A 115,994-nucleotide genomic window follows, 5' to 3' on the forward strand; every position below is an offset into this window, starting at 1 on the left:
GAATTGTGGGAGGGCGGCTTGGTTTTGTGATACATGCTTCCCGGCCAGGTATCGTACCGAGTTACATCCCACAAGAGGCAACCCGGGACACTACTAGACTTGTCTTCATCCACCTACCTGCCTGCCAATCTGCCAACCTGCCACCTACCTACCCAAGCTTAGGTCCGAGGTCTTGCATATTCGGTAGTAGGGCTGCCTCTGCTCCTGTCTCTATTGTAAGTCTCTACGTGAGGTAGCCTTGGTCAGAGAGGGTCAGAAGCGTCGCCTCGTCTCGTCCCGTCTCGACTTGGTGCTTCCGTTACTTTAGCTTCCCAACAAGAAGCCCAGCTTCCCTTTTCCTTCCCAAACTCCTGCTCGACCAACTTCTCTTTTCCAACTCTTTCTCTTTCTCACACCGAACCGAATTGCAGCACATCCACCGCGTGCCATTCCTCGCTCGCCTCTAATCGACCGGCTCCATCCTTCTACATCTTCCTTCTCTTCACCGGCGTAACTCTCGCCGACCCCTTTCCTTAGTGCCTGTCCAGTTTTTCGACTTTCGATCTAAATCAGGTCCTGCTATCTCTCTTCTTTATTCCATTTCTGAGAACGACTGTCAACCGAGGCCTGGCAACGAGTTTGCGTGCAAAATCCTCGGATCGTTCGCATCGACAGCGTCAACGTCAACGTCTACCACTGCAGTAACCGAGTCGCAGCTACAGCCGCAATCATGGCGTGGGGCAAGAAAGTGCAGCCCCAGCCCTCGACGATTAGGTGAGTGAAACCAATAAAGACGACAAAGGGCGCACGGGGAGAACGAGGGCAGGCGCAACGCGCTTACGCACGACTTCCGTGTCGCATTGCCATTCCCGACCTGGCGCACTCTGCGCAAATTGAAATCTCACGGGGCGCGACTGTTGAAAAGGCTCAACGTGCTGACACAAACCTTGCGCTCGCGCACCTACAGTCAAATCCTACCACTCATCATCACCTTCGCCTTTATTGGTGGTGTGGCTTGGGTGCTCTGGCAAGTTTACATTTCTGTGGGCAAGATCCAGGAATCAGCCTCGGAGAAGATGGGCAAGAAGAACGTCGTCTTCACTAAGGACGGTGTTCGCGTCGGCGTCAAGCACACTTCCAACGAGCGATACGTCGACCAGACCCAAAATTGGGTCGTCAAAGCCTGGAATCTCAGCGGCAATACTGTCGGGCAGATAAAGAAGACCAAGTAACCAGTGTGTGTGCCCTCCTGTGTTGTCGGCGATACCTCCGTTGGTAGTCCAGCCGGAAGTCCAGCCGGATCAACACGTCTTGGCCGCCCGGCATGCTGGAAGAATGCGACAGAGCAGACAGCAGCAAGTCGAGACGGAGATGAGAATGTCAAGAACGAACATGTCAGCAGCATTTCTTGGCAGCGAAGGGGTGTCTGGTGGCGGATCTGTCGTCAGGTGTGGCGACGTCGAAAAGATTCCCAGCAGGATGCGATCGTCGAGATACCATTAGGACATACAATGGTCCAGTAGGGATGCCTACCAACGTAGAGTCTTCTCTGGGGGGAGGCAGCGTCGAAAGCCCAACGGCAATCGCTTGAGCACCGAACGGCCGTCGCCGAAGTCGTGGGTTAGGACGGACGGAAGCGGGGTCGTCTTCCATGCAGAAAGTCTGTCTTGGCAGTACCGCCGGGTTCTGCTGGTGCTTACGCACTGATACTGTGCCAGCGTTTGCGTTTTCTACGACGTACATACTAGCAGAGGGCCAGCAATGCAATTGGTGTCACAACGATAATGCAGCCAACGAATTTTGAGAAAACGTTGCGTTGATAGGGCATTCATTCATTCATTCTCTACCAGGAGTGCGCCATACCGTGAAAACTGACTTTGCAGTAAGGATTGGATTGTTTGGTCAATGATATCACCTCCAAAGCCAACATAGCCAACATGGTAAACAATCATAACGCCGTGGTATCAAATCCCCTCGAAACCTGCGCTGCTCAGACCCTCGCGGGCTGGCAGATGCCTCTCCCAACTTTTGCTCATATCGTCAACAAATCATTGCTCTAATTCCAGGTGATTGTTGGAAAGTCTCGTTTTAGAAAGGACGACAAGTGGGAATGCATGACCAAGATAGGAGACGACGACGAAGACGACGTGTGAGCCAGCTCGCAAAATTTCCAAAGGCCCGCCTCCGCAGAGTGTCCTTGTTCTGGGTTGGTAAATCATTGCGGTCCGGACCGCACCGTCAACCAGTTCTGCGCCACCCACTGTCCTGCCTGGCCTGCGGTTCCAGTGGCTTTTGCAAGTAGCTCTGCCTTGTGCTTTTCTACAAACTCCTTCTGCATAGCCTCACGTTGCTGAAGCGGATTCATGGAGTAGCCCGCGGTTGGAGGAGCATATCTCGCTGAAAGGAGCTTCTCAAAGTTGTGAGCTTGTGGGTAGGGCTGCGCCATCAACCCGTCTCTTCTGATGAGCATTGACGGGATACGAACTTGCAACTACAGAAGGCTGTTAGTCCAACTCGGCGACCAGTTTGTAAATGTACGAATGAACTTGCCTGTGATAGAATATGAGCGTACTTGACACCCAGCTCGTCGCCGATGAACTTTAGGCGACCAACCACCCAAGCTCTTTGGGCGTCCGTCGTGTAGTCTTGGCCGTGTAGACATGCCAGCGGCCACGTGAGGAAGTAACCGGGAAGACCTTTTTGGGATTCTTCCAAGCCACAAGCGAAGCCGGAGATGTTTGCTCGCTCTAGAAGCTCGGGACGCTTCAAGTGCCAGCCGAGGTGGTATGGTACCGAGGCGATAATGTCGCTGATGGTGTCGACACATGTGCGTGCCGCCGTCGCGTATTCCGGGGTTGTGCGATAGTCGACGGGCGAGCAGACCCACGCGGCGCAACGGACGATGACCGACGCAAGAATCAGGCGGGATACTCGTGCCATGTTCCAAACACTGGCAATCCAGAAATCTTGGTACACATCTACCCTGCCCGGGAACACCTCGGCCTTGGTATAGTCCCCATTGGGAACGTTGTCTTCCCACGCCACGGTTGTGTACTGAAAGTAGTCTGGCGTGTTTCTCATCCAATTCACAAACTCTTGATCAACTGTCTGCGCCCGCCGAATCATGTCAAGCATGATGTCAATATTTTCGGGGCTTCTGGCCACAGTCGACATCAGACGGGTGACCTCGGCACGCAATTCGGCAGTTTTGATATTTAACCGCTGGCACTGTGCGGCTGACTCGTCCTTGACCGCATCGCTGAGCCACCACTCTACGCCCATGATGGGTGCCGTGCCCGTACTCAGGGTGTGTATGATCATTTGGGTTCGTACCGCGATGAAGAGAAGTAGACCAGTCTTGGTTCGTAGTTGTTTGCGGCCGCGAGCTTTGACCAGTTGAATTGCTCCTTCAATGTGCGAGCCCCAAGCAAACATACCCATTTGACGGGCTGTCATATTCTCGAAGAGGCCAAGCATGAGAACGGAGGCCAACGTGGCGTCCGACTTGGACTGGTCGGGGTCCTGGAGGGCTATATGTGTCGCTGCGAGTGCCTTCGTGTAGTGGCCCAGGGCCTTGTCGCTGAGCCCAGTCCCGGCAGCGTTCGGCCGATTGCCTAGCGAGGCAAGAGCACACGCGTTGAAAGCATGCTGTAGATGGTGATTGCCCTGATCATGCTTGAGTAGAGGCAGCAGATATTCCATGAAGCCACGAGTGCTGCCCTGCCGGGGCAAAAGGACGTAGTTGGCGACGAAGTGACATGATGCCATTTGCTCCACGGGCACATTCAGGCCGGGGCTCACGGCGGCTGGGGAGTCGGCTTCCTTCTTGAATGTGGGAGAGATGACCTTCTCGGACCCTGACAATGGCGAGTCGACATCCTTTCCCTTCTGTGCCAGCGCCTTGCGGTTTGCCTTCTGGGCCCTCCTCTCTGTCGCCTTGGTCTCGTTACGAAAGACCAGATCGAATTCGTCTTTGTATCCAGGACATTGTCGGCGAGACTTGGCACATTGGTTGCACGTAGGCTTCGTCTCGTCACACTTTGCGGCAGACACAGCTTAGTTAGTATAAACGACACCACGGCGGCTCACTTTCATATGTTGCAATAACTCACCTTTATCCTTCGGGTTCTACACATCTGGCAGCCCCTCGAGGGCTTTCCGCAATAAACCATGGCGTTGAATATCAGAGTCGGTTTGTTCCGGCGTCGAAAAGAAGTCGAAGTCAAGGCACGGGTCGTGTGTCTTCAAAGTGACAGCAATGAAGTAAACGTACTCGGTTCGGACGCCTAGTAGAGTTCGTCAGGTTGGTAGAGCGGCGAGGTTGTTGAAGTGTGAACAAGCGTGCAAATCACGGTGACGGTAGATCAGGGTGAAGATGGAAGATCGACAGGTAACTTCTAGACCGCGAGGGCGGCAACATGAAACTCGAGAGGTGGGCGACCTATTTCGGAACGTGGACAAAGTGAACGTCAATCTGAAAGAATAAGAAAGCCGGCAACCATGCGAATGTTTGGGAGCAAGACTCGGGAACAGGTCGGGCCCGGGAGCGCGTGTTCGTGTTGAGATGATGGGGTGGTTAGCAGGTGGCGAGGAAGGCGGCGACGTATGTGTATCCACGGCAAATCGAAACCACAATGTCGGGCAGTGGACAAGACGAGTTGATGTTTGCCTGGTCGTTTTCAAGAACCAATGGGAGGTGAGAGGAACAGACGTTTTCTATGCGATGTTCCTGACGTGGATGAGGGAAGATTGGGCGGAGGATGGCAGGTGTGGACGAGATACAAGAATGCCAGAGAGGCGCATAGATGAGAGTCTTCCAAGCCACTCCGGTGGTGTTTGAGAACCGGCGGTGTTGCGAGTCTCACTGGGCCTGTTTCCCTGCTGGGTCTGGGGGTGACCGTGGTTTATAGGATCCGGGGTGGTCCTGGTCCGGCCACAGCCCACGATGGGATTGAGGTTGCAGGGTGTGCGTCGTCGAGTAGCGTTCGGTTAGAAAGAATGAACCAAACGAGGTCCTGGAGAACTGATTGATGCAGCAGAAACCCGCCTTGAGGGTGAGCAGGATGTGGTTATGGTAAGCAAAGGCAGCGTACGAAGATCGTGGGTAGTGATTGAGTGGCACAGGCTGTGTACGTAGGCAAGCTGATGAAGGTCGGCAGGAAAAGACAAATCGGCGAACCGCTCTGGGGCGGCCTGGAGAAGCGCAGCGTTGATTGGGTTCTATGTGTCGTTCGTGCGTTGTTGTTTCGGAAGGGGCGTTTTCTTCTTTTCTTTTTCGGCACCGAATTTTGCAGGGCCGTATTGGAAGACGAGAAAGTAGCAATTCCCCCCTGGAAGAAAAACATTAATACAGCCTTTCCTATCAGACGCAGCGCAGGGCCAGGCGGCACATACAAGTACTTGTAGGGCGTCCCGATCCAACGTCTCTTCAAACACTCAAGTACAGTGGAGACGGAACTTTGGAGGGGGGCTTCAGCCCCTCTTCGCCCGTCGGATTAGACTTGCCCTGGCTAGTGCTAGTGCATGTGGCTAGCCTGTAGCAGGCGATGCGTTGCATTGGGAGGGGTAGAGGGAAATGATTGTGAATTGTGGTGGGGACTCGGGGAGGTGGGAAGAGACGTGGAAGCACAGCACAGCACATTATCAGCACATTACAATTTACCACCACCAGACCAGCGATCACGAGAAGGGGGGAGCAGACAGGGGATAGTGATGCGCAAGGGGGAGGGAAGACTCGGTACTTGCAAACTAAGAGTAACGTGCCTCCCTAGACACCTTACATGAGGTACCTAAGGTACCTTTCCTCCTGCGTAGGTAGGTAAGGTACCAAAGCTACCGTACTAAGCAGTAGAACAGGGTAGGTGCCTTAGGTTCCTGAGGGAGGTGGGCACTGTGCTACTGCGTAGGTAGGTAGCATATTGGGGACGTGACAGGGGAGCCGCTTTGACAATGGGCTGCAGATCCGACACTCGTTGGTTGACAACAAAGGACAACGGGAGAGAGAAGACGAGTGCGAGTGCAACTCGCTGAAGGGGGGGAGAGGGACGAGTGGATGGGAGGAAGACCAGTAGTCGTCGCAGAAAGCGCGACAGCGAGGGGGAGCAGAACCTGGTTCACAAAGCTTGCGGCCAGGATATGCCCAGCACGACGAAGCACCAAGACGTCGGGGACTCGGGGAAGGGCCGCCTTGTGGTGAGGTCAGCTAAGTTTGGTTTGCTTTTCAACGCTTTGCTCCGAACGGCCCAACCTGAGTGCATCTAATCTACGTGTCTAAATACCTAGGTAGGCCCTCAGCTGGGCTTGAGTCTTGACAGCTCACGTCCGGTCCTGACCAGGGCTGATGGCGGCTGACGGGCGTTGTCTTCCCCAGCAGCCTGGCAAACAGCTTTGAACCAAGTCATGAACTCAAGCGCCGGAGAAAACCACAGTGGCCGTTTGCGTCGGGCTCGTTTTCTGTCAGTCTCCAGTGCTCTGGTTGGTGGCGCAGACACTTCTCGGCAGGCTACCCCGACGGCGCTGACTAGCGCGCCGAGGTCTCTGGACGGTTTCACCTGGGCTTGTTCTTCCTGTTCTGCATACCTAAGGTAGTTCGTATGTGCGTACTTATAGTAGGTAAGTACACTACAGGCGACAGCTTCTCCCTCATCACTGAGGCCCCTGGGCGGTTTATTAGACGCATGCTACTGCCGATATCAACGACGGGTACTTCCGCGTCTCAAAGCGCGTGGCGTTATCTAAATACACAACGGGTATCCGCACTTGGTCGCACCGGCAGGGGCGGCCTCTGCCTCTGGCCTAATGGCAAAGAATACCGCCGCACACACTGTATCCGTACTAAAGACTACAACCGGAGTGAGGCCCAGAGATTTTGTGGGGGCGCTTGACCTGCGATGCTGTGCTGCTCCAAGAGGCGTATGGCCGAGACAAGTGGACTGAGACATGCGTGCCTCTCCATTCATGCGGATATCGTAGATAGCACGCTTTTCTGTTCATCTTTGATGGACATGCAGGAAACAGGCAAGGCAAGGCAAGACAAGGCAGGTAAGATAAGCCAAAACGAGATATGGCAAATCCCGAAGGTACCTATCTGAGTACTCGACTAGATCCCACATTGTCACTTTGTCGAGGGCCAGAGACAAAGGCAATTGTGATTGACCATCGGCCAGCAGATGACGACGAGTCGGCCCTCCTTGGGTTCGAGAACAGATGAAAGGCATGTTTCGCTGCGTATAGATGACGGTTGGGATTTTACAGTTCAAGGAAGCTCGTTGTCTTGATAGACGTCCAAGTTTAAGCTCAGGCGACACGACTCAAGAGATTCGAATACCTGACATGTCACTAGTAATTACTGCGCAGTATCCGTACGGATAATCGACCAACCCACGGACCTGCCCCGCCTCTCCAAAGGCACCTCAGCAGATGCGCTCTCTTGGTGCGACGATGGTGGTGACTTCTGACGGCAAATTCCTTGATCGTCCCATCACAGTTCATACTTCTCGGAGGTGGACGCCCGAAGCATTGTAGTATCCCAGCCCCTGGTTTTGAACAGTACGCAGTATTGTGCTTGCTGTCTTGCATAGCCCGCAACGGGTGTGCAAAGTTCAGTTCAGACGCCCAGTCGAACGACAATTGGGTTGGCACCGGGTCGGGATGAAGGCTACTCGCCGCATGACCGCAGGCTCTCCAGAAGCTCAAGTAAAACCGTGCGAGGTCTCATTGTGCCTACCGTCTCCAGCTGCCTCTGCAGCTACGGAAACCTATGTCAATACTTTGGTCTCCTAAGTCCAGGTCATCGGGGTTTATAACTTCGCCGTTGCCGTTGTCGAGGTTGTTGGTAGGCCAGACACACGACACCGCCGTACCTGACAGAGAACGGAGGATTATCCTTTATCGTGACCCAGACCCGAGAAACGCTACTCGCCGGGCATTTCTTCCGAAACGCCAAACACCAGACGTCGAGATCCCTGTCCGTCCCTGCCTGGCTATCTTACCAAGCTGTGCAAGCATACGCTCTAGTTCTAGATCGCCCAATATCCGGTCTCCGGGGGAAGCGGTCCTAGTTGGACTGGTCGATCACGGTGACCCGTGCCGGGGTTCCTAGATCTTAAGATAACGCACAGGAACACTGTGATTTAATTCGGTACTGCTCGTGTACGCAGCACTTTGTATCCTGCAGAGACAATAACGCGGGCAGTCGGTCGCAAGGATCAGCAGGGACAGCGGACTGTAGTACTTTATCCGTCACAAGCCGACCCGACTTAAGAAAGAATGCACCTACGAATACCGACCCTCATCCGTAGAACGCAGTGTCGTGAAGCCGAAGCCTCAATGAAAACCATCCCATCCCGCTACACCCCAGCGTATACCTCCGTATGCTTTTGCTGACTGCTTCTTTTTGTGCTCCATTACCTATAAGCGAAATCATGACTGTTGCGAAGGCACGTGGTCGGCCAGCCTCGCGTTAGGTACTTCAGAGACAGCACATTAATGCTCCTCAAAACCCCGCTCGGTACTGTGTATGTTTCCATCTTCACATAAATAATCACGTCCAGCCTAGTGATCAACCACCGGCATCGAATGCCCTCTTGATGCCCTCTTCGCTGTGCAGGAATGCCGACACAAGAATTCTACACGTAAACATCCTAACCTTCAAACTTTTGCAACTCAGGGCAACGCGGGCACCCCTTCTCGAGTCGACCCAAACCTGTGGAACAACCATTACCCCACCGTCCTGCGAAAGATTCAAGAAGAACCTGGCCGAGGCACAAAATGGAAAGGAAGAAAAAACTAGCGTACTAGACGTCGGCTATGTAGTTAGCGGAGCAACGCAAACCAATGAATGGCTCCCGGTCTCAGATGCCCATCTCTTCAATGCCTCGGCCGAAGAAGAAGAAGCAGCATCAAGTAATTGCCCCCTCCCCCTCCACACTCCTCGAATAATGCGTTGCGAGTGGCCATGTGGTTTTCCATGGGCAGTGCTCCATTTGCCTACATTGGGAAGACTTGGGTCTACGCTGTACGCTGCTTGGTTTGGCCGAATGCGAATCAGAGGGCCCAATCGAGGTAGAGGAGAGGCTTGCAAATTGCGCTCGATACTCGATGCCGATCCCATGTCGCCAGGAACAAGTCCCGACATACGTCCGCGCAATACGACGATGAACAGCTTGAGCTACGTGTCAATTACCGAGGTCGAGACTTGTCACCTATTTATATCATTTGCTCCTCCCTCTTCGCGTCAGTTTACATTCTACCCGTAAATTCAACCAAACAACCATTCGCAAAGAAGTTGCTGCTGTCCCCGACGGCCTTCATGAAGTACATAAATGTCTCTCCTGCCGGGTACGGATGATCCATCGGCCGAAGCTGCGGATCGATCCCCCGTTACTTTCCGGCTGACCAGTCAGAGTCGCTCCAGCTTTGCCGGCCAATGTGACGGGACCCCGGATGAAGCCATCTCAGTCCGGCAATGCTTGCGGCCCTGCACCTGCATGTCGCTCTCCACATATCGGCTTTGCCCCTAGCGAGTCCAATCGCTTGTCGCTTACGTTCAGGTATTCTGTATGAACTATTCTGAATACTCACGTTGTCACAACCAGGTTCCTACTGGCACAGTGCCACTGTTGCTTGCACCTGTCCCTGACAACAAGGAGCATATCGCGCGAGCGGGCGACTTACAATATCCAACGTTAGAGACATCAGCCGGTGGCTCAGCTTCTGTACGGCTCATGTACAACAATTTAGGCAGCGAAACTAGCAATGTTGATGTATCCGTATGCTGCTCTGGAGATATGACTGAGGGTAGAGCCTGTGGTCGGAACGGTATAACATCAGTCAGTGCGCCTCGAAAAGCGTTGGTATCTTTATTTTCCTTCTTCCCTTTTAACCTTCCTCATCCAGTGCCGAGGCACCTATTCCCAGGCGTTACACCTCGACCATGTCTATACAACGTTGACCCAAACTGTGTATGCAGGCTTTCTCGGTAAGCGGCTCTGTAGATGCACAGCCAGTCGGCAAACGCAGGGGGGGCCAACAAAATTTCCATAATGAGCACATGCGTGTCTTTCGCGCTTGTCCCTCCTCCCCCTGTCCTCCTCCCCGGCAGACAGCGCAAATTAACAGGAACCGATCATCACAGGATTCACTAGCCCTCGAATAAGTTGGCCACGCCCTCAAGGCCATCTGGCGTGCCTTGCCTCGCCCCGGTGACCGCTCCGCTGCGTGTAGCCGACTCATTCGCGGGTGTCATGAATTCTTGCGCCATCTTACTGCGATTTGATCTCTTGACTCGCCCGAAACTGCTGGTCTTGGGCAATTTTCCCTGCTCTGCAATGCTTATTCCCTTGAGGTCTTTGAGAAGGTCAAGCACAAGTGCTCGTTGCTGGCGTGTGTGGGATGCTGGCTTCGACACAAAATCGTTCAGCTTTTCGAGATCAGCTATTTTAATGTTGGGTAGCGAAAGGAGGACGTCTCTGGGCGTGCTAGTCGAGGGGCTGTAATAAACCACTATGGAGGCAATTAATGAGGCCAGGTCCTTCTGAAGGTCTACGAAGTAGGGCTCATGGAATGAGTTGATGCAAGCTTGGAGCACTTCCGATGAGATGTACTCCCTGATTGCGGAAGCTGCTTCGGAGGAAATTGGCGTCGGATCAAGAGAAGAATCCTTGCCGCTGGGGGTGGAGTTTTGGCCCTCGTGCGCAGGTACAGATTTTGGCGAGATCGGTTCCGACTGATGGAAGTCCGGAACAATAGATCGAAATACCCGCAAAATTATGCTACAGCATCGCGTGTCTCTCATCCGGATTGCGTGAGTGCAGAAGAGAAGGAGCGGCTCCACAATCGTAGACTGCATCAAGCAAAATTTCCTCAATGACGGATACCTGCGAGGTGGCTCGTTGCCATTTTGTGATCTTAGTAACGGAGGGTCTGCGTTCAATGTTAGTACTCCATACCGGGATAGCAATACAGAAAAACCGCCGGGAAGCCTTAGACTGCATCTCCAAGCCGAGGTTCGGAACGCGTGGGCAAATCTAAGCGGGGATGTGTCAAGCAAACTGAACCAAGTGGTTCAGAGGAGATTGCAGGAGACTGGAACACATGGCTGAATGAAGAAACGACAGACAGAGGCGAATCATGAGAGGTGGAAAGACACTACTTACTTCTCTTAGTGGGATCCAGGAAATCCGCCACCATGATCACGGCAGTGTAAGTGACCTGGCGCAAGATGCTTTCCGATTTCATCTCCTCGGTAAGCGCATCCCCAGCAGCGTCAATTGCTTGTTGGCGCTCCAGCTTCTCCCACTCCGAGTTGATCTTTGCATCCATCTGTTGGAAGCAAGCTGCAAGGAGTGGGGGAAGGAAGTGCTCACGTTGCTCTAGTGGACAATCGTCCACCAGATAACGCACGAGATTCAGCAAGTTGATCTGCTGATGTGCAGAGAGATAGAAAGAATTTTGGAAAAGCGCTTGTGCAAGGGGGTTCGGCAGTTCGCTGAAGCCATAGAACTGCATCTCCAAACGGCTCATGCAGTAGATAATGGCATAGCATGTTTCTCGTACGAACCTCACGCTTCCTCTTATCGTCGAAGCGAGCCCTTCGAGAGTGTGTTTCTTGTCCATGACGCGGGCATAGAATTCATCTTTGCTGCCCTCAGAAATTCCCGCCTGCCAAAAACGATCACTGAGAACGCCGCCAACAACGGACCGCATTTCAGGGGGCAGTTCTGTCCAATTATCTGGATTGTGCGAGGCGTGGGCATGACTGTAGGCTTGGTCAGTGGGCTGAGCTTGAGGGATGACTGGAAATCTCACCTGAGAAATTGCAGAAGGTCGGGTAAGATGATTGGAAAGCTATCATTCCACAAGCGATACGAGATTTGGAAGGGCGCTGAAGACTTCTCGAGCTTCTCTACGGAAAAAGAAAGAAATGATTTTGTCGGGCGAAGAGGCAACACCTGTTGTCAGGTCAGTCGATGATACCTCAAACAGGCAACTTTGTCTTTACCTTCTGTCTCTCCTCTAACTCACTCTGGAGAGCCAGACCATCTGCATCCAGCTCGCTAGAGCCCCAATCCTTGACTTCATGGACGCGATGGTTCATGAGGTATCGCTTAGCTTTGTCCAGGGCCATCAATTCGCAAAAGCCCGAGTACGATGACAGAGCACTTTTCAATTCGTGGTTTTGCCATAGGCTTGTGACTGGCTTGATGAATCCCTGCAAACGCTCAAACTGTGTGGAAGGGTCAATATTGGTGGCTCGGTGAATGATGATGAAGAGAAAGCTCTGGTAAGCAATTTGTCGTTTCTCGTCCAAGCTTCCCGAGGAAATCATGTCGTTAACCTTCGCCTCTATCTGATCATATACGCCTAGCAGGTGGTCAGGGACCTTTGAGGCTAGTCGCTGCAGCTCAACCATGCTTTCGGACTGGAAGTCCTTGATCGCCTCGTTAAAGGCTCGGTGCTCTGGGCGAGGAGCAGGCCATGTCATGAGAATGTGTTCGAGGACTTTGAGCATGAATCCTGGATTCCTGTCGAGAGCTGCAGTAGAGAAAGCAACCAGCAATTGTAGCACTCTCTTCCGAATCAGAGGGTCCTCAAAGTTCATTTCGAGGAGTTTGCTGCACCAGGACTCCAGATCTCTCTCTAGAGCAGCGCGCTGTTGTTCCTGTCATCTATTAGCTGAATGTTGTCTTTCCCATGGCTATTTACTCACGTAGTCTGGCATGCTCTGTTGAGTCGTGCTTGCTCTCCACTTCATGTAGCCTTTCAGCGCCGCCTCGATGACTGTGAATTGTGCGTCAACGCGCAGAACAGGCATTGAATGCTTGATGTACTTGGACACTACAAAAATTAGCCGTCCCATTTCCGTCAAAGTAATTCAGATACATATATTAACGTACCATCCATCGGTGGGTGACCGTCATATAGATGCTGCAAGACTTGCTCGGCTTGGCCAAGAATATGGTAAACCGCGTCGGAAAGCTTCAGTTGTACAATTGTTTCAATGACCTGTGTGCTGAACCTTCTGTAATTGCCGAGAAAAGCATGTCGTTCCGGGACGGTATCAGTATCTTCCATCAGGAAGCAGAAGGTTGGGTCCTGAGTGTCTTCTGGCAGGTTCTCAAAACGGATTAGGCGGGAACCACAGACCTCGAGCAGTGGCCCGACGAGATGAGTATTAGCTGGGCTCTGTCCGATGAGTCTGTTGTTGAGTAGCCGCGTCCACGTAGCTAATACGGGTATGGCGATGATCAGACTTGGGCTTTGCACCGTTAGAAGCAGCAAATTGAGAAATCCGTCTACGTCCGAAGTCGTCGGGATCGCCGAAAATCTTCGGTCGAGATAGTTGCCCAAGAGGGACAGCATCTACACCACATCAATAAATGTAATCTAATCATCTCAGACAACGACTTGCCTCGGAAAACTTTTTACCGAATTGGTATTTGTCCTCATCAATGTCGTCCACGTCAACAGCCGACCACTCGAAGAGCCTCTTCAAGAGATCTACTGAGCTGGCATCATACATGGGTGCAACGAGATCCTTAAACTCTTGTTCGGTGAAGTTTGACCGGGAGTAAAGTGCATGTAAGGCCTCCAGAGATGCCTATTGCTGGTTAGCTGTCCCATATTCTCTTCCTCTCGAGTGTGCGTAATCATGCAGCGTTCAAGTACCTTCTGAATAGACACTTCGGGTGTCGCAAGGGCTCTGCACATGACAGGCACGCAATTGGCCACGGCAACAGCCTTGGGTATGGCCCAGGGCATCAGAGAGTGGAAAACGGACAAGGATTTGACGGCACAAGACCGAACTTGGTCGTTGTTCTGAGCATCCCCTTGAAGGCACTGACTGAGAAATTCGGATACCCGGCTTAGCCAACCTTCTTCCCCATATCGCACCTCGGGGCCAGCAGTCCTGTTCGGGAAAGCCTCTCTAAGGACTGTGGCCGGAGTAAAAATCTCGACACAGCTCCTGCTGAGCACTCCTTCGCGCATGGCGACCACGGCATCGTCGCCGTTGAAGACTTCGTCGGAGAGTGTCTCTAAGACGAACAGAACGAGCTCTTTGTGAACAGCAGAATCAGGAATTTGCCATAAGCGAAGCAAAAGCTCATCCATGTCCATCCACTCGGCGCCCCATGATCTTTTGCCAACTTCAACCCATAATTGAGCCGTCTTATTTCTGATGTATAAGGGATCGTCCTTCGAAAGGCTGCGGCAGAGCTCCAGCATCCAACCACGGAGAGTAGAGGACTGTTGCTCGCTATAGTCGGCCCATCTATGCTTGATCGCATGCTCAAGAAGGGAAAGGGCATAATGGCGCACAACGGGTGACTGGGACTTGTCGGAGGCAAGGGTAAAACCGTGGAATGGAGCTTCGTCTATGCCCTTGATGTTTTCGAGGAAGGCCTGCGCGTCTCGACGGGAGTCATTGGGCGAGTAAGGGTTGTGTATAGCCTCGAGGGCCTGGTGGATCTGTGATATTATGTCGGAATTCGCGCCGTTCACGGAGGTGATATTCTGACCCAAGCCGGCCGCGCCATTGGCGGCCTGTCCGTCCATGACAGCTGGAGTGGTCGAGAGTAGGGTAGGCAGACGCCTGCAGAAGCTGCTTCTTCAGCAGATGAATTGGTCTTGGTTCATACGGCGGATGTTGTACAGGCCAGACTCGGAAGGTGGAAGACGAGGAAGTGGTGGGAGAATGCGATATCGAGGGAATGCAGGTTTCGGTGAGAATGCTGCCCAAGACGCGAAATGCGGCAGTTAGCGAAGGTTGAGAGTGGTGTAAAGAGGGCCGGGCGGCGTGGACAAGGCGCGGACACAGAACCAAGGCATGAGCCTTGCAGCGCGAGTGAGTGTAACTTACCTTGGGCAGATAAGGGCGTCTTCAAAGGCACCCAGACAGACTAGTTTTGTTCTCCGCGTTCCTCAATACCAGCTTCGCCCGACTTTTGCTCACTGCCGTTGATAGGCGCTTGATGGGAGAGACAGGTTCGAGCGAATGTGACAGCAAACCAGGTTAGACGGAAAAGAGAGAAGCAGTATATACCTCTGCCAGTGGAAACAAGCGCGGACAATCGTACCGACTGGCGAGGCAGGAATACCGGAAGTTGCAAGAATATGGAGTAGATGCAGTAGCAATAGCGACAGCAGCGAACATGCTTTGCATCATCAAAAACCAAGCCAGGCCAACAGTGCAACGCAGAGCACCCTCAGGTAGGTACCTAGTGTACCTACCACCCGTAGCGGATGAGGATTGTTAGGTAGTGGAGTCGCGTTGGCGGGCCGGGGCACCAGTGCGAACGGTGTGCACTACGTGGTGCCTAATTATCCGTAGGCACCTCAGGCGATATACTAGCTAGGTATGGTGGGTAGGTAGGCAGCTTGTATTGATTACGTAAGGTATCTAGGTAAGGCACCTAAGATATGCACACCGGCATTGCAGTGGAGACGTCTAGGTAGGTTCGGCCCAAAGCCTGGCCTCTGGGACCTGCATCGCGTTGACCCGTCGTGCTTCTCTCTTCAGGACTTCCTCTATTGAGCCCGCTTTGCCAGTCTAGGCATATCAAGGCAAGGCCGTCTCCCACAGGCACAACCTCTTATCGTAGAAGCTCGTCGACACACAAATCAAACGCCCGTCCTTAGAAACTGGAACGCAGTCACTGCCATAGTTCATGCTCTGGTGCTCATCAAATCTTGCAAGAACCCCAATCTCCCAGTCCCCGCCGTGCAGAGGCCCCTCGAGCTCTACAACCTTTGCACCGGCATGCATACAGGAGGCTAGGATCCTGGCGCGACAATGTCCAGCATCCTCTCGGATATCGATCAATTTCAGCCTCCAGACGCCACCTCCTAGGTTCTTCTCGCCCAGATGCTGAAACTTGCGAAGGCCATACGTCTCGTGTGGAGGTTGTATAGCAAGAATTCGCATCGAATCATCGTAGCTTCCCGTGACCACAATTCTCGCGCCGTCTGCTAAACGCACCGGAATTGGAAGGATGGCTGTCACCCCGGCGCCATGGCCGCTGATGTTAAGTGGAGGATATTGGAGGCTCACCGCCGCATCTGAGTCTTCACCCCCAGACTTCTTGTCCGCGCATGATGCACATCGCAAAGCAGAGTCATCCCCACCCGAGTACACGATGAATGAGTCGCTCTGGGCATCACCGCCTGCAACACCAAGCTGGCTTTCATTTGGCTCTGGCGGACAAAATGCCACCGTCCAGGCCTCCAAAGAGTGCGTCATGACAGTAGTGACATTTCCCTCGATGATTTGCCATGCATCGTCGAGACGTACGACTCGCACCTCACCTGCGGATGTTGTGAGAGCAACCAATAAAGGATCATGGGGACTCCATACACCCGAAAGGAAGAGAACTCCTTCAGGAGTGTTGGCGATCCTGCTTGTCGCCAAGTGCCTCAGCGGCTCAGATGCATCTATGCCTGGATCCAAACGAAAGATAGACAGCGTACCGGTGCTGGAGACGACAGCCAGGATATCCTGCGCACCAGACAGGGGGCAGAAGTGGAGGTCCAAGATTGCCGAAGGATGGGAGATAGTTTGGACGTGATGCCTAGGAGGGTCAGATAAGCGGCGTGGCTGCGTGTTTCTGAATGACTTACATGGCTCCGTTGTCAAGTCGAAAGATGATGAGACTGCCACTGCGATTTTGCAGTTTCTTTCCGGTCAAGGCCTCGTTGTCTTCCGACTCCGTATAGCCTGGCCCGTCCTTGATGAGGTTGTACGTGCCGACAACAAAGTATGTCGGGTGCGAGGGGCACCATTCTATGCAGCTTGGAGGGAGGTCCAAAGTGAGAGTTTGCGTTGACGCAACACTACTGTTGGGCTCGGCCATTTTCTTGTTCCTCTTTCTCACAATCTGTCAAGTATGGTTCCCTGAGTTTTTGTTATTATATCGAAGAAAAGCAAGGGAGGGAATGGGGACGAGGTTAGAAAAAAAAAGGAGAGGGGAAAAGAAAAAGAAAGGCAAGAGACCATCCGCTCGTGGTTCGCTTGCTCTGTAGCCAGGAGTAATTGGCAGGGCAGATTTGTGTGAAGATTCGCTGTGGTCAATAAGCACCTAGGAGGAAGGAGAGCCTAATCCTACCTAGGTAAGGTACCTAGGTACCCGACCCGCCTACCCATGGCCACTCCCGGCCGCCGGTCGTTGCGTTCCGGGAAACACGGAAGGATCCCGCTTCTCATCCACAGGTTGCGTGCCGGAATTGGCGCCGCGAAGTCGGATCGGCTCCTCCAACCCTCCCAGAAATGGTGGTATCAGACCAGCCTCCCTTCCTGGAGAACATTTCATAGTCTTATCCCACCTTCGTCGACCCCTTCCATTGCTTCCAGTTCTCCGCGACAGCGTTAGGGGAGAGCATTGGGTACCTTGAGGTACATGAATGGTCACCGCATTTGAGAAACTGTCGATTCGCCCGAAGGAGCACCTTTCTCCCTGGCCTCGCCTGAGTATTTGCCATAAAACGGCCACTGCCATACAACTCTATGCCCTTCAGACCCTTTGTCGAAATACTGCCGTTTCGCACTTTGCTTCGAAGCCCCCGCCTGCGAAGCACCGATGGACTCGGAGGAGTCGGACTTCTACGGTTCGTGCCGAGGCCCTGATAGTGCCTGGGACTGACTGTTTGCCAGGAGACGAGGATATTATTGAAGGGCTGGAGGCCCGCGTCAATTCTTTCAACGTCGCCCAATGGTGGGAGGAGACAAGGGCGGTCCAACTCAACCGGAAAGCCAAGGCGGAGCCGGCGGACAGCACCAAGCTACATAACCCATACGCAGGTGTGCCTTATGCGTGGCAACTAACCGAGACCCTCAGTGATTTCCTCAATCGCCTTCCTCCCGAGACAACTGAGGGCACTGCCGACGTTCCCTGGATTTTCATCTGTAACCCATTCATTCCTCGGAAGAGCAGGTTTCTCGCACAAAACCAGTTCAGCAGAGGCAATGAGGATGAAGCTCCAGAAGAGGATGGATCACAGCTCAACACCCTAGTTGAAGGAGGCACCGAGAGGTTGCGCATTCTGGGCAACTTTGTGGACGGCATCCACAGGACGAAAAAGTCTGCGACAGCAAAGCTGTCAGAGATCAACCACGAGAAGAAGCAGGCAGTCAAGGACGTCCTGTCTCTCGCGCACGCGTGCAAAGTCAGATCTGGGAAGGCAAGCAACCTGTGCTTTCCCGTTTCATCAGATAAAACTGCTGACAAACAACTTCAATGAACAGTGGCTTCTTTTTTGTTCGCCCCGAGACGTGAATGAGGTATGGGCAATCATTGCCAGGGCCACGGCAAACAACGAGCTTGGCATCGCTGCTAAAGTGGCACCGCGGCAAGACGCAACCGGCCGCAAAGATCGAATGATTGCTGTTTACACTGCCGATTTCAACGATGTCACAGACGTGATGAGGGTATTGCGTCGGCTCCGGGAGCTGAAAGTGGTGGAGGCGATGGGACGACCTATCTATTATAAGCCAGGTTTGTCGCATCAATTACCCCTTCTCTTCCAGTTATGCGGTGCTGACATGTCGTAGACGCCTTTACATACATTGGGATTGCCCACGGCAACCAGTGGGATATCAGAGCATCCATTCACAGTTCTCTGGATATCATGCCCAAGCAATAATCTTAATGGGGAGAGTAATGAACAGATTGACCTTGCGCAATCTTCGAAGACAATCCTCGAAGACTACACAGAGCGATCCTAAGAAAAGTGTTAAGACCTATGGGCAATCATGATGGACTGTGCTCGAGCCTTCGTGGTATATTAGTTGCGTTTACAATTCTGGAACCTACCGTCTTGCAATTCGAACCCGTGACCATGAATATTGTGAGCAGGAGCTCTTCGTATGTCTTGCCATGCACACCAGAACCATTTGAATACAGCCATACCCTCGCCACATTGTGAATGCTACCACCGCACGTTTCGAACAGATGCATGCTTTCGTTTCCAAGCCACCGCTGTGCCGCCTATCATGGTCTACCCCGAACCTTCGCCACCAGTATCCATCCATGCCCACTCATAACCAACGTCGCTCTATGCTGTGGCTGTCCATCTAACCAATGGATGCCCCCCATGCGGAGGGAAAGAAGAAATCGTCACCGCCACGCCAGCAGCAGCTGAAGCTAGCTGTGACGTGTGCGCGAGCCATGTATATTTGTCTTGATAGCATTGCAAAACGTGGCAACCAGTCGTCGCGAGCTGAAGTCCGTTCCTCCCACTCAAGCATAGTGGCTATCAAAGTCCTCGATAACGGCGTCAGGGTCAATGGACTTGAGAAGGAGGACCAAACGGTAGGCGCTGTTGCCGTTCAGATAATATCTGTGCAATTTCTTTGAGCGCAAGAAGCCCAGGCGCTCGTATAGACGCATAGCCTGGGTATTTGTCTCTTCCGTTTCCAGAACAATCTCATCGGCATTACGCTCGGCCATGGCATCAATGGCACGTTTCACGAGGGCAGTGGCGATGCCTTTGCCTCGGAATGGCGAAGCGACAGCGAGCATGGCAATGTAACCTCGGCGCGTCGGTGGTGAGTGAGATGAGTGAAGCTCTAACTTGCAGACAATGACGCCGATGAGGGATGAGTCGACTGGATTCAGAGCCTGGGCAGCAATTAGTGTCAATCGGAGGAGTGGTTATTTGTCAAGACAGATGCGGACCATGAAGCACAAGTGCCCCCATTGGTAGAGGAAATACCGATAGACATAGATGCTGTACGGTTCGCTCAAATCCTTTGCGATCAGAGAACGTATGGCGGGTAGGTACTTCGCTTCCAGACCATGTTCATACTGTATATAATGCAAGTCTCCCGGGGGGATGCTGATTTTGGAAGCATCCATGGTGCATCTATCGGCAGTCCCTGGGGGAGATGGGGGCGTTGATGAACAATGGGGCGGAAGAATGAGGACGGAAAACTTCGAGGGTCGAACTCGGACCAGCAAATGCGCAGATATGCTCAACTCATGACAAGACGATGAGGTAGAGACTGAAAACGACGGGGAAATCGCTTCGGATTAATGCTGCGATTACGGAGAAAGAAGCGGCACTGCCGCGCGCGAGGAACGAAGAGGATCAAGCGGCCGATTCGCACGACACGGTCGCGAATTGTGCGTTTGCAGGTTGACTTGATTTGAGTTGACTGGCGGCGTGGGAGGGTAGGTGAGACTACGTCGGGCGTTGTCTTGAAGTGCTTCCTCAGAGTTGAGGTCAGCCAGGCAGGGTAAGGTAAGGCGACGCGACTCCAGCCCGTTGCGGAGGCCAAGTAGGGCGGGTGACAACTCACTGGCCTGCATGCCCCGTGCACCCAACTTGGTGGAGCTCTGGATGTTGAAGTGCCTCGAGTAAGTAATTTACCTACTTAGGTAGATACACTAGGTAAGGGAGGATAGATAGGTAACCTTGAACTAATCGTGCCTTTACCATAATATTTAACCCAGTCTGTCAGCCATTTCTTCCGTGGGTGTTTGGGTGTTTTTCATGCAATGCACCCAGGCTGCAACATTGTCGCTCTCCCGTCCATGTTGCGTGAAGTCGGCCCGGACCACTATCACATGCTAAACGAGCGGTAGCGCATTTGCAAACGAATTGCTTTCTGAAGCTTCGGGGGCTGCCACCAGCAGTCAGTCGTAAGGCCTTTCTCGCGCAGCTTTAGCTAGCTTGTTGATTTTCATTTGGAGGGGGTTTTTTCCCCTCCCCTAATTACCCCGTTGCCTCCGACCAAAGCGACAAAAGAAGAAACTTGCTTTCGTCGCCAGCCAGGTGAAGCGCGATCCTATGATTTTTGGGGTCTTGTGCATCCTGTTGTCCCGCTCTCGTTAAGAAAGGTGGTCTACCAACCATCGTACTGTAAGACAATGTGAAGAGTGGCGAGTGGCCTTGTGTATGTTCCGTTCGAGAAGACGGCCGATACATGCGCCGCAAGGAGTCCTCAAAATAAACTTACCTACTCTAGCAAATGTGAGAGATCTCGTCTGACCTTTGGCAATGGAAGGTATCTATTAAGTACATATGTGCCTATGATTGGTAGGACCTCTGAGAGACAAAAGACTGGAATTGCTACACCTGGCTTTCAAGTGCCGCATTTTATGCAGTGCCTGATGAAAACACAACGCCCGGACCACTGGCAACCATGTGGCCCGCCCAGATTGACGTCACGTTGATAGCTATCGACGGCTTACTAGCCCGCTGCCCTGTGCCCTCAGACCTCCCTCCTGGGCATCTTGCCGTGGCCGTGGCTACCTACGTACCGCTTTGAAGCTCTGGACATTTTTACTTCACCTCCATTGGACGGCTTTCTCTGAAGTGTTCTCATTAGCGTCGGGACTACCAGCGACCCTCCTCGTCTCACTCAACCTGTCCGATAACCCAGGTGCGTGGCTTGCGCAGAATAAGCTTTCCGCAACTCTCGGCCACGCTCTGTGCCTTCCACCCCGTTACCCCGACGGTCCGCCTACCTCGTTGACTCCTGACCTGCCGCTTAGGCATCACGAGCACCGCGTTCCGCGACGCATATGTATTGAACCCTTCTCCCTCGAGCACACCGGCGCCCTACATCCCAGGCCAAATGTTGGGCACCCCAACTCCTCCCTCTGCGCTGCTGTACGCCATCTCTCGCTTCAAACCTCTCGACGGCGCAAGCTGACCTTACAGTCATTAGATTTCTCAGGTCAGTCGCAGGCGATTGCGATCGTGATCATGTCTGCGCCTACTCTCAGGCGGCGTGCCGTCCCCGCCGATCCTCAGACCGAGAGCGAGTCCTCTACACCCCGAGATGAGAGTCCCGACAAGTCCGAGAAACACGTCCACGTCGTCCAACACTTGAAGCCAAAGACAAGAAAGCGCCGCAACACCGCCATTTTCCTTCTCGGAAGCTTGTTCGGCATTATAGCTGCCGGCTTTTTTGCCAAAAGCAATGACCTCATCGACTTCCCTGAGCTGGGCGAGCTCAGCATGGACAGCTTATTCGACGTCTTACCCGCCGGTTTAGTCAAGGACATGCGCGATCTAGTGGTCAGTAATGCTTCATTCACAAGCTTGAAAGAAGTTTATATTCCAGCTGGACTGAACTAATGCGGCTTCTCGTAAAGCAAGGCGAGCGCGAGTTCGTTGATAGCTACGACGCTTTCTCAGTAGGTCTGCAGGCCCGCGCCGAAGGCCTCCACGCACACCACCCCATGATTATGGTCCCGGGCGTTATTTCAACAGGTCTCGAATCGTGGGGCACCACCAATGTTTCACGCCCGTACTTCCGCAAGCGCCTCTGGGGCAGCTGGAGCATGATGCGTGCCTTGGTTTTGGACAAGGAGAATTGGAAGAGACACCTCATGTTGGATCAAGAAACAGGCCTTGATCCCCCGCATATCAAGTTACGGGCTGCCCAAGGCTTCGATGCAACCGATTTCTTCATTACGGGATATTGGATTTGGAACAAGATTTTCGAAAATCTTGCGTCCATAGGGTACGATCCAACTAATTCCTTCACCGCCGCTTACGATTGGCGGCTGGCATATCCGAACCTCGAGACCCGGGACCAGTATTTTACGAGGCTCAAGTCCTACATCGAAACCGCCCACGAATTCTCGGGGAAAAAGGCGGTTCTCGTGTCGCACAGTATGGGTGGGCAAGTTCTCTTCTACTTCTTCCACTGGGTCGCATCCGAGACAGGTGGTCGCGGTGGCGATGACTGGGTCGAGAGGCACGTAGAGGCGTGGATTAATGTTAGTGGCTGCATGCTTGGCGCTGTCAAGGATTTGACGGCAGTACTGTCTGGCGAGATGCGAGATACGGCGCAGCTCAATGCTTTTGCTGTCTATGGCCTCGAAAAGTTTCTGAGCAAAGACGAGCGGGCGCAACTATTCCGTGCCATGCCCGGGATATCTTCCATGCTTCCCATCGGAGGGGATGCGGTATGGGGTAATTCCACCTGGGCTCCCGATGATCAGCCCGGGCAGGACTTCTCCTTCGGGTCACTGCTCAACTTCCGCAGCGGCATGAACTGGACCACACCCGACCGTAACTTGACGGTCGAATCGGCCATGGAATACCTATACAACACGACGGAGGAGTGGTACCAAAAACACATCAAGACAAGTTACTCGCACGGAATCGCGCACACAGAGGCGGAAGTCGAGGCGAACGAGAAGGACCCCCGCAAGTGGATTAACCCTTTGGAAACGCGGCTTCCACTGGCGCCGAGCATGAAGATTTACTGTTTCTATGGCGTTGGCAAGCCCACTGAACGAGGATACTATTATCGGTCTCCAGAGATGCCGTCTCTCACGAACCTGAACATCACCATCGACACAGCTTTCACCCAAGGACAAGTCGACCACGGCGTTGTCATGGGCGAGGGAGACGGTACTGTCAACTTGCTCAGTACGGGCTACATGTGCAATCGTGGCTGGAACTACAAGCGATATAATCCGGCCGGGTCCAAGGTCACTGTGGTAGAGATGGAGCACGAACCGGAACGATTCAATCCCAGAGGTGGACCCAAGACGGCAGACCACGTAGACATTCTCGGGCGGCAGCACTTGAACGAGTTGATTTTGAGAATTGCAGCGGGCAAGGGGAACACGATCTCTGACTACGTTGTGAGTAACATTTTGGAGTATGCGGATAAGGTCAAGGTCTACGACGAGGACAAGCAGCACGAGGAAGAGGAGGAATAGCATGTTACCCGAAAGCATAGCTATTGAGGCAGACAGTAGCAACAGTTTGTGATTTTGGTTAGGGGCGTTCTGGTGAATTGCAGAGGAGTCGGAGGGATTTGGCAATGGTCATGGCATGATAATACCCTTTTCGGTCAACTGTGTTACTGAGAACATGTACTACTTCAACATACAAATAGAGTCCACATCATCGACACCGGTAATAACATTAGAAAGAAGAATAAAATAAGCAGAAAGGAATTTCTTTATGTCCGGCCACGGCTGTGGGCATCATTACCATTGGCCCTGTTTTCCATCTCCCAACGAATAGATGCGACACAATCGCTTCGACCAGAGCCGATTGCTCCGAATTGATGTATCCCAGGCATAGTCATTGTAGGTCAAGTCGGGCGAGTCGAAACTAAGGTAGGAAGGACGGCGGGGACGTTGAGGCTGCCCCGTAGCTGTCCAACCGTGTGCAGCAGACTCAGCAAACACCGCACAGCAAGCAGTTGAATGCCTAGGTACACACTATGAAGGTACCTTCTGGTGGATACCTTAAGGTGCTCACCATTCCAACCCCTCACGCTCTGAGTAAAGCAAGGAAAGCATTCCCCTCCATTTCCCCCACTCTGAGCCCGGCACCTACCTTCCCCATTGCACGGGGCACCCGAACAACGTGGACCAACTCGCCTTCCTCTACTAGGTACATACCTTACTTAGTACCTTACCTACCTACTTACCTACCTACCTAATCTCACGGGCTACATACCTAGGCTGACCAGGTGGTGCCCTCGTGCAGTGGAGAGGGGCTTTGCTGTCAAGCCAGACCATGCCTTGTGTGTATCAACCCTCCAGAGTCGAAACTCCAGCCGGCTTCATCTCCCTCCCACAAAATCCTCCGTTGCAGTCGCAACTCGACACGCCTTGCGTCAGTTATGCAGACCAATTTGGGCACCAAACTTTGGCGATAATACCACCATGGCGGATTTCGATGTGTACGAGTCTCTTGAGACCCGGCAGCAGTTCTGGGAAGGTCAGTCGCCCTCGTGCGCCATCTTCGCTTTGTCTTCGTCCCTTCCCTCAATGCCTTCACGATTTTTTTTTTCCGATTTCCACGGAGCCTGCCGACTGACCGCCTGCATTATTTTACCAACAACAGAGCTTGACGATGTCGTGACCACCCAATACCAATCGCACGATCTGATTGACGAGACGCTTAGAGCCTGGCTGCACCTTGCCTCAAGATTCAGGGATAAGTTCTACGATGCCGAGGACGATGTCGCCGTCTGCTGCGATAAGCTCCTCTCCAGCCATCTGTTTCGAGAAAATAAAGAATACATTCGCACCCAGATCGTGTACAGCCTTCTTCAAGAAGATGACACGGCATCACTTCACGTCATCGCCCTCTTCCTCCTCCTCGATGGCCAATCCGACGAGTCAACGTTCTCCCGCATGATTGAGGAAGCCTGCTTTCCACGGCTACTTGAGCTCATCAATGGGCGCAAAGAACAGGACCCGAGACTACACCGTCTGTTGCTGGAGCTAATGTACGAGATGTCTCGTATCGAGCGACTGCGTACTGCCGACTTGATGCAAGTCGACGATGGCTTCATCGCCTACCTATTCCAAATTATCGAGGAGCTGTCTAACGATGTCCACGATCCGTACCATTATCCCATCATACGTGTCTTGGTAGGTGCATACCCATTTGCGCTCACTTCCACCCGCTGGAGCTTGCAGGCTGACAACACGATAGCTTGTCTTGAATGAGCAGTACATGCTAGCATCCACCGACGTCGCCGCCGACCCGACATCTCCCACTGCACCCCTTACAAACAGAGTCATCAAGTGTCTCAGCATCCACGGAGCTTTGTTCCGAACATTCGGAGAGAACATTATTCTGCTGCTGAATCGTGAGACAGAGACCTCACTCCAGCTCCTGATACTCAAGCTTTTATACCTTCTTTTTACTACCAAAGCCACCTATGAGTACTTTTATACGAACGACCTGAAAGTCCTGCTCGATGTCATCATCAGGAATCTTATGGATCTTCCAGACGAAAAAATATCCCTCCGCCACACATACCTCCGCGTTTTGTATCCACTCCTGGCGCACACACAGCTAAGCCATCCACCACATTACAAACGAGACGAGGTGATCAAAGTCTTGAGGATCCTGGGCGGACTGGGCAACCCCCATTTCGCGCCTGCCGACGAAACAACAGTTAGGCTGGTAGATCGTGTTTCCAAGGTGAAGTGGCTGGGCGACCAGGAAGCTTCCGGCGAAGCGGAGGTAGCTCGAAAGTTCCTGGGCATCAGTCTGTCTAGATCGGAGACGGCGAGCAGCGTTAGTGTTGTCGATGTGGCGGCCGTTATGGAGAAGCCCGGAGTCATCACTCCGAGTCGTAAGGCCGAGGCCGACATGGAAGCCAAGGGGGAAGGAACGAAGGCGAGCGCAAGCACGGCGCGGCAAAAGAAGCCACTCCCGGAGGTGCCCAAACACAGGCACGGCACCCCCGTTGGACCGACCGCGACCTTGCATTTAAACGGACACAAGAAGATACCGCCCAAGGCACCCCCGCCACGTCGGAGGACGAAACTCAAGCCCATTGAGCCTACCGCAGACGATGCTCTAAGTACAGACTCGTGATTGACACCACGAGCCGGAGACAACAAATTGGTCCTGGCGACCGTGTAGTTAGTATGAGACCATGACCGGCGTCGGTGTTTGTTCGATTTTGAAAGCAGCGAAGCTGCAGGTAAGGGAGGGTGCATTGCAACTTCGAACTCGTTGTTGGCGTATAGCGTTCGGGTTCAAAGTTACGGCATAGCAGGGCGTTTCGGTTTCAAGAGGCAACACCGTCTTTCGTTGGAAAGAGGTTAGGAAGCTCAGTAGCCTACGTTGTCCTAGCAATTGCTGAATTCGTATCATTGGCAAAACAAACTACGCCTTGCTCATGTGATTTGAAATCGGCGTGGAGTACTAATGCGTTGCTCTGAACCGCCACGGCCCCATAAGGGAGGGGGAGGGGGAAGACGGGCTAGATAGGCGCGTGAACATGAGATGAACATTATCTGTCTCCCGATAGTATGCAGGGTGAAACCTTGGACATGATTAAAGACCGGTGAGATAAGTGGGTTATTCGACGCCAAGAAGCATTCAACAGCTTGCCCGACAGAAGATATATTGCAAAGCGACGCGAGCCAAAATCAAGGCTTTATCTGTAGGTTGCGGGGGGAAAAGAGCTCCTGCGGTCCAATCAGATGAAACGCACCCTCGGAAACGATAGGTTTACCACGAATGCGCCACCGAGTATTGGTCCAGGTGACTGAACAAAGCGATTGAAGCACACTGGCTGGCTGACTGAACAGGCACACAGGCTACTAGAAGGCGCAGAAATATCCTGGCGCGGTCCACATGTCTGGGCTTTCACCAGTTGGTTGGTGACGTCGCAGAGGTGATGATGGGTACCTGGCATTTTGGACGATTCCAACCTCTGGTATTCTTCTAGTGTTCCGTTGGCCTAATCGGTCAGAACGGATAACAGAGGTCTGCTACGCCTTGGTTAGTTCGGCCTAGACTGATTTGATGCAGAAATCCAAGCACGGCTCCGACAAGATCTCCTTATTATGGTTCGTGATGAGCATACACGCTGTTTCCCAAACCTACTGTGTATGTAGACACAGATACAAGCGCTCGAGGAGACAGGGAGGGTGTCGCTGAGGTTGCAGCGAGTATCCGCTGCTGTGGTTTTGATTACGTCGTGGGGAGGGGGTGGGGGGCTTCGAGCCGGGGGCACATACGTCATCGTGTGGCCGAACTGCAACGAGGAGCTTCTTGGCTTCTTGTTTGCGATCAGTTCGAATGTCGCACGAACAGGCCACGCAGATCGCAGCTCATCCGCGCAACCGCGGCACAATGTACACCACTCATCTACGTATCTAGGAAACGAGGGATATCGGCTGGCCCGTGAACGCGAACTTCTCCAACCGAGTAAAATGGCAGAGTTCTAGTGTCGTAGTCAACAGTGCGGGGCGGAGGCGCATACAACGGAAAGGTCGAAGCGAAGCTTTCCACCAGACAGAGAACCCTCCATGGCATGGCGGGGGATAATGAAACAAAATTCCACGACCAAATTCGTATGTACTTGGACCCTTGAGCAAGAGGCGAGACAGCGGGATTGAATTGCAGGAATTGCAGGATGCTTGTCTCAAATGAGTATTGCAGTATTCGTACTGTAGATGTTTAGGATGAGGCATGAAGGGCGATCGCAATCAACCACAGACCTTAGCCGAGATAAGGAAGCAAAATCCAGGGTCCATCGTCGTCCCGTCTCGCTGCATGCGCTTCCCGAGAACAGGGAAACAATAGGTATCCGTACATAACTTTGACGCGCCGGGTGGATGATGGGATGGGCAGCCACTCATCGTCCCAAATAGTGCCTTTTCGGGTCAGGCCGAAGACATGAGGTGCGTTGTGGGAATTAAGTGCCTTGATCCAGTTGCTGCATGCTGCAGGGCGATTGACGTTTGGTCGCTCGAGGTTCGATGTTGCTGTGTAAATTATCCTCAGATCCTGACACCCCCCCTGCCCTGCTCGCCCCGAATGGAGTACGAAGTCGGCTCTGGATGTGCCGCAGCGACTAGCAACCACAGACAGACTGACAGGGTACCAAGCTGCGGAAGCGGGTGCTGATTCAAGCCCCGGGTTCTTGTGTGTAAGATGATCAAACCTCCACGGGCACATACCTTAATTACTTCAAGCCACCTTTCTGGCCCAGCTTCTCTCTTGTACTCGTCGCTCGGCCTCATATTTTGTTGCACGATACGAGCGCCCAACGATCCACCTCACGATACCGACCGACCGACCGACCGATACAGCCCCTCGCCATAATTCCACCTTCTGGACCCGGTCATCTTCGCTCTCGCCGCAGACCTTCCCAGCATCCATCCCTCCCCTGCCCGTACGGCGCCCAACTCTCTAGCAGCCTAGCTCGCCCGTGACCAAGACACATCAGCATTCCACTGCGCCGAATCGGGGCCACCGCTGCGACTCGCGCGCCTCGATGACGACATCAGTCTGAGTTTGTGCAGCTCTTCCGGCCATCATTGCGTCAAACGCGTCGCGACAGTGTTCACTAGCCAGACGTCGATTGCACACCTGGCGCCATTCTTCGCTGCGCTAAGCTGTCTAGACAATCTTCCGGTTATCAAAGAGCTACGCTAAACTCAGGACCAGCAGGAATCTCTCTCAAGAGTTAGTTGCTCTGGTACCGTGGTGTGCCAGTTGAGACGCCCGTTTCCACGCCTACACCAATGTCCATCTAACCATAGTAGCTAGATCCCCGCTCGCGTCGTCCACCGTCTCAACATCCAACCACATCCCTCACTTGCCGAAGCCGGTCGCTACAGGGCAGAGGACCTGCGAGACTGAGGTCTGGACGCCGCATACATACACCATGAACTCAAATCGCACTTCCTCCTACTTTCCTCAACAACCACCCCCCGCCACCATCTCTTCTGTTCCTTCCTCCTCTGGTGGCCCTTTACAATACAACGAAGATCAAGAGACACAACTCAACACGCTTGCCAACTCACATTCTGGTCATCAATTACATCACTTCCCGCAAGACGTCGACCATACTTCTTATGACTATACAAACAACGATAGCCTAGCCGTGCCATCAGCAACTTCTCGGGGCAAATTCACGGAAGAATGGGATGCCAGTCAGAGAGGGAGTAGTATCATAGACGGGCCGTCTTCCAACATGCCACGATCAAACTCGTTCGTCTCCAACGCAGGGGAGGATCACCTGAGCCTGCCCTCACGACACAATACCCTCAAGAAGAAGAATTCTTTGCGAAGAAATGGCAGCCTCAAGCGCAGTGGTAGTCGTCGAAGCATGAAGGCTGGGAGTGTCCGCAGCCTAGCCTTACAATCGACTTCAGACCCCGACGAAGCGCACAGCGCTTTTCACTGCCCCGTCCCGACGTCTGGTAATCCAACCGAGGCTCTGTCTAACAGATTTCAATGTAAGTCGCAGGGGTACTTCACCAGCTTGACAGGCGCGAAAGTTTTTGACCTTATCTATAGCTTGGCGCAAGATACTCAAGGATCTCATCGCATATTACCGCGAGATACAGACTCACTACGAGCACAAGTCTAAGTCGCTCCTGAAGTTGGCCAATGTTGCCAACAATATTTCAACCCCGCCTGGCTTTCTCGAATCAGGGGGCATCGACGATGCCTTGCAAATTCTCCGCACTTATCACAAGGGTGCCATCCTAGAGTCGAATAAAGCCAAGGAAATTGAGGAGGATGTCATCTTGGCACTCACAGGTCTAAGGAGCGATCTGCACCAAAAGATCAAAGAGATCAAGAATCTTTCAGGCGATTTCAAGAATTCTGTTGAAAAAGAGATGGATGGGACAAGACGGGCTGTGAAGACATTGCAGGACACAATAGGTCAGAGTGATCTTGATCCTTCGTTGACGACTGGGAAGCAAGATCCTTACCTTCTACGTCTTGCTGTGGACCGACAAGTCGAGCGACAAATAGACGAGGAAAACTACCTTCACCAGGCGTATCTCAACCTCGAAAATTCAGGTCGCGAGCTGGAGTCTATCGTCGTCGGCGAAATTCAGAAAGCGTACAATGCGTACGCCGGCATCCTCAAGCGCGAGTCCGATGCAGCTTACAGCGCGATTGACGAGCTACGCATTGGGCCCATAACCATGCCCAAGGATCACGAATGGACATACTTCGTTCAAAAGGACGACCAATTTGTGGATCCGAACATCCCGATACGGTCCGCCGAGCACATCCATTATCCTGGCCGAGACCATGTCGCTTGCCAGGAGATACGTGCGGGACTTCTTGAGCGTAAGAGCAAGTATCTTAAGAGCTACACGGCTGGTTGGTAAGTCGCAAGTTCTGTTTGTAAGGTATCTGAAAATGAGATTGACAATGCCAGGTATGTACTGTCTCCGACTCACCTACATGAGTTCAAATCGGCGGATAAGGGCCAGGCCCCCGTCATGTCGTTGTATCTTCCAGAACAGAAACTAGGATCCCATTCAAGCGAGGGAGGATCATCCAACAAGTTCATACTCAAGGGTCGCCAGACGGGTTCGATGCATCGCGGCCACACGTGGGTTTTCCGGGCCGAAAGCCACGACACAATGATGGCATGGTACGAAGACATCAAGGTGCTCACCGAGCGTACGCCACAAGAACGAAGCGAGTTTGTACGAGGACATGTGCGGAGCTTAAGCCAGTCTTCCCATCGGTCAACCAGCAGTGACGGTGTTCTCGACGACGATGATGACGAACCGTTTTCGGCCGATACAGCAGTCGCAGCCAGCACGAATTCGAGGCAGGACTTGCGCCGTCCCGAAGCAGGTGGGCGGTTTCCATCCGACATCCAGGTCAACGCGCAGCGAGGCTTACAGGCACCTCTTTCGCCATCTAGTGTGAGCTCGGGATTTGATAACTGGGACAGAGACGCGGCTGCGCAGCCGTCGGCTTTGCCTGGCGGCATGTTGGGCACCGTCCATTCAAACGGATATGGGGGCACAGCACGGACTCCCATGGAAGAGACGCCATCCAATGCGGCCTTGGTCAGTCAACAAGCAAAGGAAGATGGGGTTAACCCGTACACCAATGAGCCTCTGCGCCGCTCTCAGTCTTTGCACAAGGATTCCCAGGCAGCATACCTGTATGCTACAGGCATGCAGAGGGCACACAGCCAGCAAGCTGCACCAACCAGACCCGAGGAAGATGTTCAGCGAACGTCGTCTATAGATCATGACCGCGGACTCGAAACACCAGGTGGCAACAGCCAGTACGGCCAATGGATGAATGGAAACGCAAAGTCGAGTCAGGTTACTTCCAGCACCGACAACCAACGGCAAGTTGCGAGCGATTATTCCGTATCAGCTAAACCAGGCAACGATGATATCAACGTGGCTGCGGCGGCAGCAGGCACGAGTGCTTCGCGCGGTTTGAATAACATACACACGCAGCAAAGCGGTACCTCGAGTGGAACACCCAATCCCAGAAATCAGGATCTTTTCCGCCAAACGCTGTCCGCTCCTAGGCCGACGGCTGGCACTATAAGGAATGATAGCGTCCCGACGATTTCCAATTTACATATTCCAGGAGAATACCCCAAGGGCGGGTCGACTGCTGTTGATGCCAGACGCTAGTTGCGTTCATTAGAAGGGGTGTGTCGCAACGAAGGAGGAGAGTATCGGCAACAAGTTGGGTATGGACCTACCAAGATACGTTCGTTCTTCAGACATTCCTGATCCCTAATTGGTTCCTCTATTCTTTCTATCATTATTGTATCTTCTCCTTTCCCTGTCAAGGACATGTCAGAATATGCTTGCGGGAAGCAAATTGCTACAGAACAATATCACGGGCCGTGATGCATTCGTTGTTTGAATTCCATTCATAGCTCGCCTCACTCGCAAATAAGTCGTCAGCTAGTCTCCCTCTCTCATCTAGCCTTTGCTGTTTCGGAACATTCGAACCCCCGAATCCTGTACCCGCGGTAGACTAAATGCTTCTATTTGACGAGTATTGGAATAACAAAGCAGACGCGAGTAGCGTACCAAGACCCCCAAGCCCAATACCGTAGTATTGTGCCCCGCGGTACCCAGACAGTACATCTAATTTGATCTCGTTGACCTGTGTTTCGACCGTTCTTGCCATTCCCAAAGCAATAGACATACTGTAAGCAAGTACAAATAACACCAGGCCCCCTATAACCCTCCGATAGTCCTCCGGAAGACTATTTCTCAGCAGTATCGTTGCGAGAGGCCCCGCCATGACGATCCCAAGTGGGAGAAGCAGTGTGCTCACGAATATATTTGCCCAGTACGTCTGATCCAAGGGTGCCGTTGCCACGAGTACAGACGCCGACGTGAACCCGATGAAGGACACGAGAAAGGCCCAGTACACCTCTATGCCCGGTGTCAGATACGCCAGAAGAAAAGCCACGGCCAAACTCTCCACCGCCATCGGTACAACTGCAGCGCTTGCCACAAGGCAGTCCCAATCTCGTACTGCTTCCATGATCTGGAAAAGATAGAATGCCCAAACAACGAAGCATCCCCAACCAGCTGCGACACAGGCCAGCACAAGATTTGTCGACGAATTCATCACCCGCAAAGGCACGAGAGGGTTCGCGACGACAGTCTCATTGTACACGAAAGCCACAAGCAATAAGAACCCGATGATGAGAAGAATGTAAATGTGGGGGGTGCGCCAACCGAACGCTGGTGCCTGATTGCATGCGAAACTGAAAAGGGCCAGTCCAAGAGCACTCACGATGATACCCGTGAAGTCGAGTTTCACCCAATTGTCATTAATACAACACCCTTTTCGAGGATCTTGTTGTGGAAGAAAAAGAACGCTTAGCCCCGCGGCTGAAAAGCAGACGGCCGCGAGCACAAAAAAGCACCATTCCCAAGCGAAGTTGACGGCGAAGACAGAAGACATCACAGATCCGATAACGAAGCCGAGGGGCGCGCCGGAACTGTAGAGCGAGAGTGCCGTGTCCTTTGGCCAGGCGGGAAAGAAGCCTCCAGGATAGAGAAACCGTTCGGAACGCTCAGCGCTGGACCGATACCCTGCATAGCACGGCAGACGCAGAAAAACGTGGCGCCGTTATAACCGCCATTGTGGACAGTCTGAGAAAATCCGGCGAGAAGGCTCCAGAAGGCGTACCATAGGCATCCGCATATCAGAATTCGCTTGTGACCAAAGACTTCTCCTAGTCGGACCGAAGGTATAGTAAACGCGCCCAGGGTAAGGACGAAGCCTGCAGTAAACCAGGAATGCTGGCCCTCCGACAAGTTCGTGAGTGAGTTAGCGATTTCAAGCGCAGGAGCGATGCCCTGGGAGAGGCCAGCGAACATAAGAATCTGATGAAGGCTAGTGACACCCAGTAGCGAAAACTCCTGGGAAAACCCCTGGGCAGACACGGGTCGTTTCTCCAATAGGTTTTGTTCTTGGTACAGATAGCCTCTAGTTGCCCACGGAAGGTCATCTTCAACAGCGTTTGTCTGCATTACGGCCAAGAGGTAATCGTTCCGGCAGTTGGCCGCAGGAATCGTGTCGATCGCGTGCCTGCTGCGTTGAGTAATGACAATCTTCCGTGCTGCTTCGAACAGATCAGGGTATTCTGACGGGTGTGCCAAGGCCTCGGGAGCTAGCCTCCTGCACAATCCCAAACCATGCGCCGTGATGTCCCTTGTAGAGGGGGGAGCTCGCAAATGTTCTCTCGCATGTGCTCGCAGACTTTGCGAAGCCAACAGTGGATGACTAGAGAGGGCCTCAGGCGTGGTGCCTGATGCGAGTGACACAACTGCTGCGTTGTGGGTTGAGCTAGGTGATCCTGGTGACGTTGATGATATTGGTGATATTGTTGACGTTGGTGACGTTGGTTCGTCGCGTGGGGGAGTATATGATGAGGAAGTCGTGCTCGGCCTGAATGTACGTGATTGTGTTCCGCTCAGATCATTGTCAACCATAGAGAAGACAATGTCTGCAACCGATGCTCGCAAATCCGAATCTCCAGCCTCTTCGTGGCGAGAGACGTTATTGCTGGGGTGTTGTTCGTCTCGGAACTGCTGTCTGAAGGACTCTGTTACAGCTATCATAACATCGGCTACCCTTTGCATTGCTTCGGTAGCTCTTCGTGTCTCCCATACTGTTGTCGGAGTCTGGATGAAATCTGATGATGTGGGCGAGGTTGCCATATCCGTCTTTGTCGTGCAAATTCATAGGGAAGCTTCCCGTTGCTAGTATGAAATAGTATTTGAATGCGGGTTGGTGCTGGTCAAGAAGACGGGAGCATTGTGCTTTCACGCCAGAAGGAGACGGGTAGGTCCAGAGAAGAAGTCCGTGAGCTGTAGTTGAGAAAGTGAGAAATCGAACAAGCGACTCCAATACGTTCAACGTACGACTGGGTTCGCTACCCAATCCAGGTTGGAAGGATGAGCGAAAATGACAGGGCGAAGGCCATGGAGACCTTCCAGGCTCCCGTTCTATCGATTTGCCGCGTGTAATCTAGCTAAGCAAACAGTTCCCATCCTTTAGCAATATGCTGTGGCTCGTGGCCCAGGACGTCACGGTCCCCCATGCAAGTTGATGCCAGAACTCCATCCGTGGAAAAGTGTCCAGGTTATTAGCGCTATACTGCTACCGACAAACACTCTCTCTCATCTGATGTTTGCTCGTTAGTTCCGCTGAATTTTGGGAAGCTTCCGTCAGGTTTCGGGATACATAGCTTCAGATGAACAGCCCCAACTGAGGGCTAGGGGGCGTCGCCGACAACCCTGTCGGCATTAGCTCCGTGGTTAGCTCGAGTACTTTGAGGCCTTGGGATCAGAACCACAAGGCCAGGATGAGGCTGAAGCGAGTAGGATGACGGAGTTTTGCAACTCATTCTCCACAGCAGTAACCCGCGCCACCAGCAAGATCCTTCGCCTTTGCCCAACACTGATCTTTGCTATGTCCCCCCACAATGTCTGCCGTCTTGGAGCTTTCGGTGCTGCGAAGAAGGTCCCAGGTTAGCGGGAGCTTAGAGGCAAGAGGCGCCTGACTCAGAATAACGCATGGAAAAGAACTTGATAAAAAGAGACTAAAAGGTCAAGCGACAATCAAAATGCGGTTTGTTGACTCGGCGCAAGGCATTGTAGGTTGTATAACTAGCTGACGTCTAATGTGGGTAGGTAGACGGTCCCATAGGCTGCGATGATGTTGGTGCTGTGATAAAAATGGAAACAGGCTTCCGTCGAGAGGCCCTGGTCGGTCTCGCGCTTGCGCCTCGTTCCCACGTCAGCTCACCTCGCGTCCACCCAACCTCAAATCAAAGGCAGATAGAAAGACACGCAGTCTTCCAGAGCACTTCTCATACTATTACCAAATATTTCAAAACTTACTGGAATGTGCCATGGCAACAAACCATGCTCGCAATGAAGACCTCTGTTCTTTTTTTTTTCGGGTAACCATAGTGGATGATGTACATGCAGCCTTGAGCCCCTTTCGCCAGGACTGATGCCAAAGCAAAGCAAACCAGAACGCCAGAGTCGTAGTCCAACAGAAGAAAACCTCCCCCTCTCAGAGCTTCGCACTTGGACACAAGGCTACCGTCCTCTGCTAAAGCCTCCGCGGCCACGACCACCGCTGAAGCCACCGCCGCCTCTCGGTGTGCCTCCCCGGCCGCCGAAACCACCGCCTCCGCGTCCGCCGAAGCCGCTGCCGCCGCGTCCACCTCTTGCGGGACCTCCACGTCCTCTGCCACCGCCACGCCCGCCGAAGCCAGGACCGCCGCGACCACCCCTGCCGCCAGCACCACCACGGCCTGCACGCTTCAACTTGGGAGCACCAGGGGGGGGCTTCGGCTTAGGAAGGAACTTGTCCAACGGAAGAAGCTTCTCGGAACCGATGTAGAACTTGTCGCCCTCCTTGAAAGAGGTAGCCTGGATACCCTCAGAGGGCTTGATGGTAAAGTAGACCTGGTTGATGGGACCGAGAACCTCGTCCACCTTGCCGACAGCAGTCTGTATTCTTGTTATTCTTGCGGCTCACATCGATGAAGGTATTTGGCGCGTCGATCCTACCTTGTTCTCGAGGAAAATCTGGGCGTTGAAGTGAGGAACCTTGGGGTTGATGCTCTCGCAGACCATCTCGCCCTCACACGCGTGCATGAACTTGCCCATCTCTGTGAACAAAAACGGTCAGTTGGGCAATTGCTTCTAGGGGAGGTTTCGAGTCGTTGCTCGATATTCACATACCAAGAATCGTCGCGGGCGGGCCCATGTCTCTTTGTCCAAATCCACCTCGGCCTATTTATCATCATGTTAGCTGCTGATGCGAGAGCGCTTCACCAAGTCTTGACTTTGCAGGGGATACAGCGGTAACTTGAAGAACAATGATGAATTGAAGTAAATGAAAACTTACCGCCTCCTCCACGGCCACCAAAACCACCACCGCCGCGGCCACGCGGAGCTCCTCGTCCAAACGACATAATGATGGTGGATTGGCTATAATGTGGGAGCTGCTCGTACTGCTGCTCTTTGCTGCTGCTTGGGGAAAAAACGATGCCTGTGGCGCGCCGACAGAAAATTTCCAGCGACCCAATAGTGGTGCATGCCCAATCGAGCTTTCTCATTGGCTAAATCTGGCGGAGCGGAATATCCTCAGCCGACACACCCCGCCAAAATTCCCTGGTCTCCACCATAGTGGGACAGATGTGGGCTGGCAGCAGTTCACAGCATGTACAAGCAAGTGAGCAATTGTGGTCCGGGACACAGCGCCTCAAAAAGTCACCCGAACCCTTGTTTGACTCACCATAGAGCTTTGGCGGGGTGACTGGCTGTTTCGCCCAAAATTATCGCCCAAAATCGTGGCTTCGTGTCCGGCCGATCTCACCTATCCGCACCACCAAATCCCTTCAATTGGACGAACCATGGATTCCGCGAAGCAGGCTGTCGATGCTGTTGCTGAGGGCGTCAAGAAAGTCGCTCTCGGCAGCGACAACAAAGACAAAGCCCCTAAGAAGGAGAAAAAGGCGAAGAACGCTGGCGATGCGTCGGCGGGGCCCCTTGAGCTCAACCCCCCTCCCAAGTTCTTGCAGCAGCGACTCGATCTTTTTGACAAGTTGAAGAAGGAATATGACGAAGAGCTCGCCAAGAGGCCTCGTGAGCCCATCACCATTACAATGCCCGACGGTTCTGTCCGCCAGGGAACGAGCTACGAGACTACCCCCGGCGAGATAGCCAAAAGCATCTCCAACAGTCTGTACAAGAGAACAGTCGTCGCGAGACTCGATGGCGATGAGAACCAACTGTGGGACTTGGACCGACCCTTGGAGAAGAGCTGCAAGCTCGAGTTGTTGTCTTTTGAGGACGAGCAGGGCAAGCAAGTATTTTGGCACAGCTCGGCGCACATCCTCGGTGAGGCCTGCGAGAGGAGATTCGGATGTTCTCTTTGCATCGGCCCCCCGGTAGATAACGGCTTCTACTACGAGATGGCGCTTCCCGACGGCGCTGCTGTCCAAGCAAGCGACTGGAAGCCCCTTGAGTCCATCGTCGGATCGATCGTCAAGGAGAAGCAGAAATTCGAGCGCCTGGAGATGACGAAGGACCAGCTTCTTGAGATGTTCAGCTACAACAAGTACAAGCAGCACATCATCAACGACAAAATCCCTGACGGTACCAAGACTACAGTCTACCGGAACGGACCTTTGATCGACCTTTGCCGTGGACCCCATGTACCCAGCACCGAACGCATCGAGGCATTTAGCATCATGAAGAATAGTGCCTCTTATTTCCTCGGCTCACAAGAGAATGACTCTCTCCAGAGAGTCTACGGTGTCAGCTTTCCCAGCAAGAAGGAGCTGGCTGCTCACAAGAAATGGCTTGAGGAGGCCGCCGCCCGTGATCACCGCAAGATTGGGCAAGACCAGCAACTTTTCTTCTTCCACGAGCTCTCCCCAGGCAGTGCCATGTGGCTTCCGCATGGAGCCCGCATCTACAACACCCTGCTGGCCTACATCAAGGAGCAATACTTTAAGCGCGACTACCATGAGGTTATCTCCCCTAACATGTATAACGCAGACCTGTGGAAGATCAGCGGCCACTGGGATCACTACAAGGATGACATGTTTGTTCTGGAGGTCGATAAGGAGAAGTTCGGTCTCAAGCCCATGAACTGCCCAGGCCATTGTCTCATGTTTGCCCATACCCCCAAGGCCTACCACCAGTTGCCGTGGCGAGTCGCCGACTTTGGGGGTGAGTTTACTATAAGCTCTGTCTTCAAACGTATCGCATGCTGACTATTGCCTGTACAGTCCTTCATCGTAACGAAGCAAGCGGTGCTCTGTCCGGTCTTACCCGTGTTCGCAGATTTCAGCAGGATGACGCACACATCTTCTGCAGGGAGGACCAGATCAAACAGGAGATTAGCGGCCTATTTGACTTCCTTAGCGAGATGTATGGCTTGCTGGGCTTTTCCTTCAAGCTCCGACTGTCTACTCGCCCAGAGAAGTACATGGGTGAGCTTGAGACCTGGAACAGAGCGGAAGGCATGCTTAAGCAGGCTCTGGACGAGTTCGCGGCTTCGACGGGCGGTAGGAATTCAAGGACCCAATCTTTTCAAATGAACGCTAACTCTGCCGAAAGGTGTGCCCTGGACTCTGAACGAGGGTGATGGAGCCTTTTACGGTCCCAAGATCGATATCAAGATCTTAGATGTTCTGAACAGAGTAAGTATAGCTAATACCTGGCTGTAGTAATGAGTACTGATGGCACCAGGAATGGCAATGCGCCACGATTCAACTCGACTTTCAGCTCCCACAGAGTATGCAGTATCTGTTCAAGTGTGAGATGGGTGTGAGAAGCTGACCTAGGGTAGATTTCGGATTGGAATATGTTTCGGCGGATGTCCCCATCAAGCCCAAAGATGATGAAGCTGCCGCCGCTCCCAAGGCCCCTGAGGTCAAGATGAAGGACCCCCAGGCCGTCGTCGACTCTGCAGCTGGGACGGGCGAAGATGATAAGAAGAAGCGGGTCACCAAGCCCCTGACCACCGGATGTCAGCGTCCTGTCATCATTCATCGTGCCATGGCTGGCTCTATTGAGAGATTCACAGGTAAGTCCGCATGTGCATGCTCCCGGGGGAACAGTAACTCAGCGTCTTGCGTTAGGTATCCTTATCGAGCACTTTGCCGGAAAATGGCCTTTCTGGCTCAGCCCTAGACAAATCATGGTTATTCCAGTCGGCAAGGGCTTTGTCGAATATGCTGAGGAAGTTCAGTCCATCTTCAAGAAACAGGGCATGTGGTGGTACGTTTGGTCTCCGGTATTGAGACGTTCCTAGAGGGAAGAAGACTGACAGAACCAACTAGTGACGTCGACTTGACCGGAAACACGCTGCCCAAGAAGATTCGCAGTGCTCAGTTAAGGTATGTCATCTAGATTTGATCGGCGTCTCCTCGGAGTTGCTTACTAACCTTGGTAGCCAATACAACTTCATTTTCGTCGTCGGCGACGAGGAGATGAAGGGTAGACAGGTCAACGTCCGATACCGTGACGATACCTCCAGCCAAGACCGTGGCAAGCCTGTGCCATTGGATGAGGCTATCGAAAAGCTTAAGAAGCTTGGTGAGGAGCGCGGCACCTACAACCCTTTCCCTTCGGCCGCCAAGCCTGCATCCAAGGAAGCATAAGCATGAGTTTATGAGATGCGATATTGATGAGCAGGAGCATTCACGGCGAAGCACGCTACAAGGATCCATGCAGGGTTCAGACTAGGAGGATGGCTGATATCGGTGATTACGGGAAGGGGGAAAAGTTTCGAGACACGGTGACACTTGCAACAATAAAATAGGCGTAGAGGGAATGGGTATCATGCATATTTTTCGTGTGCGCGTGTGCTGAGATGTATCTCTGTAAGCTGCGACAGGCTTTCAACCGTTGGTTTACCTATCCAGCCCAGCCTCTACCCATCCTAGTAACTCTGCCAGTCCGCTTATCGAAAGCTGTATCCTTGCTCGTCAACAAACTCCTGGTGGCGGCTCATGATCGCTTCCGTACACAACATTCGTATGCTGGTAAGGTCAATACCATTTCCCTGGGAGCCAAGCCCACAAAGCAACGATTTGGTTTGTCCTACAACGGTTAAGTAGCTCATCAATTCCTTGCCGAGTGGCGTGGTTTAAGGCTTCGGAATGTGAATGCTCTTGCTTGTCATCATGCATCCGTGCAGGACGAACACGAGGGCGATTGGGTGGAATTCGAGCGGTGACCCGGCGAACCACGTACCCAAGGGCAAGTCCCCCAGTATCCATCTCTGTGAGATGAAATAGGCCATGACTGCGTCTAGGCCCAGGCTCGTAGGGATCGGCGTACCCTCAAAATACTTGCTCTTGCCGGTAGCATCCTTGGGGAGGACCGAGACAGTGACGTTAAAGCGAGCAAGGCGAGTGAGACCGCAGAGAACGAAGAAGGTAAGGCAAGCATGGTCCACAACGGTACGCAGGCCGAGTGCGAAGGCCACGGAAGCGGGAGCCACGCCGAATGATATCTATGAAAGTTAGCCTGGCCATACTACCTTCAAATAGGTTAAAGTAGTCAACGGGTTCAGGTGACTTGTTGTCCAGATACATACCAAATCAGCCAGCGAATCAAGCTCCTGACCCATCATACTGCTCTTCTTTCTCCATCGCGCAACCTTTCCGTCCATGAAATCAAAGAATAAACCGAATGGCAAGAAGAAAAGGGCGAGGTACAGAGTGCTAGTAGATGCGGGATCGCCGAGACAGTAACGGAGGGAGGTGAAAATCGACATAACGCCGCAGGCACCTAGAAAGGCAAGCCATCAGCTTTCTTCTCCGGCAGTATCTTCGACTCGTACAGCGAGGGGTGCCAGCAGAGAAAGGACATGTTGTCTGTCAGAGGGAGGAGTATGTGCACGCACCATTGCACAGTGTAATGACATCCGCAAGGTGAAGTGCTCGAATCAAGGAGAAATGGCCCGTGTCGGCGGATAAGAGGAGTTTCTGCTTGTCGTATGCTGTCGGTAAAGTTCTGGTCAGCTTCTCGGTCTGAAATATGCACCGAATGCTCTGAAGTGGGCGGTGACGCACCCGGCTCGTTGAAGCTGCCGGCATCCTTGGCTGCGCTCCCGTTCGTCACGGCGCTGCTTGTTCGCTTTGACATGATGAGGTGTATGCTTCAGCAGTAGGTACGATGCTTGTGGACCTGGCAAAGATGCGAGGGGCGACGTAGCTGCTGCTTGTGTGGTAGTTTTTTTCTATTTCGTCTCAGTGGGGGTTGATATGGCTCCGTTGGTGGGTGGAAGAGACCGAAAGAGAACGATGGCAGGAAACGAGGGGAACGGCCTTTTTGTATGTGAGGTTTTCGTTGAGCTCCAATGCGGGTGCTGGTGTAGAGCGAAGTAGCTGCGAGTAGGGATGCGGGTCTGTAGGAGCAGGTCACACTCTTCCGCCTCAGAAAGCCAACAAGGATAGCCGGGAGAAGCACATGCCGTCATAGCCCTGTCCGTTCTAGACTTGAAAGTGCCTAGCGGTAGCTTCGGCTAGTACACGTGACCGCCTTGTTTTGGGGTTTGTACAGAGTACGTACTCTGTCTGTATTGAGCATGTCGAGTGTTTAGTGTTACACTGTCGGGGCATCTACCTTATCGGAGCCCACACTGCAGCCAAACGGTCTGCCTCACTTAATAGGTAATCTGACATCAGTCTAGGTTGATGTAGGGTCAGAAGAATATTCGCCTGCCTTCTCCATGGGACAGCCTGTTTTTCCTGTGTAGCGACGGCGATGACAGTAGCGTAGAGTATATGACTACGGGAAAAGTAATCGCCTCAGCACAGGAGGAACAGGCGGCCTCTTCTGCACTGGTTCTACCGTTTCATCACGTAGTCTGGTCTGGATCTCGAGGCTCCATCTAGAGGAAGATCATGCCCATTCTTTACCAGGGTTTCCTTAATATGTTTTTTCTTTCTTTTATTTGGATTGAGCCGATTTTGCAGAAGTATTCAGCTACGCAAGAATCACCTGTGAGGCCATACCCACCCGCCATTTTTATACAATAAGCCCAGGCGAATTAGCAGTACCGACGCCACTGAATATGGACAACGTTCTCCGGTGTTGTTCATATTTGTGGATACACTTACAGAGACAGAACAGAGCACCTCCACTCCATTGTAAACCCATTTGTCGTGGCGTAATTAATAGACATTTACCACCGTACTGAATCTCCCACCATGTTCAGTGCGCTGCATGTGCTAGATATGTATCCTGATCCTCAAGCCCCTGGTGTTTGATGCCCCAATAATACAAAACAATGCTCTGGTTCGATGTGTTACTCCAGAATAACGGTATCAAAGGCGCAAGCATAGCAAGTGACACGTCGGCTCCTAGAATTTCTTCAGGTAGATGATGGCGTCCAAGCTTATGCCCCCCTCTTGCCTCTTGTGCATTACTATTAAACTTCCTGAGACAGACTTTTGACCCTCATCGAACAATGAGAATCGAAAATCCATCAACCCAAGGGCCGCACGAGCCAGCTACGCCGCAGATAGTGTATCCCCTTGGAGGTATCAAAGTATGTCTAGTAATTCGGTCAACCAATGTCGACGGTGAAGTTGCTCTTGTCACTACTTACGCTGAACCCCCATGCGCATTGCCAAATATGGGCGATCTTCGACCCAGGCTGGTAAGCACTTGGATAGCATCAATCCAGTGACCCGAACGAACGAAGAAGCCTGAAATGTATTCGCCTCGACGGATGTCTGTCGCGTCACAAGTCAGTTTATGTTGCGGAAGAAACATTGCTGAGGCTGGTTAAAACGAGGGGCATCAGCTTACCCAAGTCGAAGGTATCGCCGCCTTCTTTGCCCCCTCTCTTGCCAAAAAGCTGGGTGGTATCATCGTCATACACGAATTCTATACCATCAACCGCGTATCCGTGGTAGAAGATAATGCGAGATAGGATCCTGTTCTGTTTAACGGCGCTCTCAAACACAACTTCTTGCGCGACGCTTTCCTGCATGGATGAGAGCCCTAAAGCCTTTCCTCGGTAAGCCGTTTTGCCAAGGGGACCAGGAGTCAGCTTGAAGGAGGACTCCTTGGAGCATAGCTTCTTGAGGTCGTCAACGTCCAAGCTGCCGCCTCCATGGGATTTGACCGAAATTCTGAGCCGTCCTTTCCGCTTGCTTTCTGGGAGCCTCTCCCGCAGCTCCTGATCGCTCAGCGTCAATTGGCGTTGCACAGAGCCAGTCTCAGCTGGGTACTCGATCCAAGACCGACAAACGTCATCGTCTTCAGCAAATAGCTCTATGAAAGCTACCCCGGTCGGCGCCATGACAACCATCTTCCCACCCTCGACAGGGAAAGCATGTACGCTGTCATCTGGGTTCATAGGTGGGTCGTTGGGCAACCTGAAGCACGGATGGGCGCGGAAGCGCAAGCAATCCAATCGATGCCAACCGCATTCGTCATCTTGACCGACCAAACCACCCTTGGACTTCGTTCTGGTACAAAAGGCCTCGCGAGCTACGAAGCTGCGGTTGAGTGTCAAGTAGTCGCGCAGCATGACGCCACTTTCCTGATGAGGGCACCCGAAGAGATGGCCCGTCTCGTGTAAATGCGCGCCAATTCCGATGCTGGCTGCCTCCCAGGAACTGCCAGCTTGACCGCAATCGTTGGCAACAAAGTCCACATCAGTCGGAGTGCAATCCGTGAACGCGGGGACTACTTCTTCAAAACTCGCGGGGTAGCTCTGCAGGCAATGCGAGCCAAAAATAGCCAGTTGTAGATCACCAGCATTTCCGCCGAGCGCCGCGTGTCCCCTGACCACGTTGGCTTCCTTGTCCCACTGCGTATCAAGAATCAGCACGGAAACGTACTGCTTCTGACCGCCTAGTGGTTTGAAATGTTGCTTCACGGCTTCAGCGGCGATTCCGTACAAGTCTCCCTTCTTGGTCGCCTTTTCGTTCTGCTGCGCCAGCTCCAAGTCTCGAATTTCTGCGACAGTCTTATCCGACCTGATGATGTGGACCCTCGCTTCCGAGCGCAGCGTTCCGTTCTCACGATCCCGTTGATTAGAGGTACCAGTGACCCATTCCTCCTCAAACCTGAAGGCACGACGCCCAAGCTTATTGCGCCACATCTGCTCAGCGGTGAAAGCCTGCCAAAGGTATGCGGCCATGCGGAATTTGCGCACTGCCATGTCCAATTCGTTGCCCTCGCGCTCGATTCGGGCGGGAACCGCATCGAAAACTTCAGCAGAATCCTTGGCGACGAGAATTGCGAGTTGTAAGGGTGGTGCACTGTTGGCTGGAAGCATATGGATTGTGAGGTATGATGCATGTATGGGGTTTGAAGAGCTGCTGTTGGGCAGTTTTGGACTGGAGAAGTCGAATCGGATCTTGTTCGGTCCTGGCTGCAGATAAACCAGCGCCTTAAACTGAGAGTCGCACACGGGCCAAATTGTTGGCGGGAAGTTGTCGTCGAGTCGTGTTACGGAGAGGGTGCCGTCCACAGGTTGCTGAGAGGGCTCGCCAATGGTGCCGTGGACGAGAAGCACCTTTTGATAAACCTTGCCTGTTGTCAGCAGAGCGTTCTGAAGCTGGAAATGCAGCTAAGAGGTTGACAGCGGTTACGACCGCCTGTGGCGAGCTGTCTGATCGAGGACGCCATCCGGACATAGACTCGGGGGATGCAGGTTGCACAAGGCGGAGGGCACGTCCTTCATGAGGGTGTCAAATTACTTACCCAGGCATTTTCGGCGACATTGGCGATCCGGGGCGCGTATTGGGAGACAGGCAATGTGGACTTGCCCGTGACCACGGGAGAGCCCAAGCCCGCCATACCGGAGACGCTGTTTCTGTGAGAGTTGCTGACGGGCTGTAGCGGAGGGCGAGCGAGAGGCTGATTGGAGTCCTTCACTTGAAGATTCAGAGCGGGATCAGAGGCATGGGCGAGTGATGGTGGCGTTGAGGCGCCGCTCGTGGGTGTCGGGGTATTTCCTTGGCTAGCATCACTGGAAACGTCTGTGTTGGATCGGTCGGTTTTGAAGCTGGCCTTAGAACGACGACGCAGCGCTCGGAAATTGAGGATTGACGGGGCCATGGTGAGGGCAACAACTGCCCTCCGAGGAAGAAGGGATTTCGACCGCGGGAGAGCGATTTAGCGAGAGGCTTTTGACATGCGTGGCAGAAGAGACAACAAGATGCCAACAGATCCGGGCGCAGGTACGTTATGGTGCGCGAGGAAGTGGAGGATCGAGCTCTGGCCTATCTGGAAACTGGCGTTAAAGGGTGGAAAACGAGCCCGGATGGAGGAGGGAGGAGGAAGGGGCGGAGGGTCGGGTCGGGTCACTGATCAGCGCTCGACATGGACGTCTGCAGTCGTAAGTAAAGTAAGATGAAGAGGTGTCGGTTGGAAGGTGAGGGCAGGATGTACGAGTGAAGCAGTCGAATCAAAATAGAGGGATTGACAGGTAAAGTGGGAGGACAGGAATCGAATTGATGTGCAGGGAAGCCGCATGTACGCCCGCTCAGAAGAAGGGCAAGGTCCCAGGTTGGCGAAGACACTGGACGAGGTAAAGACCGGATAAGTTTCGGGGAGGGGCAAAGCGCAAGTGGTAGGATGGAGAAGGGATGAAGAATCAAGGCCAAGGTGAAGGAAGCATGGAAGGTCAATCGATTCCGCCATCCACGGGAATTGAGACTGAACGGGACGGGAGCGAAAGGGAAACGAACGTGCAGGCAGAGCGAAAGTGCAGGCGCCAATGCCAGAGCAAGTCCAGGTCCGGGTCCGGGTCTAGTCCCACGTCTACTTTGACCCAAGTCCCGGTTTGGCAAGTCTGGGTCCCATCCACGCATCTCTCTTCCCTGCAGGCGCAGTAGTAGTGTCCCGTTCAAAATAATCAAGCAGGGTAATTTACGAAGGTGGGAAAAAAAAGGAGCAGGACCTACCTGGTCGGCAGACGCACGCACGGCTGCAACTGATCGATGACGTCGCCATGTTTCGATGTGGGAATTGAGATTGCAACCACACAACCTCCTTGCCGGCCCAAAACAACAGGCGGGAAACAGAGTACATAGGAGGCAGACGCAAAGATAAGGCACCCAGATACGGCATGCGTCCGATGAATTTGGGATAGCAGTAGATGGATGAAGATGGAGCAAAGGAATCCCCCTTTTGCACGCTCAAATAGGGCGCTGTGAGACGGCGACTTCACTCAACTTGGCCCGTCAAGACAGGCTGGTGGATGGTGACTTGCGGATACAATGCACCTGGGCGATCGGCCACCGAGGGTGGATACCTTCCTTACCTACCTTAAGGTACGTAATTTTTATTTTATTTTTATTTATTTTTTTGTCCCTACCATCCCCTGATACCTAAATAACAGCACACCGAACACCTACCTAAGCAGCACAAAACCGACCAACATGAATGGACAAGCACGAACCTGTGGGACGAAGGTAACACTAGCCTAGATAATTAGCAAGAAACTACAATTGGGGATTGAAGACGGGGCAGACGATCAAATGGCATGAAGAAGAAATGTTGTTGGATGGCTAGTTTGGCAGGTCAAGAGTTTGCTCCGGAATCCAGTCCGTATAGACCGACGTTCGTTTGCCGTACTACAACAACGACTTTTCAAGCTTGCACCAGTTCACATCACTTGTGAAGGGATGTGGGGGTTTGTGTCCAGAACACTCACATTGCACTAACCAATGAGCGGCTGCTGCTGCCCAGGTAAGAGAAGGGTACCTGAAGTTGAAGTTGGGTGAGCTTAGCTCGAAACGCAAGGTGAGGTCGACCGTCGAGGGACAGTAGGCTTTGTGTGTTGAGTGTGATTCACGAAATCGGCATTACCTGGACTTACTTTTTAACTGTCGTGATTAATCTACCAGTTTTCCAAATCCGGGGCGTTGGCACTTCGCGATCAGGTATCCGTATAAGTAGAGTGTCACAGCGTTTAAGAAAGGGAGAAACCCAAGAACACTACCCAGCCTCAGTGTTGTTGCCACAGGTCGTGGAGCAGCTGTCCAGGAGGAATGGCACAGCAGAAGCCAGTACAGGGCACAGGCGTCTGCTGGAAAGAGTGGCCGGCTAAGGTCCCATTGGATACCCTCCCTAACTAAGTGCGTAGGTTGGCTACGGGTGGACGGCACGGGATAGGGAAACGACGCGTTTGCTCTGATCGAGATCAGAGCATGGCGGGCACAACAACCACACCAATCAACATCCCGACCTCTATCTGTATGTAAGTAGGTACTTCCGGGGGCCGACTGGCCGATGTGCCTCAGCCCGAGGTGGTTCTGCAAACCAAGTTTGTTCCAACAGAGACTAACAGATACAAAGGTGGGTCGATGCGGCAAGCAGAGAGTTGCGCCAGAACAGCTACGGATACGTCGATGGCTTTCGAGCTGGGCTGTTATTTTTGGCCGATGATCAATTGTTAATGGAAGGATCCACCGAATTGTCCTTTTTGCGGACTCCCTCTCCATAGGTTACACGCGTACTACGCAGTACTACTGGAGTCCAGACGCCGGGGAGATGGCAGTGACAGCTGAATTATTCAAATCGTCATTTGCAAGCAGCCGCGAATGAGTGGTTACTTAGTTGCTTGACTACAGAGGACCCCGCCCTCTCAATGCCCATGCCAACCGCGGTTCCCATGAAGCAACTCCCTGTGTTGTGCATTAATCTATTCGCAATTTTGCCAGCGCTCGCGTGAAGCGATGGATACACAGTGGCGATGAGGAGCTACAATCAATACTCAAGATATGTTGACCAGATGAGCTACGATGCAATTGCCGACGTCGAATCGGTGCAAAAGAGCCCTGCCGGCGTCAACCTAGCATTTCTGAACCAGTGGGTGGCGAGCCAACGGGAATTACAGGGGTCTTAATTGATTCTACTCTTTTGAGCAGCGGGTGCGTTGGCCTTCAGACGCTATTCCTGCAAGCTTCGGCGTACACGTACGCAAATTGCTCTGCAGGCTGGTTTCCCATCAAGGCCATTCGAAGTTCCAATTCCCAAAGACAGAGGGGTAGCTGAGGTAAGAAGAAGTCCAGGTCTTCGAATAGAGATCAAACGAGACAATGGAAACTTGCTTAGGAGGTTGGAGTTGAAGAGATAATAACATGCCAGGTGGTTGAAGGAGTATCTACATACTGACGGAGACATTTAGGCAATAGGGATTTTAATCTGAGGGGGCCTTATCCGTTCCTTCAGGTGCCTTACCTTAAGGTAGGTAGCACGGTAGTTACCTTACCTTACCTTGGGTGCCGTGGTGCCCAGGGTACGTGGGCACCTACGGCGACTGTACCTGCGAACCTTATGGTATGGACGGGAAGGTAAGGTACTTATCCACCCCGGTACTGGCGCCGGCGCTTGGTTTCCACGGGAATGAGCTGCGAATGGATGGAATTCTGCGCTCTCCTCCGCTGAGGTCGGGAGTCCCCTCCCCAACACTATCCCCTGCAACCAGGCGCCATTCAGCACGCACTGGACATCACTTCAGGAGTACAATCTCTTCCGTTCCATTTCGTCTTCACTCAACACCAGACACGTACCGCCGCAACCAACACCCAGCCAGACTCCAACTACAGCCCTCGGGTACTCTCTCGAAGTGCGATTGACTTCTTCATTTGAAGCCTCACCCCACAAACACACTAGGAACATCATCCTTCTCTTTCTGTCTGACCATCCACACATTCCCTCGGGCAGAACATTCAAAGAGAGCATTTCGTCCAACCCCACCCTTTTTCTTTCCGTTGCTACGAATACAACCTGCCTGTCAGCAATTCTGTGCCCGACATTATCTGCCGAAGCACTCAACCGACGTCTCTACCACCATTGTACTTCGCCTTTGTCGCCCACTCGGTCCGTTGGCCCATCCGTGTATGCCGTCCCCTCGAATCATGTCTTCTCCACGAAAGCAGCAACCAGATGAGGTCGCGGACAAGGTGCTGAAAAGAGCAGAAGTTAGCAAGGTAAGTAGGCAGCGCTTAGAAAAGCACAAGGGCAACTTTTGCTAACACTGAGTTCGCAACACAGATCGCTAGAAGGTTGCAAAATCGGCTTGCTCTTGCGCAATTCAAGACGAAGCATGGCTGGGAGGACCTCACACTCGACACGATCGAACCGAAATATGAGGAAGAGCTGCGCCGGAAGCGCATGTGCGAAAGCGACGTGCTGTCCGACTCTTCCTCCAGTGCTTCCGATCTGCCATATCCCACGAGGACCCTTATGAGCTCCCCTTTGAAGGCTCCTCTTTTTTCCGACGCCATAGGTTCGAGCAACGGAAGCACCGGCCATCGCAAGCGAACGTACAAGGCTTCTTTCGATTTTCCCTCGTCCAGTCCCAGCAAACGCTATCGCTCCTCGCCTACGCCGCAAAAACCCGTACACGCTCACCTGTCGTGGAAGGAAAGCCACCAGCTTGCACAGTCATCTCCTATCAAGCCTAGGCGGCAACAACATTTCACAACATCTACTGGCCCTGATGTTTCTTTCTTCCTAGGAGCTCGAAGGATGGCTGACGAACTCGTCTCACCCAACTTCGCGGCCAACTCGGACGATGAGGATGATCTCTTGCCGACACAGTCGTTCAGAACCAACTTGCGCTCATCACCGCCTACGACGCCGCCAATGCGCAATCGTCCGATCCCCAATCGCCGCATTAAAGACAGGCCTGCTGGCTCGGGCCCGGCGAAATCGGGCGAGGAGGGTGCCGACCTCCTTTTGTATCTCGCTGCTTCACCATCGCCAGCGGTTCCTTCCACAAAGACTAGAATGGAGCCCCCATCTACACCACCCTCTAAGGTTGGCCGCGACATGACACTCCCATCGTCACATATGACCACTCCTGGCGGAGGCAACCTATTCCCTAACACCCCAGGGCAAGGCTTTGACTTTGCTGAGTTCGTCAACATCACCCCCAGTCCCGCGCAAAAGGCATGGAAGACGCCTGTTGCCCTGTCATCAGCAAGGACCCCCGTCAGCCTAACAAGGAGGCGGCTCACATTTGACGAGCCCCTTGCGTAATGGAACGGTTAAGAGCCTGTCCATCCCTCATTACCTCTTTTGTTTCCTTTGCTTGAAAAAGAAAAAAGAAAGAAAAAAAAACCCCGAAAACGGAAAAAAAAAAAAATTTTTTTACATGATACCAGGGTGGACGAAACTTCTAAACAGCATTGCGAGATGGAGCTTGGATTGCGATGACTTGGTCGAGCAACGATAATTGCCAGAAGCAGAACGAGACGAGGCACTACTACGCGGGTGTACTTTGGTCATTTGAATACTTTTCACTATCGGAAGTCTGCCATCGTCTGCATGACAGACGCAAAGCCCAGCGCTCAGGGAGGTTCGCGTTACGATGATTGGCGGACATGCGTAGTGGCTTTGTCGCGGCTTTTCTTTCTTGTTCTTTTAGCCCCCCGAAATTTCCCCCCTACACTCCTGCGTGGTTTGGAGCCTGCCGCGATGGGACCTACTAGCGCGTTCTGACGTTTGGCGTGCACGCGTCCCACCGCGAATCTGGCGACTGTTTCGCGTCTCGCGTCACCCATTAAGTCGAACAGGTATTCTAGCCAATCAGAACATAGAATTCACATCCGCCATTGTACCAACTCTGGAATTGTAAATGAGTGCGCTCCGATATCCATTGCAGTAGAGATAAGCGACGAGGCGACCACCGTGCAGGATATCAGAGCATCAAGACTTCTGATGGAAACCTGTTTGTGTTTGGGCACTTTGTCGCCCGCAATGTCAAGTGTCTCTGTCTAGGGCAATATAAGGATGCCAAATCATGGTCGTCCTTTTCAGCTTTTGCTTGGGCACTGCTTGAGGTTGTCCATGAACTGGATGATGCCCTGTTTGACCCCTTCAGGACTGGGTTCCTCAGCACAAACATCTGGCTCGAAGGCGAAAGTTTTTCTCAGGTAGTCTCGTGTAGTCGGCCCAATTGTTGCGATGAACGTTTTTCGCCTCCCTTGGCTCTTGTTGCAACCCATGCCCGTTGCTTCATCCAACATACCGAGGCCACGCAGCATGCTATCGCAACCTGTCGGGGAGAAGACAACCACCCACCGTGACGAAGCCGCCTCTGTGGCTTGCAGGATGTGGGAAAAGTCTCGCGGGAACGATTCCATGACTCCCGTCCCGTAAACGACAACCTCATCAACTTGAATCCTTTTTTCACTGGCCAAGTTTGGAGCCATGAGTGTCTTGGGAATGATGTCCCTTCTCTGTTCACCGACGAGGAAGAGAACGGGCGGCTTGATCGGTCTGTCATGGTACCATTGGCTGTAATGATCCAGAATGTACTTGGCCAAGGCATCGCCATTGCCGGTGTGCTCTCCGAATACCTGCAGTGGCGGATCCTGTGTTACGGCCTTGAGCGCCCGCGTTGTGGCAGGACCAACGCTGTAAACCGGCACTTCATGAAGATGAGGCCAGCCCCCTTCAGTATCTGAGAACTAGGTTAGTACAGTACTCTGAGAATTACCAATGTTGACTCGCCCTTCTTTTCGTCAACCAATTTGGTGAAAGCCTCGACAGCCCGCTGAGAAGTGAAGATGAGGCCGCCGTAGGCGGCACTGGTCTTGGTGTCAATAGCGCGGCGATTCAGCACATCCCTTATCAGTGTCATTCCTGCGTCTTGGAAACTGTGGTGCAAGACCGGCACGAAAGTCGATTCGAACTCATAGCCAGAATGTTGGCGCGAGAACAGGTCTTCGTAAGAGTCGCCAGGCGTTGACTTGGTTTTGAGCAACAAGACGGGCACTTTAGCTGATGGGTTCAACTGGGTCATGCTGGGCGTGTGTTATCGACGTTCAATATGAAAAGATTGGAGGGTGCGTGTTCCGTTGGAAGTCAGATGCCCTGGAATTCACTCGCAAGAAGACACTGCTGGAGCCGCAAGAGAGTGTACATCGTCCAAGTACTCTGTGCCCCGCCACGAGTATGAAATCTGCTACCTATTGGCTGGCTCAAGTCACCTCACATAGTTTCTTAGGTAAGTTCCTCTAGCTACGTACTCTAGCCCACCGAGGCGCACCATTTGCGACTCTTTGAGGAAAATAGGATTCATGATCATCATGAGTGTAAACCAAGTTTTGGAACTAGGTTATGATTCACGCAAGACGCGAGAGGAGGGGATGATGTGCCCAGAGTCGAGCTACAGCTTGTTCGCATTCCCAACTCCGTCAGTAGCTATCTTACGAATCACCCGACGATATCCAGATGCTGAGGCGCATTAGGAGCTTGAAAATAAATAAAAAACGGTAGACATGGCACCACTGTCGGCAGACCCCCATTCCCAACAAACGTCCAGAAACGGTGTGGGAATGCAGCCCATGTTTATCCACTGTGAGCAGCCCCGGGCCGAAAAGACGGCACTCCCTGGTCGAAATCGGGAGACTTTGAGTCGCCTTCGTACGGCGATGGCACTTACGCACCTCATCTCATCTTGATGGTGGATTGATTAAGTCACATACGCAAGCAAGTCTCGCGAGGCATTACAGATCTCTTCCTCTGCCTTGTCCGCAAACACCCCGAGATATCTCACGATTCCCATCGAATTTTTAGGTTCATTTCCCCTCAGATACACGCCCGCTGGCTCACGAGTTCAAGGACTGAATGAACTTGCTGCCAGGTACCTTGGGGGGCCGTACCTTAGGGACCTAGCAGCCTTACGTCAGGAGGCCACCGTAAGGTACCTTATCTAGCACAGGTACCTTACCTCAGCGTTCTAGGCTTATCGATAAGATGTGGAAGCTCGGAAGATTCTACGACGTCTTGAAAGTGCAGTACTCAGGGAAGCGCGTCGTCGGGTTGCATTTGAAATCGCCGACACAAGCTGACAGTGTGTGCCAAATCTTGGCTAAATCGCGCGGCCCGAATTAATCATCCCTGGCCCTACCTTTCCGCGCTCAAGCTTCACTTCATAGTGTTTTCACGTTTGTTCCCACAAGACAAACCGAACCCCAGCAGTTTGATCATGACCGACACAGAGCGAGATAGCAACCCCGGTGGACTCGCTCCCGCCCCTGTGACCACCGAGGCGCCGAAACCGCTGCCGAAGGGAGTTGTTTTGGGCAAAGATGGCAAGCCGTGAGTTCTTGTGCCAAAATTATCTTCTTCTCTTAATGGATCATTCACACGAAGTTTCCTGCTAACGAAAAACCGGCTTAGCTGTCGATCTTGCTCATCCAAAAGCGCATTCTCAAGCTGGGCCGCCCAAGCTAATGCCTCCTTGAGGAAGGATGCCCCAAAGATTTCAACGCCCGTCAATGATTGCCCTCCGGATGTGGAAGCCCTCGGTCGCGGGACTTGGGCGTTGCTTCATTCCATAGCGGCGACATACCCTGAGAAGCCCTCATCAACGCAGAAGGAGGACTTGCGTGGCTTCATGCGGCTGTTTTCCAAGTTGTACCCATGCTGGGTGTGTGCTGAAGATTTCCAGTCATATATGCAGAAGGAACAGGTGCGCGTTGAGGGCCGTGGTGAATTTGGCAACTGGCTGTGTGAGGCACACAACGAGGTGAATCGCAAGCTGGGAAAGAAAGAATTCGACTGCAGCAAGTGGGAAGAACGTTGGCGCACGGGCTGGAAAGACGGCCGTTGTGACTAAGATTTGGCAATGGAACTCGGAGCCTCAAGTGGCATTAAACACAGCACATGAATGTTGCGGGACGCAGCGCAGCACACAAGATAGACATAGATAAACCTTTGTACCAATATGTAAAATACCACTCAATCGGCATTGGCGAATGGGGTATCATCTCGGGTATGGTGCGAGGGCATGATCCCAAAAAGCAGGGCCAGAGAGCAGGAACACTCCAAAGGGACGTGAAGGGGAAAAGCCCACACCAACTCGGATGTCACCGCGGGCCCCCGGGATGCCGGAGCGAGGCAATGCGGCGTTTCAGCGGCTCTCCGAAAGCGCAACGCCATCGCCATCGCCGGGTACCGCCGGACGGCAGGTATGAGCATGAATGATGGTGGTAAGCTAGATACGCAGAGAACTGGTCTAGATAGTCTAGGAATGCAAAATCTTGAGCCTGACCTTCCCGGATCGGCCGTAGCAAGGCCGAACCCTGGTTTCCAACAATCAGATCATGTCAAGCTTGAAGAAGCCCTTCCAGTCGATTTGACAGCGTGGCGGTCAGTCTGCACTCACGCACTGCATTAGAGGCGGCAGGGTCATGGGCGAGATCTGCCTTGGCCCGGCCTATCATTGGGGTCGGGGCCGCATAGGCGCATCAAACCACAGCTGTTCCCTGCCTGACAGCTCACTTTAAAAACCCACTAGGAGCGCGCGGGCATGATCGGGGGACAAAGAGTACACCTGGCGTAGGTATTCGCAGGTGGCAGCTTCGGCGCCGGGACCCCCTACCACCCCAAGGTACCAGGTAGGTAGGTGCCTTACATATGACACCTAGTTATTGACAGGCCCGGCATCATCAACGGCGTCGTCCTACCTAGTGTACAAGCCAGAAGCGTCCCAGGGCTCCATGTTATGTTATGTTATGTTTTTTATTTTTATTTTTTTGCCCTCGGCGGCCGCTGATTTTGTCGGCCAAAATAGCATGCGTCTCGTTCCCCGGCAGCAAGGACAGGGCGGACAACAAGAGTCAGGTCTAGAATGGCAGGGTATGGAAAGCATTCGTACAAGTCCGACTCGGCCCCGGCTCCCGGCCACCCTTGTCCGGCACCAGCACGGTGTAATGGTGACCGCATTCTGTTGTGGCGTGTTGGATTACATCAGTATTTTCTGCAACTGATGGGTTCTGCTGCCATCATCTGTCGCTGGACCCTTCGAAGCTCCCTGCTAGGCTTGTTGCAAGGTACCTCGACTGTTACTCAATCTTCCAACTTCCACGCCAGTCCCATATCACGCCCTCCTATCCGAAACCCGCCAGATACCGACACCGGTTGGCCCATCGCTTCCATCTTTGTCACTGTTGACTTATTCTTTCTGTAACTTTGCCCTGTCTTGTAGTACACGAACATGCAGCTTCTTGGGTTTTCGCACATCGCCGATGATCTGCCCGTTTCATCAGGAAATTCTCAGTGGCCTGACTTGACCCTGGTCATCCACTCCTTGTGTTGAGCGAGCCTGCCGAAAGCGATGTCGCATACCGAGATGCGGCTACCGCGTTCCTCTTGATATAAACCTCATGGCCTCTGTCAATGTGAACCCCCTTTCCTCTCCTCCAGATCCCAGAGACCTAGAAACAAGCTCAGCTTGATCATCTGCAGAGCTGCTCCGAAGACCAACTCTACTCTACCACAGATAACCAGGTCCGCCCATTAAATCACTTTTTTCTATTTACAGTACGACGTCCCTTTCGAGGTGATCCCGCCATGGCCGATATTCGAACTCAGGCGCTCAAAGAGCCCATTGATGTCGCTGAATACCTTTTTAAGAGACTTCACCAAGTCGGCGTCCGCTCAGTCCACGGCCTTCCTGGAGACTACAACCTTGTTGCTCTCGACTACCTCCCTGGGTCTGGCCTGACTTGGGTTGGCAGTGTCAACGAACTCAATGCTGGTAAACGGCATCGCCAAACCCATACTTATGCGCTTCACTAATACCTACAAGGTTATGCGGCTGATGGCTATGCGCGCGTCAAGGGAATCTCTGCCATCATCACCACCTTCGGCGTCGGTGAATTATCAGCCATCAATGCCCTCGCCGGCGCATACTCCGAGCATGTCCCCGTCGTCCACATCGTCGGATGCCCCTCCACCATCTCACAGAGAAATGGAATGCTTCTGCACCACACTCTAGGCAATGGAGATTTCAACGTCTTTGCGAACATGAGCTCACAAATCTCTTGTGATGTCGCCAAGCTCAACAATCCCGCCGAGATCGCCAACCAGATTGATCATGCTCTCAAGGAATGCTGGATTCGCAGTCGTCCAGTGTACGTCATGCTGCCTACCGACATGGTCCAAAAGAAGGTTGAGGGCGAGAGACTGAGAACACCTATTGACCTCAGCGAGATCCCCAATGACCCCGCGAAGGAGGACTACGTCGTCGAAGTTGTCTTGAAGTCACTACACGCGGCCAAGAAACCAGTCATGCTCATTGATGCCTGCGCCATTCGGCACCGTGTGCTCCCTGAGGTCCATGACCTTTTGGAGAAGGCCAAAGTGCCTGTTTTTGTCACTCCGATGGGCAAGGGCGCTGTCAACGAGACACATCCCAACTACGGCGGTGTTTACGCCGGAGATGCCTCACAGCCCGACGTCAAGGAGAGAGTGGAATCTTCTGACTTGATACTTTCCATTGGCGGTCTCAAGGTAAGTGAAAGGGCTACACAACGGCTTCCGTTCAGGACAACTCGCTGATTCCGCCACAGAGTGATTTTAATACGGCCGGCTTCTCTTACCGGACATCACAGCTCAACACCATCAATTTCCACAGCACGCACACAACAGTTCGATATTCGGAGTATCCTGGCGTCACCATGCGTGGTGTCTTGCGCAAGGTGATCAACAACCTCGACCCGGAAAAGCTCAGCATCGTACCCTCGCCGGATGTCTCTAACAAGCTGCCCATTGACGACAATGATCTGTCCCAGACCATCACTCAAAAGTACCTATGGCCGAGAGTTGGCCATTACCTCCGCGACAACGACATCGTTGTTACCGAAACTGGCACCGCCAACTTCGGCATTTGGGATACCAAATTCCCGGCCGGTGTCACAGCTTTGAGCCAGGTCCTTTGGGGTAGTATCGGCTGGTCTGTTGGTGCTGCGCAGGGTGCTGCACTGGCCGTCAAAGACGCCGGCGAAGACAGGAGGACGATATTGTTCGTTGGCGATGGATCATTTCAGCTCACGGCGCAAGAGATAACAACAATGTTGCGCCATGGCCTGAACCCGACAATGTAAGCTGCATCTGCGAGCCCTCCAAGATTCCTTGATACATGGCTCACTAACAAATTCCGCTTAGTTTTGTCATTTGCAATGACGGTTTCACCATTGAGCGGTTCATCCACGGCATGGAGGCCGAATACAACGATATAGTCCAGTGGCAATACAAGGAGTTGGTGACGGTATTCGGTGGAACCGAGCAGACGGCCAAGAAGTTCGTCGTCAAGACCAAGGACGAGTTGGAGAAGCTCCTGACGGATGAGAATTTCAACAACCCCACGACGCTGCAGTTTGTGGAGCTCTACGTCCCCAAGGAGGATGCTCCAAGAGCTCTTATCATGACAGCTGAGGCCAGCGCCAAGAACAACGCCAAGGTCGAGTGAAAGGTGTAGCTTGGCGGGCTTGCGGACGCGCACGATTCCGGGTCAGGGGGCCTCATTTTGGCAAAATTCGGATGGCGCAGGAACAAGAATTAGCACACATAAAGGTAGACGGCGCAAGATTGGTTACTAGTTAGAGTAGATGTAGAGCTCCAATGCATGTTATTAAGCAGCAGCTCGGAGCACACGTCTGTTTTACTGTCTGAATCGCCAAAGGAATCAAGCATTCATGATTTTGGCGTGCCGCAGAGAGATGATCGACATCCCCTAGCCGGACTTCGTCGTCCCGTCGTCCGCCCTTCCTCGATGCGTTGATACGATGGCTGGTCGGGCGAGGATGGCTGATGTATGTACGACCAATTGCATGATGATTCCCGACCGTGCAGCCAGACTGTGAGTAATAATAGTGTTGAGGGTAAGATACTCTGTACCTACCTAGAGTGGGGATACCTTACCTTAGGTTGGTGCCTAGGTAGGTGCCTCCTAAGCGCCGATAAGTGGGCCATACCGTCTGACTTCGGTTCACAGTTCTTTTCTGGCCGCGGCACCATCCTAAATTCTCATCCAACCAGCAAAGTAGACTGCGTTTGGCCACCAAGCAAGCAGCCACGCCCCCACGGACGAAGTGTCGAGGACTCACACTTCGACGTCGTCTCACCAATAGCTGTCATGACCTCCGACGCAACGAAAAGAAAGCAACCCAGCTCCGGGTGTGAAAAGTCCCATCCTTCGAAACGAAGCAAGGCAAGTTGCAACTTGCGAGAGCAAAAAAACCCTGGCCGTGCCGACCTGAATATGAATAGGCTCTGCTCCATCCGTTCGTAACGAAGTTCTGACTGACAAATGGTAGGGCGGTCGCGGCACGGGAGCATGGCAAACTCCTCACCAAAAGGCCAAGGTCGCCAATCTCCAGGACAGAGACGCTTCACTAGAGGTGGGCGATCAGGGTGTATGGGTCACTTTCGCCCGAGGGATGGATAGTAAAGCCATCCGTGAGTTCAACTTCATTTGTGACGAATATGGCAAAACCATGTATGGACTTGCTCCACCCGGCGAGGACATCGAGTCTGGTGACGAGGACGAGGACATTGAATCATCCATCAAGAAAGAGCTTGTCGGTATGAGCTCTGTCAACCGTAAAGATTCCAGACGGAACTTTAAGGCTATCCGCGCTGGTATTGAGTGTGTCTTCTTCATGAAAACACGAGACCCCGTTGAACCAGTTGAGTTGTGTCGTCGCATCTGTCGAGATGCAGGCGCTTGTCCAGATTTGAAAGAGCGCAAGACCAAGTACATCAATAGGTTGACACCTGTGAGTGCTCTGGACAAGGCCTCAGAGAATGGTGTAGTAAGGACGGCACGACAGGCTCTCGCGCCTTGGTTCAGTTTGACAGCGAGCGAGACAGCCATAGAGAATGAAGTGGGAGTCAAGAACGATGTGGCGCGAGCGGATGGAAACGAGACCGGGCCAGAAATCAAATCGGATGCGAAGCACGCGTACACGGTCAGTTTTGCGCCCAGCCTGATGGATGACTTGACTCATTGGTGGACAGTATGCAATTCGGCCCTCCATACGCAGCAACAGCTCCATCGAGCGTGACGACCTTATCAAGCAAATTGCCAGTACTATCGACCAGAGACACAAAGTCAATCTCAGCAACCCGGATAGGGTGATACTTGTTGATATCTTCCAGGTGAGAGTAATGGCCAGAGATTGAGTTACGCAGGCTGGACTGACACCGTTCATAGAGCTACTGCGGCATGAGCGTTATCAACGGCAGTGACTGGGATGGGCTCAAGAAGCTCAACATTAACGAGATGTACAAAGCATCGCCGGGTGCAAAGGGTGCAAAGCCCAAGTCATCACCCGTCGAGACAGAGAAAAAACCCGAGGAAGACATCATGAGCGAGGCAGCATGAACTAGCTGGTCGAGCAGCAGGCCGGAGAGGGGGTGGTTGGGGGGGGGGGGGCGGCATTTACAGCCGCTTCAGGGCAAAAGTAAGGGTCCTATCCGTACTTGTAATGGTTTTACCCCTCACCTCCTGTGTACAGGATGTGTTGGGGCAGGTTGCGAGTAATCAAGGCATCGGACTTAGCCGAAGATGTGGAATGAAGCATCTTAGGCGAGATGGGTGGTACGAAATGCGGGCATCTCACTCGCCGTCCTCACGCCAGGACCTGCGGCGGCACCCGTCGGTGCACCCGACCTCTGGGTCCCCTCGTTTTGGAAGGTTCAAAGCTTCAAAGCTTCAATCCTGTCGTATTGGCTTGTCATGTTCATGTACGGATAAGGACACCGGTGGGTGGCACGTTGTGTAAGGAGAGCTGTTTCTGAAGAACGGACCCCAGAGGATGAGATACTACCTATGTAGAGGTAGGTAAAGTTGGGGTGTGCGGCTTAGTGGAGCCCCCATTGCGGCGCTAAGCCCTATTGCGATAAATTTGACGAGTCTCCAGAGCCGTCAGCAGTTCCCCAAGTTCTGAGGAGCTTCTACGCAGCCAAGCAAGGGACGGGGGCGGATCGGACTAGAAAGGCCGGGATGGGGCCGTAACACGGTATAGGACGCTCCTCTTTGACGAGGAGAGCCAGCCACGCCTAAAATGTCAACACGTAGTACGTCGTCTACCTCATACAAATGTCCTTAAACTTAGCTTTGCTGCAATGCATCAATTTCCAACCATGTTCGAAGACAATAGGAGAAGATGGACGAGACTCTGGCAAACAAACAACTCTAACCATTCCAAAGCAGCTGGTCAAGGAGAAAGAATGAGGGAAGGACCCGACGGCCGACTAATTCAGGCGCCTGGAAGACGACGCCAGAGTCAGACCCGTGAGCGGAATCCGAACACGCCCATCCGGCTCGCTTGAGAAGTGTCCAATCACCAGATTCCCGGCTCGCTTCTCGATGCACAGACTAACCAGGATCTGGGGTTATGGTGGGTCTGATTGGGATTCCAGGCGGGGCGGATAGATCCCTTCTTCGCCAACATCCATCTCATTGACCACTCGTCTGCCTTCTGATATCCTTACAGCATCGTGTTAGTCTTCAACTTCGCCTGACGACATCAACAGAGCTTGGGAGCTTTCCCCCTCTCGCGGTTTGATCCGTCTTACTAGATTGGTCTCCTCCCCCTTGCCCTCATCTCTCAGCGACATGGCACCGTTCCCCGCTGCGATGCGTTTTCGCTTGGGTTGACCCAAAGTAGCACCCGAGGGCAGCTATACTCTATGTTTTTGGTGATTCGTAAATGACTTTCTCGCCTGCTGGCTCTTGCCTCCCAAGAAAGAGAGCAATTTCGATCCGCTTCCTTTCGCCTGGGTTAGAAACTGGATGCCCGCCTACACAGTTTGCTTGGGTCCAGGGCATCCGTAGCGTTGTCTCTCTCGCTTATCCGCAGTTCTTCTGGGTGCTGATTGAACGCCTCATGGCCCTAATGTCTGTCCTTGCGTGACGCCTCGCCCTTCACCGGGACAGTCCACTTACCCTACGCGGCTAGGTGATCATTGCTGCTCGCCTGTCCCAGCTCCTCATTAGTTGAAATGGGCACCGTGGAGGCATTTGTGCCCTCCCCAAAAGACTTATGGCTCCTTGACCACGCTTCAAGCACCATACAACATACATTTCTTTTCGTGGTCCTTATAGGCGACTACCTCACTTGGCTGGAAAAAGCTGTCGGTCCGCTGGGTTCGCTCAGAGCCTTAATGACACGCCCCCAAAGAATACCATTCCGAGCAGCTGTTTCCGCCACATTCATTCTGTGACCCAGTTGTCACTTTATTCCTCGTCAAGCTGTCACTCCCCATCTTCGCAAGGGTTCTTCAACCACCTCCACTCCGGGCAGGTTCCGTATACTCCCTTCCACAGTCCTCACTTTCACAATTCTCGGTTGCAACCTGCCAGGACTGCTGACCGCTTATACACCCTGTCCCGCCATGTGCTTCGCAATCCTTCGCTAGTTTTCCGTCCAGGTGTTCGCTCATCATCTTCCCGCTCTACTCCGGTGGACGTGCTGCGCCTACTTCTCTACATCCTCCTCGCCTGGAAGCCGATGTGATTGGCAGTCTCTCTATTCGCAGTTTTCCAAAGCCATCAACTCTGGGTTCGCGGGTGCCCCATCTCCAACCCAGTGCCAGTCTGCATAACACGCCGTGACCCCTGCCTCATCGTCTACACACTAGGGCTTGACGGCTTGCTATATCTAGGTCAATGTACCCACCCCCATCCACATGGCTCCGACACGGTATCACTCAAGCTACAGCTCACCCTCACCCTGCATACGACTCACCTTTCAGGTCATTCTCAGGAGGTGTCGCAAACCTGCAGTCTCCCGTCTGCCACCCGTAGCCCACCCGTAGGGCAGACTCGTCCCAGCTTTCGGCATCAGCGGCGGCGATCCGCCAGCGACAAAGCCCATGCAAGCCGTTATAAGCCATCTGGTGCCCCAGGCCACAGTACAACAGGTCCAGCCTGTGTCTTCGGTCCATTGCCAGCGCGCCTATGGAGTCAAGATCTCCGACGGAACGAGTCTTTTCCTCGTCGCCCCTCCGCCGCCGATGGTCAAGCTCCTTCGATCGGAGCGAGCCTCCGTCGTATCGGAGGCGGCCGTCTTGAGTTGGCTTGCAAACAAGACTACTGCAAAGCCCCTCCTACAGGAACGAACCCCAGAACCCGAAGACATTCTCGACGCTGGAAAGATTGAAACCAGAGGTGCGGGGGACTTAGGAAGCAGTGCCAACTGCGCAGAAGATCTGCATATGTTCCTTCCGAGGCTCATAGCCCATACAAATGCACCTAGCGAAGAAGGCCACGAGTTCAATCTCTTACGACCCACGATGGGTGTCCCGATTCCCGAACTCAGCCCGCCCCTTTCTTCGCCCGAGAGAAGATCGGTTGATTTTCAAACAGGCCAATTTTACAGGAAACTTTGCAGATTGGTCTCACCGACAGGCCGCTTCGGTCCTGCTTTCGCTGTCCTCCCACCTGCGACACCTATACCACCGTTTGACTCTGCGAAATCGATCAGAAGAGATTTAAATGCCAGACTGATGGAGTCGCGGGGGGTTCAGTCTTGGTCAACAGCGTTCCACTCCATGCTAGAGGCCGTCTTACGCGATGGTGAAGACATGCAGGTCATGCTAGGGTATGGTTCCATCCGCCAGCACTTCAAACAGTTCCAGTACACATTGGAGAGTGTCAAGACACCGCGTTTGGTTGCGGTAGACGCCGGCAAGGACCTCAATACTTTGGTCATGAGAAGAATGTGTCGGAAGGGTCCTCCATCACTAGCAAGCAGCCACCACCTTGAATTGCGAGGCGAATCCCGGGTGGTTGACGACAGCGAGAGTGAAACCGACGACGATGACAGCAGCAGTGAGTTGGGGCTGGGTGGAGACGACCGAGCTACGCCGTATCAACAGAGCAACATCATTATGACCGGTATGAAGGACTGGAGCAATTTTGTATTTGGAGACCCTCTGTTTGCCGTCGACTTTTGCCATGGCCCCAGTAGCGATTTTTTGTCAGGTTTCAACGATGTTTCGCCAGACCAAGACACCACCGCCATGTCTGCGTTCTCTTCGGATATGATCGAAGACGAGGCTACCGCCCATATCCGCATTCTTCTGTATGAATGCTACCACACAATCACGCACATAGCCAGGGAGTTCTTCCGGCCGCGCAGGGACAGCAGTGGGCGTGAACTGGAAGCGCGAAAGAAGTTGAACTATATCTTGGCCCAATTGGACACGCTTAGCAATGCGGGTGATCAGAGGGGAAGAAGACCAAGTGGGGAGTCGAGCCCAGCAAAGCGCTCCAAAAGCTGTGAAAAACATGACTAGGGAGGGTGCCAATGACGTTACGAACCAGCCGTCTCTATTCGGCCGTGGTTGTTGTACATACTAGCATGACGCGTGATACAGAACTAGATGCTGTCGCGCGGCGCATAGAACGACACAGGAAACTAGGCTGTGCTCTCATCCCGGCAAGTTTTGATCCGATTGTCTGCCGTTTTCACTTTTTGCTTTTGGCGTCGCCGTCGGCCTCGTCGCGCGGGAGCTGCATCCCCATCATGCCCAGGATGTTGCCAGCCGGACCTGGCAAGCCTGCCTGACCCTTGAAGCTCTCCAGCAGATTCTTGGCTAGGTTGTAGTCAATATCGATTTCTTCATCCCCAGCTTCCTTGTCGTCTTCATCGTCACTGCCATTGTGTTTGACAGCGGTACCAAGGCCGTTCACATTGGCTGGATGGCTGTCTTTGCCTTTGACCGCCGGCGCTTTGCTGTTGTCAGACACGTCTAGTCTGAGGGCCCCGTGCTCGGTAAGTTCGGCTTCCAACTGTGCTGCAAGCTCCCGCAGATCTTCGTCGCTGGGATCCTCAGGGAAACCTTCTCGATGCTTTCGCGTCCCTGCTGGCGGACTAGCTTCACCTTGGTTGTTTGGAGCTAGTCCCATCATTTCCCTCATCAGTCGAGAAAACTCAGCCTCGTCAAAGCTGACTGCCTTGTCTTCCTCATCGCTGCCATCTTCGCTGTCGTCGTCGTTATCGTCGTCGTTATCGTCGTCGTTATCGTCGTCGTTATCGTCGTCGTCATCGTCGTCAATGTCCATGTCTTCAATCTCGGCTCCGTCAAGACCTGCTCTCTCGTCGTTCAAAAAGGCCTCGAATCGTGACACGATCTTGCGCAGGTCCGCCTGTGTTGATGGGTCTCCAAAACCGGTACGGCCTTTTCCACTTTCACGGCGTCCTTGCAGTTCCTGTTCAAAGTCCTCGTAGTTGATGTCCAGCCAAGATTCATCGTCTTCTCTCTCTGAATCTTTCCAATTTTGGATATCGTAATCGGTCGGAAGGACTGATTCCCCATCCTCTTCGAGATCCGCTACAACGATACTGGCCTCTCTGGCTTCGCGGCTTTTGGTGGTGTTGATGTTATTCATCATGATCTCGAACCCGCTGGCCAGCTTCATCCCCATTTCGACATAACTCAACTCATTGCCTTGTGCTTTTTCAAGCACATCTGACCACGGTTTAGGCGGTTCAAACCGTTGGGATCGAAGTTGGGCAAACAAAACTTTGGTCAACTTTACGCTCAAGGTGACCATGTCGTGTGGAGGAAAGCGAAGATTATCTGCCTTGGACAGAAGGGCTCTCAAATCCAACGCATCACGTAGATAGAATGACTCCACGGCCGGTGCAACAGCTCTAGGAGCCTGATGAAGAACATGCGCCAGTCTTCGAGGGATCCTTACTAGAGAGTGATGCATCGACTTCCAAATCTGGCCGGGGTATTTTTCTAGCCGATAGAACGCTTCCGCCTCGATGAACTCTGAATGCACAAGAGCTTCTGAGTCTTTTCTGATGGTCTTCACAGCTTCTTCCAAAGTGACTGGCTGTGAATCCGAGACCGTTGAACTCTGGTCAAGAGGGATGATGCAAAGCCGGCCATTGTTAATCCAAACTCGATGTTGATCGTTCTCGGGACTCAGCCATTTTGGCAGTACATTTGCCGCCTCTACCAAGAGGAACTCGCCGTCGCTGTCAGAGATGCGAATCCATACCGTCGAGTCGGACTTGGATAGCTCCCTGAGGATGTAGACTATCAGCCATTCATCTTCAACGGAGTCGCCATAATCCGATGTTCCTCGCAGAAAAGCAAGTCCTTGTTGGGCTGGTTAGATTTTGACTACATAATCCTCTCTCTCTTTCCGTCTCTTTTATTATTCCATCTTTGAGGGTTTGGACAAACCTTGCTCGGTAGTGACCTCGAGATTTAATGAATCTCTTTGCCATATGTAGTCACCAGCCAAGTGGGTGCCTAGCAGAAGGGCTGTTTTGCGCAACTTCTCTAGTCGCGAGAGTTGCCCCCGCGAGTATTCTTGGGCCTCCGAATCGATCAAAAAGATGCAATACTCGACGCGATTCTCCGACAGTCGATATGGAGTGGCGCAAAGACTGGGTTGTTCATCTTGAGCATGTGCAGCCATAATCAGTGGTCGATCGTTGAAGTTGTCGTCGTTGAGATAAGTTGGGTTAGGTGGGTTAAGGTAATCACCATGAAGGTGGGGTGGATTCTAAGCTGCCCCCTCACACAGGTGCACTAAACTACAGTGTCTTAGATACCTACACGTCGCCTTACTGCAGGGACTTAGGCTTCCATTTCAGAGGGCGGCCCGTATAGGGCAGGCGGCCGGATTCCCCCAGGGCCTCCACTTTTGCTCTTCCCGGTCTTTCTCCATCTCCAAGCCAGGTGAATTTACTTACAGGACACCCCACCAGGCCTTTAACGCGATCGCGTCCCCCTGTATGTCGGCACGCGTCGACCCAAAGTCCGAGACTGTTCACGCCATTCCACTATCACAATATCAATCATCATCGCCAGCCAGCTACGTCCGCACCCGACTTGTCATACCGCCCTCAGAGGCAAGTGTGACCCAGTCATATTCCAGTATGGCTCGTCCCAAAAGATCTCGTGCCGCCGTAGAGGCGGAGGAAGTGTTGGATGTTCGGCGGGCACGATCCTATCTTAGCCAAGACGCGTCTGTAAGCCAGCCCCAAAATTCTCGAGCATTATCGCAGCGCAGCTAATCTCTCATTTTCGACCAGTCCAAAAGAGTCCGACTATCCTACTCTACCCACGAAAAACGGGAAGACGAAAGCTCCAGTTCGGATAGCGAGGCCACTGGCAACCAAGACGAAGACGAAGACGAGAATGGACGAGGCAGACAAGATTCGCCTCCTCGCACTCAGTACGAAATTGCCCGCGACGATGGATTTAGGCATTTGCAATACGAAGACCAGGATGATCAGCGCGCCACACAGAAAATTAAGAGCCGCCCGCAACGAATCGGCGAGAACCACGCCGCCGAGAACGGCATCATAGAAAGTGTCGAGTGTTTCAACTTCATGTGCCACGAGCGTCTCTTTGTTGAGCTGGGGCCATTGATCAACTTCATCGTTGGAGAGAATGGAAGCGGGAAAAGTGCCGTGCTGACCGCTCTTACTCTCTGCCTCGGCGGCAAAGCAAGTTCAACAAATCGAGGCGGAAGCCTGAAAAGCTTCATCAAGGAAGGCCGAGACAACTCTATCATCATCGTCAGAATCAAGAACCAGGGTGTCGATGCCTATCAGCCAGAAATATATGGCGACATCATCAGAGTCGAGCGTCACTTCTCCCGGGCTGGCTCCAGCGGCTTCAAGCTCAAGAGTGTGACGGGCAAAACGATATCTACGAAGAAGGCCGATGTCGACGAAATCTCCGAATACTGGGCCTTTCAAGTCGACAACCCGCTTAATGTTCTTTCACAGGACAATGCGCGTCAGTTTTTGAACTCTTCATCCGCTTCTATGAAGTACAAATTTTTTGTCCGCGGTGTCCAACTCGAACAACTCGACAATGACTACAAGCTACTGACGGAGATCCTTGAAAGCCATGAGGCTAAACTTCCAAGTCTGGAGGAACACGTCCGACGCTCTGAGCGTGAATTCTCAGAGGCGCGCAAGCTGAGAGACATAGCCCAAAGGAACGAGGAGATGAGGAGGGAGTATCGTCGTCTTCGAAATCAGCTCTATTGGTCTCAGGTGGCAGAGCAGGAGGATATCCTTCAACAATGCGACGATCAAATCGCCTCGCTGGACGAAATTATCAGTGGCGCTGAGTCATCGATTGAGCAAAAATCACAAGCCTTGTCTCACTGCGATGAGCTGCTGGCGCGTGCTCAGGCAGCACTTCATGAGAAACAGATGGAGGCTACCACGATTAATGAAGATGTCGCCGCTGCCAGAGCGGAGTTTGATGAGGCCAAGGCTCAAGTCACAGACATACATCGTCAGCTGAGAGATGTGCAGCAGCGTCACAGCAATGCAAAGGCATGGGTAAAGGACTCCGAACAGAAAATCCAAGCAGAAGAACAGCGACTGGATGCTGGTGCCGGCAGTGCCCGACAAGAACTCGAAGCACGGCTGAACGACGCCAAGTCGGATGAATCCAGCACCAGGGAGAGAATGGATCAGGGTGCCAACGCCATGCCAGAGCTTCGTGATGCGCTCAAAGCAGCTCAGTCTACTGAGAACGCGGGCAGACTAGACATAAATAAGAAGAGAGAAGAAATCTCGTCAGCTGAATCGCGCCTACAGACCCTCCAGCGAAACGGAGGATCGGCATATGCTGTCTTTGATAGAAGCATTCCTGCTCTTCTTCAAGCCATTGAACAAGACAGTGGCTTCGAAGAGAAGCCCGTTGGTCCGATCGGAGCTCACATTCAGCTCCTCAAAGCTGAGTGGGGGGGTATTCTAGATACAACTCTAGGTGCGACGCTGGATAGCTTCCTTGTGGCAAACAAGAGAGACCAGCAACGGCTGGCAAGGTTGATGCAGCGCTTCACTTGGGGCCGCACCCCGCCGATCATCATCGGCAAGCGTTTGCCGCCCAATATGAACCTGAGAGAGCCCGACGAAAGATTCGACACAGTTCTCCGCGTTCTCCGATTCGACAATGACTGGGTCCGCAGCCAGCTTATCGTCGCCCATTCCATTGACAGGATCATTCTCATAAAGGAGAGGAAAAAAGCCGAGGATGTTATGCTTAACCACTCACCACCGCCAAACGTGCAAGTGTGTCTTGCGTTCCATGACGGTGCCAGCAAGCGCGGTCATGGACTCCGAATCCAGGCCAAAGAGACGGGCGCGAATACATCACCAATCAACGCTTACAATAGAATGCCGAGAATGAAGTCAGATAACGAGACACAGGTCAAACTTCAAGGAGAGGCATTAGCTCATCTGCGGGGTGAGCTGCGGTCTCTAGAGACAAACCAGCGACGGCTCGAGCAGTCATCGGCCAAATGCAAGGCGAATCTAACTGCCCAGGAATTAGGAAATCAGTCTTTGGAGCGGCAGCTGCGCAGGGCTCAGGCCCATATCGAGAGTATTTCAGCGGAGCTTGATCAATACGAAGGAGCCGATGGCAGACTCGTAGGTCTTCGAGAGGAGCTGGAGAAGGCCAAAGCGGAAAAAGACCACCAAGGCACTCAGTATGGAGAGATGAAGCTGAGGCAAGAAGAACTAAACAAGAAGACGGAGGAATTCAAGAGGAAGAGCGACGAGGAGAAGAGAAGACTCAAAGACTACGATGCTCAGCTGAACAAACTACAACTCGCTGTTACGAGAGCCGAAGACCTACGGAAGCTTGCCGTTATGGAGAAGAATCGCGCCTTCGAGGACCGCGATAATGCGATTGAAGACAAACGACGAGCTGAGTCGAAGCGTGACCAGCAGGCCGAAACCGTGGCCAGCTTCACTCACCAAGCTATGGATAAGGCACCGAATCGTGTGTACATCGCCGAGGGCGAAACACACAAGACCATCGAAGCCAAATACGCGACTATACACCAGCAACTAGAGAAGAGGGCTCAGAGGCTGGGTGCTTCAGACGAGGAGATCAAAGAGCGGGCAGCGAGAGCTGAAACAGCCTACGAAGCCGCGAAGCAGCTCTACCAGGGCCAGTTGGAGGAGCAGGCCGCAGGAAAGCTCAACTTGGAAGACCGGTTGAACCGATGGCGTTTGTTCCAGCGTCACATCTCGGCGCGAGCACGCATTTGCTTCCAATATCTCCTTAGTGAGCGTGGATTCAGAGGCAAGCTTGCGATCGACCATCCTCAGAAGAGACTGTCGCTTTTCGTGGAGCCAGACGAGACGAAGAAAGGTACCGGTGGCAGAAGCACGAAGACACTGTCAGGCGGCGAGAAGTCTTTCTCGTCAATTTGCATGCTGCTGGCTATTTGGGAGGCCATGGGTTCGCCTCTGAGATGTCTTGACGAGTTCGACGTCTTCATGGATAACGTCAACCGCACGATCAGCACAAAGATGCTGGTAAGTCATCCATGTACGCTTGCAGACCTCATCCAATGCTAACTCGGCTTCTCATTCAGATTGAGGCGGCGCGACGCTCGGTATCTCGCCAGTACATCATGATCACACCCAACGCCATCGAAGGACGGGCATCGCTTGATGAGGATGTGAAAGTCATTCGGTAAGTGCGATTAGCCTTGTTGAAAAAGAAAACACTAACACCAGCCCTAGGTTGACCGATCCTCGACAGCGGACTTTGGTTTGATACGCCAGGGTCTTTCTTGCCTGAATGGCTACGTTTGGGGGCGTACGGTACGGACCAAGGTTTGTGGCGAAGGCGGGGAGGAATGGATCTTGCGGGATCTGGCGTTGAGGCGTTGAATCAAACGGCAGTCTGTAAAATTGGGCCTCAATTTGCGTCTTGCATCGCGGCAGTTTAATAAGCCAGCTTGTCGAGGTACCCTTCTATATCATACAATTGATGTGTTTGTGAGTAGGCTTTTGTACAGTAACCCCAGCCATGGAGTGGTTTCTTAAGAGAAATCCCCTTGTGACTGGTTCTAGATTCGGAGCCCTTTGCTCCTCAATACGTTCACACCCGCACTGGCCGTAAAACCAACCCACTGCCCTACGGAGCCAAGTATACCACCAACCTCATGGACCTCTTTGAGTCTTCGTCGAAGGAAGTCTCTGGTGTCCCTGAAGCCAGCGGATTTGTCATTGGTCATGAAAAGCTCGGCGGAGGCATAAATCATCGACACGCTCGCGCGCTTGCTGTACCAAGAGGGGTCAACGGAAGTGTCCCCGGAGAGAAACCAGATCTCGTCAACTAGCTTAGCCAGCTCTTTAAACGAGGCAGGAGCATGGGTTGGCTGTGCCATGATGGCCAAAGCCTGCAGCCGCATCAGCGAGCACAAACATAAAGGTGCGGGACAGGGCCGCCCACTTCTTGCCAATGTCCTACGATGACTTCGTTTCCCAGAAGCCGTTCCCATGTTATCATTTCCACCTTTTCGTCGATGCTGGCCTCTGGGACCTGGCCGAAGATTTCCTTACTCTTGGCGGCTAGGCTCTCTCGCCTCGTCACCAAGTGGTAACGTATGAGGCTGAAGGGGCCGTCGAGCAAAACGCTGGTGCTAATGTCGAGATACCCGGCATCCTTCGCGCCGAGAGCTAGAGCTTTGTGGGAGAAACCGTGCTCCAGGACATGTTCGTAGGCGGCGGAGAGAATTGTCTTTTCTTGGGTGTTGAAAGAGGCAGTCTGGTCTGGGTGGTCGTACGAATGGTAAGCTCGTTTTGTCTGTAGTCTTGTTTGAAATGCTATTTGGCAATGGCGAAATGGGCGAAAGGCCCATCTGGCAGTCGGTCGGCGTGAAAGGAGCATTTCTGTAAAGGAGATCGTGCGTTTAGTCGGGTAAGGTCTTCTTCGTGCCAACTCGTCGCAGACTCGTTCCCAATCCAGCAGTCGTAGATCAGGTGATCCTTTTTTTCCCCTTTTTTTTTTCCTTTTTCGCCTTCTTCCCCGAAGCCCCTCTGAGGCACCGACAGTGTACCTAGCGTGCTAGTCGCCTAGTAGTTGGTCTGGGCTAAGTACGGTACCTAGGTTGAGCTCTTTTATGGAAGAGGTTGGGTACGGAACAGCGCGGTTATGCCTAAAGGAACCTTACCTCAGGTACCTTGCCTACCTTAGGTAAGGTCCCCTAGTAGCTTAGGTTGGTGTCTGCGGTAGGTAATTGAATACCTTAGGCTTGAACGTAGATACCTAAGATCGCCCCTCAAATACTCGCCTTAGGAGCTCGCTCTGTTTCGGCCATGTTGTTACACAGCGTTGAAATCCTACCTTGTCACCTCGTGTATCACAGTCAAGAAGCTACGATTGGGCTTCATCCAGCATGGTGTGCTACGCAGACCGTTGCTCCCCAGGCTCCGACAACTGCTTACTCTGTGAAGCAGCGACACATTCCGATCCCCCGACCTTGCGCTGCGTGGCCCGCGCCATGCGCCAGTTGCAGCCACGGCAAGCAGACTGAGATAGATCACCACAGTCACGGTCGTCCGTCCTACAGCGGGCTTACTGATGCAGCACACAGCAGATCAGCCCGGCAATAGACAGGGAGGTCTATACAGTGCACTGGACATTCGATGCAATGCTGGGCCTCTGCAACGCAGGACTCACTAGCTTGGCAGCACACTGACAAGTAACTTACTCGAACACTTCCCTGGAGGTATGTATTACGCGGTGCTTTGATCGTCCCCGAATCATCATATGATTAGTCACTGAAAAGCGTGGTTTTGGATGGGGCTTGCGAACGTTAGTACTGCAGTCCAGCCTTGAGCCATGTAATGCCGTATCCATGTACTTCTGTTCGCACTGCACAACGACCAAGACGGCATCAATTCGGCACGAGAAATGTCGACCTATCCCTTTAGATGCTGAAACTGGCTCAAAATGACCCGCAAAAGTGACATCAGCTACTCGTAGGGGGGGTTAACATAAAGCAGCATTTTGTCTAAAATCTACTATAAATTAACTATAACCTAACTAATAAAAAAAAGAGATCCTAATATAGATTAATATAGTAATTTTTTTTAAGTTTTTTAGAAACTACTAATCTATATTAAATTTTAAATTAACTACTAAAGTTAGAAACTAATATTTTAATACTAAAATATAATTAATATACTAGCTACTTTCTAACGTATTTATTATAATTCTAACTAACTAGATGTAGTAGATTCTAGCTAGCGCGCTTTTAGTTAATTATAGATTTTTTAATATAGCTAGGTTTTAGCTACTTTAGTTTTCTAAGTTTAATATACTAAAGTAGTATTTACGATATATTTAAAATCCCCTCTTATAATAATAATAATAATTATTGTTAACATATAATATTCTTTTATCATAATAATAATATATAATAATAATAATTATAATAATAATAATTTATAATAATAATAATTTATAATAATAATAATTTATAATAATAATAATTCATAATAATAATAACTTATAATAATAATAATAACACTTAACTTATTTTAATATTTTATATAAAATAAACTGATAAAATTTGAAATATTAAACCTTATATTAAGTTTATAGTTATAATATAGCCCCCCTATAAAAAGACTATAGTAAAATTCACTCTATACATAAATATAATTCTAAAAACACTATATAGGTATTTTAATTTATACCCTCTACTAATTAAGGAAAATAGTATAGAAACTTTATATATTCTTACTAATAAGTAAACCTTCTAAATATTACTATATAAAATTAAATACGCACTCTAACTAAATAAACTAATAGAATAGTAATAGCGCTAGCTATATAATATAAAGCTAATAGTAGCACTACTATATATAATAGAGCTAATTATATTAAAGCTAAATAGGTTATTAAGGCTTTTATAGCTTAGTAACGCTACTATATAAAAGATAATTTCTTAACTAAAAAGGTTATTAGAAGAGGTTCTCATAGCTTGTTGCATGCCTATAGCTATGCAGACATATTAAGTGAAGTGCCTAAAGGTAGAGGTATAGTTAGTATTATAAAGAAGTCTGCATTACTAAGGTATATATAGTTGTCTGTCTAAATACTATATAGCCTTATAGAGCCTAATTAATCTCTGCAGATTGCGCTTTTAAGCGCCTATTATAGCCAGAAATATAAATACTTTACTACTATATATAAAACTTTATATCTTTCTTTCGTTTTCCTCACTTTTAAACCTATATTAATAACTTATTTTATAACTTATAATAAATCCTTTATAATATTTATACTATATAAAGAATATAAAAACACTAACTTTATACTAAATATAATGGTCTTTAAAGAGTTAGCTAAAGCTATTACTATATAATATAATATTTATATATTAAATAAAGCTTTTTGCTTTAATAAGTATTTTAACTCTAATTAAAAGCGTTTTATTATAGTAATATTAAATAAAACTTTTGAAAATATTTCTAAAAAGAACTTTCTCTATATTATAATTAAAGTAATAAATAGTTTTAATAGTTTTAAAATAGAGGCTATATATATATCTAACTATCTTAAAGAGTACCCTTTTTTATATAAACCCCCTATAATACAAAAGTAGACATAGCTTAAGCCTAAATATAAGCTTAATAAGGGTTAATAAGTAAACTTTATATTAAATAGAGGGAATATTACTAATAATAGTATAGCTACTATTAAGCTTATTAGCTTAATATACCACTTTATTTATAGATAATATAAAGTATATTAAAAGCGTTAGCTAGCCTAATTAAATGAAAAGATAATAATAATAATAACTTACTTCTAAAGAAGCTATTATAGTAGATAGCAAAGTAGTAATAAGAATAGTATTAGTAATATAGGTGATAATAAAAAAGAGGATATGTTAATAATTTAGTAGTTAGTAATTAAGTAATTATAAACTATATTATTACTAAAGTGAAGTTAAAAATTATAAAGTTACTTATAATTATATAACTAAAAGCTTTGTATGTTATTAAGAGGCGTAAAGTTAAGAAGTCTATCGCTCTAAATAAATAAAAATTATAATAAACAGCTAGAGGCTATAAAACCTTATATAAAAATACTCTATTTATTATAACTTATAACTATAATATTAATTATATAATATATATAGCTGTATAAATACTTTATATAATTAGTAATCTAATAAGTTTTATTTTAACTTATTTGCTTTCTTTTTTCTTATTAAAAGATATAACTTATTAACTATAATAATCAGAATTATCATAATATACTACTTTCTTTATTATTATCTATATAATTAAATACTTATAAATACTTAAGATTATTACTTTTTATTATAATATAAAGTTATTTATAACTTTATACTATTTAAGCATAAATATTATACCTCTAAATATACTTATACTTATAGCTTTTAGCTGTTCACTATAATTTTTATCTATTTAGAGCGACAGACCTCTTAACTTTATACCTTCTAATAATATATACAGCTTTTAGTTATATAATCCTCTCTTAACCTTAACTACACTTATATATATATATATATTAATAACCTCACAATCTTTAACTTTACTTTAGTAATAACATAGTTTATAATTACTTAATTACTTAATTACTAACTACTAAATTATTAATCTATCCTCTCTTTTATATATTATCTACGCTACTATTAAACACTATCCTTATTACTACTTTACTATTTACTATTAAGTTATCACTATTATTATAGTTTTCTTATTTAATTAGGCTAGCCAATACTTTTATAGTAGCTATACTATTATTAGTAATACTCTCTCTATTTAGTATAAAGTATACTTATTAATAAGTTTTATTAAGCTTAAGCCTAAACTACCTGTATTTTAATATTATAGAGGGCTTATATAAAGAAAGGCTACTCTTTAGGATAGTTAGAAATATATATAGCTTCTATATAGAGGCGCTTGGAACTATTATTTATTGCTTTAATTATAGCGTAGAGAAGGTTTTTTTTAGAAGTATTTATAAGGGTTTTAGCTATAGCTACTTTAATAATATACTATTAATTAGTAAAAAAGTACTTATTAAATTTAAAGGTTTTATTTGTTATATAGATATTATTCTATATAATAATACTTTTAACTATTTATTTACAGAAAGGTATATTTTATAGGGGATTAGTATTCTTATGTATCTTTTATAGTATAGATATTATAAAATATTTATTATAAGTTAATAAGAAAGAAGAAGAGGAAGAGGGATAAATATAAAACTTTATATATAGTAATAAAGTTTTTATACTTCTAATTATAAAAACCTTTTTTAATAATCTTTTTAGTTAAAAAGTTATCTTTTATATAGTAGTATTATAACCTCTTTAGTTAAAGAGTTATCTTTTATATAGTAGTATTATAACCTCTTTAGTTAAAAAGTTATCTCTCTTATAATAGCATTTACTTTATTAAAAAGTTTAGTGAAGCTATTACTATAAAAGCCTTAGTAACCTATTTAGCCTTAATATAATTAGCCTTACTATATACAGCGCTATTACTACTAGCTTTATAATATATAGCTAGCATTATTACTATTCTATTAGTCTATTTAGTTAGAGTATATACTTAATTTTATATAAAGGTTTATTTACTAGTAGGAATATATAGGGCTTCTATACTATTTTCTTTAATTAGTGGAGGGTATAAGTTAAAATACCTATATAGTGTTTTTAGAATTATACCTGTATATAGAGTGAATTTTGCTATAGTTTTTTTATAGGGGGGCTATATTATAATTTAAACTTAATACTTATATTTATGCTAATATATACTACTTTAGTAGTTTAGTAAAGCTATAAAATATAAGAGATATAAAGCTTATTACTACTTAATTAGTTATATTAATAAATATTATTATTTTTGACTAAGTTATTAGGTTTATATAGTAATAACATATAAGTAATTAGGGTTGTAATATTTATAACATTAGATATAGAAATAATATTAGGGAAAGAAAATTTTATAAAAGCTTAATAAAAGTTTATAGAATATAAAAGCTATTATAATATAATATAACAGGGAGAAGAAAAAATTAATTTTAAACTAAAACAAAGTATTACTTTATAAATAGATAAACAGTATTATTAAATAGTTATAGAGGTAGCTATAACTTTAACTAATGAATTAATAATAATAGTTACTATTTAACGTTCTAAATAGTTTTATAGTATATCTATTTTAAAAAAGAGATAAATAGAATAAAAAATAAAGTTATTATAAAGCTATTATTTAGAAAAAGTTTACTAAATAAAGAATAAAATATCTAAAAATAAAAAGTGTAAAACTTATAAAAAATAATGTTTTATTTTAAAGAATAGAAAAAACCTCTCTAAAAAGATTTAAGATATTAAATAATATAGCTTCTAAAGTAAAATCTTAATATTTAGAATAATAATAAATAAAAAAGCTTTTACTGAATATATAATAAATAGCTACTATATGGATAATAAAATTAGTTTATAATAATAATTATAACTATAAAAGCTTATTATAGATAGTAGAAGTTCTTATTTTACTATTAGTTTTATTCTAGAATAGAGATTATCATGATTAGAAAAAGAATAATTATAAAGGTTTAACTATTTAAACTAAAAAAGTTTAAAGATAGTTTAGTTAAACTAAGCTAAAAGAAAAATGAGAATTTTATAAAAATAGAGTATAGAACCCTCTATAATAAAGATTTAGTAAATATTTACTAAAAAGTTAGAAAAAAAGATTTTAGAGAAAGTAAATAAAAATAGTAAAATAATATTATACCTACTTTTTGGGTATTTCTTCTATTAGTTTAACTTAACTATAGCTTATAGCCTTTAAATACTTTTATAGCTAACTACTTTAGTATAGCTACTTAATATAGCTATTATAATAGCTAATAGCTTATAATTTTTGACTTTTTACTAAGTATATTAAAAGGTTATTACTAACTTAAAAATTTAATTTATTAACTTATAGTTTTTATAAAAGTTACTTTTATAAACTTATATTTACTATATAAAGCTATAAATTCTTCTTATTAGAAACCTTTTAGTAACTTTAAATATAACCTCTATAAGTAATTTATTAAAAAGTTCAAGCTTATTATTATTAGAGAATATTACTTTTTAATAGTTTAAAATTTAGAAAAACCTCCATATAACTATAGATAATATAAAAAGAATAAAAACATTAAACTTATATAAAACGTTATTTAAAAGCTATATTAAAAAAAGTTAGTAGTAATATACTTAAAAAGTAATACTATACTTATTTTAGCAAAATTAAATATAATATACTACTTTACTAAGAAAGTAACTACTAAGTAAAGTAATATAATAAAAAAGCTTTAATATTAATATAATTTATTAGATTTTTTAATAATAAATAGGGTATATTACCCCTATTAGTAATATACCTCATCCCTTATTAGTTATAAATTAAATTATATAATTAGTTAACTACCTTTATAGCTCAGTTTAAGCTATTTTCAGCATCTAAAGGGATAGTAACCATGCCTTAGCTGAGAATACGCAGACACTTCTTGTCGGTGCTTGAGCTTCTGCTCCGTATAGGCTTGTATCTTGCGTTCTTTAATGTCACGCCAGGCGAATGTCACAATATGGGACACGATCCCACGTGCATAGCTTACGGTAATGTGAGGTTCATAATGAGGTACTGCCCGAGGTAATGCTTGCTGTCTACATGTCGGTCTCACCAAGCTACGCGAAAGTCGCAAGACAAGCCATCGCAGACTCGGTAGAGGTCGGATTCTGTCCGCGGCCACAGAGGTGTGTGCCACCTTACTCCCTCCCCACCCCACTGACAGGACCATGGCCCTCAAGGTTCTCTCAATCACTACTGCATAGTATATTGTGGCCAAATAAGGCACTCAGGTGTTTGTGCTTTCTGTCATGTAGACCATATTCTATTCACTTACATGTATATACATGCCATGGCTCTAGCTTGACACACCTGGACAGTAGGCAAAAGCCCCAGTCCTAGTCCACAGGCCTTCAAGGTTGCGGGATCAGTCGCGCCAGGATGTGCAGGCAGAGGGTGTAGGTTGGACATATGGCTGTTATCTCTGTTTTTAGAAAAGTGATCTGTGACATGATACCACATACTTCACGCTATGGAGAGATGGAAATTTACTGCCCATTTCCATTCTTGGGAGGGAGAAAGACAAGAAAAGATAGTCCCCTCGCATATGCAAACCTGGCTGCGAACTTCAGAGCATCGTCTACCTACACACTCCGCATCCGCACGGCATGCATCTCACCGGCGGGCAGCAGTGCGCCAAGGTTGACGCCTCAGCAGTAACGGTATCTTACTCGTCGTCTGATGCAGCTCAAGCTCCACCCTTCTGCGGTGCTCTTTCACGCATGTCCTGTCCTGCATTCACTTGGACTCCGCCGCATCGGCCGCTGATTGGCCAATGAACACGCACTATTGACGCAGCCATCTGATGTGCTTTCTGGTGTCATTGCTCGTTCGCCGCGACTGGATGTCGGCGCCACTTCTGACTGGTAAATGCCGTGGGTGCTACGGAGGAGGTATTTTATACTGAGAGCTGGAGAACGCCAAGTTGGGTACTTACTGTGTACCTTACCTGGGTGAAAGCCGAGACCAAGTCTGAATTGAAAATTGCCCTGCAAGGCCACCATGGTGAGCTTTACTCTTGAGGTCGCCGCCGATTCAAGCCAAGGACCAACGCCGCCCCTCCATCCGGGCGGATTTCCAGGCGTTTCGAAGGTAAGGTAAGGCACCTTACTGTTTGCCTCAATGCTCAAAGTTGTTGAGAGGCTGCTGCCCTTTCAGCTTCCTCCGTCCGGCCGGCTCCTTTCTTAGTTTACCTGGTGCCGACAGTCGAGATATGGAGGTTGCATCCGTCAGAGTCCTTGAGCTTGAGCCCGGTAGACCGTAGTCGCGGCTCTGATAGTACCTCACTTCCGTCAACTTAAGTACCTTACTGGACTGGACCCGACCCCACCTAGCATTGGTTCCGTTCCGTTTCTCCGCCCCCGCTCGCACCAGTGCAGCAGGTCCGGTTGAGGTATTCGTACCTTCCTACCTTACCTACGGCACCATGGACCTCCCGTCCCGAGTTCCACCTCACCTTGCTCTTTGTCACGTCTATTGGATCGAAGGTGCCGTTTAGACCCAGACACACCTTCCACCTGCTCTGGAAATTCTCTCACCTGGCTCACCTTGCGTGCTTGCCTTGCCTTGTGGATACGTCGCCGTCGCGCCTACCTATCTCAGCTCCCTGTCTTGCCTTAACTTACCTAAGGTGGCTGGCTGCCTGGTTCGCCTGGCCCGGCCCTGACCCCAGCCTGCTTTCTTGCCGCCTGCGTCCGCGCCTGCATCTGCGCCTGCGTTTGTGTTCGTTCCTCCCGCTCCTGTTCTTTTTCCCTTCCGCCTTATCTGTCCATACACCACCGCAACGCGCACACACGCGTCACATTACTTTGTATCGCATCGCATCGCATCACAACAGCACGACAGCGAAGCACCATCCGCCGCGCCACCAGCACCAACCACATCAAGACGTCGTTGTACTGGTGTTCAGCGATCGCTCTATCTCTTTTCTCCCGTCCTTCTTCGTCAGGTCTACAGACGCGAGTCGTAGGGAGCCATGGGTAAGTCAATCTCTTTTTCTCATCCTTTTCCGTTCGCTGTTCCATCATTTCGTTTCCAGAGCGGGTGGCTCAATTGCATTGCCTTGCTACTCCCGTCCATCTGGTTGGCCTTGGGGCTGTCATACCTGGCTTGTCCTTGTCTGTTTCCTCGTCGTTCTCCCGCGCATCCTCTCGTCCTCCACAGTACACCGTTACCGCCCCGTCTCTCATCGCTTTTCCTCGCCTTGCCTAGCCTGCCATTGCCTTACTTTGGTTTGGGGTCGGATGCGGTTCATTGGCTTGCTTGCTTGCTTCCTTCCGCCCAGCTCACAAACATGGTTGGTTGTTGCCTCGCGCGAAGGAATTGAAATTGGCATTTTGACTTGATGTTGTGTCTTGAAGAGCAAGCAACCTGCTTGGTCTCCCAGCCTCACCACAAGCTGTGCCACTAGCTCTCGTTGCCCTCTTTCCTCAGTACCTGACCCCAAACCCTGCTTGACGCCGCGTTTCGCGCATCTCACAACGCCCAACAAGCTCAAGTCCAAACTTGAGCCAGAGCCAGGAGCCTGCTCACACGGCGGATGTGGCCACCAGCTCCTCCCTATCATCCATCTACATTGGAATTCCCTTTCACCAAGCATCCATCTATTTACGAATTCATCTATGTCATGCTGGCATTCATGCATGGACGAGCTACAAGCTAGAATCCTTACCTGCGTGTACTCGCACCTGAGCTTGTCACTTCCGCCCCAGAAACCCCCCAATCATTCTCTTTCAACTTGGCCCGTCATTCTCTCTGTCCGTCTGTCTCTGTCTCTATCCAACCCCTCCTGCTCCCTTGTCCTGTCCTTCCCTTCCCTCATCCCCCCTCCTCATCCCCCCTCCCCACCCTCCGTCGTGCCTCTGTGGCTGCTGTTGCTCCTCCACCACTCCAAAGAGGTACCGATGTACGTACATCCGTACCTGGCCTGCCGATTCCTTTCCCTCCCCCGCCTGCCCGTCCCTCCCTTTCCTTACGACTTCGTGAGCAAGGAACGTACCTCCCCGTACCTTACCGTACTGTCGTGCCTTTGGTAGCTGCATGTTCTTCTGCCCCTTCTCCACTGCACTCTCCTCGTTCTAGGCTGTACCCGTTCCCGTATCCAGACCCGTACCGTGCCTCTACGCCCCCCCCCTCGTCTTGCCATATGCCTGCCCACGTCCGCCCTCCCCAGCTATCCAAATATCGACCGCTGGTGCCCTTTCTCCGTCGTTCCTGCTTCTTTGCTCGTGTTCTCTTGCTTTCTTCTCGCAGGCACTCTTTTCTTAAAGCTCCCTGGTTTCGGCCTTCCGACTAACCCTACCTTTTCGTAGCTGACTCCGGCGACACTTATCGACCCGTAAGTATCTCTTCTAACGTTTGGCAACATCTTCGAGCCGGCCGACCTTTTGAGCCCCCCAGGCCCATTGTCTTTCTGCTGTCAACATACCTCCGAGCCTGCTCGAACTCGCGCCCATATTGCTCAGTTTCACTTGCCCAAAACCATCTGCTCATCTGCCTGCCTGCCCACCTGCTCTACCTCGCGCTTGGCTGTTTTACCCCTCGGCGCTTCTGCCAAAGCCTACCTCCGCTTCTGGTTTGCGGTTCTTTCCTACAGCATGATCCGATGCGTACAGAGACGACGAGATGGAGCTTTGAAGGTTGACTTTGGCTACGGCGGTGCAGGAGCTCTCGGTGCACCTTCCAACTCTACCTTCTCGTCTAAACCCACTCGCCCCATCCATTCCTTCGTTCTGAGCCGCCTCTGGCGCCTCCCTTCCCTCACCCTATCTCACTTTCCATATCCCGCCACGTTTCTGTTACCGAAGCATCTCCCCTCCCCAACGCGTTTTTTCCTTCATCCAGTTCTGCCTCTCCAAGCATCACGCTGCTATCGACACGCTGTACTAGATGGCGGCACATAGCGCTAACACTCGCCAGCGGGAGCGATCTCGATCCCCTCGACGCGGACGTTCACGCAGCCCCAATCGCGCCTCAAGACGCCGCTCATTTTCCCCGCGGAGTCGATCCCGCAGTAGAGACGAGTACCGTGGAAGAAGAGATCGTTCACCCATGACTGGCACCGGAGTCCCGTCTGGAGGATCTAGCACTGGGTACGGAGGGGCGCCTCAACATCGATCCTACGAGGAGCGCGCAGCTGCTAGAGAGCAAATGATGAGCAACATTAGGGAGACTTCGCAACAGGACCGACGCGTCTACGTCGGCAATCTTTCCTACGATGTCAAATGGCATCACCTCAAGGACTTCATGCGACAAGGTGAGCACCCTCCCCTCCCATGTGTTTCTGCACCAACAAGACACTGTGTTTCTTCAAAGATGTGACTGTGGTCTTGTGTTGCTCGTTGAACTGGACTAACTGCCTTTCCTAGCCGGAGAAGTTCTCTTCGCCGACGTGCTATTACTTCCAAACGGAATGTCGAAGGTGGGCGTCTACACGTAGTCTATGGCTGGTTTTCTTTTGTGGTCTCTTCCCTCTGGTTATTGATGGAATTGTTGGATTGACGGGTTGGGACGTGTGTCCACGGGTCTATGTAGGGATGCGGGTAAGCTCTTTCATCAATTATCTCTTGTGGGCTCGCGACGCTGACGAAACATGCAGAATTGTGGAATATGCGACGAGGGAGCAAGCCCAGAACGCTGTGGCAACGCTCAGTAACCAGAACCTCATGGGCAGACTTGTCTATGTTCGAGAAGTAAGTCATGACTGGTAGCACTGCTATTGACGAAGCGAAATCCGGGCTGACCCAAAAACTGCAGGATCGCGAGGCTGAGCCTCGCTTCATCGGCGCCACAGCTAACCGCGGCGGTTTTGGCGGAGGCGGTATGAACCCTGGCGGTTTCGGCGGCGGCGGAGGCGGTGGCGGTGGCGGTGGCGGCTACAACGCTGGTGGCAGCCGACAGATTTACGTGGCCAACGTTTGTTCCCATTCCAATCCAGCCTCGGAATGTCGCCATTTGTCAACTAACGAATATCACAGCTCCCCTACACTGTTGGCTGGCAAGACCTCAAGGATCTCTTCAGACAAGCTGGTGAGTTCGCGATTACAACGCAGCCTTGCTCCCATTACTCATGGTCATTAACTTACACTTTGAAAAAAGCTCGTAACGGAGTTGTCATTCGTGCCGATGTTCATCTTGGGCCTGATGGCCGTCCAAAGGGATCAGGGATAGTAGTATTCGAGAACCCTGACGATGCCCGTACTGCTATCCAGCAGTTCAATGGCTATGACTGGCAGGGTCGTCTTCTCGAAGTTCGTGAGGACAGGTTCGCCGGTGCGGGTGGCCCCATGGGTTTTGGCGGTCGTGGCGGTTTCGGCGGTATGCGCGGCGGTTTCGGTGGTGCTTACGGCCGCGGTGGATTCGGTGGTCGTGGCGGCTTCGGCGGTGGCGGCGGCGGCGGCGGCTATGGCCGTGGCGGCTTCTCAGGAGGAGGCGGTGGTGGTGGAGGGGGCTTCGATGCCGGCAACGCAACTTCCGTCCCTCCCAACCCATTTACCGACTTCGCTACTGCCGGAACCGATCGCGGCGAGACGATCTATGTCCGCAACGTGAGTTGACGAATCGTTGTGAATTCGTTGAAATGTCAGTGCTAATAGTTGACAGTTGCCTTGGTCCACCAGCAACGAGGATCTCGTAGAGCTATTCACTACTATTGGAAAGGTTGAACAGGCCGAGATCCAGTACGAGCCCAGCGGGCGCTCGCGTGGTACTGGCGTTGTGCGGTTTGACTCTGCAGACACTGCAGAAACCGCGATTGCCAAATTCCAGGGTTATCAGTACGGTGGCCGTCCTTTGGGCCTGAGCTTCGTCCGCTACCTCAATGCGGCTGGTGGCGGAGATAGCATGGAGACTGACGCGCATGCTGGGTTGACGCAAGACCAAATCATGTAACTTGCCGAATAAGTTTGACACAATTCCGTGTCTAGGTTCGCGATATCGGTCGATAGACCACCCAAAACGGCACATTTCTATACCACACTGCCGGCAAATTGTTCTTGTACCCACTCTCAATCGCAGTCTGCACATTCATTAAATTGTTTTTTACTTGCGCTGCGACGAAAAAAAAAATCATCATTCCGATCCATCAGGTTTTCCAGGCGGGCTGGGCTTTGGTGTGCATGGCTGGTCGAGCATTGAAGGTGTCGGTCGTATTCTACACGACATCTCATATAATGTGGTTCGTTAGCTAGGATGGGTCTTTCGGACTACGTGGATGTCAGTCCAGCTGCTTTGGTGTGCTGGCCCAACTTCGTCTTGATACTGACAACGGACGTTCGTGGAAGTCTCAGTTCGGGCAGAGGCCGAGTCTTTCCCACCAACAAGCAGATAGCCTGTTCAGGGCCCCTTACCTGCAATTTACTTCGAATAGCACATAAACTATGCATGTGACGATGGTTGTTGGAGATCACCAGGTAGAGGGCGATAATGTACAGCCGTTGATTGCATCAGATATTGCAACACAGGTAGAAGACCATAACGTCTCATGAGCAATCGTTGACTCTAGGTCAAACTCGTTCGTAGCAATCTGCTGCTCAAGTTGTCAGGGGCCGTAAGACGATACTCAATGCACAAGCTGAGTTGAAATGCGCTTGGTTCTTGGGAACCCTCTTGTTTGAAGATTACCTGCAGCAATAGATCTGGCACAACCCCAGCCTTCCGGGTCGTCGTCACACTGTGGATGTTTTCCTTCTAGATCATTCCTGTCGGTCAGTTTCCTGCAGTTTGCTACCCCGGAGACTACTTGACGCACCTCTAGTCATCACTCGGTGCGTCACATCCACAGGAACGCCGGCTGGCTGGTTGCATATTCGTTCCATCGGCACCTCCGATCAGCTTCACGGCCTTCTTGCAGCAAGGGAGTGTGCTAACCGCGATTCTCGTTTCGCCAGCCTGCCCACGACTCAATATCACATATAAGCCCGACATTGCCACAATACAAGAGGTTAAGCTTTTGCATGACATCCACAGCATTGGACCTATCAGTATTGCGTACCCAAAAACAAAGAGCAAATGTGCGAGCTTCATCTACACAGGTGCCCAACCTGTGGCGCGAGATGGGTGAGCCGCAAGAAACTAGCAAGTTGTGAAAGCAGCGACCCAACTTCCCGCTGTCCAGAGAGCTTGTGTATGTATGTAGGAAATCCAAAAAGGCCAGGGCGATGTGAGTGCGGAGCATGTACACGAGTCAGGGAGGCACTGGAAGCATTTGATGATGACGCTTATTTCTGCTCTGGATATGGTGCATTGCCCGGTGACTACAGCACTTGTTCATCAGGCAAATAGCGCTGTGGGACATGAAGACGCGAAGTTGGACTCGTAGGATCTGCCATCTGCTTTTCGCAAGAGTATGGCCTTCCGGTTCGCTCCCGACATCTGGCCGAACACGCGGGGGCTATCTGCGTCTGAATGTATATCTGCATGGTAGCAATCCCGGTATGAATACCCTTCAGTAAATGGTCTGTAGAACATACTCGCTTACATCCCATCGTCAGCTGGAGAATTGCAGCCAAAAAAGAAAAGAAAAACAAGGCCGTCAAAACAGTAAGAGGGATTCGGGTTCGCAGTCAGTCCTGTCCGGTCTGACCTTCCTCCATTTTCTTCCTGATCGTCTCCAGCTCGATTTTCACCCGATGGCTATGTTGCGCAGACAGTTCGTGGGGCTATTAGCCCGGGCTGTTGAAGGTTGCTCTAAAGTCGTAATTCGTTAGGATGCAGTAACTGTTGGCGCTCCTCCCTTCTTTCTTCGGGCCTTTGCCTTCTTCTTGCTTCTGTCCCTGGGCTTGAGAGCAGTCATCCCGCTCTTGCATAGGTCGGCATATCGAGCGTAGAAGGCGTCCAAGGCATCAACCTCCACAACAGTTGACAATTTGATCTTTGCATCTCGGTGCATTTTGGATTTGCCGTTGGAGGCGCGGACCAGCACGGGTAAGGGTTTCGTTGGGTTTAGGTCCGGAAACGGATCGGTATCTGTCGCAGCGGGAACATCTTGTCCGTAGGAGACTAAGAACGCCGATGTTAGTGCAATTGTACTCTCCTGTCCCGGGCTCATTTGCATACGTCGCTTCTGAACGAGGAAGATGGAGCCATGGCCTTTGCTCTTGCGCTGCTCGAAAAGGTCGGCTAGCTTGCCGAAGAACTAACTCGGTCAGCTCAGCCTGCGCGTGATGCGGGTGAAGACAAGTTATGAAAAAGAAGAAGAAGAACCAAAAAAAAAAAAAAAAAAAAGGGGGGGGGGGGGGGGGGGAACCGAGACACATACTTCGTCGTGGCTCAAATGACGAGCCATGATCCAGTCTGGGGGCTGCTTGTTGGATGTTGCGTTCTCATCAGCCTTGGGTCCGCAAGAAGAGAGACGTCGTTGAGCATATCAAATGCCCCGCCAAATTGATCTTGTCAAGGACCCCGTGCGCCCAGCCCTGGATTTGCGCCTTGACACCTGGAGCTAGGTGCTTTAAGGTTAGCGCTGTCCGCATCCCTGTCATTCCTTCGCTCGCCAGTCTCCACCGGGTCCGTGCTCCATAGAAAAGTTCCAGGCGACGCTTCATGAAGACTTTGAAAAGAAAGTCAAAATTGTCACATATCTTTTCGCTTTTCCTGCTGCCCTACCTTTGCACTCGATCTTGGCGTCCCTCGTCGTCTTACTTAAAGGACCCAATCTGGTGATTGGCCTCAATCCTGTAAACCCTCCCCGACAATGCCTCCCAAGCAGCTTTCTCTGCCGCCGAAGCTCCTCCAAGAGATTGGGGCTCCGGGCGAGCCCAGTGCCTCTCGATCTCGCGGGCGGTGGAAAAGCCAAGATCAGAACAGGAAGGACCGTCGCAAATTTGAAAGACAGTCCAAGAAGCAGCGCCAATCCCTATTTTTACAGGATTTGCATTCAACCAAACGCCACTATGCACGGGGGCCAGAGAATGAGGATAACGATGACGATGACGACGCTGGTGGTTTGAACGACACAGACCGTCGCGCCGACAGCCACCTACAGACGATAGAACCGCGCGCATCACCGCTGTCTGCCTCCAAGAAGCGCAAGAGGAGCTCTCCCGAGTATGCCGACGATGTCAAGGGCGAACAGCCCGCCATGAAACAACCTTCGCGTGCCGTTCGCGACCGGCTAGCCCAAGACAATGCTGAGATCGAGCAACTTGAACGAAAGTTAGGGCTTAGAAAGGGTCGGAAATCACTGCCCCAGGCCTTTAAAGATGACGGATTGGTGGACCTGCTTGGCGATTTAAGCAACGGCAGCGGCGAGGAGGAGGAAGCGGAGCAGACCAGTGAATACAAGCAATGGCTTGCGCAAAAGCGGAGGAACGCGAACCGATCTCGAAACGATGCGGCATATGTTGCAGAAAGCGGTGAAGATGACAGAGTCTTCGACCAAGGCGACGAGCCGTCGGAGGACGATGATTTGAGCGATTCAGCAGAGGAGAGTGACAAGGATATTAATGATGACGATGCGGAAGGCGTCAACGATGACGACTTGGGTGACCAGCAATCTTTTGTTGGTTTCGGTTCAGATTCGGAGGAGATGCCAACAGCTCCTAGACGGGTCAGGGAAAATCCATATTTGCCACCAGTGGCTGCTGGCACACAGTCCTCAAAGTACACACCGCCATCAATGCGAGCCAGAGTGGGAGGCGACACCAACCTCGAGGCCCAGATTCGCAGAAAGTTGCAGGGTCCCGTCAACAGAGTTGCAGAAGCAAATTTGGTATCGATTGTCGGTGAGATTGAGAAAGTCTACCGTGATTATCCGAGAGGTCATACGAACAGCATTTTGACGGAACTACTGATGGCTCAGATTTGCGACCCCACAAGCAAACCCGACACCCTTTTAGTTCTGTCCGCTGGTTTTGTCGCTGCTCTTTATAAGGTCATCGGCATTGACTTTGCGGCACACTTTCTGACGACATCGGTGGAGCGGTTTCAACAAGAGAGGAAGAAGGCGACGACCGCCGCTAGCCAGCAACAGGTTCCCACAAAAGAGACATCCAACTTGATTACAGTCCTCGCGGAGACGTACATTTTTCGCGTCATTGGCAGCAATCTTATGTTCGACGTTGTGCGGCTTCTACTGGGCGACCTCTCAGAGCTGAACGCTGAGCTCTTGCTGCGGGTCGTTCGCGTAGCTGGGCCCCAGTTGCGAAAAGATGACCCGTTGGCCCTCAAAGACATCGTCAGCCTGATGCGTCCTGCAGTCGCTAAGATTGGGGAGAGTAACGTCACGGTCCGGACGAAATTCATGATCGAGACTATCAGCGACCTCAAGAACAACAAACTGAAGGCCGGCACACAGGACTTGGTCATTCTCAACGACCATGTCACACGCATGAAAAAGGTTCTGGGTTCACTTGATACTCAGAAGCTGAAGGCCACGGAACCACTACGAATTGGCTTACGGGATATCGAAAATGCGGATAAGACCGGCAAATGGTGGCTTGTGGGGGCCAGCTGGGCTGGCGTAGGACCTTCAGAGGCGGACGTCCGGAATACTCGCGGTTTCACGAAGAATACGGACGACGGCCATGACTTTACTGACGAGGGTGACGACCTTGTGGTCGCCGATGCCGACGATCTCATAACCCTCGACTATGCACAGCTTGCGCGAGAACAAGGTATGAATACGGATGTTCGGCGTGCGATTTTCGTTGCCCTCGTTGCGGCAGCTGACTATCAGGACGCATACATGCGCATTCTGAAGCTCAAACTCAACAAGTACAATAAACGCGAGGTGCCGAATGTGCTCATCCAATGCTCTGGAGCGCAGCAGCACTATAACCCTTACTACACCCTTGTAGCTAAGAAGTTCTGTAGTGACTCGCGCATCAAGTACGCGTTCCAAGACACAATATGGACCCTTTTTCGACGGCTCGGCGAGCCGTTATTTGGGCAGGAACCAGAGGATGAGGATGAGGAGGCCACGGACGATCGCAGGCTTATCAACACAGCCAAGATGATGGGCAGCCTGGTTGCTGATGGTTCTGTGAGTCTCGGTGTTCTCAAAGCCCTGAATCTTGCCTACGTAAAGGACACGACAAGTCTTTTCGTCGAAGTGTTGCTCATCACCGTGCTTCAAGAGTGCAGTCGGGCCAAAGACAGGACTCTAGGGCAGGCTCTCGGGGTGGCGTTTAGCAGCGGGCTGGCGCCCGAGCTCGCTCGAAGCATTGCATACTTCTTGCGGGAAAAGGTGCGAGATACAGATCTTGTAGACGGCAAGAAAGACGCCAGGAGGGTGAAATTGGCTTGCAAGGCTGCCGAAGTGCTTTTACGAAGGCCTACAAACGATGATCACAGGTAGATAGAAGAACCAGGGAAGAAAAACAAGAAGAAAAGACGTCAAATCTCAAGCCTCAGAAGGCGGGCGAGTGGACGTGACTTCCGTATGAGCGTGTGCAACAATCGCAGATTGATACGGCAGCGTAGCATAGGTCGCGTGGTGGTGTATCCAGTCCCGCGATGTGTTCCCGAAAAAAAAAAGGCATTTGGAGCCGTTGCGGGTGTTGGATTAAGTGAACCCTGCTAGTAACGTCTAACGGCGGCAATGCTCTTCTAGTAACAAGAAAATTGCTGCAGATCAAAGATGTGGCCTGGACCTCCGTATAGCAAGCCCATGGGCTGGTGTCAGCATGTTCCAGGCTGTTGCTGACATTATTATGCTTCATGGTAATTCTCGTCCTTTAGCCGGGGAATCGGCGCCGTATCCGTGACAGACGCCGAAGTAGGTATGGGCGGAAGGGTAGCCGGGCGGGTTGCGGCTAAGATCGCCTGGACGCGGGAGATGACGGAGGCGTATGATACGGAATGGAGGAGAACGTTGGGAGCCGCGGCCTCTAGATTGCATAGTTTAGCAAGGAGATACCGGGGTTATACGCTTAACACGTATATATGCGACCTCCATCCCTGCAAACCCAACCGCTGGAGACTGGATGCAGGCTACTGGACGTGCCCGCCCCGGCAGACGTAAAATTCAGCACCCCCGTCCCATGATTGATGAGGAAAGCTCCAATTCGATCCGAAGCTTGCCCAACATTAGACTGCGCCGTCCCGTCAATTCAACTATCCCACTCATCCACACACCTTAGGGAACAAGTGTCGCAACAATTTCTTTCCTTCCCTCTCGCACCTCCCCCTCTCGTTCGTTTCCTTCTGAGCTCCTTTCAATTGATCGCCGATTCGCCATCCCGTCTCAGATACCGCCATGCTGTCCAGTCGATTGATACCCCGTACCGCGGCCAAGTCGGCATTCAGGAAACACACCTCGTGAGGCTCCCTCTCTTCTCCGACTTCGCCGTGTGCCTGCATCACCCACGTCACGGTTCATGACGCTCACACTGTCTTCCTCTAGTCTGCCCGCCGTTGTGCCCTCTCAGCTTTCAAGATGGAGTCGAGCCTACGCCTCTGCCTCTGGTGGGTGAAGAATCCTATGCCTGAATGATCTCCTGGAAAGGAACATATAACGTTGCGCCAAAGATGACATCAGCTGACGTCTTTGCGCCCACAGAAGAGAAGGATCTGGTCATCATTGGTGGCGGTGTTGCTGGCTATGTCGCTGCTATCAAGGCTGGCCAAGAGGGCATGAAGGTAACCCGCGTTGCGCGCTGCGCAGTCAAGATATCCGGTTAGCAGTGCGACTGACTGAGATTGTCTTTAGGTCGCCTGCATTGAGAAGCGCGGCACCCTCGGCGGAACCTGTCTTAACGTCGGCTGCATTCCCTCCAAAGCACTTCTCAACAACTCTCACCTCTACCATACCATCAAGCACGACACTAAAAACCGCGGAATCGACGTCGCCGACGTCAAGTTGAACTTGGAGCAGTTCATGAAGGCCAAGGACACTGCAGTTGGTGGCCTCACAAAGGGCGTCGAGTTCCTCTTCAAGAAAAACGGTGTTGAGTACATCAAGGGCTCTGGCTCTTTCGTCAACGAGAACGAGATCAAGGTCGACCTGAATGACGGCGGCGAGACGTCGGTTCGCGGAAAGAATATCCTGATTGCCACTGGAAGTGAGGCGACTCCCTTCCCCGGCTTGGAGATTGATGAGAAGCGTGTGGTCACCAGCACCGGCGCGCTTGCCCTGGAAAAGATACCCGAGTCTCTTGTCGTTATTGGAGGTGGCATTATTGGTTTGGAGATGGCTTCTGTGTGGTCCCGACTGGGAAGCAAGGTGACAGTTGTCGAGTTTCTCAACCAGATCGGTGGCCCCGGAATGGACGCCGAGATCTCAAAGAGCACTCAGAAGATCTTGAAGAAGCAGGGTATCAACTTCAAGACCAGCACCAAAGTCGTGGGCGGTGACAAGAGCGGCGACAATGTGAAATTGGAGGTTGACGCTGCCAAAGGTGGCAAGCCCGAGACCGTACGTACCACTTTTCGGGATGCGAATAGCGAGATGGTTCTAACGTTAGTTCTAGATCGACGCTGAAGTTGTCCTTGTCGCCATTGGCCGTAGGCCGTACACCGGAGGTCTTGGCCTCGAGAACATCGGCCTGGAGGTGGATGAGCGAGGACGCGTCATCATCGATTCCGAATACCGCACCAAGATCCCCCACATCCGCTGTGTGGGCGACGCAACCTTCGGGCCCATGCTTGCGCACAAGGCTGAGGAAGAGGCTGTTGCCGTGGTCGAGTACATCAAGAAAGGCTACGGTCACGTCAACTATGGTGTCATCCCTTCCGTCATGTACACGTATCCCGAGGTTGCCTGGGTCGGTCAGAGCGAGCAGGATCTGAAGTCCCAGAACATCCCTTACCGGGTCGGTTCCTTCCCATTCAGTGCCAACTCTCGCGCCAAGACCAACATGGACACTGAGGGCATGGTCAAGATGCTTGCCGACCCTGAAACCGACAGGCTCCTTGGAGTGCACATCGTTGGGCCTAATGCGGGCGAGATGATTGCGGAGGCTACGCTGGCTCTTGAGTATGGAGCGTCCAGTGAGGATATCGCACGTACCTGCCATGCCCATCCCACTCTTGCTGAGGCCTTCAAGGAGGCTGCTATGGCCACCTACTCAAAGCCTATCCACATGTAGACTAGGATGAGGGGTAAGTAGGCTGATTAGTAAATTTAGCAGACCACGGATGCTTGAAATAAGAGCATATAACAGATGTACTTTAAAAGATAGTAAGAACAGCAGATAGAGGTCTACTCACAAGTGGTTTTTATATTTAACTAAGTTTAAAATACTTTTAGAAAGATATTATATCTTTTTATTAAAAATATATATAGCATTTTTATAAAGTTTATATTTATAACATAGCCTCTTTAAAGAAAGACTATAAGAAAATTTACTTTATATATAGGTAGAATTCTAGAAATACTATATAAGTATTTTTACTTATACTTTTTATAAATAAGGAAAAGTAATAAGGAAACCTTATATATTCTTATTAATAAGTAAATATTTATTTAAAGTTAAATATATATTTTAGCTTAATATAAAGTGCCTTTTAGAAGAAAGGTTATATTTAACTACTTATATAACCTTTCATCTACTACCTTTAAACTTTATTCTAATTAAGCGAAAATAATTAGTTATAAAAAAACCTCTAAATATATTAGCTAAAACCTCTATAAAGTAGGAGAAAAAACTTTTAAATATACTAGCTAGAACTCCTATAAAGTAGGGGGGAAAAACCCTTTAAATCTATTAATTCCCTCTACTTTAAATAACTTATAACGTGGTTCATCAGTCAGCCAGCCGGACCAGTCAGCCGGACGTTTTTTTCTAAACACTCTTACGTCCAAATCACTTAAACCTTTGACGCGTAAAATCTTAACAACCATAATGCTAATCTACACCCAAGAAGACAAAGTCATTCTCGCGATTAAAACGATCCAATCGACACGCGCTGCAGGTAATAACTTAAGCATTTCGCGTGCTGCAAAGACCTATAATATCCTAAAGAGCACCTTAGCTGATAGAATGAATAACTGACTGCGATGCGAATAAGCTTAACCCTAACGATATAAACTCAATCTGATCGAAGAGAAAACACTTCTCTAATACGTTATTGAATGGGATTCCAGAGGATTTCCTTTCTGCCTCAGCAGTGTGGAAGATATGGCTAATCTCCTGCTGAGAGCGCGTAATAGCGAGCCTGTTAGCAAGCAATAGGCCAGGCGGTTTGTAGACTCACAGCCTGCTCTGAAAACTAAGTTTAATTATCTATACGATTATTAAAGGGCTCTTTAAGAAGATCCTCAGGTTATATTAAAGTGGTTTGCACTATTACGCAATATGATGGCTAAGTATGGCATCTAAGAGGGGGACCTATATAATTTTGATGAAACTGGCTTTATAATAGGTATGATCACTATGTTAATAGTGGTTATATATGCTGATTAACGCAGCAAAGTAAAGTCTGTCCAGCCTGGCAACTATAAATAGGCTATAATTATTAAATATATTAATTCAGGCAGGTAGTATATCCCTCTGTTTGTAATTGTTAAGGGTGTATATCACCTTACTGTTTAGACTATAGAATCAGGTTTTCTAGGCAACTAGGTGATTAAACCTACTGCTAATAGATAGACAGATAATTAGATAGGTCTTAACTAGATTAAACACTTTAATAAACACACTAAGAACTAAATAAAGGGTGTCTATTAGATGCTTATTATCAACAGCTATAAGAGCTATTTATTAGCTGAATTTAATAATTACTATAAGTAGAACAATATTATAACTATTAGTATACCTATATATTTATTATATCTACTTCAGCTATTAGATATTACCCTTTATTCACCTTTAAAACGCGCATATAGTGATGAAATCAACCAATTCATCAGAGCCTCTATAAATCATATCACTAAGTCTGAGTTCTTTGTTGCCTTCTACTAGGCCTATAATAAGGTTTTTAATAAGGAAAACATCAGGTCTGCTTTCTAAGGCGCTAGAATTTCACCATAGGACCCAGACTATATCATCAAAAAGCTTGATATATATTTACAGACGCCTACACCTCCTATAGCCAACCCTTCAACACCTCCACCTTAGCAGTCGCAAACGCCCTCTAACCTATAACAAACCGTCTTGCAGTCTAACTTTATCAAAAGTCGCATCTCTGCTCATTAAGGAAGCTCACCAACACTAATTATTGCTGCAGTTGAGCAATTATCAAAGGGTGCACAGGCAATAGCGCACTTAATCACTGTTTTGACTGATCAGCTTTATACCCTTGAGGATGCGAATATAGCACTTGCTAAGCGCCAGAGGGCTAAAAGAACGCAGGCCCAGCTTAGAGGGGCACTAAGTATAGAGGAATCTGTAAAAGCGTGTATAATAGAGGTAATGTCATTAAGAGTAGGGGTAGTATTTGATATAATAAAAGGGGGAAACTTTTCGTTTTGTTGATTATTATAGTAGAATTCCTCGTATTCAATACTAACCATTTATAACCAGTATAAATAGTTATTACTAATATAAAAGAAATAATACTAATAATAATAGTGAATAGTAGGTAGTAGTAATAAGTAGTAGTTAAATAGATAAAACTGTTGAATTGCTTGCTTCCTCAAAATCTGTTCTAAGCGGAAAAATTCATCGTATATATAATACATTTTTTCCTCGCAAACCTTTACTTAGTTAGGTAATTACTTAATTAAGTAATTACTATAATAGGTAATTAACTGTAAAAACCTTATTATAAAGTTAATTATTACGGCTTTGTTTTATCCGATTCGGGTATTCTAGATCCGTAGTATTATTATAGTTATAGTTTATAGATTTGTTACGGATTATTAGTTTCCGTTGTTTTGGTTTCAAATCTTAACTTAATGTTAACTTTAGTCAATAATAACTGTATTATTAACTTTTAGGGAATTGTTGTTCCGTTGATATATACTTTTTATGGTAACTAACCTAATATATAGTTTTTATTCGTTTTAGCTAATCGTAGGAATTACTATAATAGGTAATTTATACGAGTGTGGTTTTTGTTTTAATTAGATAACGTTATGGTTACTTTATTTCTTTTAGTTATATTGCTATGTGATTAATAGTTATAAGGATAATTGTTTAATTATTAGGTGTAGTTTTACTAGTTACACTAGTATTAGTAATCTTAGCTTTACATCTTTCTTATAGCGCTAGTAATATTTACTTTTACTCAAATTCTCCTTTTAGGGGGTACTTAGTTAGGTCTTAGTAGTTTTTAGAGATATTTTGAGTACCTCGTTATGCCCTTCAGCCTCACTAACGCCCCTGCAACATTCCAAAATATGATCAACTAAGTTTTATGCAAATACGTTAACATCTGCGTAGTAGTCTATCTTAATAATATCCTCATCTTCTTATCAACACTTAAGAAACATAAAGAAGATATACACCACGTCTTATAAGCCCTCTAAGAAGCTAAGCTATTAGTTAAACCTGAGAAAAGCAAATTCTATATATAAAAGGTGGAATACCTCAGATTCACTATCACCCCTAGAAAAGTATGCATATCTGAAAACAAAGTTAAAGCTATTAAGGAATAGCTGGCACCTAATAACCTCAAGGAAGTCTAAGGATTCCTAGGTTTTATCAACTTCTACTGCAAATTTATTAAAGACTATAGCAAGATTAACGCAGCCCTCATAAGCCTCAGCTGCAAAGACACACCCTTTATATAGGAAGAACCATAACGAACAGCATTCCAGAAGATTAAGGACCTTATCGCCAGCAAACCTATCCTAATTATTCCAGATCTAACAAAGCAATTTAAAGTAGAACCAGATGCATCTGACTATGCAATTAGAGCGCAACTATCTCAATAAGATTCAGAAGGGCGACTACACCTATGCGCCTTCTTCTCTCGCAAGCTCTATAGACCTGAACTCAACTATTAGATCCACGATAAGGAACTTATGGCAGTTATTAAAGCCTTTAAGGAATAGAGACCTGAGCTCTTAGGAACCACCTACGAAGTACGTATATATTCAGACTATAAGAACCTTTCACACTTTACAACTTTAAAAGTGTTAAATAAATAATAGATTAGATAGTCAGAATTCCTATTAGAATTCAACTTCTAAATTATCTACTGCAAAGGATCAGATAATAGTAAAGCTGACGCTCTTAGCTGACGACCAGACTATAACGTCCTAGTACCTGAGGAAACCTAGGTGATTCTCAAAGGAAATAATAACGGAGACCTAATGCTAGCAACCAAACTCTTAATAATAGCTGGACGATCTAATACTAGCCCGCCTAGCAAACTAGACGATAAAGCAATTATGGAGTTTTATGCTCACCCTATATATAGTTACTAAGGAATTATAAAAACCTAGAAATAACTATAATAATAATATAGAGAAAAGGTTACTAGAGAATAAGTAGCAAAATCAATTAAGGATTATAAGGTCTGCCTCAAAAGCAAACCTACTTAATATCAACCTTATAGTATACTATAATAACCCTTACCTATACTGCAAACCGCCTAGCAATCTATATCCCTCAACTTTATCGTCAAATTACTAAAGTCTTAAGAACCCCTTATAGGAGTATACTTTAATAGCGTTCTTATCACTATAGACCAACTTATAAAGTATGCCTACTTTATCCTATATAAAGAATTAAGCAACGCTGAAGAATATATATATATATTTCTTAAGTATATTATCGCTAACCACAGAACACCTAAGGAAATTATATCAGACTGAGATAAGATCTTCACCTCTAACTTTTAGAAATTAATTATATCACACCTTAGCGTTAAATAATTAATATCTACTGCATTCCACCTATAGACTGACGGACAAACAGAACGAATTAACTAAATCCTCAAAATATATCTCTACGCCTATATTAATTATAACTAAGATAATTAGGTTATATTACTACTAATAGCCTAGTTCGCCTATAATAGTGCAGTAGGAGAAAATACTAAGGAATCCCCTTTCTACCTCAACTATAGATTCAAACTAACCACCTATAGAGAACCCTGAACAGGCCTAGCTGCAGTAAGAGCTGTCGCCTCAGTATGCTAAATTAAGGATATCTAGGAAAACGCATATAAAGAACTTAAATTCATATGACAAAGAATGATAAAATTCAGCAATAAATAAAGGATTAAGGGACCAACCTTAAAAGAGGGAGATAGCGCCTACCTTATAAGGTGAAATATTAAAACAAAACGACTAAGCAACAAACTTAACTATAAAAAACTCAGACCTTTTAAAATCTCATAAGTAATTTCACCAGTTAACTACAAACTTAAACTCCTAGAAACCATAAAGTGTCACCTAGTATTCTATATCTCACTTCTTAAGCTAACACTATATAGATCACAGATTAATAATATTATTATTATAGAAGATAACAAACCAGAATATAAAGTCAAATAAATTATTAACTATCTTAAAGAACTAAAAGGATATTAATACCTCATCAAATAGAAAGGATATAGATATAAAGATAATATATAGGAACCAGCTAAAAATATCACTAACGCAGCAGAAGAACTCATAATCTATTAGTAATAACACTAAGAATAAGAAGTCACACTAGCACCTATTATACTAGTCCAAAAGAACGCTAGATATAAGTAAATTAAGCACCTATATCGCTTTACTAAACCACCTACTAAAGCAGATCGACTGTAATAAGGAAAACTGTTTATCCGCCTAGAAACACCTAAAGCCAGTTAAGAAACCTCAGAAGAACCTACGTTCAGAGGAATGCCTAAATTAACCACCCTAATACCTAGAGAAGACTAATCTAACTTATTCTAAGCACCCTACAGCAATAAATCCTCTATCACCTAGGACTCCTAAGCTTCTAGAGCATATTCCTCAGCCTCCTATTTATCTACAAACTGTATTCCCTACCGAATCAGATCTAAACCACGCTCCTTTAAGAACCTTTTCTGTCTCTAAAGATAAGATAAACAACCTAGAGCGGCAGCAAGCTGAGTCTGCAACACCTCTAACGCCTCCTGAGCCTCTTCCTCCTCCCGCTCCACTTTCTTTTGCTTATTGAAATAACGATTTACTACTGCGATAAATCAGCAACACCAGGGAACACTAAGGTGCTAAGGTACTTATAAGTATTCGCCACGTCACTACTATTACAGTTTGAGAAACCCTGCTTTATATACTCACTATAACGCTTTAAGTTGGCAAGGTCTATTTTGCACACTTAACTATGCTGAAAATAAGGGGAATAATATATTATGTTATAACTATAGTGGTCAACTAGAGTAGAGCATTAAGAGCCTTATAGTTATGCTGAATCTGAGTATAATAAGTCTTATAAGAATCTGATTTCTGAATACAACCTAATATAATATCAGCATCATAAGTAAATCAGGAAGCATAATTAATAAAACCCTAACCTAGGACTAACGACCTACTTATATTAGGTCTTAAGGATAAGACCTTTAGAGAGGGGACCTAATATTACAACCTGTTATGCATAGATAACAGTTAACCAACCTACTTAGGCGTTAGGCAGCTAAGATAGGATATTTATACTGCAGGATTATAGGAATAATAGGAACTCACTTAGTAACAGAAGAACTATAGTTTAAGTTATATAATAATAAGATAATAATTATATTAGATCAATATGATCCAACATAACTTAGGGGCTAAACGATCATTTTGGATCAGAATAATCTAGATCAACCTAAGGTATAAAGGAATATATTTAGGATTAGACTTATATATAGTATAACCCTAAGCCTAGCTTATAGTCAGACTTCTATAGCTCTTCAGCAATCAACTTAGTATTTATCCTCATAGATACTCTCAGCTTACCTTCACTGCAAATCACTTATTAAGTCTAAGACTGATCACCTTAGCCTCTGAAGACCTGATCTACTACAGCCTACGAACTACGACCTACGATCACAACCTAGTGTACTGTTAGAACGTATCAATCCCCAGCTTCTGTTAGCAGACCCTACTGTCGGATAGCTGACCGTAACATTATGTCACTTATTTTCACTTAATACCCGATTTAAACCTATCAAAAAAGGAGGATTTCGAATTTTATTATACCACAGAACCTGGTATTAATGAAATCCTATATCAGGAATTAAAAGAGTATCTTTTAAGAACTTTTATTCCTATTTTTTAAGTCTTAAAGGGACTATTTATCTAGAAATAGATAACCTTTTAATAAAACTATTCCTGGTTTTTATTAAAATATAATTCCTATCATAAAAGATCTTTATCTTTTATATTAAAGGAATATATAGAATTATAAGCATCTATCAGTCTTATAATTCTTTAAAAATATGCATCTATCAGTCGTATTTTAATCTACTTATATAAATAAAATTAAGTAGTTTTGTTTTATTTTAGTATAAATAATAATAAATATATTATTATTAATATTAAAAAATGGACTCTTCTAATAATAAGTCCCTTTCTATTCCTAAGCTTAAGGGTAGTATAAACTATACTACTTGGGCAGTTAGGATGCAGGCTTGTCTAATTACTAAAGATTTAAGCCACGCTATTATAAAAAATCCTATTAATGATAATAGTGATAATAATAGTGATAATTCTGATGTAGAGGATAAAACTCCTACTATTAAGGAAACAAAAAAAAAAGGCTTTTAGCCTAATATTATTATATATTGAAGATGGTCCTCTTATACAAATCCAACACGCAGAAACTGCTAAATCTGCGTGGGACATATTAAAGGAAACCTACAATCCTAAAGGATTTACTTCAAACAATCCATTATTTCAGGATTTCCTAAATTATAAGTTATCCAATTATAATAATATTGAAGAATATATTAATAAGGTTAAAGAAATATCTAATGAGCTAGAAGCTCGAAAATTAGATATTCCTAAAGACCTATTATTAGCCTGGATTTTAAATGGGCTTAATAATGATATATTCGAGGGTTTTATATCTAATATTACCCAACACCTTAGAAATAAATCAGATTCTTATACTATAACTACTTTAATTAGTAGTATTATAGGTGAATCTAAGAGAATTAATTCTAAGGAAGAAGAAACAAAAATACTAGTTACTAATTATAAAACTTATAAAAAAGGGCAATATTATAAAAACAATAATAACCCTAATAATAAGTCTTATAAAGTAACTAAGGGCAAAAACAGCTGGAAAAAGACTAAAGGATTATGGTGTAATAACTGCAAAGTTACTAGCCATAATACTAATAAGTGCTTTTACTTAAGTCCAGCCTTAGCCCCTGAAAATTGGGATATCTCTAAAGATCCTAATAATAAAATCAATAATAGCACACCAAATAGGGCTCTTATTATTAGAGACTTTAATACTAAAGCCTCTATATCAGATTCTAACTCAGAATCTAATAAAACTAATAATTATGATGATAATTCATCTAATTATTCAGAAGAGTTTGATACAGCTATCGAGGTAAATTCCCCTATTAATATACTTAATACTACTATAACTAATAAAAATAATAGTAGTAATATTAAGGAAGAAAAGGATATATACATATATAATTTTGTATTAGATACGGCTGCAGAAGCACATATCATAACTAATAAAAATTATTTTATATCCTTAAAACCTTGTGATAAACAAGTAAGCTGGGGAAAAGCAAAAACAACTCTAAAAACTACCAAGACCTAACTAAGTACACCCTATCTAAAAGCTACCCCCTAAAAGGAGAATTTAAGTAAAACTCAATATTACTAGCGCTATAAAAAAGATGTAAAGCTAAGATTACTAATACTAGTGTAACTAGTAAAACTACACCTAATATTTAAATAAGTAACCTTATAACTATTAATTACATATTAATATAACTAAAAAGAATAAAGTAACTATAACTTAGTCTAAATTAGAATAAAAAGCACACTCGTATAAATTACCTATTATAGTAATGCCTACGATTAGCTAAAACGAATAAAAACTATATATTAGGTTAGTTACCATAAAAAGTATATATCAACGGAACAACAATTCCCTAAAAGTTAATAATACAGTTATTATTGACTAAAGTTAACATTAAGTTAAGATTTGAAACCAAAACAACGGAAACGAATAATCCGTAACAAATCTATAAACTATAACTATAATAATACTACGGATCTAGAATACCCGAATCGGATAAAACAAAGCCGTAATAATTAACTTTATAATAAGGTTTTTACAGTTAATTACCTATTATAGTAATTACTTAATTAAGTAGTTACTTAACTAAGTAAAGGTTTGCGAGGAGAAAATGTATTATATATATGATGGATTTTTCCACTTAGAACAGATTTTGAGGAAGCAAGCAATTCAACAGTTTTATCTATTCAACTACTACTACCTATTACTATTATTCACTATTATTATTAGTATTATTTCTTTTATATTAGTAATAACTATTTATACTGGTTATAAATGGTTAGTATTGAGTACGAGGAATTCTATTGTAATTATCAACAAAACGAAAAGTTTCCCCCTTTTATTATATTAAATACTACCCCTACTCTTAATAATATTACCTCTATTATACACGCTTTTACAGCGGGACTAATCATATTAGGGCTAAACAGGTTATTAAGGCTCTCATAGCGACAGCTTTACTAAACCTTCTTAGAATATTTTATAAAGTATGTAAGTTTCTCTTTTTTTTTTACGTTTTTATTTATATATAAATATTTTATATATTTTATAAAATATTTTATTTTTCTAGAAAAACTTTTAAAATATATTTCTATTTTAAAAATAATAAAAATTAAACTAAAAATTTATAAATATTAGTGAGTTTAATTTAACTATTCCAAAGTTATATATATTATATATAGCGTTTAAGATTTAGTTAATTTTAATAAGTTTAATATATTTATTTTTAGAAATATAAATAAAATAAATATCTTTTTTTAAAGACTATATTAATATGTTCAATGAAGAGAAATAAGATATTTATAATAAAAACTTTAAGAAATATAAAATAAGTAGAACATAAAAAAAAAGAATAATGTTAAATAAGAATAAAAAATTAATAAAAATAAAGTTTTATAAATTTTTATTATGTTTATATTTATATAGGTTTTTATATATTCTTTTAATAGTCTTTTATATTTCTATATTTATATATTCTTGACTTATTTCTAAGCTAATTAAACTAATATTTATTATATTTAGAAATGTTTCTTTTTTAAATTCAATATAATATATTTATTAAATAATAGTTAGGTTTAGTAGTTAAAACTTAAAATAATTAGAAAACTAAAGATTAGTTTTTTAAGATATATTTAAAATTAGTTTTTTATAAATATTAATAAAAGACTTATAAATATAGTTAAACTTTAGATTTTAAATAAACTTCATAAAAATTATATTTTAGTTAGATTTAGTTTAAGATTTAAAGCTTCATTTCTTTTTAAGTCATGTATTTTAAATATTTCTAAATTAAATAATAATATAGATTTAATTTTAGTATTTATATATTTATAAAAATTTGTAAACTAAATTGTTTTAAATATGAAAAATAGTAAATTATTTTCTTTTGAAATAGTAGTTAGATTACTTAAAAATAAGCTTATAAAGAGTAATTTAATCATATAAATTATTACAAAGAAGAATTATTTTAACATTCTCTATAAAGCTATTTATAAAAATATTAACTTAATAGATTTTTATAATTAATAGTTTAATTGTTATCATTAAGTATTAATTTATATAATTCCTAATATTTAAAAAGCTTTTATAGTTACACATTTCTTATAAGTTATTAAATTTAAAGTCCTATTATTAATACAAAGTTATTTTAACATTTTTATAAAAATTTAAATATTGTAAAAACATTTTTAGTAAAATTGTGTATTTAAATTTTTAATAAAAAAGCTTAAAATTAATAAAATATTTATAGTAATTAGTAATAAATTTAACAACTTATAAGCTTTAAATTTAATTTTAAAAAGATTTAAAATTCCAAAATTAATATTTAAAAATAAGGAGTTTCAAAAATTTAAAAATACTTTTAGAACAGTTAAAAATTATTTATATTTGGAATTTATTAGTAAAAATAAACTTTATGATGTGTTTAGTTTTTTAAAAATTATATAAAAATTAAATTTATATTAACTAATAGGATATTTTATTGGTTAGTTTTTATTGAATATTACGATTAAAATTTAAAACAATATTAGAATTAAAGTATTTTTAAAAAGATAAAACCTAGCTTATTAAGATTTTATAAATAAAAGATAATTTAAATCACAAAATATTATAAAAATAAAAAGATAGACTACTAAAAAATATATCATATTTTAATATAATAGCTATTGTTATAGTTATCTTATCATATTTAAGTTTAATTATTTTTAAAAAGTTTAGAGAAAAGATTAAACTTATTTTTGATATAAATGAAAAAAATTATTAATAACTTTTTATAGCTTTTTATAATTTATCATAGTATAATTTTCAATTATATTACTAATAATTTAAACCTTTTATAAAATTATAAATTATTCAAAACAATTTAGAAACTATTATAAGAAATTAAGGTTTTATAATTTATAGAGTAAATATAAAAGGTTTTTTATAAAGCGTCGTATAAATTTAGTAAAGAATAAATAGATGATTTTATTTTTAAGAATACTTTTTATATTAAAAGATTTGAAATTAATATTATTTTAATATTATTTTTTAAAAATAGTTAAATATTTAGTTATATTAATAAGATTTATTTTAAAAAGGTTAGAGTTTTACTTTAAATATTAATAAATATTAATAATATTTTATTTTTTTAAATGTAAATCTATTTCTAATTACTTTATTTTATTTTTATTATAAATTTAACTTAATATAAATTGTTTAAAAATTATAAACATTATTTAATTAATAATAATAACCTCTTAAAAAGACCTCTAGCTATTTATTATAAGTTTACTTACTTAGAGCGATAGACCTTCTAACTCTGTACTTCCTAATAATATGTATAGCTTTTAGTTATATAATCCGTAATAACTTCTTAAGTTTTTAATTATATCCCTCTCATAATTTTAGCTATACTTATATGTATAGATAGAACTTTATAATCTTTAACTTTACTTTAGTAATAATATAGTTTATAATTACCTAATTATTATAGATTATTAAATAATGAACTTATTCTCTCTTTTATATATTACTTATGCTATTAACACTATCTCTATTATTGTTTTACTATCTGCTATTCTTCTTATTTAATTAAGCTAGCTAACATTTTTATAGTAGCTGTATTATTATTAATAACGCTCTCTCTATTTAGTATAAACTATACTTACTAATAAGCCTTAGAGGGCTACCTCTATTTTAGTATCATAGAGGGTTTATTTAAAAAAAAAGCTATTCTATAAAGTGTATAAATACTTTATCTACTTCTATAACTAAGTTTATATACTTACTATTAATTAAATTATATATTATAAAGTCTCTTATAGAGGTATTAATCAAAGCTCTCTTAAATGTTATTCTAACTATATAATTTTTATATATCTCAGATTATATAAAGAAAAAGTAGGTTTTATTAATTTAATTAATATTAAATTCTATAGCAAATATTTATACGTTTTTATATTAATAAGTATACTAAGCTTAAGGTATCTATATATAGAGTTAAGTGCTAATATTATAAAGGTTTTTTATAAGTTAGTAAAAAAAAAGAAGAAAGACAAGTATAAAGCTTTATATATAATAGAGCTTTTTATACTTCTAGCTATAAGAAACTCTTATAAGAACCTCTTTAGTTAAAAAGTTATCTCTATTTAGTAATATTTATAGCACCTTACTAAAAAGTGTAATAAAGCTATCGCTAAGCTATAAAAGCCTTAATAACCTTTTTAGCCTTAATATAATTAGCTTTACTATGTATAGCGCTATTATTACTAGCTTTATATTATATAGGTAGCGCTATTACTATTCTGTTAATTTATTTAGCTAAAATATATATTTAACTTGATAATATTTAGAGGGTTTACTTACTAATAGAAACGTATAAGGTTTCTATACTATTTTCTTTAATTAATAAAGGGTATAAGTTAAAATACTTAATAGTGTTTTTAGAATTATGCTTATATATAGGGTGAATTTTACTATAGTTTTTTTATAGGGGGGCTATATTATAACTATAAACTTAATAACCTCTTAAGAATAACTTTTTTATAATTTTAAGTTTATATATAAAATAAATACTTATTTTTAGTATTTATAGATTAAATATTTTGATTAAAAAGCTTTTAAATATACAATTTAAAACATTGAAAAATAAAAATTAAAAAACTAATTTATTTAGAATATAAAGATTATACTATTATTTTAATATAATAAGTTACTTTATAAAAATTATTTACTAAAGGTATCCATATAGTCAGTACCTATAATTTGATTAAAGCCTTTAGCTACTATCCTTGCTTTTTACTTAATTATGTTACCGTTTTTATCTTTTTTATTTTTAAATACCCACCTAGTATTAAGTGGGGTTTTATTATTAGGTAAATCAGTTAAAATCCACGTTTTCTGTGCTATTAACTCGTTTATTTCGTTATCCATAGCTTTTTCCCAGTCTAATTTATTAGCTGAATTAATAGCTTGTTTATAGGTATTTGGATCGTCAATATTAGTATTTAATACCAATATATCATTTAATTCATCTTCTTCGTTATTATAATAAGTAATAGTAGATAATTTACTATTACTATTATTCATATTAACATCTTGTTCTTCTATAGCTAATTCATCTATAGAATCAGAAGAATTAACATTGTTATTAATATTATTATTACTATTCATATTATTATTAACACTATTTTTTTCAAAAGCATTAGATATAGTGTCTATATCTATATTTTCAGCGTTAATAGTACTAGTTTCAGTATTATTAATATACTTATAAGGAAAGTTATTTTCTATAATAACTAAATCTCTAGTCCATAAGGGTTTATTAGTTTCTAAGCTAAAAACCCTATATTGAGATGAATTTATACTAAAACCTATCAAGATACCTTTAATACCTCTAGGTGATAATTTAGTTAGTTTATTAGTTTTATTTTTATAATAAACTAAAGATCCAAAAACCCTTAAGTGTGAAATATTAGGTTTCTTATTATATTTTAATTGGTACGGAGTTTTATAATTAATAGAACTATTAGGGGTTCTATTATATAAGTAAACTGCAGTACAAATAGCATCTCCCCAGAATTCTAAGGGCAAATAACTGTTATATAATAAAGCCCTTACTTTATTAAGTAAAGTTCTATTTATTCTTTCAGCAGTACCATTTTGTTCTGGTGTATAAGGACTAGACCTTTGATGTATTATAGCAGAATCAGCTAATTTAGCTGTAAACCTACTATTAACGTATTCAGTACCATTATTCTAAAAACTACCAAGACCTAACTAAGTACACCCTATCTAAAAACTACCCCCTAAAAGGAGAATTTAAGTAAAACTCAATATTACTAGCGCTATAAGAAAGATGTAAAGCTAAGATTACTCATACTAGCGTAACTAGTAAAACTACACCTAATAATTAAACAATTATCCTTATAACTATTAATCACATAGCAATATAACTAAAAGGAATAAAGTAACCATAACGTTATCTAATTAAAACAAAAAGCACACTCGTATAAATTACCTATTATAGTAGTTCCTACGATTAGCCAAAACGAATAAAAAATATATATTACGTTAGTTACCATAAAAAGTATATATTAACGGAATAACAATTCCCTAAAAGTTAATAATACAGTTATTATTGACTAAAGTTAATATTAAGTTAAGATTTGAAACCAAAACAACGGAAACGAATAATCCGTAACAAATCTATAAACTATAACTATAATAATACTACGGATCTAGAATACCCGAATCGGATAAAACAAAGCCGTAATAATTAACTTTATAATAAGGTTTTTACAGTTAATTACCTATTATAGTAATTACTTAATTAAGTAATTACCTAACTAAGTAAAGGTTTGCGAGGAAAAAATGTATTATATATACGATGAATTTTTCCGCTTAGAACAGATTTTGAGGAAGCAAGCAATTCAACAGTTTTATCTATTCAACTACTACTACCTATTACTATTATTCACTTCTATTATTAGTATTATTTCTTTTATATTAGTAATAACTATTTATACTGGTTATAAATGGTTAGTATTGAGTACGAGGAATTGTATTGTAATAATCAACAAAACGAAAAGTTTCCCCCTTTTATTATATCAAATACTACCCCTACTCTTAATGATATTACCTCTATTATACACGCTTTTACAATATCCTTTTCGTGTTCTGAAGGCGGTCTTCCATTCTTCTCCTTGCTTCATTCTGATCAGGTTGTAGGCTCCTTTGAGGTTGAGAGCTGTAAACCAGTTAGCTCTATAGAGGAGTCGTCTTATTTTGTCGATAAGCAGTAGTGGGTAGCAGTTCTTAATTATTATCTTATTAAGCATATAGTAATCGATATATAGTTGTTACTTTCCGTTTTTCTTAGGTACGAATAGGATTAGACTTCCTGCTGGTGATGTTAAAGGTCTAATATATCCCTTCTTAAGGTTTTTATTAAGATATTTATCTAGGGCTTCTATCTCTGTCTGGTTAAGTCTGTAGATTTTATTAAATCGTGGTTCTTTTCCTTCTTTGAGGGGTATTTTGTGATTAAAGCTGGTGTGTTCAGGCAGTCCTGTTTCTAATTCAGCTGCAAAGAGTTTCTTATAAACTCTGTATTCTTCTGGGATAGACAGAAGTAGATCGTTCTTCTGTTTAGGATCTATCGCTGTTAGTGATTATGATATAGCTTCTTTTGCCTTAAGGTAACAGAGGTATCATTTTGCTGTTCCTTATCGTATTGATTTATTTGAGGCCTGATTCTAACAGGGCTGCTCAGGGACTGAATCATCATGGTCCTAATAGAGTTAGCCTTTACTCTAATCTATCTGTGGGTTGCTTATTCGTAGCTAGGGTAGTCTTAGCACTGTGTTATATATTCCTAGATCAGCAATATTGAATTAGATTCTTTCTTTTTGATTTAGGTAGCTTATCTCAAGGGGCGCAGTCTCATTATAGATAGTACCTCCTTTATACTTAAATTCTTCTCCTTCTGCTGTGTGTAACTGATGTGGTCGTTCTTTTCCTCCCTATTATATTTCTAGCCTATTAATAGCTTGGGGGGCAATGAAATTTGCTTCAGCTCCGCTATCAATTAGCGTAAGTGTTATCTGTTTGTTAATAGTGACTTTGAGTTCTATATTATTCTTATACCCTTATAACATCTGATAGATAGATCTTTTCCTTATTGCCTGTTATGATCTGTAGTTAGTAGGTAAGTCTAGTTTTTTAACTGCTCTGGTTATCCTAGGTAGGTGATTTGCTTTCCCTCCCATACTGCCTTAGTGAGGCTGTTTTCGCAGATTCTGACCTAAGGAGGTCTTAGTCTGTTTTTTATAATTCTCTATATGTAAGCCTTATCTTAGTAATAAACTTAGTATTCGTTGCGTTAGCATTTATCCTATTTTATGTTATCGTTATGCTAACATCTCATAGGAAATTATAGGCTAGGTTTAAAGACTATAAGGCTGTCTTTAAACAGTATTATAGTCTATCTAATCATAGTGGATATCAGGTAAATCTCACAGATAGGTTTATCGTTCTGCCTTCTGGGGTAAAAGCGATAGTTATGCTTATCTCCTATATATTCTTTGCATTTGTTATGGAAGCATTAGGGCCAGAAGAGGGTGTAATAGAGTTAATAGTTAATTCTCAGCGCAGGGTGGTCTTCTGTGTGTAGCTAAGGGATATAGTCCCAGTCTCATTAGGCTGGTGAGGTGCTAAAGAAGTGGCGTTATTGCCTGTCTTGAAGCATGTCGATTTCCTGGTATTTCAGGAGTTGCTTGATTCTGTCTTCCTGGTCGTCAGAGTCCTCTTTAGAGCTGAAGTCGTCTATATTAGGGGTGAACCTATAGGCGATCTCTGTCTGAGCACGTTATTAAGCAACATTATGAGGTTCGTCTGAATCGTAAGGCGAGCTTTCTCCTTCTCTAAAGGTCTAGTTGCTGGTCGTACTGAGGAGTTGTTGTTCTGTTAGAGGGTTATGTTGGTGTTCTGGTTCTTCCTCTAATTCTTCCTATTAGCGTAACCACGCCTGTCTAGCGTCTTCTCGCGAGATTATTTCTATTTCCTTCTGGATTTGCTGTTCTTCGTAGTAGAGTTGTTAGGGGGTTGGTTGTAGAATGACTAGTTCTAATCGTTAGATTTATAGCATTTTATTAAGTGGTTTGGCTGGCTTCCTAGCGATCTTGCTATTGCTGGAATGCATTATTGCTAAGGTCCTAGGGTGAGTGTCTAGGATAGTTATATTATATCCAGACCGTCTAGGGTTGCTGTCCCTTAGGTAGTGTCCTGGTATTTCTTTGTCTTTGAGGTGAATTTAGCAGTGATTATCATAATATCTAGTCTATGATTAGGATGTATATAAGGCTTTTGCGATTATGTTAACTTATTAGGGTTGCTCTGTGTAAAAGCGTGTATAATAGAGGTAATGTCATTAAGAGTAGGGGTAGTATTTGATATAATAAAAGGGGGAAACTTTTCGTTTTGTTGATTATTATAGTAGAATTCCTCGTATTCAATACTAACCATTTATAACCAGTATAAATAGTTATTACTAATATAAAAGAAATAATACTAATAATAATAGTGAATAGTAGGTAGTAGTAATAAGTAGTAGTTAAATAGATAAAACTGTTGAATTGCTTGCTTCCTCAAAATCTGTTCTAAGCGGAAAAATTCATCGTATATATAATACATTTTTTCCTCGCAAACCTTTACTTAGTTAGGTAATTACTTAATTAAGTAATTACTATAATAGGTAATTAACTGTAAAAACCTTATTATAAAGTTAATTATTACGGCTTTGTTTTATCCGATTCGGGTATTCTAGATCCGTAGTATTATTATAGTTATAGTTTATAGATTTGTTACGGATTATTCGTTTCCGTTGTTTTGGTTTCAAATCTTAACTTAATATTAACTTTAGTCAATAATAACTGTATTATTAACTTTTAGGGAATTGTTATTCCGTTAATATATACTTTTTATGGTAACTAACGTAATATATATTTTTTATTCGTTTTGGCTAATCGTAGGAACTACTATAATAGGTAATTTATACGAGTGTGCTTTTTGTTTTAATTAGATAACGTTATGGTTACTTTATTCCTTTTAGTTATATTGCTATGTGATTAATAGTTATAAGGATAATTGTTTAATTATTAGGTGTAGTTTTACTAGTTACGCTAGTATGAGTAATCTTAGCTTTACATCTTTCTTATAGCGCTAGTAATATTGAGTTTTACTTAAATTCTCCTTTTAGGGGGTAGTTTTTAGATAGGGTGTACTTAGTTAGGTCTTGGTAGTTTTTAGAATAATGGTACTGAATACGTTAATAGTAGGTTTACAGCTAAATTAGCTGATTCTGCTATAATACATCAAAGGTCTAGTCCTTATACACCAGAACAAAATGGTACTGCTGAAAGAATAAATAGAACTTTACTTAATAAAGTAAGGGCTTTATTATATAACAGTTATTTGCCCTTAGAATTCTGGGGAGATGCTATTTGTACTGCAGTTTACTTATATAATAGAACCCCTAATAGTTCTATTAATTATAAAACTCCGTACCAATTAAAATATAATAAGAAACCTAATATTTCACACTTAAGGGTTTTTGGATCTTTAGTTTATTATAAAAATAAAACTAATAAACTAACTAAATTATCACCTAGAGGTATTAAAGGTATCTTGATAGGTTTTAGTATAAATTCATCTCAATATAGGGTTTTTAGCTTAGAAACTAATAAACCCTTATGGACTAGAGATTTAGTTATTATAGAAAATAACTTTCCTTATAAGTATATTAATAATACTGAAACTAGTACTATTAACGCTGAAAATATAGATATAGACACTATATCTAATGCTTTTGAAAAAAATAGTGTTAATAATAATATGAATAGTAATAATAATATTAATAACAATGTTAATTCTTCTGATTCTATAGATGAATTAGCTATAGAAGAACAAGATGTTAATATGAATAATAGTAATAGTAAATTATCTACTATTACTTATTATAATAACGAAGAAGATGAATTAAATGATATATTGGTATTAAATACTAATATTGACGATCCAAATACCTATAAACAAGCTATTAATTCAGCTAATAAATTAGACTGGGAAAAAGCTATGGATAACGAAATAAACGAGTTAATAGCACAGAAAACGTGGATTTTAACTGATTTACCTAATAATAAAACCCCACTTAATACTAGGTGGGTATTTAAAAATAAAAAAGATAAAAACGGTAACATAATTAAGTAAAAAGCAAGGATAGTAGCTAAAGGCTTTAATCAAATTATAGGTACTGACTATATGGATACCTTTAGTAAATAATTTTTATAAAGTAACTTATTATATTAAAATAATAGTATAATCTTTATATTCTAAATAAATTAGTTTTTTAATTTTTATTTTTCAATGTTTTAAATTGTATATTTAAAAGCTTTTTAATCAAAATATTTAATCTATAAATACTAAAAATAAGTATTTATTTTATATATAAACTTAAAATTATAAAAAAGTTATTCTTAAGAGGTTATTAAGTTTATAGTTATAATATAGCCCCCCTATAAAAAAACTATAGTAAAATTCACCCTATATATAAGCATAATTCTAAAAACACTATTAAGTATTTTAACTTATACCCTTTATTAATTAAAGAAAATAGTATAGAAACCTTATACGTTTCTATTAGTAAGTAAACCCTCTAAATATTATCAAGTTAAATATATATTTTAGCTAAATAAATTAACAGAATAGTAATAGCGCTACCTATATAATATAAAGCTAGTAATAATAGCGCTATACATAGTAAAGCTAATTATATTAAGGCTAAAAAGGTTATTAAGGCTTTTATAGCTTAGCGATAGCTTTATTACACTTTTTAGTAAGGTGCTATAAATATTACTAAATAGAGATAACTTTTTAACTAAAGAGGTTCTTATAAGAGTTTCTTATAGCTAGAAGTATAAAAAGCTCTATTATATATAAAGCTTTATACTTGTCTTTCTTCTTTTTTTTTACTAACTTATAAAAAACCTTTATAATATTAGCACTTAACTCTATATATAGATACCTTAAGCTTAGTATACTTATTAATATAAAAACGTATAAATATTTGCTATAGAATTTAATATTAATTAAATTAATAAAACCTACTTTTTCTTTATATAATCTGAGATATATAAAAATTATATAGTTAGAATAACATTTAAGAGAGCTTTGATTAATACCTCTATAAGAGACTTTATAATATATAATTTAATTAATAGTAAGTATATAAACTTAGTTATAGAAGTAGATAAAGTATTTATACACTTTATAGAATAGCTTTTTTTTTAAATAAACCCTCTATGATACTAAAATAGAGGTAGCCCTCTAAGGCTTATTAGTAAGTATAGTTTATACTAAATAGAGAGAGCGTTATTAATAATAATACAGCTACTATAAAAATGTTAGCTAGCTTAATTAAATAAGAAGAATAGCAGATAGTAAAACAATAATAGAGATAGTGTTAATAGCATAAGTAATATATAAAAGAGAGAATAAGTTCATTATTTAATAATCTATAATAATTAGGTAATTATAAACTATATTATTACTAAAGTAAAGTTAAAGATTATAAAGTTCTATCTATACATATAAGTATAGCTAAAATTATGAGAGGGATATAATTAAAAACTTAAGAAGTTATTACGGATTATATAACTAAAAGCTATACATATTATTAGGAAGTACAGAGTTAGAAGGTCTATCGCTCTAAGTAAGTAAACTTATAATAAATAGCTAGAGGTCTTTTTAAGAGGTTATTATTATTAATTAAATAATGTTTATAATTTTTAAACAATTTATATTAAGTTAAATTTATAATAAAAATAAAATAAAGTAATTAGAAATAGATTTACATTTAAAAAAATAAAATATTATTAATATTTATTAATATTTAAAGTAAAACTCTAACCTTTTTAAAATAAATCTTATTAATATAACTAAATATTTAACTATTTTTAAAAAATAATATTAAAATAATATTAATTTCAAATCTTTTAATATAAAAAGTATTCTTAAAAATAAAATCATCTATTTATTCTTTACTAAATTTATACGACGCTTTATAAAAAACCTTTTATATTTACTCTATAAATTATAAAACCTTAATTTCTTATAATAGTTTCTAAATTGTTTTGAATAATTTATAATTTTATAAAAGGTTTAAATTATTAGTAATATAATTGAAAATTATACTATGATAAATTATAAAAAGCTATAAAAAGTTATTAATAATTTTTTTCATTTATATCAAAAATAAGTTTAATCTTTTCTCTAAACTTTTTAAAAATAATTAAACTTAAATATGATAAGATAACTATAACAATAGCTATTATATTAAAATATGATATATTTTTTAGTAGTCTATCTTTTTATTTTTATAATATTTTGTGATTTAAATTATCTTTTATTTATAAAATCTTAATAAGCTAGGTTTTATCTTTTTAAAAATACTTTAATTCTAATATTGTTTTAAATTTTAATCGTAATATTCAATAAAAACTAACCAATAAAATATCCTATTAGTTAATATAAATTTAATTTTTATATAATTTTTAAAAAACTAAACACATCATAAAGTTTATTTTTACTAATAAATTCCAAATATAAATAATTTTTAACTGTTCTAAAAGTATTTTTAAATTTTTGAAACTCCTTATTTTTAAATATTAATTTTGGAATTTTAAATCTTTTTAAAATTAAATTTAAAGCTTATAAGTTGTTAAATTTATTACTAATTACTATAAATATTTTATTAATTTTAAGCTTTTTTATTAAAAATTTAAATACACAATTTTACTAAAAATGTTTTTACAATATTTAAATTTTTATAAAAATGTTAAAATAACTTTGTATTAATAATAGGACTTTAAATTTAATAACTTATAAGAAATGTGTAACTATAAAAGCTTTTTAAATATTAGGAATTATATAAATTAATACTTAATGATAACAATTAAACTATTAATTATAAAAATCTATTAAGTTAATATTTTTATAAATAGCTTTATAGAGAATGTTAAAATAATTCTTCTTTGTAATAATTTATATGATTAAATTACTCTTTATAAGCTTATTTTTAAGTAATCTAACTACTATTTCAAAAGAAAATAATTTACTATTTTTCATATTTAAAACAATTTAGTTTACAAATTTTTATAAATATATAAATACTAAAATTAAATCTATATTATTATTTAATTTAGAAATATTTAAAATACATGACTTAAAAAGAAATGAAGCTTTAAATCTTAAACTAAATCTAACTAAAATATAATTTTTATGAAGTTTATTTAAAATCTAAAGTTTAACTATATTTATAAGTCTTTTATTAATATTTATAAAAAACTAATTTTAAATATATCTTAAAAAACTAATCTTTAGTTTTCTAATTATTTTAAGTTTTAACTACTAAACCTAACTATTATTTAATAAATATATTATATTGAATTTAAAAAAGAAACATTTCTAAATATAATAAATATTAGTTTAATTAGCTTAGAAATAAGTCAAGAATATATAAATATAGAAATATAAAAGACTATTAAAAGAATATATAAAAACCTATATAAATATAAACATAATAAAAATTTATAAAACTTTATTTTTATTAATTTTTTATTCTTATTTAACATTATTCTTTTTTTTTATGTTCTACTTATTTTATATTTCTTAAAGTTTTTATTATAAATATCTTATTTCTCTTCATTGAACATATTAATATAGTCTTTAAAAAAAGATATTTATTTTATTTATATTTCTAAAAATAAATATATTAAACTTATTAAAATTAACTAAATCTTAAACGCTATATATAATATATATAACTTTGGAATAGTTAAATTAAACTCACTAATATTTATAAATTTTTAGTTTAATTTTTATTATTTTTAAAATAGAAATATATTTTAAAAGTTTTTCTAGAAAAATAAAATATTTTATAAAATATATAAAATATTTATATATAAATAAAAACGTAAAAAAAAAAGAGAAACTTACATACTTTATAAAATATTCTAAGAAGGTTTAGTAAAGCTGTCGCTATGAGAGCCTTAATAACCTGTTTAGCCCTAATATGATTAGTCCCGCTGTAAAAGCGTGTATAATAGAGGTAATATTATTAAGAGTAGGGGTAGTATTTAATATAATAAAAGGGGGAAACTTTTCGTTTTGTTGATAATTACAATAGAATTCCTCGTACTCAATACTAACCATTTATAACCAGTATAAATAGTTATTACTAATATAAAAGAAATAATACTAATAATAATAGTGAATAATAGTAATAGGTAGTAGTAGTTGAATAGATAAAACTGTTGAATTGCTTGCTTCCTCAAAATCTGTTCTAAGTGGAAAAATCCATCATATATATAATACATTTTCTCCTCGCAAACCTTTACTTAGTTAAGTAACTACTTAATTAAGTAATTACTATAATAGGTAATTAACTGTAAAAACCTTATTATAAAGTTAATTATTACGGCTTTGTTTTATCCGATTCGGGTATTCTAGATCCGTAGTATTATTATAGTTATAGTTTATAGATTTGTTACGGATTATTCGTTTCCGTTGTTTTGGTTTCAAATCTTAACTTAATGTTAACTTTAGTCAATAATAACTGTATTATTAACTTTTAGGGAATTGTTGTTCCGTTGATATATACTTTTTATGGTAACTAACCTAATATATAGTTTTTATTCGTTTTAGCTAATCGTAGGCATTACTATAATAGGTAATTTATACGAGTGTGCTTTTTATTCTAATTTAGACTAAGTTATAGTTACTTTATTCTTTTTAGTTATATTAATATGTAATTAATAGTTATAAGGTTACTTATTTAAATATTAGGTGTAGTTTTACTAGTTACACTAGTATTAGTAATCTTAGCTTTACATCTTTTTTATAGCGCTAGTAATATTGAGTTTTACTTAAATTCTCCTTTTAGGGGGTAGCTTTTAGATAGGGTGTACTTAGTTAGGTCTTGGTAGTTTTTAGATTAAGAGTATAGCTAATAGTAATAAAGCTATTAAAACTATATAGTAAAGTAGAAGATAATATTAATAGCGTAGATATCTAAATAGTAGAGGAGAAGAAAATAGGTGTAGATTAAATATAGCGTAAAAAATAAAAGAGACTAATAGAGATAGAGGTAGCTAGAGAAAAATAGTCAACTTAGCTTATTATAATATTTAAAGTCTTAATAAACTAATAGAGAATTATAGAAGTAAAAAAGATATCTAAGTTTAAATTATAGTTATATAATCCGAAAGTTATTAATAGAGGGTAAAAAAACTAGTCTAGCTTTCATAGTTAATACTAGTTAAATTTCATAGCATAAAGCTAGTAGATATAATTCTTAATATATAAAGCTTTAAAAACTAAATAGCTATAATTATGTTTTACTTTAAAGTCTTAAAAATTAACTTTAGTAGTAA

At 45.7% G+C, this 115,994-nt stretch overlaps 27 protein-coding genes across 27 annotated transcripts; 15 read left to right on the forward strand and 12 right to left on the reverse strand.

Annotated features, from left to right (window-relative positions):
- Window positions 1-709: 709 nt before the first annotated feature.
- On the forward strand, window positions 710-1,211 carry CGCA056_v006628 (uncharacterized protein; the record flags this gene model as incomplete). Its single annotated transcript, XM_037321877.1, has 2 exons — window positions 710-753; window positions 947-1,211. 2 exons carry the CDS (start codon window positions 710-712, stop codon window positions 1,209-1,211), a joined length of 309 nt encoding a protein of 102 aa, XP_037179240.1.
- Window positions 1,212-2,194: 983 nt separating this feature from the next.
- Window positions 2,195-4,151, reverse strand: WOR2-1 (White-opaque regulator 2; the record flags this gene model as incomplete). Its single annotated transcript, XM_037321878.1, has 3 exons — window positions 2,195-2,470; window positions 2,518-4,017; window positions 4,092-4,151. 3 exons carry the CDS (start codon window positions 4,149-4,151, stop codon window positions 2,195-2,197), a joined length of 1,836 nt encoding a protein of 611 aa, XP_037179239.1.
- A 4,416-nt stretch (window positions 4,152-8,567) lies between these two features.
- Window positions 8,568-9,236, forward strand: CGCA056_v006630 (uncharacterized protein; the record flags this gene model as incomplete). Its single annotated transcript, XM_037321879.1, has 1 exon — window positions 8,568-9,236. The coding sequence occupies one exon, from the start codon at window positions 8,568-8,570 to the stop codon at window positions 9,234-9,236; it is 669 nt and encodes a 222-aa protein (XP_037180211.1).
- Window positions 9,237-10,120: 884 nt separating this feature from the next.
- Window positions 10,121-14,535, reverse strand: MSN5 (the record flags this gene model as incomplete). The annotated part of the gene is made up of 8 exons (XM_037321880.1): window positions 10,121-10,902; window positions 11,136-11,737; window positions 11,788-11,930; window positions 11,981-12,640; window positions 12,689-12,816; window positions 12,876-13,274; window positions 13,408-13,579; window positions 13,648-14,535. 8 exons carry the CDS (start codon window positions 14,533-14,535, stop codon window positions 10,121-10,123), a joined length of 3,774 nt encoding a protein of 1,257 aa, XP_037180212.1.
- Window positions 14,536-15,538: 1,003 nt separating this feature from the next.
- rrt2 (Diphthine methyltransferase) lies at window positions 15,539-16,829 on the reverse strand (the record flags this gene model as incomplete). The annotated part of the gene is made up of 2 exons (XM_037321881.1): window positions 15,539-16,547; window positions 16,597-16,829. 2 exons carry the CDS (start codon window positions 16,827-16,829, stop codon window positions 15,539-15,541), a joined length of 1,242 nt encoding a protein of 413 aa, XP_037180209.1.
- A 723-nt stretch (window positions 16,830-17,552) lies between these two features.
- On the forward strand, window positions 17,553-18,615 carry CGCA056_v006633 (UPF0696 protein C11orf68-like protein; the record flags this gene model as incomplete). The annotated part of the gene is made up of 4 exons (XM_037321882.1): window positions 17,553-17,580; window positions 17,627-18,138; window positions 18,218-18,467; window positions 18,524-18,615. 4 exons carry the CDS (start codon window positions 17,553-17,555, stop codon window positions 18,613-18,615), a joined length of 882 nt encoding a protein of 293 aa, XP_037180210.1.
- A 596-nt stretch (window positions 18,616-19,211) lies between these two features.
- NAA30 (N-alpha-acetyltransferase 30) lies at window positions 19,212-19,829 on the reverse strand (the record flags this gene model as incomplete). Its single annotated transcript, XM_037321883.1, has 2 exons — window positions 19,212-19,592; window positions 19,650-19,829. 2 exons carry the CDS (start codon window positions 19,827-19,829, stop codon window positions 19,212-19,214), a joined length of 561 nt encoding a protein of 186 aa, XP_037180207.1.
- A 1,855-nt stretch (window positions 19,830-21,684) lies between these two features.
- plh1 (Phospholipid:diacylglycerol acyltransferase) lies at window positions 21,685-23,660 on the forward strand (the record flags this gene model as incomplete). Its single annotated transcript, XM_037321884.1, has 2 exons — window positions 21,685-21,999; window positions 22,077-23,660. 2 exons carry the CDS (start codon window positions 21,685-21,687, stop codon window positions 23,658-23,660), a joined length of 1,899 nt encoding a protein of 632 aa, XP_037180208.1.
- A 960-nt stretch (window positions 23,661-24,620) lies between these two features.
- Window positions 24,621-26,292, forward strand: dip1 (the record flags this gene model as incomplete). The annotated part of the gene is made up of 3 exons (XM_037321885.1): window positions 24,621-24,675; window positions 24,802-25,334; window positions 25,399-26,292. The coding sequence occupies 3 exons, from the start codon at window positions 24,621-24,623 to the stop codon at window positions 26,290-26,292; spliced, it is 1,482 nt and encodes a 493-aa protein (XP_037180205.1).
- A 3,118-nt stretch (window positions 26,293-29,410) lies between these two features.
- SLM1 (Phosphatidylinositol 4,5-bisphosphate-binding protein SLM1) lies at window positions 29,411-31,850 on the forward strand (the record flags this gene model as incomplete). The annotated part of the gene is made up of 3 exons (XM_037321886.1): window positions 29,411-29,675; window positions 29,737-30,562; window positions 30,617-31,850. 3 exons carry the CDS (start codon window positions 29,411-29,413, stop codon window positions 31,848-31,850), a joined length of 2,325 nt encoding a protein of 774 aa, XP_037180206.1.
- Window positions 31,851-35,798: 3,948 nt separating this feature from the next.
- On the reverse strand, window positions 35,799-36,682 carry GAR1 (H/ACA ribonucleoprotein complex subunit GAR1; the record flags this gene model as incomplete). The annotated part of the gene is made up of 4 exons (XM_037321887.1): window positions 35,799-36,215; window positions 36,276-36,376; window positions 36,450-36,500; window positions 36,616-36,682. 4 exons carry the CDS (start codon window positions 36,680-36,682, stop codon window positions 35,799-35,801), a joined length of 636 nt encoding a protein of 211 aa, XP_037180213.1.
- A 441-nt stretch (window positions 36,683-37,123) lies between these two features.
- Window positions 37,124-39,883, forward strand: CGCA056_v006639 (Threonine--tRNA ligase; the record flags this gene model as incomplete). Its single annotated transcript, XM_037321888.1, has 8 exons — window positions 37,124-38,447; window positions 38,507-38,785; window positions 38,838-38,920; window positions 38,970-39,015; window positions 39,070-39,306; window positions 39,362-39,500; window positions 39,563-39,619; window positions 39,676-39,883. 8 exons carry the CDS (start codon window positions 37,124-37,126, stop codon window positions 39,881-39,883), a joined length of 2,373 nt encoding a protein of 790 aa, XP_037180214.1.
- A 488-nt stretch (window positions 39,884-40,371) lies between these two features.
- On the reverse strand, window positions 40,372-41,375 carry pps1 (CDP-diacylglycerol--serine O-phosphatidyltransferase; the record flags this gene model as incomplete). The annotated part of the gene is made up of 4 exons (XM_037321889.1): window positions 40,372-40,740; window positions 40,825-41,018; window positions 41,134-41,229; window positions 41,303-41,375. 4 exons carry the CDS (start codon window positions 41,373-41,375, stop codon window positions 40,372-40,374), a joined length of 732 nt encoding a protein of 243 aa, XP_037179307.1.
- A 1,464-nt stretch (window positions 41,376-42,839) lies between these two features.
- Window positions 42,840-45,311, reverse strand: CGCA056_v006641 (putative zinc metalloproteinase; the record flags this gene model as incomplete). The annotated part of the gene is made up of 3 exons (XM_037321890.1): window positions 42,840-42,970; window positions 43,047-44,778; window positions 44,955-45,311. 3 exons carry the CDS (start codon window positions 45,309-45,311, stop codon window positions 42,840-42,842), a joined length of 2,220 nt encoding a protein of 739 aa, XP_037179306.1.
- Window positions 45,312-49,120: 3,809 nt separating this feature from the next.
- CGCA056_v006642 (uncharacterized protein) lies at window positions 49,121-50,246 on the forward strand (the record flags this gene model as incomplete). Its single annotated transcript, XM_037321891.1, has 2 exons — window positions 49,121-49,192; window positions 49,257-50,246. 2 exons carry the CDS (start codon window positions 49,121-49,123, stop codon window positions 50,244-50,246), a joined length of 1,062 nt encoding a protein of 353 aa, XP_037179305.1.
- A 1,438-nt stretch (window positions 50,247-51,684) lies between these two features.
- Window positions 51,685-52,014, reverse strand: CGCA056_v006643 (uncharacterized protein; the record flags this gene model as incomplete). Its single annotated transcript, XM_037321892.1, has 1 exon — window positions 51,685-52,014. One exon carries the CDS (start codon window positions 52,012-52,014, stop codon window positions 51,685-51,687), a length of 330 nt encoding a protein of 109 aa, XP_037179304.1.
- A 1,188-nt stretch (window positions 52,015-53,202) lies between these two features.
- Gfer (FAD-linked sulfhydryl oxidase ALR) lies at window positions 53,203-53,835 on the forward strand (the record flags this gene model as incomplete). The annotated part of the gene is made up of 2 exons (XM_037321893.1): window positions 53,203-53,315; window positions 53,397-53,835. 2 exons carry the CDS (start codon window positions 53,203-53,205, stop codon window positions 53,833-53,835), a joined length of 552 nt encoding a protein of 183 aa, XP_037179311.1.
- A 1,736-nt stretch (window positions 53,836-55,571) lies between these two features.
- pdcA-2 (Pyruvate decarboxylase) lies at window positions 55,572-57,471 on the forward strand (the record flags this gene model as incomplete). Its single annotated transcript, XM_037321894.1, has 4 exons — window positions 55,572-55,758; window positions 55,810-56,513; window positions 56,573-57,102; window positions 57,168-57,471. 4 exons carry the CDS (start codon window positions 55,572-55,574, stop codon window positions 57,469-57,471), a joined length of 1,725 nt encoding a protein of 574 aa, XP_037179310.1.
- A 316-nt stretch (window positions 57,472-57,787) lies between these two features.
- Window positions 57,788-59,388, forward strand: TAN1 (tRNA acetyltransferase TAN1; the record flags this gene model as incomplete). Its single annotated transcript, XM_037321895.1, has 4 exons — window positions 57,788-57,814; window positions 58,319-58,972; window positions 59,022-59,162; window positions 59,218-59,388. 4 exons carry the CDS (start codon window positions 57,788-57,790, stop codon window positions 59,386-59,388), a joined length of 993 nt encoding a protein of 330 aa, XP_037179309.1.
- Window positions 59,389-63,480: 4,092 nt separating this feature from the next.
- CGCA056_v006647 (Protein ecdysoneless-like protein) lies at window positions 63,481-65,451 on the reverse strand (the record flags this gene model as incomplete). Its single annotated transcript, XM_037321896.1, has 2 exons — window positions 63,481-65,126; window positions 65,214-65,451. 2 exons carry the CDS (start codon window positions 65,449-65,451, stop codon window positions 63,481-63,483), a joined length of 1,884 nt encoding a protein of 627 aa, XP_037179308.1.
- A 463-nt stretch (window positions 65,452-65,914) lies between these two features.
- On the forward strand, window positions 65,915-69,578 carry smc6 (Structural maintenance of chromosomes protein 6; the record flags this gene model as incomplete). The annotated part of the gene is made up of 4 exons (XM_037321897.1): window positions 65,915-66,007; window positions 66,071-69,334; window positions 69,394-69,494; window positions 69,545-69,578. 4 exons carry the CDS (start codon window positions 65,915-65,917, stop codon window positions 69,576-69,578), a joined length of 3,492 nt encoding a protein of 1,163 aa, XP_037179313.1.
- A 295-nt stretch (window positions 69,579-69,873) lies between these two features.
- Window positions 69,874-70,697, reverse strand: CGCA056_v006649 (Ubiquinone biosynthesis protein coq9; the record flags this gene model as incomplete). The annotated part of the gene is made up of 2 exons (XM_037321898.1): window positions 69,874-70,206; window positions 70,278-70,697. The coding sequence occupies 2 exons, from the start codon at window positions 70,695-70,697 to the stop codon at window positions 69,874-69,876; spliced, it is 753 nt and encodes a 250-aa protein (XP_037179312.1).
- Window positions 70,698-81,523: 10,826 nt separating this feature from the next.
- Window positions 81,524-83,362, forward strand: CGCA056_v006650 (putative RNA-binding protein; the record flags this gene model as incomplete). The annotated part of the gene is made up of 7 exons (XM_037321899.1): window positions 81,524-81,728; window positions 81,841-81,907; window positions 82,071-82,164; window positions 82,229-82,387; window positions 82,450-82,501; window positions 82,571-83,019; window positions 83,075-83,362. The coding sequence occupies 7 exons, from the start codon at window positions 81,524-81,526 to the stop codon at window positions 83,360-83,362; spliced, it is 1,314 nt and encodes a 437-aa protein (XP_037180253.1).
- A 1,813-nt stretch (window positions 83,363-85,175) lies between these two features.
- Window positions 85,176-85,757, reverse strand: srp14 (Signal recognition particle subunit srp14; the record flags this gene model as incomplete). The annotated part of the gene is made up of 3 exons (XM_037321900.1): window positions 85,176-85,471; window positions 85,529-85,607; window positions 85,731-85,757. The coding sequence occupies 3 exons, from the start codon at window positions 85,755-85,757 to the stop codon at window positions 85,176-85,178; spliced, it is 402 nt and encodes a 133-aa protein (XP_037180254.1).
- Window positions 85,758-86,165: 408 nt separating this feature from the next.
- Window positions 86,166-88,769, forward strand: sgd1 (Suppressor of glycerol defect protein 1; the record flags this gene model as incomplete). The annotated part of the gene is made up of 1 exon (XM_037321901.1): window positions 86,166-88,769. One exon carries the CDS (start codon window positions 86,166-86,168, stop codon window positions 88,767-88,769), a length of 2,604 nt encoding a protein of 867 aa, XP_037180255.1.
- Window positions 88,770-89,941: 1,172 nt separating this feature from the next.
- CGCA056_v006653 (Dihydrolipoyl dehydrogenase) lies at window positions 89,942-91,500 on the forward strand (the record flags this gene model as incomplete). Its single annotated transcript, XM_037321902.1, has 3 exons — window positions 89,942-90,052; window positions 90,123-90,827; window positions 90,883-91,500. 3 exons carry the CDS (start codon window positions 89,942-89,944, stop codon window positions 91,498-91,500), a joined length of 1,434 nt encoding a protein of 477 aa, XP_037180256.1.
- Window positions 91,501-108,232: 16,732 nt separating this feature from the next.
- Window positions 108,233-109,029, reverse strand: CGCA056_v006654 (uncharacterized protein; the record flags this gene model as incomplete). Its single annotated transcript, XM_037321903.1, has 2 exons — window positions 108,233-108,364; window positions 109,027-109,029. 2 exons carry the CDS (start codon window positions 109,027-109,029, stop codon window positions 108,233-108,235), a joined length of 135 nt encoding a protein of 44 aa, XP_037180257.1.
- Between the last annotated feature and the right edge of the window lie 6,965 nt (window positions 109,030-115,994).

This window comes from Colletotrichum aenigma (assembly GCF_013390185.1).
Source record: "Colletotrichum aenigma strain Cg56 chromosome Unknown KSG_Cg56_contig04, whole genome shotgun sequence".
NCBI classification, from domain to species: Eukaryota; Fungi; Ascomycota; class Sordariomycetes; order Glomerellales; family Glomerellaceae; genus Colletotrichum; species Colletotrichum aenigma.